A 131,526-nucleotide genomic window follows, 5' to 3' on the forward strand; every position below is an offset into this window, starting at 1 on the left:
CAATCACTGTGAATATGCAAATGAGGCAAGACGCAGCCAGAGAGTGTCAAGTTACAGTCAGCGCGGTAGGAGTTGGAAGAAGCAGTAAAAACTCCACCAAACTCGTCGTAATGACCCGTGATATAACTAATGATTAACGACAACTCAAATAATAGTTAATATAACATTCATATTATATGTTCCCCCCCCTGAGAGATTGCCACCTTATTGTGGTCAGGGGGTTTGCGTGCCTCAGTGACCCTAAGAGCAATACCAGCAGAAGCTTTAATCTTCAGGTGGGACACCCAAACTGGGCAGGTCTTAGTGTAGAGGCCTGACAGAGTGCAATCCACTTCTCCAGGTTGAGATCTGGACACACAGCTAACAACTGCCGTGAAGAAAACACTAACAGTGTTAAAAATGTGTAAAAAAAAAAAAAGAACATGCCCCCTTCACATTTCTGACTGCCCCCTCTTATGTGCATTCCTAGAACCGGCCCTGCAAAGAACGCATGTATAAAGCTTCCCTCAACTGCCTGCCTGCTCGCAGTATAATGTTTAAAATATTACGACTAATGTCATTCTTCCAAGACTTTAATACATGTACAGTATTAACTTTATTATTTAGCTCAGCAACAGCAAACTGATATAAAATCAAGTTTGCGGCACCACCAGTTCTCCCAAAAGAGGGCGGTAACGCGTAATTTGCCGACAGTCCGCCGGCGAAGAAGATAAGCTTACCAAAGAAGAAAAAATACAATCGCAACGGCGGGCCAACATGGAGGCAATTTTTAGCGATGTTGTCAAAGTCATAATTAGATGTCGACACTGTGATGAAAGGTACTTTGGTATTTTGTTTTGTCATTTGACAAGTTAGCCGCGTACGCGTCCTGCTTGAGCGCCCAACTCTCACGCGCGAGTTGCGCTACCTGCGTGTACTGTCATTGTACTGTCAAGTTCCGATGACTTGTTTTGTGTGTATGTTCTTTGTTCTTTCTTTGTAATTCATTGTATCTGTCTCGTATTGGCTTTTGTTTTGCCGCAGCCAGGTTGGCCTTGCATCCGAACCTTTTTGACTTTACCTGGATAAGTTACTGATTTCGGAGGGAAAAAAATAGAATGGTTTCATCTGTATGATAAGGTATGTTTTCCTGTTAATACAGAAAAGCACGCATCCGCGTCACCATTGAGCGTCAGTCGAGCACAAGTGCCGTTTGCAAAAGAGTGAGTATGGCATTTATTTGGAATAAGAAAGTCCTTGAGCACTCCTTGCTTTAAATGATTGCATATTTCAAGAGCAGTCAGTCCTCTAGCGAAACGCCAACATAAAATGTGGCGAACCTCGGGATCATTTACAATATTTAGGACTCTTACCAGCTGGCCTGCTGTTACTTTTTGCCTTTGTTATTGTCTTAGTTGCTTTGGATTGCTGACTTGTAACTTTGGCTCTTGTTGGTTTTCTTTGTGGCAGCCTTTTCTAGAAGCCTATTGAGTTACGCTCATGTCAACAGTATGTCTTTTCTTTACCCACTCTGTGGTATGAATGCTGCTGGAAACCCTTTAATGGGAGATTTAAGTGAAGCGACCTGAAATCCATTGTCTCTCTTCTGCTCATCAGGATCTTCTGGTAAGATTGACCAATGACGAGGATCCGCATTTTTTCTTCAGCCTCACAATCTCTGAGGAAGATTTCCAAAGGTTTGCCTAAGTAGTAGCCACAATTCCATTTCCTGCATCAATGTGCTTTTTTTTTTAAAGTGCTCTTTTATTTTTCTGTTTAGTTTGAAAGTCCAGCAGGAGTTATTGATTGAATTTGCGTCATTCCCTGAGATGCTGGTGCAGCTTCTTCGTCAATGTCAGTCAGAGCAGAATTGCAGCCATCCCAGGTACTCCGCTGCCCCCCCCCCCCCCCCCTCGACATCAACATGCTTTCGCTGTGGCAGCCTCTTGTTTTTTGTTTGTGTTTTTTTATTTATTTAATTCATTTGATTTTTTTTAAATGGTGTGCAGGTTCCAGCTGCTGTTCTCATGCGACTCGCCGTCACTGGATGGCCCCGCCCAGCTGAGCGTGATGGAGACCAACTCATTTAAGCACAGCAACCAGCTTTCTCTGCGGCTGACGCAGGGCTCTGACAAGCACGTCAAAGACTACCTGGCTACCTGTCTGGCCTCTGTCAAGGTGACACGCCAAGGGCACGACGATTCTGAGGCCCATGCACATTTTGAAATCGGACAGATAGGCCCACTCAATACCCGATGAGCTGGTCTATGTGAAAATGTGGCTTTGGATAATGAAGTCTTTTGTTTGAGTTAGTTCGATTGAATCTAGTTGGAAGTAAATAGCTAGTTATTTATGATTTAAAATAAGTACATGAACAATTCTTGGATTACCAAATTATTTCAGGAGTTAACTTAATCAAAGACTACTGCTTTACGTTCTAACTTATTTTCCGTCTTATTCTTTCAATGGGGATGACCAAAATGGCTCTTGACAACTCAACAATCGATGTCACGTCGTCTTATTGCGTTTCAGGCTGAGAAGGAAGCACTGGAGCTAAAATTGAAAAAGACAGAAGATGACCTGACGAGGCGGCTCAACGACGCTGAGCAGGTTCTGTTCTTTGTTGCCATTTTTTGTTGCTAAATCTAAAAACAGAACAAGCTGCAGCTACAATAATTAATTGACAAGGCATTTTTTATCAAATGAATTGACAGCTGCTTTGTTCTGTGATTCACTATTTCGATACGCAAACTTGAAATTGTCCAAATGTGCAATTTCGGCCTCGCACCAGTACTCCGTAATAACGGACCGATTATCATTTTAGTGAAATGCTGATAATCAGGTGCAGATTTCCGATAATCGGTCCATCTAAAACTAAACCTTTTAAAATGAGATTGAATTAGGTTCGGCGTCACATATCTCGCCAGACGCTGTCGGAGATGGAGCGCATGCGTCTGGAATGGACTCTTGAGAAGAACTCGCTTTGCAGCCATCACGCTGACGAGTTGCGCCGTGAGCAGGAGAAGGCGGCCGACGTAAGCCCGACTCGCCAACTCCCTCCGGCCGACCCTGTGGCGCCGAGTGATGATGGTATGTCACAGTTGCAGGAGCGCCAGCAGCAGCAGACGCAAAAGCACTGTCAGGAGCTGGAGCGCGCTCACCAGCGCGACAGCCAGCAGATGCAAAGCCGCCTGGTGCAGCTGGAGACCTCCTGTGGGGAGCTGAGCGACAGGGACTACCAAAACCAGGCCGCCCTCAGGGACCTCAAGGCCAAACTGGCGGCCGCCGAGGAGGTACGTCTGCCATTTTTGTCATATTCACAGCGCCAGATAGAGAGCGCATGAAAACAATAGTTAGGTGTAAAATTCCACTGCCTATACAATGACTCAACAAAGTGAACTCAAGAGTACGGGCTTCACACTCTTGGAGCCAAGGCCCATAGTTCCAACCATGGCACCAGTCCATAAAGTCAGAATAAATAAATGCTGACAGTTTTGTTTGGTCGTATTCATAAACGCACCTCGTTTGTGTGAACCCGTTTCATCTGACCCAAAGCGGGAAGCCAGGATGGACTCCGTTGTATGAAAGGTAGATCGATGTTCACGCTTCGCCAATGTGCTGCCACCCACTGGACGAATTGTTGTGCGTGTCACTCCAGCATACAGGACTGTCTCAGAAAATTAGAATATTGTGATAAAGTTCTTTATTTTCTGTAATGCAATTAAAAAAACTAAAATGTCATACATTCTGCATTCATTACAAATCAACTGAAATATTGCAAGCCTTTTATTATTTTAATATTGCTGATTATGGCCTACAGCTTAAGAAACTCAAAAATCCTATCTAAAAAAATTTAATATTTCCTCAGACCAAGTAAAAAAAAAAAGATTTATAACAGCAAAACAAAATCAAACATTTGAAAATGTCCATTTATGCACTCAGTACTTGGTTGGGAATCCTTTTGCACGGATTACTGCATCAATGCGGCGCGGCATGGAGGCAATCAGCCTGTGGCATTGCTGAGGCGTTATGGATGCCCAGGATGCTTCAATAGCGGCCTTTAGCTCATTTGCATTGTTGGGTCTGATGTCTTTCAGCTTCTTCTTCACAATACCCCACAAATTCTCTATGGGGTTCAGGTCAGGGGAATTGGCAGGCCAATCGAGGACAGTAATGCCATGGTCAGTACACCATTTACTGGTGGTTTTGGCACTGTTGGCAGGTGCCAGATCATGCTGGAAAATGAAATCATCCTCATCTCCATAGAGCTTTTCAGCAGACGGAAGCATGTAGTGCTCTAAAATGTCTTGGTACACAGCTGCGTTTACTCTGGACTCAATGGAAAAACAGTGGACCAACACCAGCCGCTGACATAGCTCCCCAAGCCATCACTGACTGTGGGAACTTCACACTGGATTTCAAGCAACTGGGATTTTGTTCCTCTCCAGCCTTGCTCCAGACTCTGGCGCCTTGACTTCCAAATGAAATACAAAACTTGCTTTCGTCTGAAAAGAGGACTTTGGACCACTCTGCAACTGTCTAGTGCTTCTTTTCCATAGCCCAAGTCAGACGCTTCAGAAGTGGCTTGACCATGGGAATACGGCTATTGTAGCCCATTTCCCGGACACGTCTGTGAACAGTGGCTTTTGATACCTGGACTCCAGCTTCAGTCCACAGTCTATGAAGCTCCTTCAAATTCTGGAAGCGACTCTTCTTCACAATGTTGTTAAGGCTGTGGTCATCTCTCTTGGTTGTGCAGCGTTTCCTGCCACATTTCCCCCTTCCAACAGACTTTTTGTGGATGTGCTTTGAAACTGCACTCTGTGAACAGCTTGCTCTCTGAGAAATTTCTTATTGTGTCTTACCCTCCTGATGGAGGGTGTCAATGATGGTCCTCTGGACCGCATTCAGATCAGCAGTCTTCCCCATACTTGTGATTTAGTTTACTGAACCAAGCTGAATGTTTTTCAAGGCTCAGGAAACCCTTGCAGGTGTTTCGAGTTAGACGATTCAAGTGATTAGTTGAATACCCTACTAGTATACTTTTTCATGATATTCTAATATTTTGAGATAGGATATTTGAGTTTTCTTAAGCTGTATGCCATAATCAGCAATATTAAAATAAAAGGCTTGCAATATTTCAGTTGATTTGTAATGAATCCAGAATGTATGACATTTTTGTTTTTTTTAAATTGTATTACAGAAAATAAAGAACTTTATCACAATATTCTAATTTTCTGAGACAGTCCTGTATGGCTCGATGGCTTGTGTTGTGTGCGCGCAGGAGTGCCAGCACTTCCAGCAGCAAGTGGCGTCGATGCGGCGCCAGAGGGACTCGGCCGAGACAGCGCTTCACGCCAACGAGCGACTGGGCCAACAGCTGCAGACGCGTGTGGGGACGCTGGAGCAGGAAGCCAAAGACCACGAGCAAAACGCGAGTCGCACTCAGGAGGCACTGAAGGCGGCACAACAGCAGAAGGTCAGCGCCAGCTGGCCCAGTCGGGAGGGGGCTGTCGCGCCACGCCACAACACGCCGCCTCCTCTTTGTTGTGTAGGAAACCCTCGAGGAAGACGCCCGCAGCAAAGAAGCTAAGCTACGAAAGCTCGACGCCCAGGTGGAGATTTTGTCCGCAGATGTGAAGAAGGTTTGTCTTCTCGCTCGCCGTCTGATCGTCTCGAAATGTGCGTGGTGGCCGCGGTCGCGCAAAGCTTTTTCCCAGATTGCCCGCCTGCTGCTTATTGGACACCATTTGGTGTCTCACAAGAGAATCAATTGCGGCGGCGCCGCCAATTATTTTGGCGAGGACTGGGAATGGATGGGGCCTGCATTTAAGCTGCCAAGAGACTCAGTATTGTGACATCCGGCGCTGTTGTCAGGCCAACGAGATTATCAAGAAACTCATGTGCGAGCTGCAAGTTCAGCAGAGCAAGAACAAGGACAAGAACGTGGCGCTGGTGGAGCAGAAGAAGGTGCTGCGCGACACTTCCACCCAGCTGGAGCGAGCACAGGAGGAAGTGCGCGATGCTCACCAGCAGCTGCAACACAAGGACCGGCAGGTGAATCGAGCCAGTGCTTGCGTGTCTTGCATGTGGCTCACTTTGCATTTCGCTCGCTTTTTGCACGTGCCTGCCGTACCAGTCTGTTGGCTTTCTATGTATGTGTTTTGTGAATCTGTGCATGTCTGCATGTGTTTTTTGTTGACTTACCTGTGCGCGCACGCGCTTTGTCAGGTTGCGAGTCTGAAGGAACAACTGGAGTCCAGCATGAAGAAGCTGGCCGAGTCGAAGGAGCTGCTGCGGAGCAATGAGAATGGTGAGCTCAAGCGTCCGCCTCGTCTCGGGCGCGCGGCGTTTTCACGTGGCATCTTTTGTCTGTGTCGTTGTCAGTGATCGGCTGGATAAACAAGCATCTGAACGAGAAGCGGCTGAGCGAGATGCTTACGGAGCCGCCACAGAGCACGCCGCCGACCGCCGCCATGACGTCAGCGGTAAGAGAGCGCCGTCATCTTTGTGGATGGGATGCACGTGTTTGCTCGCCATCTTCCGTCTTTTTCTTTGTCCCCTGCAGGCGCACTTTTATCCTCACGTGAGCAAAAGTCCCGCAATGCCCGATGTTGTCTACAAGCCAGCGTGAGTCGCTTGAGACGGCTTCCTCTCCAGAAGAGGAAACGTGAGAGTGAAATGTGAATTTCTCTATCACAGAGCGAGCCCGAGCGTTGGCGGTCTGGATGCCAAATACTTCAAGAGGAGAGATGACGGCGGCGTCCCTGTTCGCGGGTCTCCCGACGCGCTCATCGCCAGAGGTGATGTCGCACACTCGTGATAGCACAAAACGGCACGGCCACGTCACACCTTGAACCTTGGGCACGCTCACCAGCCGATTCTTGTCTTTCCTTCTCAGAGTTTCCGCGCAGCAAAACACCTTCAGCCTACTTTCCCAACTAAGCACACACGCTGCGCTCCGCCTATGTTTTTGAAGTTGCACCCTTGTTACAGAGCTCTGATTTCTCAAATAAATCAACCTTGGGTTCTCGATATTGTCCTCCACGTGGTGCTTTTTACTTTAACAGTGAGGACAAAATTGCACTTGCAAACAACAACATACAGCCGTTGTCATCACCAAACGATGTCAGGTGACCCTCCATCTTTCGCTGCCATTTTCAAAGGACAAGCCCGGTTTGTCTGCAAAATTCTATTTTCTCTTGCTCACTTTCCAAAGAAGACAAGTACGAAGGAGAAGCACATGCGCCAGTACACGAAGAAAGTCCAGAAAGCTGCTCAGTGTTTGTCCAAGGAGTTCCGATAAAAGCACAGCCATCGGGTCACAGTGTCGGCCTGTATTCAGCAGTGGATCTCGTAGGCCGTCAGAGAGTCCACAAACAAGCCGGCGTGGTTGACAAAGACCCCCTCGCCCTCTGGCGTCATGACTGGCTCCGCCTCGCCACCCTCGCCAGCTATTCTTCGCGCTGTCTGAATGTCGCTGTCCGCCTCAGCGGGGGGGAGCGAGGGGCTGGGAGGTGGGCCGGTTGCCAAGGAGCCAGAGGGGCCGCCGGCGTCAGGGGGGGCAGTGGGCAGGGCCGGTGGCAACACGGGTTTGGCACGGTTCAGGACGAACATCTCGTGGCCACCCTCGTCCCGGAACTCTTCCAGCTGGGCGAACGTGGTCGGCCCGTCCGAGTAGTCGTTCACGTAGAGGATGCTCTCCTCCTGACGCACAACAACAATTTGAACTTCAACCGCGCATTCTTGCAGTCTCTTTGAAGACAAACCAAACAGCATTAGTCCTGCTAAAGTGAGAATTTCTAGGGGAAAAATGTTTACATTAAAAAAAACAATTGGGTGGAGAGGGAAAAAAAAAAAAAAGGTCTCACTATCACATCCTAAAAATAGAAGTACAGTAATCCCTCACTACATCGCGGTTCATTTATTGCGGTTTCACTACATCGTGGATTTTTTTTCCAAATAAAATTTTTTTTTTAAGTCAAAATAAAACTTCTAAATTATGGCACAAACTTTTTATTAAAAAAAATGGTTATAAGAGTTCTAAAAACATATTTACAGTGTTGTACCTTGTTATAGAAAAATTGTTATCGTAATAAAAGAGTTCTAAAAACATATTTACAGTATGTACACTTGTACCTTGTTATAAAAAAATTATAATGATAAAAGTTGTTCTAAAAACATATTTACAGTATGTGTTAACAATTCTCCATGTTATTTATGTTATTCAGCCGTGCTTTGATTTGAGGTAGGGGGATTTATTTTGAAGGCCGTTTTCAGGCGATACCACTTCGTGTTTTACGTTCGTGTACATATGTCGGTTACAGTGGTACTCCTGTACCGTCATTGACGACGGAAGTGGGTCTCCTAACATGAGAAATGAACGATCACGTGTCTAACCTTTAGAACAATGTAGTATTGCGCCAAATGTTCGTTTACATTCCTTTAGAGGTCCGTTTTCGCGTGTTAGCACGATCGCGAATTAGCATCTTTCCGCTAACTCGTTAGCCTGCCCAGTACTTCTTAACGTTACACGCACACACGTATATTATTTTCAATATTTATACAGAATTTTCTGTGTTATTTATACTATTAATGTATTATTTACATGTTTGAAACAATTAATGTTATAATAATAATAATAATATACGCACTTAAATGGTTTCATATACATTTATTGACACACAAAAAATGTACAGATAAAAAAAAAAAAAAGTACAGATGAGAGGGTGACCGTACTTCGCGGATTTCACTTATCGCGGGTGGTTTTTTGAACCAATTATCCGCGATAAACGAGGGATTACTGTATTTCCTGATGCAAAAATTCAAACTTCTTGGACACGTCCAAAAGCGATGCCTCTTCGGCAAGAAAAAAGGGCAATTTGTCCTAAGCCTGTTGCAAGCCTGCGGGTGCGCGCTTACCTTGTTCGCGGCGTGCTGGTCCTTGTGTTCTCGCAGTCGTCGGCTGTAGATCATGGCGACCAGTAGCAGCGCGGTGAGCACCAGCAGCGAGATGCCGGCGGCGATGGCCATCTGCGTGGCAGCGCCCAGTGCGCCGAAGGCCATGCTGCCCAGAGCGTAGAGTGGCTCCTGGCTCACCTCACCGCCGCCACTCCGCAGGCGCGGCCACACCGGCGTGTCGAGGGGCGCCGCCTGCGCCCAGCCGGCCCAGATAGACGAGGACGAAGAGTTGATGGCAAGCTGGAAGGTGACCCGCGCTGTGCCGCCCGCGTTCCAGGCCTCGCACTCGTACAAGCCGGCATGTGCCACCGTCACGTTGCTGAGGAAGAGCATCCCACTGCCCGTGTCGGGGTCAAAGTGCGAGGCGCTCTCGTCGCTCTTCTGCACGTGTGCCCGGCCGCCCTCCGACGGCTCCGTCCCGCTGCCCGCTCCTCGGGCCCCGCCGCCCAGGTCGTGCACCAGCCCTCGGGGCGCCGGTGGTGACGCCTTGTCCGAAGATGCCTTCCTCCATGTCACCTGCAGGGGGCACGCTGGGGTAAGTCAACTCAAAGAAGTGGACCGCTTCAAACTGGAAGTTAGAGCATTCAACATTGTTTTTCTTAAATACGAGTGACTTTGTTCCTATCAACAAAAAGAAAAACGTTTTTACCCCCATACCAAACTTTGAAAATATGAAAATATTTTTAAAATTCCATCATCTGAGTGTTATTTGTTTGGAAAACGACCCCCCCCAACCATTAAAAAGGTGTTGCCAGAGGCGTAGCCAGGAATTTTTCCAGTAGGGGCGCACGCCCACAGGAAAAAAAATCGAACATCACCCACGCCGTTCGCTGATCGCTAAAACAACGTCCGGGAGGCAAACGGTGAATGGATAACATCGCGCACATAGAATAGCGCAAGCACATTCGCGCAAGACCGAAAGAAAAAAACGGCATGAAAATGAAGAATCGAAAAAGCTCGATTTTTCTTTTTTTTTTTTTTTTTTTTTACAACCGGGGCGCAGGGAGTCCAAACCGGGGCGCCGCCCCGGCTCGCCCCGGCTTGGCTACGCCTCTGGGTGTTGCTATTAAAAGCTTGGGTTGCTTTTTGCGCCATGTGGCGGGCTGACCTGCGGGCGCGGGTATCCGGAGGCGTGGCAGGAGACGCGCAGACTGTCGCCCAGGCGCACGGCCATACGTCGGGGCTCCAGCTGCACCAGGGGCGGGATGCAAACCAGGCTGTTGGGCGGCACCTCCAACAAGCCCAGGCGCGAGAGTCGTGGCGGCTCACGGCAGCGCAGGCGCCGGCGCTCAGACGAGCTAAGCAGCCGCCGGCCCTCGTCATCCATCCAGCTCCTAAGCCAGTGCAGGGCGCAGTCGCAGCGCCATGGGTTCTCTGCAGGCATGCAAAAAAACATTGGTCGGTCAGGCGACATGCGTCTGCTTTGCTCCTTGCTGGCGGTATTGCGGCGGCTCACCGGTGACGCGCAGCACCTGTAGGCTGAGCAGCGGGCGCAGCGCAGCGGCCGCCAAGGTGTGCAGGCGATTCCCGCTCAGGTCCAGCAGCGCCAGCGAGGCCAGACCGGCCAGCGCCTGGTCACCCACCGCCTCCACGCCGTTGTGCTGCAGGTGCAGCTCCTGCAGCCGCTGAGGGCGCCGTGCCGCAAAACAACACGAGTTTTTTATTTTCATTTTGGGTGGTTAAAGTAACACCCACTCCCCCCACCCTCCAAGTGCATTTCAATGGGCGGCTTTTGGCACGTCACCTGCAGGCCGCGAAATGTGAAGTCCAGCAGGCGCGCAATGTGGTTGGCGGCAAGGTAGAGGATGCGCAGGTGGCGCAGTCCCCGGAAGGTGTCAGCCGTCACCGAGCGGATCCTGTTCCCGTCAAGTGCCAGCTCCAGCAGCTGCGCCTGCGACTGGAATGAGCCCGGCTCCACCGCAGAGATACTGTTGTTCTGCGAGGTGAGCGCAAGGGGGCGCCGTCTAGCCTCCGCATCTCGTTTGCATAACGGCCGTGTGTGCATACCTGCAGGTAGAGGTAGCGCAGGTGTGCCAGCGGGCTCAGGTCCTGCCGGCGGATCTGACCGATGGCATTATCTTGCAGGAACAGCGTCTGTGAGGAAAGTGTGAACAACATCAAATAGTGGACACTGGGTCTGGTGCACGGCCAGGTGAGTGTACTACACTTTTGTAAACGGGCCAACGAACGGCATCAACGCGGCAGTTTTCTAGCGCAGGGGTTTTCAACTGGTTTTGTTCAAGGGACCACCATTATAACCAAGAAGCAACTCGGGGACCACTGCTTTGACGGAATATTATTTTATTTTGCAACGGAGGCTAGACCTAAACTGGCTATTTATTTGTATCTGTATGTCTACTTTGGTCATTTCAGCTACATTTGACATAATTTGGATGGGTAAATGATTCACAAAATTAGCTGGAAAATAAACCAAGTCTAAATAATAAATCCATTTTATTTTTTTTAAATGTTACAATTTTTTCCCATTTCCGATTTCGCAGTCCACCTGCAATACCGCCTGAGACCACTAGAGGGCTGCGGACCACCGGTTGACAATTGTTGAGGTGATATTTCTACACTTAACGGTGCATCGAGATGGACGATGTAACGCTTCAGGCCAATACAGTAATCCCTCGCTACGTCGTGGTTCAATCATCGCAGCTTCAGTACATCGCGGATTTTTTACCCCCCCCAAAAAATCACAAATTCAAAATAAACCTTCTAAATTGAGGAATTATGGCACGAAAGTTGCCCACACGCCAGCAGAAGGCAGGAAGTGTCCACACAATTGCAGTGCGACCACTTGTACCTTTTTATGAAAAACGTTGTTGTAATAATAAGAGTTCTAAAAACATTTTACAGTATGTATACTTGAGCTACATATACATATGCTACACATACGCACACACACACACACACACACACACACACACACACACACACACACACACACACACACACACACACACACACACACACACACACACACGTATCATATTTATATTATTTTCTGTAAGTGATTTATACTACGTATTAGGGGTGTAACGATTCATCGATACACATCGATTAATCGATATAATGCTCTACGATTTGTTGGCATCGATGCTAAACGTAAACATCGATCTATATCGCCCGTTTTTGACCTCGGACATTAGACGCGACTTTATTTTGAAATCCAGTTCATTGTTGCTTGCTTCCTCTTTCCGGGAGCAGTGCGCGGCGTGTTGTGTTGTGAGCAGAGCAGGCACGTGAAAGGGGAGCCGACAACTACGCGGCTCCTGGGCTGGTGCTATGGCTAGTGTCCAAGAAGACGAGGAAATTCGCTCCCCTTTGGGCTTCAAGTCATTCGTTTGGAAGCACTTTGGATTCCAAAGAAAAGATGGCTCAACGGACAATTATAATTATTGTAATTAAATAGTTCAGTAATGCACTTTAAAGTTAATGGTATTACAAAAAAAGAAAGAATATTCATTTTTCTTTACTTACTTATATGAGAAAAAATATAGGAATTTGATAAAGTTCAGTGTTAAAATAAGCACTTTGTATACTACAATACTCTTGTAATTTCCTAAATAAAGAGTTTGCAGTACCTTGTTGATTTTGCGTATGAATTGTTATAAATCAGGATATTGTTCTATATCGATCGTAGAGCACTATATCGTGATGTATCGTGAATGAATCACAGCAAGCTTTAAGATATCGGCAAATATCGTATCGCGCTTCTTTGTATCGATATGATATCGTATCGTGACAAAACCCGCGATTTACACCCCTACTACGTATACTATAGTATTTACATGTTTGAAACTATTATTTAATGTTCTAAAGATAACATATGCACTTATATGGTTTAATATACACTTATTGATACACAAACAATGGATGTATGTTAAAAAAAAGGTGACACTACTTCGCGGATTTTCCCATATCGCGGGTGGTCTTGTAACCAATTATCCACGATAAACGAGGGATTACAGTACATATCCTCGGCAAAGAAAGACAAATTACTCAATGTTCAGAGATGTGCAGATGGAGCGTATGTTGTTATTTTGTTACCTGCGCGGGCGTGGGCATGTGCATGGGGAAGGCGAGGAGGTTGGCGGATCCACACTCCACCGTCAGGCTGTAACATCGGCAGCCGGCCGGGCAGGACGCGCTCGCACCCAGAGCGGTGGCGTGCGGCGGGCCAAGCGAGAGTAGGAGGACAACGGTGAGGAGGAGGAGGAGCCGGGCCGCAGGGCAGAGCAGCGGCATGACAACACTCTGAGACAAAGCAAAAGATTTCAACAGCTCGGCCACCGTCCACGCGGATCCCAAGAAGACGCTTCATTGGGTGCACCTTGCATATACGTGGAAGGTGGGGAGGACCATTTTGAGAAATTGTCAAATAACTGACATTTGATACAATACCAGTCATAGTTTTATTTCTCCTCCGATTCAAACTTGTCCTGTCGATCGCAACGAGAATGGTGAAAGTTAAACAAGTTTGGGCACCAGACAGAACATCTTGAGTGTCTGGTGAGCGTGCATGTCGCTATTGTGAGAAAAGACATCGCGGTCAAAGACTGCGTTTACGTGCACTCAAGAAGCCTTTTAAAACCCGAATATTGCCGCCTCCCCCCCAACATTTTGCGTTTTTGTTACAGAAAATCATATTGTGTGGGGCTCAGTCAAAACACTCAGCTGAACGTTTGCAAGATCACCATTAAAGTGCTGGGCTTTGGCTCATGAGTAATAATTAATTCTGTTGATTATCTGGTGATCAGATGAAACTGTGAATTTGATTGATTACTTTCCTCACCAACAACATATGTAATCAATATTGATTATTTCAGATGGACAGTGCAGAAAATGCACAAACGACGTACACTCGTATCACGCGGAGCAGCAGGAAAACCATTCCAGGCAATCTTGCAAACTACAATGCAATCAACAAAAACATCATTTGTTTGGACACAGAAGGAGGCGAGCACCACGCACACGCGCATCCTGACGAGTTGCCATCGATGGGGAGAGGTGGTTGCTACCTGCTGATGAAGACGGAGGACGACGCGCTTTCATCGGCAAGCGTCGACGCTCATTTGACGTCCACCGTGAGGATGAGGACGAGGCAAATGAAGCTGAAGATGCGCGGCCCGTGTGGCGTCGTGCGACAATGGAAGGAGAGAGCGAGAGAGAGAGAGAAAGTGAATAGGGAAGGGGAAACGGAGAGAGAAAAGATGGTGTGGTCTCGGTGCAAAGCTGCTCTTTCTAGTGTTGGCTCGTGAGTGAACGATTCGTTCAGAAAGAACAAAATCAGGGCTGTGGACTCGGACTCGGGGACTCGGACTCGGGGACTCGGACTCGGCCATTTTTGCCGGACTCGGACTCAGACTCGGTGCTGCTTTTGACCAAGTCCACCGAGTCCGACAATAAAAAAAATACGTTCAATGCTTCAATGGCAGAACGCGGATGAATTTAAAGACATCAAATGAGAATAATCCTTTATAAAAATTAAAATTGACTGACGCAAACGTGAGTTCTTCATGTTTTTATTGAAAACAACATAGTGCTGACGCCGTACGACATGGGTTTTTCGCTTTCCAAATAAGGGGTCGTCACTAATTATTTGTGTTTAGATAAATGTCTGAGCTATAATGGTGTAATTAATGATTAAAACTTGAAAGTATCTGTTTATTGTATTCGTTTATATGTTTAATAAAGACAAAGCCATCACAAAACTGTTGTAATTATTTAGATTTTGATCTAAATTAGCCTTGAATAAAGACTAAGCAGTCACATGAATTAACAGAAAAAATGGACAGCCGGACTCGGACTCGGACTCATGGTCAAGAGGCCGGACTCGGACTCGGTGCAAAAATCCGACCGAGTCCACAGCCCTGATAACACCATCAACTACAAGCCAACAAAAACTAAATTAAAAAATCAATGTCGGCATAAAGTGTGTCGGCTGGCAATGGCATAGCGGCAATGCTGTCTGTCACTCACTCGTGAATCTTCGCGAACGACCAATCAGCAGCGCCAGCGAGCGATAGATGGAGGAGGGACTTTACGAGTCAGTGACGTAATTTCCCGTTCATGAACGAGTCAGTGACGCAATTTCCCGTTCACGACCGGGCGAGACTGTTGCCAACGGATCAGTGTGTAAGTGTTGTATTATAGAAAGAAATGTGTTAATTAGTGGCCTAGTGGCAGAGTGTCCGCCCTGAGACTGGAAGGTTGTGGGTTCAAATCCCGGCCGGGTCATACCAAAGACTATAAAATGGGACCCATTGCCTCCCTGCTTGGCACTCAGCATTAAGGGTTGGAATTGGGGGGTTAGATCACCAAATGATTCCCGAGCGCGGCACCGCTGCTGCTCACTGTTCCCCTCTCCCCCAGGGGATGGATCAAAATCACACGGGGATGGGTTAAATGCAGAGGACAAATTTCACCACACCCAGATGTGTGTGTGACGATCATTGGGACTATAACTTAACTTTACCCAAGCCAATTATTATTATATATAATAATTTGGGGGGTTGTGTAGTTGTATTGTTTGATGTGTATGGGTTGTTTCCACTGGATGTAAAAAAAAACAAAAAAACGTATCAGTGTGTGTGTGAGTCAGTGTGTGTGTGTGTGTGGGGGGCGGGGGGGGGGCGGGCAGGGTTAGGGGGGATTCATTGAACGATTCGTTTGAACGACTCTTTTGAGTGAAGTGATTCTAAAGATTCAGTTCACCAAAAAGAACTGGAATGCACATCACTAGCGCTTTCGTCTGCTTCTTCTTCCGCTTAGATTTGTTAAAACGTCAGGCGGCATTCGTTCTTCTGGAACACGCATACAAGTGTTTCCTCGGCGCCTCCCCCCTCTTTTCCCTCTACCTCCCCTTTGCTCACGCTGCCCACTTCCGCCTGCGTTCTCTCCACAATAAAAGAAAATATCGATAAAATATTATCGATACCAAGAACACTGTATCATCCAATTTCGTAAAAATGCAGTGGATCCGCTTACTCGTAAGCACCCGCAGATTTACCCACTCGTATTGTTATTGTTGCGTGTTGTGCGGGGATGTCCGAAGTTGAGGCAGGAAAAACAAAGATGTGGAGTGTAGAGTTAGTCCTTTATTGGCAAGCTCTTGGGTTGTTCAATGACAGTCAGTACACAATGGCAAGGCGGCACATCAACAACAACGTCCGTCTCCAGGTCAGCTTGTTTTATACTGTCCGGAAAGGCGGGAACTTGTCACATGACCATTTAGTGTCTGTGAGTGTGGGGGGCGTCACCTCTCTGTGTGTGTGGGTGTGCCTATGTGTGTGTTGTAATAGTGTTCTGATTGAGCAGTTATGTTTATATAAACTAAGGAAAAGAATTGCATAATATGAAGATTAAACGTCCATGAGATTGTCTAACCTAATAGAATATTTACAGATTGCTGTTGCTCTCTCTTCATTATATTTATGAAACTTGACGATCTCCGATACCAACAACCATGCGCTAAGACACACCGGCACATGCGCAAATCACATCGCAGTTACTGGTGCCCGTATGTACTTAGTAAAATACCTTACATTCCCCTTCTTAAGTGCACTTATATATGTCTCTGAAGAAAAAGATAATACACTAAATTATATTTTGCGTACAAACATTAAATAACAATAAAAACGAGTTCTTGCTCTTTTTGAAAACCAAAATTGAGTTTGAAAACAATGATGATAATTTTGTTATCGATGTGATTAACATTTACATTCGGCTTTCAGCTTTCTTCGCGTGACGTCACATGTGACGTACACGGAAATTCTGAACGCGACGTGGGCAAATGGTCTCCTCGCAAACACACGTTATGAGGTGCTGTTAAGCTGATCTCGACTAGTTGACTGGTTCAATTCATCGGGTGAGTTTTTTGAATTGTTATTGTTTTTAGTCGCTACCTGGTGTGTTGTTAAAAGCGTTACTTTAGCAAGCTGTCTCGGCAGCTGCTGACGTAGCGACCGCTTTGCTTGACACGTTGCGAGCTAGCCTAGCTTCCATTAACCTGAGAACACTAACGTCAAAATTAGTAACAAAATCACTACCGATGGGTATATGTGTTACGCTAGTTATGACCACGTATAAGGTCTGACTGTGAGCGAGCAGTCAGTGCGTGTCTGTCTAACGTGTGTGCGTGCGTAGGATGGCCAGTGCGGAGCAGTTGGCTGCGGTGGGTTCTGTTCTGGTGGACCCCCGTCAGGACCTGACACAGCGGTTCCGAGCTCTATTCACTCTCAAGAACCTGGGAGGTACATTTCAAGGGTTTTGAATCAAATGCGTTAGAAACGATCCCTTGATTATGTGAGATTTAAATGTAGTTGTATTCACATGCACAACTTTGTTGTGTGGGGGGGTGCATTTGTCTCTGAAGGAGCCCCGCATCTTCTCACGCATGGCTTCTTTGGACTTTTGGTGGGTCGAGCCGTCATAGACATGCCCACCAAATTTCAAGTCAAAATAGCATTGGGCCTTAAAAACATTCATGGGGTCAACCGAGGGAATTGTCGGTCACCACTACCAAATGTAAATTTCTACCAGACCACCTGCCAAATTAGCTTTGAGTACGAGACCTTTCCATTTAATACTTGAGCCCGGCGCGTTTCTTTTGTGTTAATTGTGGATCCCACTGTGATTTTGAGGCGCCGAGGCAGTGGAGTGGATCAGCAAAGCGTTCAGCGATGACTCAGTGCTGCTCAAGCACGAGCTGGCCTACTGCTTAGGCCAGATGCAGGATGAGCGCGCCATACCCATTCTCAGCGCCGTACTCAAGGACACCCGCCAGGAGCCCATGGTGCGGCATGAAGCGGGTGAGCGGCAGCAGTTCTGCTAAACTTTCGCTGTCCCCCAGTGTTTCCGCTTTGTTTCCGTTGGAAATGAAGTGGCGCTTTTGTCTGTGACACTAGGAGAAGCCCTGGGAGCCATCGGGAGCCCTTCAGTTCTGGACTTGCTGAAGGCCTACAGCCAGGACCCTGTCATTGAGGTACTGGGGATATGACTGAGCCAAACTATTGCATTCAAACTCGTGTTAAATGGGGGGAGCACACACCTGCCACTAGTTGAGGAAAAAGGCCCAAAAAAACATTTTGGGATAAATCTTTAAAGTTCCGTGTACCCCTTCTTAATTCCATTTGTGGCTTTGGTTAAGAGTCAGTCCACATTTCCGTTATTCACGTCCTGGCAGGTGGCTGAGACGTGCCAATTGGCCTTGCGTCGTTTGGAGTGGCTCCAGAACGGCGGTGACAAACAGCTGCAAGATGGCGACGCGGACGACAACCCGTACGGCTCTGTGGATCCGGCGCCTGCCGCCGCCAGCGCGAGCGTTTTGCAGCTCCGCCAACACCTGCTGGACGAGACCCTGCCGCTCTTCGAGCGCTACCGGGCCATGTTTGCGCTCAGGAACCTGGGCAGCCGGGAAGCCGTCCTCGCCTTGGGCGATGGTAAGACGCCGGGACCGCAACCATGTCGTAGAAACCCGGCCTTGAACTTTGATTGAATTTTTAATGGGCTCCCGGTTTGGTTTTGTCTTCTGTTTGAGATTCAGTTCTCGATTGGCGTTAACTTTTTTTGAGTTCTAGTTTGTGATTTGGTACTCCCCTTTTAATGACGTGGGCCTAGTCTGCTTTTTGTTTGTTGCTGGAGTCTAGACTGGTTTTTGACCTATTTCTTGACCTTTCGAAACTGTATAGTCCAACCTCTACATACGAATTTAATTCATTCTGGGACCTACTTTGTATGTTGAAATAGTCATATGTTGGATCGAACCACTTTGCAGATTTATTTTTAAAAAAAGCGTTCCATCACTTCCAGAGAAGGGCTGCGATGTTTAGAGATGATGGTGATCCCTTTGGATGGCTTGACCACTTTGAGAGCTTCCCTCTGCTTAATCGTCGTTCCGACCATATTGTTTTGCAAGATCACTCGTGCACACTCCGCGCTCATGTTTTCTTATGATTTCGTGTTTTACAGTATCTCACAAAAGTGAGTACACCCCTCTCATTTGTGCAATGTTTTAATTATATCTTGTCATGGGACAACACTGAAGAAATGACACTTTGAGACAATGTTAAGTAGTCACTGTAGAGATTGGATAGCAAAGTAAATGTATTGTTACTTCAAAGTAACTCAAAATACAACAATGAATGTGTAAAATGCTGGCTACAAACGTGAGTACACCCCAACTGAAAACGTCAAAATTGGACCCAAATGTCAATATTTTGTGTGGCCACCATTATTTTCCAGCACCGCCGTAACCCTTTTAAGGCATGGAGTTCACCAGTGCTTCACTGGTGGCTGCACAAAATATTGACATTTGGGTCCAATTTTGACATTTTCAGTTGGGGTGTAAGTTAAAGTTAAGTTAAGTTAAAGTCCCAATGATCGTCACACACACATCTGGGTGTGGTGAAATTTGTCCTCTGCATTTAACCCATCCCCATGTGATTTTGATCCATCCCCTGGGGGAGAGGGGAGCAGTGAGCAGCAGCGGTGCCACGCTCGGGAATCATTTGGTGATCTAACCCCCCAATTCCAACCCTGAATGCTGAGTGCCAAGCAGGGAGGCAATGGGTCCCATTTTACTCCATTGTACTCACTTATGTTGCCAGCATTTTCACATTCATTGTTGTATTTTGAGTTACTTTGAAGTAACAATACATTTACTTTGCTATCCAAGCTCTACAGTGACTACTTAACATTGTCTCAAAGTGTAATTTCTTCAGTGTTGTCCCATGACAAGATATAATTAAAACATTGCAGAAATGAGAGGGGTGTACTCACTTTTGTGAGATACTGTAATTGTAAGGAAATCATCACCTTCCTTTTTTCATCACTACTACCATTTGCGTTAGCGTTCTTGGGAATGATTACGTGACGCTGACGTCATCCCGACTAGCCGCTGTCTAGCGGGCTAACCACGATGTCGTGTATGTTGGGAATTACTTCTGATGTTGAGTCAAATATTTGAATAAATTTCACATTGTATGTTGAAAAATTTGTATGTTTAAGCAATTGTATGTTGAGGTTTGTGACTTGATTGTAGACTGGTTCTTTACTTGGTTCTGAACTCGTTTCCTAAGCTTGTTCCACTGGCCCTCGATTCAGTTCTAGATTCGTTTGTGACTCGTTTGTAGTCGAATGACAATGCAAATGATTACGTAATAATTACGTTGTTTTTTTAGGCCTGCAGTGTTCGAGCGCACTGTTCCGCCATGAGATCGGCTACGTCCTGGGTCAGATGCAACACCCAGCGGCGGTCCCGGCCCTCAGCGCCGTACTGGAACGCGGCGGCGAGAGTGCCATGGTGCGCCACGAGGCGGCCGAGGCCCTGGGCTCCATCGGCCAGGACGAGTGCCTGGCCGTGCTGCAACGTTTCCGCGGTGATGGCGAGCGCGTGGTTAAGGAGAGCTGTGAAGTAGCCTTGGACATGCTGGACTATGGGAACAACCAACAGTTCCAGTATGCCGACGGGCTCGCCAGACTGCAAGGATAAACAACTGGAGGGGGGGGGGGGGGGGGGTCTATATGTATATAAATAAATATTTTAGACCAGTTCTTTACTTGGGACATTACATTTTTTTTACTTAAAGATTATTGTTCATGTTTTGATCTTAACTTCTTTTTTTCTTGGGGTTGTTCTTGATTTAGTTGATAACGGGGGTTCATTGTTATTCTAGATTATTCATTTTGTTTTTCTTTGGTACCTGATTAGTTCTCGACTTTATTAACGTGCTTTGGATTGTCAAGACTGCCCCCTAAATCCTTGAGCATAGCAGGACTTCCAGCCGGGGCGGGCTCTACGCAGGGGCAAGAGGGGGCAACGCCCCCTCAAACAGATGTCCTGCCCCCTCGAATCAAACTTTTAGAAGTGAAAAATCCGCTGATAGAAACACACGTTAATCAGCCCCCTCTCTTCTCTCATGTCGGAGCAGTGTGTGTCCTCACACAGCCTGCTGTCAGGACTCCACGCCCCTCCGTAACATCCAATCACTGAGTATGCAAATGAGGCAAGACGCAGCCAGAGAGTCAAGTTACAGTCAGCGCGGTAGGAGTTGGAAGAAGCAGTAAAAACTCCACCAAACTCGTCGTAATGACCCGTGATATAACTAATGATTAACAACTCAAATAATAGTTAATATAACATTCATATTATATGTCCCCCCCCCCCCCCCCCCTGAGAGATTGCCACCTTATTGTGGTCGATTGGCGTGCCTCAGTGACCCTAAGAGCTATACCAGCAGAAGCTTTAATCTTCAAGTGGGACACCCAAGCTGGACAGGTCTTAGTATAGAGGCCTGACAGAGTGCAATCCACTTCTCCAGGTTGAGATCTGGACACACAGCTAACAACTGCCGTGAAGAAAACACTAACAGTGTTAAAATGTGTAAAAACCAAAACAAAAACATGCCCCCTTCACATTTCTGACTGTCCAGCGCTAAGAAGATTTTATTTATTTTTCTCAAGCTGCCTAGTTTCAGGTTTACGGAGCCGCGGGAGCAATGTGTCGCTCGCTAGTAAGTCGCGCGCAATCGATGTATTTTTGTTTCCATGGCAACCTCGGGGGTTGCCTTCTTCGCGCTTACGAGTGGCGTCTACGTTTGCTTTGGCGACGCCGCTAAATTTCCGTGCCTGTCGGCTACCCCTAGCAGGAAAGCGAGTGTTTTCCATTGTGTTTAAGAGGACAAGTGCGTTCGAGTGTCAAGCGTCTCCCCTTTGCTGCCGTCCAAGGTGAAGGAAGGAAGCCAAGATGGACGGAACGCAGCAGGTCAGCCTGCAGGTGGCAGGTTCCTTCAAAGCTTTCCTCATGAAGAGCAGCAGCAAGAGCAACTTAAACCTGTGAGTTACGTCATTTGTGCTTTTGTTATTCACGTTTACTTACCCGAAGAATCAAACCTAATTTAAAAGTTGTCCAATTAATTGTATGAAGAGACAAAACACGTTTTATATACCCATATGCAATTTATATTGTAAGTGACATACCGTACTATTTCACGTTAATATATTTATATTTGTCTTTCGGTGTGTTCTTCCGGATTTGGCAATTTGGCGTCTGTCGGCTACCGTTGATCAGAGATCATGGCATTAAATGTCAAAATAGTCTGGCGTCATTAATATTAGATCCGCTGGCATGCATGGCTTGGGTCTTTTGGCCAACAACGGGTGTAAGTAACAACTTATATAGTCCACAGACAACAATGTATGCATAAACCACGATAAAAGTTTATTACTTTAATAAATGTTTGTCAGAATGTTGATCGTCTGCTCCATACTTTGCTCAGTACCAGTTTTGTCCTCGGTATTGGCAGACATTTTGCCATAAAAAGTTCAAACTCAGATAATCACAGATTTATGAACTTCCATAGCCAATTACTTTTGTTTATTTTAGTGTGATTTTTTTTTTAACTCAAATGAAATCCATACGACTGGATCTCACCCCATGCTCCAATTTGGCAGGTACGACCACCTTTCTCGCCTGCTGATGCGCGTGATCGAGGAGCGTCCTCACGACGTGGTGGACGTGATGGAGGACCTAAGTCACGATGTGAAGCTGCGCCTTTACCAGGACACGCAGAGCAGCCTCCAGGACCTCCAGCAGACCACCGCTGCCGAGGAGTTGGCAGAGCAGCAAAAGGTTCTCTTTGTCAGGCCTGAGGACGCCCCCGAGCATGAATTCGAGTTGGTACGATCAACATGCTAGCTCTTCATTGCGTTCATTCAACACAACAAAGCGACAGAATGCAGAGAACCCTGCATAATCGTGACTCAGAATTGGTGAATTTATCGATTAACATTTTTTTATCGATTGACATTATCGGTGGCGCACTGGTTAGCATGTCCGCCTCACAGTTAGTAGGGTGCGGGTTTTATTCCACCTCCGGCACCTCCCTGTGTGGAGTTTGCATGTTCTCCCTGCATGGGTTTTCTCTGGGCACTCCGGTTTCCTCCCACATCCCAAAAACATACATGGTAGGCCGATTGAGCACTCCAAATTGTGCCTAGGCGTGAGTGTGAATGGTTGTTCGTCTCTGTGTGCCCTGCGATTGGCTGGCAACCAAGATTCAAGATTCAAGAGTTTTTTATTCGCCATGTTTGAGCGTGCCAAACAAGGAATTTGACTTCGGTAAAACACACCCTCTGTTCAACACATAGGTGACTAACAACACTCAGGACATGTGAATAATGGCAAAAACAGTGTAGACAAATTCAAAAGGTGTGAAGAGCAGGATGTTATTGCACAATAATGCCTCTGAGACTCTATGAGTGGTGTGAGTTCATCAGAGCAACAGCCTGGGGGAAGAAGCTGTCTCGGTGTCTGCTGGTTTTGGCGTTCCGAGCTCTATAACGCCGTCCGGAGGGGAGTAGTTCAAACAGACTGCAACCTGGGTGAGAAGGGTCTGTAGAGATGTTCCTTGCACGTTTCCTGGTCCTGGACAGGTACAAGTCTTGGATAGATGGGAGGTTGATTCCAATGATCTTTTCTGCAGTCCTGATTGTCCGTTGCAGTCTGTGCTTGTCTTGTTTGGAGGCTGATCCAAACCAGACAGTGATGGAGGTGCAGAGGACAGACTGGATGATGGCAGTGTAGAAAGTCTTCAGAAGCTCTCGCGGCAGGAAGACCTTCTACACTTCCAACCAGTTCAGGGTGTCCCCTGCATACTGCCCGATGACTGCTGGGAAAGGCTCCAGGATGCCCGCGACTCCCGTGGGGACAAGTGATATAGAAAATGGATAGATGGAACTTGAAATTACCTGATTTATGTTTTTGTGCCAAAGCGATTAAAAATTTTGTTGCCAACTCCGTGAGTCGTCACCTTATCGTGCCCCTATGATCCTAGGAGCCATGTTGTCTGGGGCTTCATGCCCCTGGTAGGGTCACCCATGGCAAAAGGGTCCTAGGTGAGGGGCCAGACAAAGCACAGCTCAGAAGACCTCTTATGATGAGTAAAATATATGGACCTAGTTTTCCCTCGCCCGGCTGCGGGTCACCGGGTCCCCCCTCTGGAGCCAGGTCTGGAGGTAGGGTTCAAAGGCGAGTGACTGGTGGCCGGGCCTTCGCCCATGGGGCCCGGCCGGGCACAGCCCAAAAAGAAAACGTGGGTCCCCCTTCCCATGGGCTCACCACCTGTAGGAGGGGCCAAAGGGGTCAGGTGCAAAGCGAGCTGGGCAGCGGCCAAAGGCCTTGGCGGTCCGATCCCCGGCTGCAGAAGCTGGCTCTTGGGACATGGAATGTCACCTCTCTGGCTGGAAAGGAGCCCGAGCTGGTGTGTGAGGCAGAAAAGTTCCGACTAGACATAGTCGGACTTGCCTCCACACATAGTTTGGGCTCTGGTACAAGCCCTCTCGAGAGGGGCTGGACTTTCTTCCACTCTGGAGTTGCCCACGGTGAGAGGCGTCGAGCAGGTGTAGGCATACTTATTGCCCCCTGGCTGGGCGCCTGCACATTGGGGTTCACCCCGATGAACGAGAGGGTAGCCTCCCTCCGCCTTAGGGTGGGAGGAAGGGTCCTGACTGTTGTTTGTGCCTGTGCACCGAACAGCAGCTCAGAGTACCCACCCTTTTTGGGGTCCTTAGAAGAAGTGCTGGAGAGCGCTCCTTCTGGGGACTCTATCGTTCTACTGGGTGACTTCAATGCTCACGTGGGCAATGACAGTGAGACCTGGAAGGGCGTGATTGGGAGGAACGGCCCCCCCGATCTGAACCCGAGCAGTGTTCTATTGTTGGACTTCTGTGCTCGACACGAATTGTCAATAATGAACACCATGTTCAAACATAAGGGTGTCCATGTGTGCACTTGGCACCAGGACACCCGAGGCCGCAGTTCGATGATCGACTGTAGTCGTGTCATCGGATTTGCGGCCGCATGTTTTGGACACTCGGGTGAAGAGAGGGGCGGAGCTGTCAACTGATCACCACCTGGTGGTGGGTTGGCTCCGATGGTGGGGGAAGATGCCGGTCCGACCTGGCAGACCCAAATGCACTGTGAGGGTCTGCTGGGAATGTCTGGCAGAATCCCCTGTCAGGAAGAGCTTCAACTCCCACCTCCGGCAGAGCTTTTCCCACGTCCCGGAGGAGGCGGGGGACATTGAGTCCGAGTGGACCATGTTCCGCGCCTCCATTGTTGAGGCAGCCGACCGGAGATGTCGCCGTAAGGTGGTCGGTGCCTGTCGTGGCGGCAATCCCCGAATCCACTGGTGGACACCGGCGGTAAGGGATGCCATCAAGCTGAAGAAGGAGTCCTATCGGGCCGCTTTGGCCTGTGGGACTCCGGAGGCAGCCGACAGGTACCGGATGACCAAGCGGAACGCGGCTTCGGCAGTTGCTGACGCATAAACCCGGGCGTGGGAGGAGTTTGGCGAGGCCATGGAGAATGACTTCCGGACGGCTTCGAGGAAATTCTGGTCCACCATCCGGCGTCTCAGGAAGGAGAAGCAGTGCACCGTCAACACTGTTTACAGTGGAGATGGCGTGCTGCTGACCTCGACTCGAGACGTCGTGACTCGGTGGGGACAATACTTCGAAGACCTCCTCACCTCCACCGACACGCCTCCATTGTGGAAGCAGGGCCTGGAGACGCTGAGGTGGACTCTCCAATCTCTGGGGTCGAAGTCACTGAGGCAGTTAAAAAACTCCTTGGGGGCAAGGTCCCAGGGGTGGATGAGATCCGCCCGGAGTTCTTAAAGGCTCTGGATGTTGTGGGGCTGTCCTGGCTGACACGCCTCTGCAACATTGTGTGGACATCGGGGACGGTGCCTCTGAATTGGCAGATTGGGGTGGTGGTTCCCCTCTTTAAGAAGGGGGACCGGAGGGTGTGTTCCAACTACAGAGGAATCACACTCCTCAGCCTCTCTGGTAAGGTCTATTCAGGGGTGCTGGAGAGAAGGGTCCGTCTGGAGGTCGAACCTCGGATTCAGGAGGAGCAGTGTGGCTTTCGTCCTGGCCGTGGAACAGTGGACCACCTCACACCCTTGGCAGGATCCTCGAAGGGGCACGGGAGTTCGCTCAACCAGTCTACATGTGTTTTGTGGACTTGGAGAAGGCGATCGACCGTGTCCCTCGGGAAGTTCTGTGGAGCGTGCTTCGGGAGTACGGGGTGCCGAGCCAACTGATAAGGGTGGTTCGGTCCCTGTATCACCCATGCCAGAGTTTGGTCCGCATTTCCGGCAGTAAGTCGGATTCGTTCCCAGTGAGGGTTGGACTCCGCCAAGGCTGCCCTTTGTCACCGATTCTGTTCATATCTTTTATGGACAGAATTTCTAGGCGCAGCCGAGGCATTGATGGTGTCCGGTTGGGGAACTCAGCATTTCGTCTCTGCTTTTTGCAGACGACGTGGTGCTGTTGGCTTCTTCAAGCCGTGATCTCCAGCTCTCACTGGAGCAGTTTGCAGCCGAGTGTGAAGCGGTCGGGATGAGGGTCAGCACCTCCAAATCCGAGTCCATGGTCCTCGGTCGGAAAAGGGTGGAATGCCCTCTCCGGATCGGGGATGAGATCCTGCCCCAAGTGGAGGAGTTCAAGTACCTTGGGGTCTTGTTCACGAGTGATGGCAGGATGGAGCGCGAGATTGACAGGCGGATCGGTGCAGTGTCGGCAGTAATGCGGACTCTGTACCGGTCCGTCGTGGTGAAGAGAGAGCTGAGACAAAAGGCAAAGCTCTCAATTTACCGGTCGGTCTACGCTCCTACCCTCACCTATGGTCATGAATTATGGGTTATGACCGAAAGAACGAGATCCCGGAGACAAGCGGCCGAAATGAGTTTCCTCCGCAGGGTGTCCGGGGTCTCCCTTAGCGATAAGGTGAGAAGCTCGGTCATCTGGGAGAGACTCGCAGTAGACTATGTCTCTCAGCTGGCCTGGGAACGCCTTGGGATCCCCCGGGATGAGCTGGATGAAGTGGTTGGGGAGAGGGAAGTCTGGGAGTCCCTCCTAAAGCTGCTGCCCCTGCGACCCGACCCCGGATAAGCGATGGATGGATGGATGGATGGATGGATGGATGGATGGATGGATGGATGCATTCATGCATGCATGCATGCATGCATGCATGCAAGGAACTATGGTGAAGTGAGTTGTGGAGTTTCAGTTGGAATAAAATAGTGTTTGATGATAACAATGGAAATTAGCAAGCTGAAGGGTTCCAATTTGACAAATAGTCCTTTGACGCCACCCAGGGACACCTGTAGGAAGTTATAAACCTTCGTTTATGTTCAAGTGAGCTGAGGAAATTCATTTTTACACTAGTCACAATTTAGGGTTTTTCCACTATCTTGTGGCATCCTGGTGCCTAGGAACCGCTGTCTGTTCAAGTGACTTAATTGAATTGTTTTGAATTTTATTTAACGATGTCAGTGTGCTGTGTAAAGTATATTAGGAGGAAGTTTTTACATTTGTTGCTAAACAACTTTTTTTTTGAGGGGGGGTGTCAGGAACAAAATTCAACTTGTATTTCAAGGTACCTCTGTGTGAGAAGCAGGCTTTAACATCACTGTTAACGTGTCTCACTGCAACATGGGCCTTGTAGGATGTAGAACAGGGGTGGGCAAACTTTTTGACTCGCGGGCCGAACTGGGTTCTAAATTTGGACCGGAGGGCCGAACCAGGAGCAGATGGACGTAGTGTTTGTGTGAAGTAATATAAGCGACCTGTAAAGGTCATTGCATAAAAGATTTTGGCCTTTAGTAGGTAGTAAAGCATGGATATTCCAAACAAGTTTTTTGAAAACAAATGCATTTATTAACAGCATTAAAAAAAAATCACTAAAAAACTGCTATCAGTGATTCTCATAAAATACGACACTATTATTATGAATAACAGTCTCCATCACTTCAGTGCCTGCAGGTCAGATTAATGAAAATTTTTTATCTTATGAGATCACATCAAACAGCAAACATTCTGACCAAATATATCATCTTGAAGAATCGGTGAAAGCATACATCCAAATAAAGTAATCAAAACGGCAACACGGTGAGGGGTATCTGAACATCAGAGCAGAGTTTTAACTCACAAACACCTGGTAACAGAGGTGAGGAAACGGGAAACACTTCCTTAAAGTAAGCCTTAAGAACTTTACAGGTTAAGATTAGTCGCAAACAGGTGGTGCATCAATGTCCTTGAGCATCCTGCATTGTTTGAAAATGAGAATGGTCGCTAGTTTCAATCCCTGCTATGTGTACAAATCATATTCAAAATGCATTTTTTTACAACAAACTTGAGAGCCTCCCCTTCATTTTCAGTGGGAACAGTGTTGTTGGTCTCCCTTTTTTGCTAGTGCATCATAGTCTGGAGTAAAATTTGTTGTGGCAATTCTTAGGAGAGATCCGTTTACCTCGATCTGTGACGGGTTGATGTGGCTGAACGTCACGTCGCGTACGTCGAGCCAAATTGGCCACTCTTTTAACATTCGGCACTCACTTCTTTTCTTCGGGCCACTCATTTTAATGGAAGGATTCCAGGGGAAGGTTTGTGGGTGGCTTTAGCGTAAAACTGTATCTGAAAGCTCAGCGAGCGAATTACAAGAATGCTGTCGTCACAGCCCACGCTCTAAATTCGGGACTGATACAAATAGAGCGCGAGTGCGCCATGTCCGTACTACTGAGTACGTACGTACACGCACTTGTGCAAAATGACAAAAAAAAAAAAAGTTTAATAATACAATTAATTCAGGGTTGGCGGGCCGGATTAAACGGTCCCGTGGGCCGGATGTGGCCCGCGGGCCGTAGTTTGCCCACCCCTGATGTAGAATGAACGTCCAAAGGTCTTTCCATAAGCACAGGGGTCGAATCGTGTTTGTGTGACTTGTTGCTTGTCAGGAGTCGGCCCTTCCTAACGTGAGCGAGATCGCATACTTCCTGGAGCAGGCGGGCGTGGGCCTGGGCCGCGAAGAGATGCAACGGGTGTTCCTGGCCCTCAAGCAGCTGGTGTCGTCCTACACTATGCAGCGGTGTCGCCTGTGGGGCAAACTTCTGGGCATCGAGAGGAGCTACATCATTGCCGAGGCTGAGTTCGCAGAGGGCGAGGAGGAGGACGAGGATGGGCCCGAGGAGGTGGCTGACGACGAGGCCCGGGAGGTTGACGCCAAGGAAAAAGCCGAGCGTGAGGTGAGTGGCCGACGACGATCTGCACGTCGACAAAAAAGGACACGGCATAGTGTGGTGTCAAATGCGGACGTGACCTTGGCTCTTCATCCAGGGGACGCTTGGTGTGATATTGAAGATGGCACCGTCATGTGATGTCATAGGGTGACGTTATCGGTGACAATACAGAGTGACATAGCATAGCGTTGTATTGATGACTAGCAATATTTGATTTTTAAAATGGAAAGATGGGCCAGCTGACTTTTTAAATTTTCATGCGGTTAGATGGATCCCCTCCCCCAGTCGACGTACAAAGCTCCCCCCGTGGTTCCCAAGGAGGCCAAAGGAACCGGAGCCAACAAGTTTGTGTACTTTGTGTGCAACGAGGCGGGCCTGCCGTGGACCAAGTTGCCGTCTGTCACGCCGGCCCAGATCACGGTGGCCCGCCAGATCCGCAAGTTCTTCACGGGCAGGCTGGATGCCCCCATCGTTAGCTACCCGCCCTTCCCAGGCAACGAGGCCAACTACCTGCGGGCGCAGATTGCCCGCATCTCGGCTGGCACGCAGATCAGCCCGCAGGGCTTCTACCAGGCCATCGAGGAGGAAGGCGCTGAGGAGGAGGGCTCCTCTGAGGATGGCATCGAAGAGAACCCCGAGTACGAGGGTGTCCCAGTTGGGGAGCTGGTAGACTCCTTGTCCTCGTGGGTGCATCACACGCAGCACATCCTGCAGCAGGTACCGCTTTTTGTATTTTGCTGTAGTTTAGTTTAGTTTATTGTTTAGCACATATTATTATAGCAAATAACAGTGCAAGGAGGGAGACGAAGCCTAGGGCTTGTAAGGAGCTCCACTCCTGTACAAACAAAGTGCACAACAAACAAAGTGCTGTGTCGTCAAATATCATTCAAGTGTTTGAGAAAAAATATATATAAATGAATAAACAAAAGCATAACTAGCTAAATATTAATTCGTCATATTTATATATGCATATATACGAATGTGTATGTATACATTCATAAACAATACACTATACAAAATGAGAAACAAGAGAAACAAATTAGACACTTAGCGATGTTGAAGCAATCAAAAAGACACCAGGTAAGAATAGCTAAGAGGGAGCAGAAGAACTGCAAACAGAAAATAACAAAACAAGGAAGAATCAGAGTAATTATTGTGGTTTAAGTTGATGTTCTTAGTATGGATCAGCTGAGTGCGGTGGAGTAATTTTGGACTGGTAGGATCATGAGTAGAGAAGGTGGTGTTTCAGGTGCTTTCTAAAAGCAGCCTGTGAAGATATGGATCGGATATGGATTGGTAGCTCATTCCAGAGTGAGGGCCCTCTAAAGTGGATATTATATTGATGGCGTGATGTTCGACAGGACGGTGGGTGGAAATTGTCCCTCTGTCTTGTTGGATAAGAATGAAAATCAGATACAAATGCGAAGAAATTATGAAAAGTGGCTGGAAGACAGTGTTTCCTATATATATATTTATGGATGAGTAGACAGGTTTGATGAATATTTACTTTATCAATTGGCAGTAATGAATAATTTCTAAACAGTGGTGCCGATGGTTCATATCTATTTGAGAAAGAGATCATTTTTAGGAACTTCTTTTGTATGATGAGTAATTTGTTGAGGTATGTTGGATATGTGGCTGCCCAGACTATGTTGCAGTAATTGAGTAAAGGAAACAGGAAGCTATAATACAGAGTGAGATGAGCAGAAGGATGGACCAAGGGACAAACTTTTTGTAATATACCTAGCGTTTTCATGGATCTTTTGCAAACCAAATCAATGTGTTCAGACCAGTTTAAGTGTTTATCTACTATAATTCCTAGGAATTTGGTGCTAGTAACTTGATGGATTTCGTTATTGTTCATGTAAATTTTGGTCTGTTCTTTGGGGTAAGATTTATTTATATTGCAAAAGATCATGAAGTTACATTTTTTTACATTGAGTGACAACTTATTTATTTTGAACCATTTTGTAACAGCGTGCAACTCAGTATTCACACTTGCAATGAAGAAATTAAAATCATCGTGGGTGGCAATGTAGATGATTTACAAAGTGCCACCACAGCATCCTTCACTTGGTAATGGCTGCTTTCGTTTCGCTTTGTGCAAATGTTTAGTGCTTCACTTGTGGGTTAGACCACGGCGCCCTCGGTTGTCGACGTTTCAGGGCCGCTGCACCTGGGTGAACTTGGCCGTGAAGACGGAAGACGAGTCCAACGATGAGGAGGGTGAGGAGGTCGAGGAGGACCCTGACGAGCCCGAGCCCGAGGTGGGCCCCCCACTGCTCACGCCGCTCTCCCAGGACGCAGGTCAGTCGACTCCTCTCCCTCTCAGCGGCACGCGGAGGGAACCATTCCTCACGTTGGGTTATCCCGGCAGAAATCTTCGAGACGGTTCCTTGGAGCTCCAGCCTGTCGTCCACGCTCACCTCCCAGCACGCCATCGCCATCATGCGCTCCAACTGCTGGCCGGGGGCGTGTGCCTACGCTTACGCTATGTAAGTTCTTCGCGCCGCTGCCATCTGACTGTCCGCCAACCCGAGGTGGCAGGAAGTCGCTTATGCCGTAAGGAGGGCCCGGGATGGCTTGCTTCTATAATCCCCATTCGTCAACCGTGGAAACATTGGCAAACTCGAGTCGAATACACGACTGGAGTCCACCACATTCACCGAAGCTTTTGCCCCTTGTGCTTATGCAGGAAGTTTGAGAACATCTACATGGGCTGGGGGCTGAAGTACCCGGGTGACGGCTACAGCCCACTACTCCCGCCCGCGCCCCAGAGTGAGTACCCCAGTGCCCCCGAGATCACTGAGGATGTGGACCCCACTGTGGAGGAGGAGCAGGCCCTGCAGGACGCGTTGGACGAGAAGCAGGCGGCCGAGGAGGCTGAGGAGGGAGACTCGGACGAGGAGCAGGATGAGGAGGACGACTGAGGCCGTCACGCTTAAACGTCGCAAACGTCAACCATTGGTTTAATTTTGATTGTGTTTTTTTAATAATGGCGGGACATTTTTAAATTGTTCTGCTTTTTAGATTTTTACAAATAGACACACCTAAATATCTTAATTCTTTATGAACTGATATACATATTACAGATACTATGGTCGTTACAATCTTTAACAGATAATAACCGACATTTGTTTAAATTTAATATTAAACCGGAAGCTTTAGAGAAATCGTCAATAAATTGTAGGGCGATTGGCGGCTGACTTGTGTTTTTAAGAAAAATTGTAGTGTCATCTGCCAGTTGACTAATGACAATCTCTTTGTCTGCTATAGATATTGCTTTCATGGCATTATTAGAGATTTGAGATGCAAGAATTTGGGTACATAGCAAAATAAGATAAGAACTCATTGAGCATCCCTGGCGTACGCCTCGATGAAGACAGAAACGAGATGTTGTGCCGGTTTTCATTGTTTAAGCTATTTGTGTACAAGTACAAATTCTTGACAAGCATTGCAAAACACAAAACCAAATTATTGGAGTGTGACAAATATAAAATTGTGCTCAATTCTGTCAAAGGCTTTGTAGAAAGGACACATGAATTGTCAACTACCAGCTCTGAGTAGTCCAAAATGTCCAAGATAAGTCCGATGTTATTAGGGATGTGTCTATTTGTCATAAATCCAGATTGGCATCTATAATGGTGTCTAAAACTTGTTTCATTCGCCTGGCTAGCAATAAGGCTATTATTTTGTAAACATTGTTTAAGAGACTTATTGGCCTCCAATTATCAATGGCGAGTAAATCCTTTTTGGTCTTAGGAATTAAGTTAATAAACAGAGATGGGACCAAGTCACACATGTGCAAGTCTCAAGTGAGTCTCAAGTCTTAACCTTCAAGTCTCAAGTAAGTCCCAAGTCCTTAAATAGGTCAAGTCAAGTCCTTAAATAGGTCAAGTCCAAGTCAAGTCACATTATTATTGTAATTATACCCGCAGAATCTGATCTTAGTAACGTGAAAAGACAAGATATAAGTAACTTTAAGTAACCATCATTGTCCAATGTGTCTAACCCAGGGGTGGGCAAACTACGGCCCGCGGGCCACATCCGGCCCACGGGACCGTTTAATCCGGCCCGCCAACCCTGAATTAATTGTATTATTAAACTTTTTTTTTTGTCATTTTGCCTGCAATGACTGCGTTTCCCCAGTAGATGGGGAACCGCTCGCCTGCGCATTTACTACCGGAAGCCGTGTCAGAAAGCTCGGTGCACACTCACAAGTGCGTGTACGTACGTACTCAGTAGTACGGACATGGCGCACTCGCGCTCTATTTGTATCAGTCCCGAATTTAGAGCGTGGGCTGTGACGACAGCATTCTTGTAATTCGCTCGCTGAGCTTTCAGATACAGTTTTACGCTAAAGCCACCCACAAACCTTCCCCTGGAATCCTTCCATTAAAATGAGTGGCCCGAAGAAAAGAAGTGAGTGCCGAATGTTAAAAGAGTGGCCAATTTGACTCGACGTACGCGACGTGACGTTCAGCCACATCAACCCGTCACAGATCGAGGTAAACGGATCTCTCCTAAGAATTGCCACAACAAATTTTACTCCAGACTATGATGCACTAGCAAAAAAGGGAGACCAACAACACTGTTCCCACTGAAAATGAAGGGGAGGCTCTCAAGTTTGTTGTAAAAAAATGCATTTTGAATATGATTTGTACACATAGCAGGGATTGAAACTAGCGACCATTCTCATTTTCAAACAATGCAGGATGCTCAAGGACATTGATGCACCAACTGTTTGCGACTAATCTTAACCTGTAAAGTTCTTAAGGCTTACTTTAGGAAGTGTTTCCCGTTTCCTCACCTCTGTTACCAGGTGTTTGTGAGTTAAAACTCTGCTCTGATGTTCAGATACCCCTCACCGTGTTGCCGTTTTCATTACTTTATTTGGATGTATGCTTTCACCGATTCTTCAAGATGATATATTTGGTCAGAATGTTTGCTGTTTGATGTGATCTCATAAGATAAAAATTTTTCATTAATCTGACCTGCAGGCACTGAAGTGATGGAGACTGTTATTCATAATAATAGTGTCGTATTTTATGAGAATCACTGATAGCAGTTTTTTAGTGATTTTTTTTTTTTTTAATGCTGTTAATAAATGCATTTGTTTTCAAAAAACTTGTTTGGAATATCCATGCTTTACTACCTACTAAAGGCCAAAATCTTTTATGCAATGACCTTTACAGGTCGCTTATATTACTTAACACAAACACTACGTCCATCTGCTCCTGGTTCGGCCCTCCGGTCCAAATTTAGAACCCAGTTCGGCCCGCGAGTCAAAATGTTTGCCCACCCCTGGTCTAACCTGTTTAAAAAATATGACAATAATTTGGATTTGCACTGTAATTACTGATATTCAGTAAAATACACCATGGAATCAAACAAAAAAGAAATTACCTCATACAATGATTGACAGCTCAATCTAAACAAATGAACGTCTGCCGACAGTCTGACACATTTGAGTTACAAATATGAAAAAATTATCTGAAAAAAATAACACATTAAAGAGCATTAGAAACATTTTATGTTTCATCTGTAACATCTGGAGACACCAGAGCTCTATAAACTTCAAACGGACAAAGTCGTCTGGCTGTCTGAAATGTTCCTGTTGCATATCTTGCACTGTGCTGTCCGTCTTTTGCCGTCATAAAGGTAATTACGATAGCCGAAGGTACCGCTCCCGCTGACATGTTTGTGCATGTCTGATATAATGGGGCGTGATTCTACAATAAACACGTTAGGTAGGTAGAGAGGGCACGACTGATTGATTGACAGGGTAGCGATCCAATCATGACAACGCCATTCTCAGCCTGCGCTCCTACCGTGTTATCGATATTACTTTTTAAAATGTATTATTAATGTTATATTCAAACTGAAAACATAAACTAAATAACACGGAAGTCATTCAAGTCATCGTGTGTCAAGTCAAGTCCCGAGTCTTTAACTTCCAAGTCCAAGTCGAGTCTCAAGTTTTTTTTATTTTTGTCAAGTCAAGTCACAAGTCTCGAGTCGACTCGAGTCCAAGTCACAGTGACTCGAGTCCCCATCTCTGGTAATAAACCCTTGAGTGAAGCTCGTTGGAACAGTGCCCTTTTCAATACTTTCATTATAAACCCGTTGGAAGAATGGAGCTAACTGAGAAGAGAAGGATTTGTAAAATTCTGCAACCAAACCATCTATTCCTGGAGCCTTATTATTTTTAAGGAGCTCAATATGTTTTCGAGCCTCCTTTTCAGTGAGTGAGCGCTCACAATAAAGTTGGTCTGTTTTATAGTTTTTACATTGTCTACAAGATTGATAAATCGGTTTGAGACTTTTTAATTATAGTTTGATTAATATAGTTTGGAGTAGAAGTTGCAACAAAAGTGTGAGATAATTTTGTAATCACTAATAACGGTACTATTTATATTCAGTTATGAATTGTATTACATTTAGATATGTGTTTCTCTAATCTGAAAAAATATGCGGAATTCTGCTCGCCTTCCTCTATCCATCTTTTCCACGAACGAACAAAGGCCGCTTCAGCCTTTGACTGTTGCATTTTCCAAATGACAATCGTGGCGTCATCAAGCTTGGCCGGATGTTGGAGAGACACGCGCTGTGGAAAGCTCCAGACAAACATGGCGACGTGCGCGAAAATGATAAGAGCAGCGGGATTTCTCCAAAGAACAGCAGCTCACATGGTCAAAAACACTTCGCCAGGGTGCTTCAGATTCGGCATACAGCGGGCCGACACACCGGGCACGTGCGGGTGCCGCTCGGTTCGCCTGTACAACAGTTGCGGCTCGGTTCACGCCTCTAACATGACAGCTGGACCTCGTCGCTGGATGCGGGTGACCGGCGTTCGTTTTGGCCTCCTCGAGTCATCGCCCTGCCGCCCCAGAGCCTTCGGAAACCGGGCGAGCGGTGCCGGCTTCCACGGGGAGGATGGCGCGGAGAGCGGCGGCGGTGACTCGGGAGGAGAGGAGTCCGGCGGCGGCGAGGACGGAGGAGCGGCGTACGCTGGAGCTCCGATAACAGCTCTGACCCCGATGATGGTGCCGGAGATTTTCCCCAATGTGCCACTGATTGCCGTGAGCAGGAACCCTGTGTTCCCCCGATTCATCAAGATTATCGAGGTGAGGAGAAGGATGTAATGTTTCAATTTTGAAGGACCGCCGTGCAATGTTTGGGTGGCATCCCTCATTTGATGACTTGATATGACAATTTGCAATATGGCTTGGTCTATTTGCTCCTCACAAATTTATCTCTTTGTGTTCTTTTTCGACCCATGACGTTGTGCTTCCGGCAGGTGAAAAACAAAAGCCTGATGGAGCTCCTCAGGAGGAAGGTTCGATTGGCGCAGCCCTACGCCGGAGTATTCCTCAAGAAAGACGACAAGTACGTCCTGCCCGTGTCGTGACGCCACCCCCGTCCGCCCCATCGCGTCCTCAGCACCGGTGCTGACTCATGTGTGTGCGTGTGTGTGTTGCAGCGACGAGTCAGACGTAGTGGAGTCCCTGGATGCCGTCTACGCCATGGGAACCTTTGTGCAGATCCACGAGATGCAGGACCTCGGGGACAAGCTAAGGATGATCGTCATGGGTCATCGCAGGTCAGGAGAAAGAGGCGAGCTTGCGCAAGTGGGGCACGGCCGGCGCAAACGCAACACTACGCAACACACATTACTGGAGCGCAAACATAAAAGTAGTGGGGAACGGCCGTGCAAGCTTGCCTGACGAGCCGTTTCGCAGGATCCGCATCACCCGGCATCTGGAGGTAGAGCCCGAGGAGGCGGAAGCGGTGGCGGAGTCGCCTGAGTCGCAAGGCAAGGCCACGTCGGGACGCCGAGCCAAGCGCGATCGGCGGGAGGAGCGGATAGAGGACAAGGTCTCTCCGCTTGTGCTTGTTCGCTCTGCGCCGCCGTCCGGGCTCATGTCGCCTTTCTGTGCTTTTTTTGGGGACCACCAGATCGCCCAAGCTGACCTGATGCCAGAACTGCAGCCCTCGTCCGGCATCCTCATGGTGGAGGTGGACAACGTCCTCCACGAGCAGTTTACCGTCACAGAGGAAGTCAAGGTCGATGCACGCGCGCAAGCACATGCAATGCAAAGCAAAACATCCGAATCTTCTTCTTCGGGCAGCTCGCCTTAGGAGTCACCACAGTAGATCTAACTCAGTTTTACGCTCATCCAAACACACACACTCACTCATTTGGGTTGATGTTTTTTCTGGAAAGTTCAAGTGTTTCCTTATTGTCAAAAACGTTTGTGTGCAGGCGCTGACGGCCGAAATTGTCAAGACCATCCGTGACATCATTGCGCTCAACCCCCTCTACAGGTCACTTTGTGTGCATATGCGTGTTTGACATTTTGTGTGTCTGGGTGTTCTTGTCCTTCTATGGTTGTGTAGTACCATATTTAGCGTGTTTGTCTTTGCCTCCCACCTAATCTGCGTGCCTGTGCCTGCTTGCCTCCACATTAGGGAGTCTGTTCTGCAGATGATGCAAGCGGGCCAACGCGTGGTAGACAACCCCATCTACCTGAGTGACATGGGCGCCGCGTTGACGGGGGCGGAGTCACATGAGCTGCAGGACGTCCTTGAGGAAACCAACGTGCGCGCTGCCGCCAATCTACACACCGCCGCATCATATCCGAATTTCTCCAGCGTGTCTTCATGTACTTGTATGCGTGTTCATGTACTTTTGTTTGTGTGTGGGCGCAGATCCCAAAGCGTCTGTACAAAGCTCTGTCGCTGCTCAAAAAGGAGTTTGAGCTCAGCAAGTTGCAGCAGCGTCTGGGCCGAGAGGTGAGCGCTCGAAGGGGAAAAGGCGTTTTTGCCCGCTCGCCTCTAATGCGAAACGTCGCCACGTCTGTTGCGCGTCGCAGGTGGAAGAGAAGATCAAGCAGACGCACCGCAAGTACCTGTTGCAGGAGCAACTCAAGATTATCAAGAAGGTGACACGCTCCCTTTTCACATTGCACATTAAAACAACTGGCCGACGTTCAGACGTACGACACGGTCCGCGGCTTGAATGCGTCTGTACCGACGCACATGCAGGAGTTGGGCCTGGAAAAGGAGGACAAGGAAGCCATCGAGGAGAAGTTCCGCGAACGTCTGAAGGACAGGACTATCCCCCAGCACATCATGGACGTCATCAACGAGGAACTCACCAAGATGGCCTTGCTCGACAACCACTCATCAGAGTTCAAGTGGGTGAATTTTAACGTTCTCGTCTGGACCGCACGGAACACGGCCAACATCCTCGTGTGTGTGTGCGTGCACGCGCGCGCACCTGTGTGTTTCTTATCTTCAGTGTGACCCGCAACTACCTGGACTGGCTCACCAGCATGCCCTGGGGCATCAACAGTGAGGAAAACCTGGCGTTGGACAGAGCCAAGGAGGTTCTGGAGGAAGATCATTATGGGATGGATGATGTGAAAAAGCGTATATTGGTCAGTACGCGCATGCACGTGAGCATGCACGTTGACACGGTTCCTGACCTCCTTTTTTGCGCGCGCGGGCCTCGATGGCTTTGTGCAGGAGTTCATTGCGGTCAGCCAGCTGCGAGGCTCCACGCAGGGCAAGATCCTGTGCTTCTACGGCCCTCCGGGGGTGGGCAAGACATCCATCGCCCGCTCCATTGCCCGTGCCCTTAACCGCGAGTACTTCAGGTTTAGCGTGGGCGGCATGACGGACGTCGCCGAAATCAAAGGACACAGGTGGAAGCCGCGTTTGGTGTCACGGCCACAACGGCAGGTGGACTCTTTTCTCGAACGTGCGTGCGCCTGTGCGTGCTCAGGAGGACGTACGTGGGTGCCATGCCAGGGAAGATCATCCAGTGCTTCAAGAAAACCAAAACGGAAAACCCACTGGTTCTCATAGATGAGGTCAGTACTGAAGTGACTGAAGATGTCTTTTCATCTAAAGTTTCACAGCGTTTTAGTTATTGGTACTTCTTGGATTGAAAAGGAATCAGAGGTTCCTGGGCCTCTTCCTCCACTCGCTGGGTCTTCTGTCGACTTTGATAAGTTTCAGGCAGGGCTTCCTCTAAAGCCCCCGGGAGCTCTTTGCTGAGGGGTACAGTTCGCTTGTGAGCGGACCAAAACCACTTTGAGGTGGTCTCGGCCCAAAGCGAAAGAATGCTATTTTCATACCGTGTCATTACTAGGTGGACAAGATGGGCCGCGGCTATCAGGGCGACCCGTCCTCGGCTTTGCTGGAGCTTCTGGACCCCGAGCAGAACGCCAACTTCCTGGACCACTACTTGGATGTTCCCGTGGATCTTTCCAAGGTGGGAAAGTGTCGCCTCACATCTCTACATAACCGCTGGTCCTTTGACTCAGACTGTGTTTGTACGTTGAAGGTTCTGTTCATCTGCACGGCCAACGTGACCGACACCATCCCGGAACCGCTCCGAGACCGCATGGAAATGATTAACGTGTCGGGTTACGTGGCTCAGGAAAAACTGGCCATCGCCGAGGTAATGTCAGCGATGTGGACGATCCACTTGGCCTCAGTTTGAGCCTGGAAAACCCCCTGATGATGATAATGATTATGATGATAACTTCCCGGCGTGGTCCAGCGCTACCTTGTCCCCCAGCTGCGCTCGCTGTGCGGCCTGAGCGAAGAGAAGGCATCCATCTCGTCCGAAGCGCTCAGTCTACTAATCCGACAGTACTGCAGAGAGTCCGGCGTCAGGAACCTGCAGAAGCAAGTGGAAAAGGTCAGCGGCCCCTTTATTGTAGCCCAACATTTTCAAAGGGCAAGAGGTCATTGACGCGCGTTGACTTTGAAAAAATGCAAGGTCTTTAAATCAACAAATAATTTTTATTTATCGTGACGTCAATATCGTTCTTGTCCTCCGTGAAGGTTTTAAGAGGAGCATTTTTGTGGTTCCCGCAATGTCTGTCGGCCAGGTTTTCCGTAAGGTGGCCTTCGCCATCGTCAGCAGGCAGCAGCAGGTGGTCAGCGTCTCAGCACAAAACCTTCAAGACTACGTTGGGAAACCAGTTTTCACCGTGGACAGGATGTATGACGTCACGCCACCGGGGGTTGTCATGGGGCTGGCGTGGACCGCCATGGGTAAGTCTCACACACACACACAGGAACACACACGATCACACACAAACACACATACACACTGACGACATTGTTGCGTGTGCAGGAGGCTCGACTCTGTTCATCGAGACATCCTTGCGTCGTCCTTTGGCTAAAGATGGCAAAGGAGAAGGTTCTCTGGAGCTAACAGGTCAGCAGACAGCACAATCGCTGCTTGACAGCTGGGACAGCTTCTTCTCTGCATTCTTCACTCCATGGGCGTTTTGCTGGTTTTCAACATGTTTGGCTTTTTTCTCTTGACATGGTTCGGGACTTTTTTGCCCATTGGTTCTCGACTTGGCTCTTGATGTGCGCTCCTCAATTCATTCCTGATTGCTTCTTGACGGTCCTTTGTTGGCTCCTGATGTGGTTCCTGACAGGGTTCTTCTTCCCAATTGCTTGTTGACACGTTTCTTGATTCGCTACCGACTTGTTCTCATTTGGTTTGTGATGTGATTTTCGATGGCTTTCTCCACTCAGTTTTTCACTTTTGTTCTTTGATGGTTAAATGCACCTTTGTATCCTTTGACGCAGTGGGCTGAATGTCTCAAGATTCGACACCAAGAGAAGCGTAACCGGCTGTTCATATTTCCCTCTCTTAGGTCAGCTGGGTGACGTCATGAAGGAAAGCGCTAAAATCGCCTCGACCTTCGCCAGAGCCTTCCTGATGCAGCGGGAACCCGAAAACCGCTTCCTGCTCGACTCTCACCTGCACCTTCATGTTCCAGAGGTGGCTACCAAAGCAAGAAGGTTTCAGAGCTCGCCGCCGGATTGCTTTCATCTTTGATTTCCTTGCGTCAGGGGGCCACGCCCAAGGATGGCCCGAGCGCCGGCTGCACCATCGTCACGGCCCTATTGTCCCTGGCGACCGCTCGGCCCGTGCGTCCAAACGTGGCCATGACCGGCGAGGTGTCTCTGACGGGGAAGATCCTTCCTGTGGGAGGCATCAAGGAGAAGACCATCGCCGTGAGTGCCGCGCTCAAACGCTCGCACGACGTTTGCCTTTGATCGGCAAGTCCTGCCGGCTTGCATGCCGCCGTCGCGTAGCCGCATGGACACATTGACTTTGTTTGCCGACAGGCCCGACGCGCCGGCGTGACCTGCATCATCTTGCCGGCGGAGAACAGGAAGGATTTCTCTGACCTCCCAGATTACATCACGGATGGCCTGGAGGTTCACTTTGTGGACCACTACAGTCAGATCTACCCGGTGGTCTTCCCTCAGTCTTGAGCGCCGAGTGCATGTCACGTCCACTCGGTCCGGTTTGGCGGACAGTGCCACGGCCGAAGCGCCCGCCACCGACGGACCGACGACAAGCTGGGATGAGCACAGGAGGGGATGTCGCCGGTCTGCTGCCAGCCAGCCTGGCCAGCCGTGGCTGCCATGTTGCTTGCTGCGGACAAACACTTTGATAGATGATTATAATTATTTTTATTTTATATTATTGTCAATGTATGCTTGAGTAAAAAATGCAGTATAAAATTTATGATGAAGACAAAATGCTAATCTCATTCTATTACAAGGTTACCACTGACCTGTTTTTTTAAAATAATTTCCTAAAGATCTTGCACTTTCATACAAGAAATTTCAGATTAATTACAAATAGTGCACATTCAGAATGGAGACAAATTTTCCAGGGGGTTATTCACAGTATTCACAGACACGCGCTGGCAACACAGGAATGACAAAAACAATTGCAATTTGTGGCGAAATTGTGTGTGAAGGTGAAAAAGGTGAATAAATACTTGGGGAATGATACAGAATGATGTATAAAGTTGGAATGGGTTGAATCGGTCAAATAATGTAGCAATTAGAAGGGAAAAACAAAATTTTGTAGAATTTGGTATGAATTTCAAAGTTGAAAATTTGGAATTTTTGGTAAGTGGGAAGTTTCGGAATAGTTAGTCATAAGATGAACAGTTTAAAGTTTGAACGGGTTGAATTGGTTGAAACGTAGAAATTAGAAGGGAGAAATTAAATGTGTGGAATTTTGCGTGAATTTTAAAAGTGAAAATGAAAATCTTTAATCGTAAGTTTTGAAATAGGTAGGCACAAGATGAACAATTTAAAGTTGGAACAGGTTATATCGGTTGAGATTCGAAATTAGAAGAGAAAAATTAAATTAAGTAAAATAATACGGGAAATTTTAAGGTGAAATTGTGACATTTTTGAAACGTGGCAGTTTTAGAAATGTTCAGAATCCTCCCCAATGTGATTGGAATGTGCTAAATGATGTGAATTTCAAACGGGAATGATTTAAATGTTGAATGTGCCATAAAGAATGAATGGGGAAAATTCAATGTAAATTTTGCAAAAACGGAAAATTTCGGAATGAGAAAAATGCAAGCACTCCTCACGTGAATATTTGGAATATGTCAAAAGTGGAATGAAGTGAATCGGATAAATTATGTGGAAGTAGTAGCAGGGCAAAAAAGTGAGGAGAATATAAGAGAAGAAGCAGATGAATATTTGAAAATTTGCGAATTTTGCGAAAACTGAACATTTTTTGAATGATATAATGCAAGCACTCGTGTGAATATTTGGAATATGTCAAAAGTGGAATGAAATGAATCATGAATTATGTGGAAGGATAAAATAGATGAAGCAGAAGAATAAAGTGAATGTGTAGAATAACATTATTCTTCGCCTTCACACTAATTAAACATTTTCAGATAGAAATGCAAACAACAGCCATGCTGCAAGAAAGAAACGCTGCAATGACAAACAGGAAGTGGAAGCAAACTTACGAGCCACAAAAAAGACAAGGCAAAAGAAAAAGGCTGCAAATCGCAAAAACATGCCCAAGCCCAAAGCAGTTGCATGGCAAGAAAGACATTTGCTGCAAGTTTACGCCACCGAACGGAAGTGCGGCACCACTAGGGAGCGCGACTGGAAAGGACAGACCAGCGGGCCAACAACTAATCATTATTACATTAATAGACAACTTTGACAAGGGATTAATTGTTTGGCACCGTTGCTGAACTCAAAATTGATTTCTGACCAAACTATGAACTGAATCATAGTCAATTTAGATTTGTGCATTCTCTGTGCAGTCAATGTGAAATATTGTTATTTTTCAGTAAAGGTGGGAAAATTGAGTGATTTTTATCCGATTAATCCATCCATCCATTTTCTATACTGCTTGTCCCCACGGGGGTCGCGGGCGTGCTGGAGCCTCTCCCACCGGTCATCGGGCAGTAGGCGGGGGACACTCAGAGCGTTGCCAGCCAATCGCAGGGCACACAGAGACGAACAACCATTCACATTGTTAGTACACCTATGGCAGACAGTAAAATGCCAATTAATCAGTCCAATACAAAGCTTTTGAACTTTAATTGTGAACACGTTCTTTTATTTATCGTCATAACAGATGCATAATAATAAACATGATCCAACACAGAAATAATCATTGCGAAATACAATCCACACACTACAAAAGTGTTCTTTTAAATAGCGTACATTTCCCTTTATAGTGCACTGCCTGAAAAGCGCGTATAAGCGCGTGCGTGTGCGGTTGCCCCTGGTGACGCGTCTCGAGCTCGCTCGCCCCCGCCCCTCCACTGTGTTGCCACTCGGGCCCCGATTGGCCGGATAGAGTTTAGCGCCGCATACGATTGGCCAGATTGGCCGTCGATCAAGTGGATGGGCTATATTTAGCTGATTGCATTATCAGCTCAGGTTTGAGCCTGCTGCTACAGTGAGCCAAGCGCCGCGACGCACGCCAAAGTGTACAGAAGCGCATTTCCAGTACAACCTCGTTTTCGGCAGCATTTGGACATCAGCGAGCAGGCGAGCGGCCACCTGGCTCCTGGCTAGCTCACGTCACGGCTAGCTAACACCACGGCTAGCTAACACAGACAGCACCTCTGTCCTCCGAGCTTTTCTGAAACCTTCGCGGGACGATTCGCCAGAGAGGGAGACAGCGAACGACTGGGAGAGAGGCCACAGAGGAGCCATGTCTTCAGACGAAGGCAGGGCAAAGGAGATTCTGAAGGGTTTCAAACTGTATCCTTTTCCTTCTAGAGCAGATAGACCGACGTCAAGTTAAATGCCATCGCGCGGGAAGGGCTCGCGTTTGAATTGGATTAGCCGCAAGCTAACTAGCCAGTTAGCCATGATGCTAAAGTGGATAAGTGAGAACGAAGACTGCAATGGTGGTCAGTCGGGCAGATGGTTGAGGTTGGTGACGGTGTCCGCTTCGTTTTGGGGCCTCCGAATCCGGTCCTGTTGTCCTCTCCGCGAGCGATGACGTGACAAGTGCTGCTGTAGCGCCACTTTTACGGAAGGCTAAACGATTTGAAAGAGTCTGATCGCGACCCCCCCTCCATCCCCAACTCCCTGCATATTATCAAAGTAATTTAATATGCGATTAGTTTGTTTCCTTCTTCCCTTGTGTTTTTTTTTATAAAGACGTGAGAAAACCTTAAACTTTAGTTCTAGACGCATCAGAATTACTATACATTTTTTTTTTCGTTTTACAGGTTTGTCTTACGCCAAAATGAAGGCAGATGAACCATGAATTCAAATGACGTTTATCTACTTTAGAGTTATTGCCTTAGTAACACTTTTGCAGTCTATTAAGCGCTCACTACGAAAACTAAGAATACAAATTATTCAAGTGTGCCGTAAACAGAAGTCAGTAAAGGATAAATGGGATTCCAACGAAAATGCTAGCCAATCTGTGGCTTTATCGCTTGCACTTGCTTAAGTTTGAAATATTGGGCCAGCTATTGTAATATTTTCAGAGCTTGAGGTCAGCATGAATTTGGGTGGCGATTAATTGTACTTTTTGGACTTCGGGTGTTGTTGCGTTTTCGATAGGTTGCATTTGAGACTCGCTGGCATAAGCACAGTACGTCAATTATAATTTGCAAATCTATGTGTGTTGTAATATTATGCATGTTAACCGATAATATGGGGCTTCCCTTTATAATAGTCATGAAAATGATGTGAGTATAGGTGGTCCACCTATTTCACTAGAGAATTGTTTCATTAGTTCATTATTAAACTATTAAAATGAGAAGAACAAAGTTATTCTTTTTACAGGGCCTATTTTACCCCCCCTCATCTTTAAATGAACTCGCACGCCCAAATGTCTCTGCCTGATGCCGCCTTGCGCCGCTGTCGTGAATCATTTCTGGTGCGAACTCTCACTTGAGAAAGTTCCGTTCATTTCCTGCTTTCGGGTGCCTGAAGCGCAGCAACTGAACCCGGATCAATGCAAATGTGTGCGTGGGTGTGTGTTAGCGAGGTCAAGCTGTGGATGCGGGTGGCGAGGTAATACTTAAATCCAGCGGAACAGGATTTATTTAGCGCCTGCAAGAACATCTCAAAAACCTGATAGGCGTGGGAAAAAAGTAAAGGCATTTTAGAAATAAGCATAAAAAATGCATGAAGAGATGCAAAAATCTGTCTCCGATTCAAATTTGCTGTTGACAAGCGTGGCCGGTCTGCTTTTGTGGAGAATGACAGAAATGAGAGAATACTTTGTCCTGAAATTGACCATTTGGACAGTTTCAAGTTAAACGAGGTGTCAGAAATCTTTGATTTGACAATCAAGTTAGCTGGGCGCTTCTTGCCACGCTTGAGTATTTTTCACATCCTTTCCCAGTTTAACGAACGTACATACATAGCGCCATGAAATTGAACACAATTGAGGTGAGCGTCTTGGTGTGACTTTGACAAGTGATTTGCTTTCTTCTTCTTTCCTGGAGAACAAGAAAGGTGTTCTTATTTTGTCCCGCGAGCTCGTCCCTCGTGTTTGCACCCCGACACGGTCACCTCCCCAGAGTGCATGCACGCGCTGCCACAGTGTTAATGAGTCCCCAGCGAGCCGCCATCGTTGAACGTTCTAAAGACCCCATCGCCGTCGTCTTAATTCCAGAAATCACGTCTGGGAGTTGGGCGCCCGTCAATCAAACGAGACGTTTTGCCCTTTGCGGCCACCGGATAATGGCTTGAGCCCCACTTTAGAGGATTACGACAACCTGGTGATTTCAAGCGTTTCACTGTTTGCTTTTACCAAAAGCAAAGAAGTCAAATAACAACGAAATTTCCACTTACTGAAAACATTTATTTATTCTTATTTTTTTAAGACCCATTTTGAAAGAATTAGCCAAATGGACTTAATTGATTGAATCTATTAACCCATATTCAGCCCACGCGGCAGCTGAGCAGATGCTTTTGTGTGTGTCAAAGCCAGCCGGTGTGGAACCGCTTGTTTGTTGGTGGTAAGGGTCCGCGAAGGGCCCAGCAGCTGCGGTGCAGGTCTGCTGCGCCTGACACCAAGTGCCGTCTGAAGGTGACAGGACGCCCAAGTGGCTGAGGAGGGTCTGGCACATCAGAAATGGTGGCCAGCTTGAGGTGTTCCAATACTTTTGGCCGAACTCTATGTTGTCTCCACATGACTCTTTCCCTGAGATTTTTGCGTGCACAGCGCTTAACTTTCTGCTGTCAGAAACTGGATGAACCTCCGGGATGCCGAGACGGGTAAGGTTCTGTGGCAGGGAACCGAGGACCTGTCCATTCCCGGCGTGGAACACGAAGGTGCGCTCTCGGTCTGCACCTGAAAGTGCACGTCTCATTTCACATGCTCATCTGTGTCCTGGTCTTGCTGCTCCTCCAGCTCGCGTCCCCAAAAAGATCCTCAAGTGCAAAGCGGTTTCCCGAGAGCTCAACTTTTCTTCCTCGGAGAAGCTGGAGAAGTTCCGTCTGGAGCAGAAGGTTTTCTTCAAGGGGCAGTGTCTAGAAGGTGCGCTTCAGCCTGAGCTACCTCGTTGTCCTCAGTCCAGGACAAGAAATGTGCTTGATGTATCATTTTCCTACTTTTCCCCCAAATCAAACATTTGAATTGTGTTCATATTGAAATGAAGCCAATCCCCCAAAATGTTGCCATGGCATTGATTGCTCTTATCTGTTACACGTTTTTAACAGATTTAAAATGACAAATTGAGACAAATTGACATTTTTCATTTAGATACAAAGACTCAAACGTGTGTTTCCGTGTCCAGAGTGGTTCTTTGAGTTTGGCTTCGTCATCCCCAACTCGACCAACACGTGGCAGTCTCTGATAGAAGCGGCGCCCGAGTCGCAGATGATGCCGGCCAACGTCTTAACGTGAGTCCGTGATGTTGTCACACGAGCACTTCCCGTTCCTTCATCCAAACGGTATCAAACAAAACTGCTTGCCTTTGCCCCCTGTTGGTCGGATGACTACTGCTTGAGAAAGTATTTGATGCCACAGAACCTGTTTGAAATGTACTGCGGCAAGCCCTTAGGTGACTTTCACCCCTCCCCCCCAGCGGCAACGTGATCATCGAGACCAAGTTCTTCGACAACGACCTGCACGTGAGCACGTCGCGGGTACGCCTCTTCTACGTCTGACGTCCTCCACAGTCCCGCCATCGTCGTCTCGTCCCGCCCCACCGCCAAGGAAGAAGGCCACACGCTCTGCGACGCGGACCCGACCGGCACCGGGGGAGCGCAAGCGGCGTCTGTTTGTGACCGCAACTACACGAGCACTGATCCCAAGTCAGCCAGCCGCTCGCTCCTCTTGTGCGTTGAACCAACAAACGAAGCTTTCTGTGTTTGCTCGCATTCACTCAGGAACCAAAATGCTTTCACAAACTCTCTCGGAGCTCGTCCCGCATCTTGTAGATCAGCGCACCTGCTGGGGCGGCTCTGTGATTTGTTTCCTTTTGGAAAAGACAAGACACCATGCAAACATCGGGCGCGGGGGCGTATAATGCACAGCCCGCGTATAGTTTGCTAGAGTTCCATCCCCCCCCCCGCTCCTCAGATTAGAAAATGCTTGTTTGTGTTTAATTGAACGTTTGATTTTGAAAAGCACAACTGGCTGACTGATAATATTCAATCATCCCATGTACTCTTTGTCCAAAAACGAGTAGAAAGAAGTGTATATATTCATTTTTTTTAAATGCATTTTACTCTATTTTTTTTCCAATTGTAAGCAATAAGATATGAAGAAACGTAAGGACCCCTTAAACCCCCAGTTTATTTGCAGTAGAGGTGTCCTTTTTACTTGCAAATTTGGCTATTTACTGATTTTTTTTGGGGCGAGAGTGGGCACATTATTTCCAGTTATAAATGGAAAACACCTGGCTTCAAATTATTATCCACCCAATACTGTATTTGTTCATGTTTATTTATGAGGAACATTAGGAGATCTTTTGATGAGACCCTTGTGTCTTTCTAGAGCCCTAAAATTTGCCCACACCTGATATATGATGAACAAAACAAAATATTTGAGGAGACTTGTGAAGTGTGAAGTGGCCTTGAGGTTTAGGGCCAATCCAATGTCAACTGACCTTTTTTGTCAGCCAGGTGTGGGTTTGAATTTGTGTTCACTCGTCATATGACACATCCATATGACCGGGACTGGATCGTCATGTTCCATAGTGTTGTTATGCTCCATTCCCAGCCAGTCATTGTTCTTTTGTTTTGTTTTTCCTTAGCTGCTACGTCATCCATGTAATATAGACTTGTTTTAATAAGACTGAACTTGTGGATTAAAACCATCTTGTTGTAATACATGTCATTGCACATGTCTTTGCTCGTTATTTTACGCATGAAAAAGTCGAGATTTAAAAAAAAAAAAAAAAAATTTGATGGTGAAGTTAAAAGTGCCCATGCCTGTCCCTCTAATCATCTTTCCTCATCGAAATGCATTTGAATGCAATTTTTCTTTTCCATCCTGTGCACCCAAAATATATATTTAGCACGATTGCTTGTATAAACTGGACTTCACGGTCGAAAAACACCGTGACATTTGCTCTCCACATGACCTGCCAACGAGGAATGTACCGTCTCATCGGTGATGTTTATCAAAGCAGCGCCACAAACTGACGTCCTTCCTCTGCAAAGAAACAAATGCGAATATGCTGAGTATGAGTGTGTCTGGTTGTGTACACGTAATATATGATCAAAGTTTGACATAGACCAAACCTACGCCCTTGCATGGACCCCATTGTTTGTCCGGAGGATGACATTAGGAAGGCGCAGGTTAACAGAGTATAGAAAATGGATGGATGGATGTTAGCAGTGTTCTTGGACATTGTAAAGGCGTTTGACATGCTGTGGACGGATGGGCTTCTAATTAAATTACACCAGTTAAAGTCACAATGATCGTCATCACACACACATCTGGGTGTGGTGAAATTTGTCCTCTGCATTTAACCCATCCCCGTGTGATTTTGATCCATCCCCTGGGGGAGAGGGGAGCGCAGCAGTGCCGCGCTCAGGAATCATTTGGTGATCTAATCCCCTAATTCCAACCCTTAATGCTGAGTGCCAAGCAAGGAGGCAATGGGTCCCATTTTTTATAGTCTTTGGTATGACCCGGCCGGGGTTTGAACCCACAACCTTCCAGTCTCTACCACTAGGCCACTGAGTTGGGCATTAAGGGGCGAATGCTACAGTGGGTAAAGGCATTTCTGTCTGATAGATTGATCACGGTGAAAGTGGATGGGACCTTGAGTGATTGCTATCGAGTGGATAATGGTACCCCGCAAGGGAGTATTGTTCGCTCTTTACTGTTTTCCATCATGGTTAACGGGATGGTCAAGGACATTCAAAGCTATACTGGCGTTGTTTGCGGATGACGGGGCAATTTGGAAAAGGGGTATAAATATAGATTACATTATGACTAAGATGCAGGAAGCCCTAGCTACAATACAAGAGTAGGGCCTTAGGTGGGGCTTCAGAATATCAGAGGACAAGACTAAGTCTGGACTGTTTAATAAAAAAATGAGGGTGGACCTAAAATTAAGACTAGCTGGTAAAGAGTTGGAGATTCTTCTTCTTATCGTGGCTACGAGGCAGTTAGTTACAGGCTTGGCTACATGTGGTTCAGCCACAGCTGAACACATTTCTGTCCCTTCTCGTTAAACTCTGCTAAATCCGATGCTGTGCAGAGATGTTCCAGCAGGGGGCATATGAGGAGGTGTTGCATGGTCTGTGGTTCAGTGCCACAGTCACACTCAGTGTTCCGATCATCCAGATGTCCCCATTTGGCGAGAGTGACTTTTGCACGTCCAACACCAGATCTTAGTCTATTTAGGCATTTCCACATTGCGTAGTTGGTGTCTGCTCCTGAGGGCATTGCCTCGCTTGTAGGGGTGTAACGATTCATCGATACACATCGATTAATCGATATAATGCTCTACGATTTATTGGCATCGATGCTAAACGTAAACATCGATTTATATCGCCGTGTTTGACCTCGGACATTAGACGCGACTTTATTTTGAAATCCAGTTCATTGTTGCTTGCTTCCTCTTTCCGGGAGCAGTACGCGGCGTGTTGTGTTGTGAGCAGAGCAGGCACGTGAAAGGGGAGCCGACAACTACGCGGCTCCTGGGCTGGTGCTATGGCTAGTGTCCAAGAAGACGAGGAAATTCGCTCCCCTTCGGGCTTCAAGTCATTCGTTTGGAAGCACTTTGGATTCCAAAGAAAAGATGGCTCAACGGACAATTAAAATTATTGTAAATAAATAGTTCAGTAATGCACTTTAAAGTTAATGGTATTACAAAAAAAGAAAGAATATTCATTTTTCTTTACTTATATGAGAAAAAATATAGGAATTTGATCAAGTTCAGTGTTAAAATAAGCACTTTGTATACTACAATACTCTTGTAATTTCCTAAATAAAGAGTTTGCAGTACCTTGTTGATTTTGCGTATGAATTGTTATAAATCAGGATATTGTTCTATATTTTTTATTTAAAAAAAATATATATATCGATCGTGGAGCACTATATCGTGATGTATCGTGAATGAATCACAGCAGGCTTTAAGATATCGGCAAATATCGTATCGCGCTTCTTTGTATCGATATGATATCGTATCGTGACAAACCCGCGATTTACACCCCTACTCGCTTGCCTTAAGCTCCATTGTAGTTTCTGGTGGAAGATTGTCAAGTCTTTCTTCCCACCGAGTGACTCTTTCACTGCCTATGCAGTTGGAGATGATTGAGACTTAAGTTACTTAAGTTAAGTATCTGGGGCTATGGTTTGATAGAACTTTATCTCATTCTGACTTTAAAGTGAGAATTACCACTTTCTGACTTTTAAGTCAGAATTCTGGGAATAAAGTCAGAATCCTGACTTTAATGTGGGAATTCTGACGAATAAAGTCAGAATTATGACTTTAAAGTCAGAATTATGACTTCTCAGAATTAAAGTGGGAATTCTGACTTTAAAGTCAAAATTCTGAGAAAAAAAGGCAGAATCCTGTCACCCCACTTTTTTTCTCTTCACTGACCCTAATCCTCTTCCGTACTATTCAGACTGTACATTTTGCAAATGAAGTATATTTTGTAAACACATCCACGGTTGTGACGATCTGTGCTCCCATTGGACAGCAATGACCAGGGCGGCACACAGAGCACAGACTAGTGATGTGCATTCCAGTTCTTTTAGGTGAACTGAATCCTTAGAATCAGTTCACTCAAAAGATTCGTTCAAACGAATCGTTCAATGAATCCCTCCCTAACCCTACCCCCCCCCCCCCCCCCCCCACACACACACTGATACGTTTTTTTGTTTTGTTTTTTACATCCAGTGGAAACAACCCATACACATCAAACAATACAACTACACAACCCCCCCAAATTATTATATATAATAATAATTGGCTCGGGTAATTAACACATTTCTTTCTATATACAACACTTACACACTGATCCGTTGGCAACAGTCTCTCACCCGGTCGTGAACGGGAAATTGCGTCACTGACTTGTTCAAATTTCACCACACCCAGATGTGTGTGTGACGATCATTGGGACTTTTGACTTTTAACTTTAATCTACGCTGTTTGTATTCACGCCTGAAGCGAACCACACTAGAGGTCGTTTGGAAGCGAACCGACCCCACTTTAAAAAGTCGGTGGGTCTCGGTCCGTTTTTTTAATCTGCACCTGGATTTGTTTGCGTGTATTCACACCTGCATAAAAGTTCCGGACCAGCGTTAGAATCGAACCCTGGTCCTTTTAAAGTGGACCAAACAGTCAGGTCTGAATACACCCTAAGATCTCTTCTGCTGTAGTCCTTCCAACAATAGCCCCATGGATGTTTTCATGCCTAAATGTTGATCTGGAGCTACTGGAAGAGAAGCCGGTCTGTGCTGTTGATGCGGGTAGGGCTTTGGGTTTTGTATGTGAGAAATACGCAGACACAACTGTTGTCTATACGGACGGACGCGTCGAAAAACTTAGGCCTTAGGGTGGGAATAGCCTATGCTATTCCTAGCCTAAGGATTGCGGAGGCTAAACATCTTAGTGATGGTCTGGCAATTTATACAGCACAGTTGCTGGCTATTTGGCAGGCAGTACGCTGGGTGAGTGACAGTAAAACGGTGAAAATGGTGATTGTGTTAGACTCCAGTACAGCCTTAACCAGCCTAAAATCCATGCATTCAGAAACTTGACAAAATCTAGTTTACAAGATATTGCAGCTGACTAATACTCTCACTAACTTTGGTGCTTGTCTTATGTATGGGTCCCAGCCCATGTGGGAGTTAGAGGCAATGAGCTGGCTGATAAGCTTGCCAAGCAGGCTGCAAATAGGGCTTCTGTGGATATTGCGATTGGACACAGTAAGGCGGAAATAAGAAGTACAGTCAAGGCTGGAGCCAGGTGAAAGTGGCAATGCTTGTGGAATAGTGGAAATACAGGTCGCCATCACCATAACATCCAGGGTACAGTTGGTAGGGGAAGGTTCACCACCAGAAATACTGCAATTGAAAATGTCCTCTCGAGATCATTGGAATCAACCTCCCATCTATCCAAGACTTGTACCTGTCCAGGACCAGGAAACGTGCAAGGAACATCTCTACAGACCCTTCTCACCCAGGTTGCAGTCTGTTTGAACTACTCCCCTCCGGACGGCGTTATAGAGCTCGGTACGCCAAAACCAGCAGACACCGAGACAGCTTCTTCCCCCGGGCTGTTGCTCTGATGAACTCACACCACTCATAGAGTCTCAGAGGCATTACTGTGCAATAACATCCTGCTCTTCACACCTTTTGAATTTGTCTACACTGTTTTGCCATTATTCACATGTCCTGAGTGTTGTTAGTCACCTATATGTTGAACAGAGGGTGTGTTTTACCGAAGTCAAATTCCTTGTTTGGCACGCTCAAACATGGCGAATAAAAAACTCTTGAATCTTGAATCTCTTGAATCTTGATTTGGCCACACAGCGCTGAATCGCTCACTGTATAGAAGTAAAAAAAAAACATGCCGATGGTTCCTGTCTATGTGGTGGCGCTCAAGCGACCGTAGACCACGTTATTATGAATTGTCCAACTTATCATCATGCCAGACAACTACCTTTCGCTCTGCTGCGAGAAAGACAGGTGGTCATTTCCCGACAGACCACACTTTCGCTTGGGACTACAGGCATTTATTACACCTACCTAGGTATCTGAGAACTACGGGTCTACTACACAGAATATAGAGCTATGGCTTTAAGCATGGCTATGTATTTAAGATGGTAGCGGCAATGCTCAGTGAAAACCGCTATTACATACCAAAGAAGATAAGCGGAACAATGTCACGCGTGTTTGATGTTCTTACACGGACCTGTTTTGGGAGACACTGCAAGCTCGCCATTTAAAAAAAACCGTGCGTATTACGTACAGGGTCGTATTGTCGTGTGCATCTCGCGTCCATAGTTAGAACGTAACAGTCTGCGGAGTGTAACCGGGGGCGCGTTTTTACCTGGTGTGGCGTTACTTCGTCTGCGACCTGCAACCCTCTCAGAGTCGCCACTTGTGCTAACTGGGCTAAAGCTGAAACTATCGCCAGTAAGTGGCCGTTAAACTTTTGCGTCTGTCCCATTAACATTTCACCGTATGGTCTTCCGGAGTGTGTCCTTGGCCTACCGGCCGGGTTGCCGGGCTGGCGAACCGCCGAACCCGCAGACGAGCTCAACGAACCGGATTAGTGGCTGCATGCTAACCCTTTCCGGCCGGTCGCTACATTGCAAGACTACGCTTGTCAGAGTCTGCTGGCCGGTCTGACTATTTTGACATATTTTGTTTATGTCGCCATCGATGCGGTGTGCAAAACTTGAGTTGCCTTCAGCAGGCGAACAAGACCCGATTCGGCGGTTGGCGCTCAGGCCTCCTCAAACACTATCACAAACGCGCACCTACATTTACCAGCCACATTTCAATACCTATGCCGAGAAATTGTATTTGTTTCTCTTTGTTACTCTGCTCGCAGAACGTGAATGTGGATTTTTGGTCCAGTAAGATTTCAACCCCTTTTTATTGCTATGTAGACCGAATCTGCTCAGGGCCCATTAAGTCAAAGTCTGCTTTATTGTCAATTTCTTCACATGCCAAGACACAAAGAGATCGAAATTACGTTCCCACTATCCCACGGTGACAAGACATAGTACACAATATACATAAAAGTAAACACAAAAAATAAAAACAAGGAGGCACAAACAATGAATAAATAAGAGTGATGAATAAATAATAAATAAACAAATAACATAATAAATAAGAGGAGCATTACCAACCAATGCTGTGTCTATCAATATTTAATCTGCAGTGGCTATTATTTACGTTATTTATTTGTTCAAGGTTCTATCATCTAAAATTTAGATTCTAAATAGTTCTAAATTGCCATAGATGATGTGCTGCGATTTTGATGCTTTGTCTGGGTATGATGAGGAGCAGCTAGACCGATTGCAAAGGCAGATTAGATTGGTGACCTAAACTGTACTGGTTTTAAGTGCGAATGGATCCAAAAATGCAACGTCCACAAGTTGAGAGCAGTGCAGACAAGTGAAACTGGTAGTGTGTCGCTCTGTGTTTTCCGGGACCATGTTGGGACCAAGAGTAAAGAAAAAAGGACGCTACTTGTTGTCCCGCCAGCATCGTCGTCATGCCTCAGACCAGCAAGTCAGTCAGCACCGGCAACGCTTCGGGTCAGGCGTGCGCCCTGGATGAGGGTGAGCCGCCGCCCACACGAGACCTCGGCACCTCGCAGGACTCTGCCGAGGACCTGGAAGACCCTGAGATCATCAAGTCGCCCAGTGACCCCAAAAAATACAGGTGGGATCACCTGTCCTTTGGCACAAACGTGCACTTTTTCTGTGACATATTTATAGCGAAAGACTCATGTAAACTTGTTTGCTTCAGGTACCTGCGGCTGACCAACGGCCTCCGGGCGCTGCTCATCTCCGACTTGGGCGCCGCCGATGGCAAGACGGAAGACGCTGGCCCAGATGAAGATGATAAAGACGACGAAGACGTGGCAGATTCGGGGGAGGGCTCAGACGAGGACGACGAGGACGACGAAGAGGAAGAGAAGGACAGTGACTTTGAAGAGCTGGATGAGGACAACGGAGCCAAGAAGAAGAAGAGCAGCGAAAAGCAGGTCCTGCATTTACAGTCAATTACGGGAAAACCTCTTTATATCACAATTTTAAAAAAATAACAGCAAAGCTTTCTATTTGAAATGTAATGGAATGAAAAAAAGTTTTATGAAAATGTAAAAAAGCCCACATTGTCTTGCTTTGAATATGTTTCTCCTTCAAGCACACAATCTGATGTGGATTTTCAATGTATTCAATTGCGCGCCCCCGTGTGTGTGTGTGTGTGTTGTGTGTGTGTGTGTGTGTGTGTGTGTGTGTGTGTGTGTGTGTGTGTGTGTGTGTGTGTGTGTGTGTGTGTGTGTGTGTGTGTGTGTGTGTGTGTGTGTGTGTGTGTGTGTGTGTGTGTGTGTGTGTGTGTGTGTGTGTGTGTGTGTGTGTGTGTGCGCAGGCTGCAGCCGCCCTGTGCATCAGTGTGGGTAGCTTCAGCGACCCTGATGAACTTCCCGGCTTGGCCCACTTCCTGGAGCACAGTAAGTCCTGGCCAACTGGAGCCGCTGCTGCAAAAGTGGCCAACCCAAACCCGTTTGCGATCTTTCCGTTGGCGCTGGCGGACCAATCATTTCCCGCAAATGCGCACGAGTTGAGAGTAGACTCAGTGCAGCATCGGCCTCGCGTCCGCCACCGCACGGACGCCAAGAAAACCAAATTCATTGGAAATGACGGGTCCGGTCCGCCGGGCCAGGGATTGCATAAACCCCGCCCCATTTCCCACCAAAGGGAAATGCGCGGAGCTCCTCAAAGAGCCGTGCGACGTTTTCGTTGCGCTCATTTCAATGGCCCGAGGTCCTGACCGGACGACTGACTGACAAACGTGTCTTGTTGTCACGGCGACGGCCCTTTGGCGCGGCACAGTGGTGTTCATGGGAAGCCGGAAGTACCCGGCCGAGAACGGCTTCGACGCCTTCCTCAAGAAGCATGGCGGCAGCGACAACGCCTCCACCGACTGTGAGAGGACCGTCTTCCAGTTCGATGTGCAGAAGAAACACTTCAGGGAGGCGCTCGACAGGTGTGCCCGTTTGCCAAAAGTGTTTCTTCCTTTCAAGTCACTTAGTTCCATTAGGACTTTGCCAATGAGTTAGTGTACAAAGAAAAGGTTTGTCACTTCCCAAAAAGTATTTCATGAGACGTTGTGAGCTTGCCAGTGAGCCCATTTGGTTTTCAATTTTGAATTTGTAGGCGAGTTTGCTAATTGGGTTACGTTGTCGCTTTGCTCAGGGTTGCTTTCTTGCTTTGCTCACACAGCGAGTTAGTCCGCCAACGGATGTTTGGTAGGCCGGACTGATTGTAGCGCAACTTTCAGGTGGGCCCAGTTCTTCATCTGTCCGCTGATGATTGAGGACGCGGTGGACCGAGAGGTGGAGGCTGTCGACAGCGGTAAGAGCCGCCACCACCGGTGCCTTCCTGACCCAGGCCCGATTCTTTGTCTCCGTTTGTTCTGCGACAGAGTACCAGCTGGCGAAGCCTTCGGACTCCCACCGCAAGGAGATGCTGTTTGGCAGCCTGGCCGTGCCGGGACATCCCATGAGCAAGTTCTGCTGGGGTGGGGGCCGAGCCGTCTTCAAAGTAAGAGTGGCTGCCGTGCCAGCGTGCTCTTGACCTTGTTTGTTGGCGCCCCCGCAGGAAACGCTCAAACGTTGAAGCACGATCCCAAAGAGCGAGGCGTCAACACCTACCAATGCCTGCGGCAATTCTGGGCGCGCTTCTACTCGGCTCACTACATGACGCTCGCCGTCCAGTCCAAAGGTTGTTGCGCGCAAACATGACACAAACGCCACTTTGGATACACTTGACGACTCCCCTCCCTCCCTCCCTTATTTCCTTCCTTCCTTCCATCCCCCCATCCTTCCATCCATCCTCCCTCCCTCCCCATGTGCTCTCCTCCTCCTTGTTGGTCAGAGACTTTGGACACCCTGGAGCAGTGGGTCAAAGAAATCTTCATCCACATCCCCAATAAGTAAGCTCCTCCTCGTTATCTGAGACAAGATGGCACCCTCTGAGCTTTGTTGTTTTAGCGCTGAACCGGCGGTGGACTTTTCGCATCTGCCGAGGCCGTTCGACACGCCGGCCTTCAACAAACTCTACCGAGGTAACAAAAAGGCATATGGGAAAAGTTTCAGGTTTTTGGAAGCGTGCCACTTTTCCTCAAAAGAGTGGACTGCTTTTTCAGGAACACATAAGAGCACATCTTCTATGTGTGTCTTGCAGTGGTCCCTGTGAGGAAGGTGCACGCTCTGACCATCAGCTGGGCCTTGCCGCCTCAGGGCCAACACTACAGGTGACTTTTGAGTGTTAGAGATACTGATTTGCGCGGCGGTAGCACTTAACGCCTTGCGTCGCTGGCGTCAGAGTGAAGCCTCTCCACTACATCTCCTGGCTCATCGGACACGAGGGCAGTGGTAGCATCCTGTCCATGCTGCGCAAGAAGTGAGGCCGTCCCTCCATCCGCCTGCCCGCGGTGGTTCCGCCTAAGCGTGACTGACGTGGGTGCTGCCTCGCGTGCTCAGGTGCTGGGCGCTGGCTCTGTTTGGGGGGAACAGCGAGACGGGCTTTGACCAGAACACCACTTACTCCATCTTCTCCGTCTCCATCACGCTGACCGACCAGGGCTTTTGCTACTTCTGGCAGGTCAACTTGGTCCCACCCAAAAGTTCACATTCGTTTGTCCTTCAGTCAGGATTTGATTTGGACGCTTGGTGCTTGCTGTCCGTTTCATGTTGCGTCTGTGAGCAGGTGGTCCACTTGGTGTTCCAGTACCTGAAGATGCTGCAGACTCTCGGGCCTCAGCAGAGGTCTGATTCAGCTCACGCACGCACGCATGGACACACGCACACGCGGTGACAACAGCCTCATTTGCTCTTCAGGATCTACGAGGAAATTCAGAAGATTGAAGATAATGAGTTCCACTATCAGGAGCAGGCAAGCAAGCAAACCAAGGCTAATTTTAGCGATTTTGGCGCACATAGCAGTAATTTCCCTTGAGATTCAATACCTATTTTGCAAAGGAGTCCTGTGGAGTTGACTCAAGGGCTGAGAGGAAGTATCGGCACCCACTGAGGGTTCTTTCTTTCCACAGACTGATCCCATCGAATTTGTGGAGAACATTTGCGAGAACATGCAGCTGTTTCCCAAAGAAGACTTCCTGACCGGAGACCAGCTCATGTTTCACTTTGACACTGAGGTCAGTGCCGCCACCTCCCAAGGTTCTTGCTTGGGGGCGGAGCCTAAGACGGCTGGCTGGGTCATGCGTTGCGTGTCCGTCAGGTGATCGGCGCCGCCCTGTCCTCGCTGACTCCCGAGCGAGCCAACCTGCTGCTCCTGTCTCCGGAACACGAAGGCCACTGCCAGCTCAGGGAAAAATGGTTTGGGACCTCCTACACTGTGGAGGGTAGGACACACATGCACGCACGCAAAGTCAAACGGACACGCACACACTTGCGAGTTGCTGCACGCACACGCACTGACACACTGGTACACGCGAGCGAATCGTCTTGCAGATTTTCTTCTCCAGTTGAGCGTCCCATTTTGTCGCCAGACATCCCGGCTGAGTGGGCTCAACGCTGGGCGTCCGACTTTGAACTTAACCCCGAACTTCACCTTCCCGCCGAAAACAAGTTCATCGGTGTGTCATTTAAAAACAAAAAAGCCACACACCTTTGCATTTGTGTGACGCCCTTATTAATATATATTTTTTCCTCTCTGCCTTTGTCAGCTTCGGATTTCACTCTTAGACCATCTGACTGTCTCAACTCGGAGTTTCCCGTCAAGATCTTGGACAACCAGCTGGGTTGCTTGTGGTACAAGAAGGACAACAAGTTCAATATCCCCAAAGGTGAGCACAAGCGACAGCGCCATCTCGTGGACCTATTCTCCATTGAGTCTCTTTTTGGTTTTGCTTTCAGCGTACATTCGCTTCCATTTGATCTCGCCTGTGATTCAGAAGAGTCCAGAGAAGTAAGCGAGAGCACACACGTATGGAGAGATGGTCTCCTTTCTTCCACACGCTGGCCATTTGTTTGCCTGTTTCAAAGTCACAGTCTGCTTTATTGTCAATTTCTTCACATGTCAAGACACACAAAGAGATCGAAATTACGTTCCCACTATCCCATGGTGACAAGACATAGTACACAATATACATACAAGTAAACAACACAAAAAGTAAAAACAAGAAGGCACAAACAATGAATAAATAATAGTGATGAATAAATAATAAATAAACAAATAACATAATAAATAAGAGGAGCAAAAATGGAGCAAGTGTGCATACAGCAGACAGTCAGAATACAGCGCAAAAGTACAGGACGCTACACAGAAGGGGGGAGAGAGTTCAGGATCCTAACAGCCTGGAGTATGAAGCTGTTGGCGAGTCTGGTGGTGCGGGAGCGCAGGCTCCTGTACCTCTTCCCAGAGGGCAGAAGATCAAACAGAGTGAGCGGGGTGACTCACATCACTCACAATCGTGGTCGCCTTGCGGGTGAGATGGGAGGTGTAAATGTCCTTCAGGGAGGGGAGTGAAGCACCAATAATCTTACCAGCTGTGTTCACTATGCGCTGCAGGGCCTTCATGTTGTAGTCAGTGCAGCTACCACCCCAAACAGCGATACAACTGGAGAGGACGCTCTCAATGGTGCCACGGTAGAATGTAGTCATGACGGCCGGAGGCTGTTTGTCTTCATGTTATGATCTGATGATTTGATGGCTCGTAAAGTCGTAACGTCAGCCTGTCCTCGTCCAGTCTGGTGCTGTTCGACCTGTTTGTCAACATCCTGGCGCACAACCTGGCTGAGCCGGCGTACGAGGCAGACGTGGCGCAGCTAGAGTACAAGCTGGTGGCCGGCGAGCACGGCCTGGTCGTCCGCCTCAAAGGCTTCAACCACAAGCTTCCCGTGAGCGCAGCCACGTTGGCGTTCATGAGTCGCCCGCTCATGTGTTCACTCGTTCTTTTCTTTTTGGCTTCCCCCGGGCCCGTGCAGCTGCTGCTGAAGCTGCTGGTGGAGCACCTGGCTGAGTTCACCTCGGATGAGGGCGTCTTTGCCATGTTTTTGGAGCAGCTGAAGAAAACTTACTTCAACATCCTCATCAAGCCAGAGCGGCTCGGCAAGTGCGTGCATACGTCCGCGTGCTGCTAATGCAGCACGTTGCCAAATCGCATGTGGCAGCCTCTCGCATTCGGATGCAGCCTGGGTCTTTGCTTGCGCACAGGGACGTGCGTCTGCTGATTCTGGAGCAAGGCCGCTGGTCACTGGTCGAGAAGTACCGGGCCGCCGTAGCCGGCTTGAGCCTGCAGGACTTGCTGGATTTTGCGGGCCAGTTGAAGGCGGAGCTCTACGTGGAGGGCCTGGTGCAGGGCAACTTCACCGGCACGGTCAGTTCTCGCTGTCAAACGTCCACTCCGGCACTCACCGGTTGTGTCTAAGCGTGTATTCCTCCGCCGCAGGAGTCCAAGGAGTTCCTGCACTACTTCACTGAGTGAGTGGCCGCTTCGCCCCGGTCTTCCTTTCATGCGGGGGGGATGCGCTCCAGCTCCAGGCAGGGCAACTTTCCGATCTGAGCGCCCGGCGACATCAAGGCTGTTCAAATTGCGACTTGTTTCAAGACCCGTTTCCAAGCGCTGTCAACGCACTCCGGCAGTGATATTGTTGCCTTGCGCCGTCTCTGCACTATCGCGCAGCAACTCAAGAAGTGCGAAAGGCATAAGGTGTCACTTGTTCATTTTCTAAACGTCTGCTTGGATTGCGGTGTTCCAGCGCTAACGTTCAAGGAGCCGCACGCCTTCAAGCGATCGGAATGCATCACAAGTCACGGTGTGAGAAATTGCATTGACGCCGTCCCTCCCACAGGCAGCTGCATTTCCGGCCCCTGCCGGCCGAGGTCCCTGTGTCCTTCCGGGTGGCGGAGCTGCCCGTCGGTCATCACCTGTGCAAGGTCAAGTCCCTCAACAAGGGCGACGCCAACTCGGAGGTCACCGTCTACTACCAGGTCCACCCCGCAAAACAAAGAGAAGCAAACCTCCCGATTGCGCCTCCAAGTGAGCTCGTGTGTGTGCTTGTTTTTGTGCGTGTTAGTCGGGCCTGAAGAAGCTGCGTGAGCACACCCTGATGGAGCTGCTGGTGGTGAGTTCACCGCCATGTTGCAAACACCGCTGCGTTCCCACAAAGCGCATGAAAAATTAGCAAATGCCTTTCACACCCTCAAAAAAATATTTGTCAGCATCAGCTTCTTTTACTTTGGAAAATCACAATCAACACACATTCCTAACATTGAGATTCATTTCAATGGTGAAAAAAGATTTGAGAGGCAAGATTTGTGTGTGTGTGTGTCTGTGTGTGTGTGTGTGTGTCTGTCTGTGTGTCTGTCTGTCTGTGTGTGTCCGTCCGTCCGTCTCAGATGCACATGGAGGAGCCGTGCTTTGACTTCCTTCGGACCAAAGAGACGCTGGGGTGAGTGGGCAGTGTGGGCATCCCATCTTGCGTCTTGCTTGGCCGCAGTATCGACGTTGCGTGTTTGTCTTTCAGCTACCACGTCTACGCCACCTGCAGGAACACCTCGGGCGTCCTGGGCTTCTCCGTCACCGTGGAAACGCAGGCCACCAAGTTCAGGTGAGCGCCCATCCCCGGCCGCGTGGCCCCTGGTTCTGGGACCAGTAAGCTCAAACTGTTTGGATCTCTTATTACTTGAGAAGTTTGGCTGGAAAATACAACCCTTTCAAAGAACAACTTTTAGATCCCCCAAAAATGATGCAGCTGTCTCAAATAAGATTTTTTTTTTGGTCAATATTCATCTGGTTGTTAAAAGGCTAAGCCCCACCCCCTAAATTGTGACTTGCTCAAATTTTTCAGCACTGAGTTTGTGGAGGCCAAGGTGGAGGAGTTCCTGCACTCGTTTGGCGAGCGTCTGCGGGCGCTGACCGAAGAGGCCTTTTCCACGCAGGTGACGGCGCTCATCAAGCTGAAGGAGTGCGAGGACGCGCACCTGGGTGAGGAAGTGGACCGCAACTGGTTTGAGGTGCTCACCAGGCAGTTCCTTTTCCAGAGGCTCAACATGGAGGTGAGCAGCCGCCGCACTCGCGCAGAGTCGAGCAGGCTCGCCGCCACGGGCCCGGAAGGCCAAAAGGCCCATCCGGCGCTGTGCATTCTTCTCGGCAGATCTCGGCGCTGAAAGATCTGACGCGCGAGGATCTGCTCTTCTGGTTCGCCAAGCATCGCGACAGCGCCAGGAGGTTGAGCGTGCACGTAAGAAAAACAAGTCAAAACAAATTGTCTTGAGGTACTTTCTTTCAGTGTGTCTGACATGAGCATGTTGTGGGTCAGGTGGTGGGCTTCGGCACAGAGGAGGGCAACCCCCCGCGACCCGAACCCGACTTGGCCTGCGACCTGGAGGCCCCTGCATCCGCTGCCACCTCGTCCTACGGTGAGGTCAGCTCGCTGAACTTCCTGCCACTCTTCTCGTCGGCCCTGAGGGACTCCGCCACGCCCATCTGCGACATCCGAGCCTTCGCCTCCGTCCTCCCCCTTCACCCCTACCACAAAGTCCTCAGCTAGGTGGCACTCTGGCGTCGTCGCTCATCTTGTTGTCCCGCAGACCATTAAAAGGCTCCACGTTCTCGCTCTTTCCTGCTGCTGTCTGTCCCCATTTCTCCCACTTTTGCGTCCTCTCAACAACAGACAAACTGCAGGAACAGCAAAATTGAAGGGACCTTTACAAGATACTGGTTTCTAGTATAGGAAGTAACGTAACAAGGCAAAAAACATAAAATCTGATAAAGAACACAAAACAAACTTGCTTTCTTAATATTGGACTTTTTGCTTTTAGATTTTTGATTGATAGCATTTTCTGGAAACAAATTTTTAGGTAAAAACCAGCATAGTTTCAAAACATTTTCTTAAATTTACAGAAAACACAGAAAAGTTAACTGTTCTCGCATACAATTCTGTCAAGATCGGTGTATATTCAAGAGAAAAGTTGAACAGCTTTTATTTCGGTGGAGAGGCGTGGCGATTCTTGGCTAAGGTCAAATGTCACCTGAATGTTCCTATAAAAAAAAAAAAAAAGTGCCACGTTTCCAATAGAGTTAAGGGACCTTGAGATGTTTGGCACTTGGCGCCTTGACGAATGCCCTCGATGTCATCGTCACTATTTGCGTTCAACAGAGCAATGAACTTTGCTCTTTCATTTTTATTTTTTTTGACTGGCGACATCGGCTATCTGCAAGGAGAAAAGGCGATGAAGCTCAAGCTCGCCTTTCCAGGCCGACTGCGTAAAGGGGCACACGCATGTGAGGGAAGCGAATGACAACGCAAGATGAAAATTCCTTCTTGTCGCCGTAAGAAACAATGAACGCAACTCAACAGACAAGGCGAAGACGTCTTCTCCTGTTTAGCGGCGACGTAACGTATCAGCTACGACGTTCAACCCGCCTCGCGTGAGTGAATGTGATGCTTGACATCGGAGAGCTTGAAAGACAACTCGTGATCGATATTGTGGATTGCTTGAAAACATGTGACGTCATCACGATCAGTCATCCATCCATCAATTTTCTGTACCGCTTTGTCCCCACGGGGGTCGCGGGCATGCTGGAGCCTATCCCAGAGGTCATTGGGCAGTAGGCAGGGGACACCCTGAACCGGTTGCCAGCCAATCACAGATCAGTCATACTAAATACTATCAGCTGATTTTCTGTAGTTTCATTATCACACATATTGAAGATTTTCCGCATTGTTTTTATTAAGTCATGCATATCACTCGTGAAGAGTTCCTGACTTAAAGTTAACAGGTTCCATTCTCAAACAAGAGGTTTTGATTGACGACATTTGATTCATTTGCAAAGATGAATTATGCAAGAACACTCCAAAACCTTTTGTCTGACCGATGTCACGAACGATACGCTGCGCGTGATCCTCCGATGGCATCGTTGGGCAAGTTCCACCTGCCTTGAGCACCATTCGCAGCCAATGTTAAATTTCCATGATGATGTGTAAAATCAGACAGACAGTTTTTTAATCATCACTATTATTATTATACTAAATTGCATCTATGATAATACAAAGATTGACAACAGTTGGTACAATCACTTTGTGCTTTTCCAAACAGTGAAGTGTACGACAGCAAGTTCACATCAAGTCTAATCTGTCAACATGAAAAATGTCACACTTCCTAACTTCTAAAGCTATCATATCCAAAGTCACTAGCAAATCATCAATGAGGTCAAGAATGGCCTCACGTGGTGGGGGCGGGGGGAGGATCAGGTGCACACAAAACGGCGGTGGGCTGCCATCGCTTTACAAACATTTGGCAGGTCGTCGTCGACCTTGCACAAAACGCACGACTGCACTGCACTTGTGTGACTTCCCTTCATTTTCAGCACGCACCCAAACATGCGCGTCGTGCCTTGACGCAATCTGTAAATGCCACATTTGGCTCCAAAACAGCAAACACAAAAACAAAAGCACTCAACACAGAATAGCATGAATATCAAATGCAACACACACACGCAGAATGGGGAGGAAACGACGACGCCTAAAGGACGGATTCGCGACGTGTGCACAAGCGAAACGCCCCCAGCAGGTGGCGCTCATGGAGGTGAGCGGCCGTCGTACTCGCGACGGTGACGTCATCAGTCGCCAAAATGTCGGATGGTCACAAAAAACGTCAGCAATCCAGTCGGGGTCATCCAAATGGCAAATAGAGGGGCCACAATTTCTCAACATCTAATACCTTTTCTAAACATGGGAGAAATACTTCCATAATCAATGACTTGATTCAAGACCCTGTCGAACTTGTCCAAATCCTCCAAATTCCAACTTTTCAAGAGTAAATGTGGCCGGCCTATCAGCAACACTTCTGAGGAAGCTGGCCAGCCGGTTTGTCGCTGAGTCTGGCGGTCTTGGTTCCGGAGGCTGCTGGCGCCTCCACGTCCACGCGCTCTGACATCTTGACACAGATGATGTCCACCAGGCGCTCGAAAACCTGCCGCACGTTGACATTCTCTTTGGCGCTGGCCTCGTAGTACTCGAACCCTGACGCACAACAAAGACGCCGATGGCAAGTGAACCGCATGAGGTGGCTACGATGGGAAAACGAGCCATCTCCTCCAGGGGGCGCTATGTTGGTTGGCTTATGTTGGTGATGCACATCTCAAGAAGAAAGTCTATGTGCTTCTTCTCAGGCCTGGGGCGGGGTTTGACTCTGCTGTCCATTTGCATGCAGAACTTTCTTCTTCCCACTTGACAAACAGAACATTTCCCTAGCAAACGGCTTCCCCCTCGGCAAATTGCAAAGTCAACGTGAAAATTGAGATTGCGATCATAATTTGAAGAAAATCAATCGAGCAATCGTGTCATGAGATAGAGTGACTAAATAACGAATCCAAATGAATAAATACATTTTCACCGACCAATTTTAGGAAACAAAGTAGTGAGATTAATGTCAATAAACTTATTTGAAGAATAGAACCCCCACCCCTAACTCCCATATGCTCACCAAGTTGGTCCGCCAGGTGTTTTCCTTTCTCGGGCGCAACCACTCGCTCCTCGTCCAGGTCGCACTTGTTGCCCACCATGATGACCTGTGCGTTGTCCCACGAGTACGTCTTGATCTGAGTGGCCCTGACAAACAAAAAAGTCAAGTCAAGAGAATAGAGCAGCACAGCTGGCGATGGCAACGGGGTGCGCTCGTGTGTGTATGCTCACGTGTGTGCGCTCGTGCGTGTGTGCACAAGTGTAAGAAGCAGGCCCTGCCACAATTTGCATGTCAGATTTTGCAACATTAATATGTGCACACATACGCACCAGTCCTGCACAGCGTTGAAGGACTCCTCGTTGGTGATGTCATACATGAGGATGAAGCCCATGGCCCCGCGGTAGTATGCCGTTGTGATGGTGCGGTAGCGCTCCTGGCCTGCCGTGTCCTGCGCAAAGACCAGCTCATGCGTGTTTGTTCGTCCTTGTTGATGCTCGATGCGGCGGCGATATCACTACGTTAGCCGTCCTCTTCTGCTTAGCAGCCAGTCACTTAGCCACAACTATGTGCTATAGGCCCCGCGTAGCCTCGTCTTCTTGCTGACAGATGTCAAAGTTTACGGCATGTTTGCAAATGAAGAAAACACGTGCTTCGCTCGTCATCCAGCGATGGACAACATGGCGGCCGTGTCGACTTCGTGGTCGTCATCGCCATGTCACATCGGTGCCGCTGCCGGTGTTAACGAAATGGCTCGCACCGACGTTACCTTCGCGACATTTCGCATGCTACTAAAGTTAGCAACATCACAACTTTAGCAGCATTACCAACATTAGCAAAACGAGCACGGTTTGCACGTCGTCATTACGACATTAGCGACGCACCACGACGAATGTTACAGAGAAGTTTTGGGTTTGCGTTACGAGCGCTGCCAATGATCTCGGCAATATTGGCAAAGTTTCACGCAAGAGCAACATAACATTTGCAACACGTCACAACGTGTCACGTCGACAGCTTGTGCACATGTGCGCGTGCACGCACCCATATCTGCAGCTTGATGCGCTTGTCGTTGCGGTAGACGGTCTTGACTTTGAAGTCGATGCCCACAGTGCTGACGAAGGAGTTGCTGAAGGAGTCGTCGGCGTATCGGAACAGGAAGGAGGTTTTGCCCACGCTGCTGTTGCCGATGATCAGCAGCTTGAACATGTAGTCGAAGTTCTGGTCCGAGCCGTCCCGCTGGCCGTAGCGCTGGTCCGCTTTCGCCATCTGAACGCAAACGCTGCGCTCGCTCCGGTCATCTGTGCTACTTTGTCTTGCATCAGTCAGGGCTGTCAAAAGTATTTTTTGTCGCGGGCCATATAAAATGATCCAGCATCCGGCCCCCAGGGTTCGATTTTGAGACCTGTGCCTGACGTCTTTTTTCATTCCAAATGAAAATGGCCCAAATTAGACTGCAGCTAGCACGCTCGTTCGGTAACCGTTTCAGATGACGACAAAAGTGTGCGTTTACCTTGTGTATTTCTTTGGGAATTTGTGCGTGTCTTCGAGTTTGTAACTTTGGTGTTTCTTTACATGTGTGGAATAAATGTGTAGGTTGCGTGTGTGTTTTTGTGAGCATGACTTTGTGTCTGTTTTTATGTGAGTGTGTTAGGTTTTATTTTCGGAAAATGTGTGCGCGCAAACGTGTGCGCGTGTTTTTGCGAATGAGTGAAGGTTTTTGCACGAGTGCGTGTATGACAGTGGGTTTCTGAGGGTTAATGTACGTGTGTGTAGTGTGTTTGATTATGCGTGAGTTTGTTTCTAAGTATGGGCGTGCGTGCGTGCACGCGCATGTGTGTGTATATGTTTTTCTGTGTGAATGTGTGTGTGTGTTTTGATTGAATTTGCTTGTGTGTATGGGCGTGTAGCTTTACGTGCAAGCGTGTGTGTGCGTGTGCTGTTGCCGCCTGATGACAGCCTATAGTGTCTCCATGGCAACAGAACACCTGCTAAGGCTCTTCTTCCAAATGCCATCGCCTTACATGATGACAGCATGATACTAACTCATGTATGATGACGACGATGAAGATGATCACGCTTATCACCGCGCATCTGCGCGTGCACCTTTGCTTACCTCTGCTGGGCGGGTCTGGGGCTCGCGCGTGTCCGATGAGGCGTCTGTCCGTCCGTTTCTGGCAGTCGGTCTGTTCGTCTGTTTTTCGGGTACTTGAAAGCAACAACAGCGTTAAAAGTGTGCGCGGCAGCGGCGACGTCGAAAGGGCGGGAAAGCTTCCGAAGCAAGAAGACAAGAAAGGGTCGCGCGCACGCATCAGTGACGCGCGAATGTAAACTGTCACTGCACGAGTGCGCGTGCACGCACACACTCCCCGCCCGGACGGAACATCGTGCGCGCCCGCGCGTATGACTCATTCTTGCGTGCGCGTGAGGCGCGTGCAGAGCAACGGCCGCGTGCTGGTAACACGTGTCTAACACGGCTGTCAATTCAAAGGAATCGAAAATAACAATGGTCGTCTTTTTCCTTGCTGATGTTTCCATAGTGATCTTGCCATGCTCGTCTACCTAATAAAGTAGCCAAACAGAAGCTCCCAGTGAGAGAGCAACAGAGAGCTGAACGGCGTCCCCCTGTGGAAAACCGATGAACTGCATACCAGAGGGGTTTCAGTACTCAACACTTCATGAAACGAAAAAGAAAATAAGAGTGCAAATGTGCAAAGAGTAATTCTCAGGAGAAACGAAACAATGACTCAACTGCTGGGCTTACGTCTTTAAAGTCTTGCAGGTGTGAAATCCATCTACTGTTTACTTAGTTTGACCCTGAAGTCAGACAAACCTCCACGACTATCAACAGTCCGGGTGTGTGCGTGTTGTTGACTGCTGTTGCATTCGATACATTTCAGTCAATGACAAAAGTGTCCCCTGTTTTCTTCACAAATTTCAGAACTAGCCAAGAAAATTCAGGAACCGTCAAAAACATTCCGGAACGGTTGGAAAACATTGAGAACCTCGAGGCACCACTTGGATCATTCAGAAAAAATTGGGAATGTTCAGGAACCCTTTCAGGACAGTTGGTGAAATTTGGGAACTTTGGAAGACCTTCAGGAATTATCTCCAATATACAAGAACCCTCATGAACTCGGGAATATTGATGCAACGTGAAGGGACATTCAGGAGCCTTGAAAAACTACGACGTGTCATTGGGCCATTCTTGTTCCGGTCGGTTTTTGCGAGGAAGAAGGCGCTTATCTCGTGATAGAGTAGAACTGAGCACCGCCTGTCTTCTCGGCCCCGGGGACGAGGGGACATGTGAGGGGGTGGAGCCACGCTTATAAAAGGGTAAAGTGCGAAAGAACATGCATGCACGTGTGTGAGCGGCCTCGGCGGAGACCCGGTCAGCGGCGATGGATGAACTGAGCCCAAGAGAACGAGAACTGCTGAAGATCCGGCGGGACAGCGACAGCAAGGCCACGCAGCTGCTCAAGATGGAGAAGCTCATGCAGCAGACCAAAGACTTGATGGACAAGCGCAGTGAGCCGGACAAGGTCCAGGAAAACATGGGTGCGTCCCCTTTCTCTTTAGACCTCCGGCGAGGCATCCGAATTTGCAAAATGGAGCAAGCGAATAACAAGTAGTTGTTACTTGGTGGCGGTAACGTCGGAAGGTGTGGCGGCGAAATGCAGTGGGCATTTCCTTGGTGAGGGTAGCACACCAAAGTAGCCTTGTTAGTTGTTGCTTGATGTCACGTAAACAAATGAAGAGTGTTCATTCTTGGTGGAGGTGAATCCGAAGCAGTGTCGCTGTGTAAAGTAACAAAACGCCGTGTTGACGCTGTTGCTGCTTCAAAAAACAAGCGCATGCATGTTGTCAGCTTTATTGTGTCAAAGAAACGCTTTGTTTCCTGCTGCGGGGAAGGCAGATTGTAGGGTTGGTGGCCAAAGCAAACAAACAAAGCAAGCAAGCATGATTCCCCGGTGGAGGTGATGGATAAATATCACACAGTGTTTCTTTGCAAATGACAAACGTTTTCCTTGGCAGAGTTTGGTTGTGAGGGCTGATGTGTGTTTACGCAGTGGAGGACCTGGAGGAGAAGGTGCGCTCAAGTCGGCGCCACCGGCGGAACTCTCTGCACCACACTCAGATGCTGGAAAGTCAAATGAAGACGGTGAAGGGCGAGCTGGAGGGAACTTTGGACCACCTCCAGGAACTGCGCAACGTCCTGCGTCGCTCGCAGCAGAAAGCTGAGGAGCGCAAGGCCGCCATGGAGAAGCTGGCAGCTGGACTCAGGTGAACGCCCGGGCACCAGGACCACAGAGCACAACCCCAGCCAGGCCCAGACTGAAAGCATGATCACGAGCCCCTTCTTCTTCTCCTCCTCCTCCTCCTTCTACATTTTACTGGTCCAGACTGTGCGACATGCTAGTAAATGAGCTCTACGAGACTGGATTTGTCTCTGCTTGGCAAGAGTAGACTACGTTGCGCTCAACTATGCTAGTGTAAACTACATTAAGATGATGTAGACTGAAAGAAATTGCAAGTGAATAGTGAAACCACCTTCCATTAGTCTGCTTAAACTACGTAAACTCGACCAGACTTGACAAGATTCTACTTGGAAAAACTAGATTCGCCTACTCTGAGATAGACTAGACCAGACTAGATTATTGTAGACTATAATCTAGGCCTACATTGTATGTACGAGAATAGTCGACTGTACTAGACTGGATTAGAGTAGATGATATTTGACTCAACTAGACAAGATAAAACTAGATGATACATTTAACTAAATGACTACTATTATCCCCGCACAATTTCATTGAAATAAAAATGAAAACATTTTTTGCCTTTCTCCATGTTGTTTTTGTTGACATTGTTGATGTTTATCAACCAGTTTGCTATTGCTGCTCAGTTGTTAGCCTGTTAGCTGCTTTGGCTATATCATTGGCTTAGCCTCATCAAAAAAAAAGATTGCTGTGTTGTACACTCTGTTAGCGTGATTGTTCATTATCATGTGGCTAAAACATGCTCGTACACGTTCAAATTCTTCAGTGCATTTGTAGTGCCTTGTAAAAGTGCTCATCCCCATTTTGTTACATTACAATCTTTGAAATTAAAGTATTAGCTAAATTAGCGATTGTAGTGTATCAAAATAACCAAACTTTTGCAATGCACTGCACTTCTATTAACCTTTTTTGAGCACAATTCCTAATGTTGTCATAAACTGACCATTAGCTTGTGTATTTTCGAGCAGGTTCGCTAGTTTGGCTGCGACCATTCTCTGGTTGCTAACCTGTTGCTGCTATTTTGTGCCTTTGACTTTTTCTCGTGTTTGATTCTTGTTAGCGTGTGTGCTGGGAGCGTGTTCTAAGCGTCTTGAGGTTGTGGTCAGTCATCTGCATGTTCTGTTTGGGTGGAATGCTTTCATGCGCTATTTCTAATAATCTATTTGAGTCTGAGCAGCCAGAGGGAAAGCAGAAAGCGGAAAACACAGAAGCCTCTTCAATGCAGATCATTTCACAAAAGTCACATGATTGCTGGCTCAGGCTACAGCAACACTGTGTTCCTGCTGCTTTGCCCGAAGATTTTCACCTTTGTCATTTCATTCTCTGTATATAAGCGGCGTTTCTTCGGGGCCTCGCCGTGACCCATGTGTATGTGTTGCACCACGTTTCTGAGCACAGTTCTTTCCGTCCTGACTTGAGCCAACTTGTCGCATTCATATCCCGCCACCCTGCCCGGTTACTGTTTGGTGGCTCGGCAGAACCTCCTGCACAAGACAGTCAGCGTGACCTTTGGTCAAAACGGGTTAAACTCTCTGAAAGCGGCTTGTGGTACACGACACAAAGCAGCTCGTAACATCGGCAAGATGCTTTCAGTTCTCTTTCCTGAATTCAGTGACATAACACGTGCATTTGACTCCTAGCAACAGCCTGAGAGTGAAATGCAACGAGACGGCACAAATGAAACCCAATCAAATCATTTGCCCGTTATGAAAACTCATTTCCACGGAGGTGCACTGATGAAATGCAAGTTGAGCATCATCATAGTTTGGCTAACGTCTGAATGAGCTCGGTTCGCGCAGATTAGCTTGGAGTCCTCCATCTTTGTTTCCTTTCCATTGGTTTGATTGGCTCAGATCCAGCGAAGCTCAAAGGCTCCTCAGAATGAGCCGGGGTGGCGCACCCTTCACGCGAGCAGGTTTGATCTGGTCCAAACTCAAGTTAGGAAAAGACTTTGTGTTCACTCGTGTGTGCCATTCTTTGAGTGTCTGTGCGTGTAGATCGGAGGGATTATGTGCGTTGTGTTCACACTTGACAATCAGGCAAAATGTGCTGACTCAGCGCTTGTAACGCTAACATGAAGCGACACGACTCTGCATTCTTCTTCTGAGCAACACACACAAACACACACACGCACACACAAACACACACACACACACACACACACACGCACACACACACACACACACACACACACACACACACACACACACACACACACACACACAGACACACACACACACACACACACACACACACACACACACACACACACACAGTTGTATAACCAGCAAAACAACTTCACAGGGTGTGCGGATCTATTTGTGTGTGACTTTTTACTTGACTTTTTACTTGTTACTTGTAACCTTGATTTGATTCAAATGAACCCTCGTGAGGATAAACTGTTCAGATAATGGCTGGATGAATGGAAAAGAAGAGACTCTGCCAGACTAATTTAGACTTCACAAGACGACAATACATTTTGTTTGAGGCGATGCAAGTGGTTAGGCTTGGCTAGTTTCGACAAAACGGCAATGGACTTTACAGTGGTGTTTGCTGTGGATCAAGATCGGCTGCAAATAAGGAAAATGTGCACATAATTGACGCGTATCAATAATTGCCATTAAAAAAATCGAGTTGCTTCCCCTTCACCAGGAAACGCGTTTACATAAAGTTAAAATTTGCAGGTTGTACTAAATGAAATATTTAAATGATTGAAAGGTAAAATGTGCGATTCTGTTCTTTTTAATTAATGCCATGTTTCTGTTGTTTTCCTCAAAGCACTGTTGTTGAATTTACTCAATTTAACTTCCTCAAGTGGCAGCACAAAATTAATTCATCCAAATATATATATATTTTTACGTAGATGTATCGTCTACTACTTGTTAAATGTTCTGGAACCAGATACTTTGACGTATTTTGCGCTGCCACTCAACGGGATAAAATTGAGTAGATTCAACAAAAACCTTTTTTCAGTGTCGAGTGGTTCGACTATACTGGGCTAAAATTGACGAGGCTAATGGTTTTATGCCACGATCTTATAGAAGAGGGCGCAAGCAGGTGGAGCTTGTCGTGAAGGGGAGGAGGCGCCGGTGCCGATGTTGGGTGTTTGCTTTCCTGGCCCCCGCCCGCGTCGTTTATTTATTTATATTTTCCTGAGGGCGAGACAGTGGAGACAGCCAATGGGTCGGCGAGACTTGCTTTCCTATGCTTTTGTTTTGGTCTCCTTGTTTTTTTTTGGTTTTTTTTTGTCCTCCACCTTGGCTCAGCGACCGTGCCAAGGGCTGGGCAGAGGCCACGCCCACCCTGACGCCCTTGTCGTCCTCCGCCCCCGAAGCGGCGTATAAAAATGCCGCTCTATCAAGGTAGTCAGGCGGACGCGAAGAAGCCAACAGCAAGAAAGAACATCAACATCAACATCAACATCAACATCAACATCAACATCAACATCAACATCATCAGCATCAGCATCAGCATCAGCAAAAGGTAAAGTCTGCACGCGGACACACTCGCAGGCAGAGGCGTAGCCAAGCCGGGGCGAGCCGGGGCGGCGCCCCGGTTAGGACTCCCTGCGCCCCGGTTGAAAAAGATCGAGCTTTTTCGATTCTTCATTTTCATGCCGTTTTTTTCTTTCGGTCTTGCGCGAATGTGCTTGCGCTATTCTATGTGCGCGATGTTATCCATTCACCGTTTGCCTCCCGGACCCGGATGTTGTTTTAGTGATCAGCGAACGGCGTGGGTGATGTTCGATTCTTTTTCCTGTGGGCGTGCGCCCCTACTGGAAAAATTCCTGGCTACGCCTCTGCTCGCAGGATCGTTATAATTATCATTCCTGTATCTCTTCCGATTGAGTTTTTTAATGTTTGTGTCAAAACAGTGTGAACAAAAAGAGAACAAAAAGAGAAGCAAATGTAAGGAAATGGGGATCACATGAATAAGAAACGATGAGCAACTTAAATACCAATTCCTGAGCAACGAGTTTGGCGGGCAGCAGCTACGCCCTGTTGCGTCATATGAGCAATTATCAGCAACCATCACTGGGCAATAATATCTTGCTCTTTCCGCTTAAATGTTGTTAGTCACCTGAATGTTGTTAGTCACTTAAATGTTGTACAGAGGCTGAGATCAACCAGAGTGAAATTCCTTGTTTGGCATGCAAAAACCTGGCCAGTAAAGCTGATTCTGATTCTGAAGCTGCTCTCCGCTCACAAGAGTGTTGATTTCGTCATGCTGCCGCCCGGTGCCAGCTGACATAGTCGCAACGAGTTTGGCAGGCAGTAGCTACGCCCTGTTGTGTCATATGAGCCATTATCAGAAACCTGCTCTCTGCTCACAAGAGTGTTGATTTATTCATGCTGCCGACATCGTCGCGGTTGCCCGTGTGACAATAGCTATAGAATAGATGCGTGCGACTGGCCAGCAACCTGTTTTTACAACTTTGTTCAGGTGAGGATGCCGACTCACAAAGCATTCCAGTCAGCGGGGAAGCATCCCGGTCTTCAGATTTGGCGTGTGGAGAAGCTGGACTTGGGGGAGGTGCCCAAAGAACTGCACGGAAGCTTCTACATGGGAGACTCCTACATCGTCCTCCACACCAACTCCGTGCTGTCTTACAACGTGCACACCTGGATGGGTAATGAGTGGGAATGGCTACTGCAGCCCCAAGCAAGCACATGTTTTGGAGGAAATGTTGAGTAAAGTGCCACTTCTCTGTTTGCGCCCCTGTCGGCCGCCACAGGCTCGCAGACGTCCCAGGATGAGAAAATAGCGGCGACTATTTTGATGACACAGCTGGACGGCTCCCTGGGCGGCGCCGCCGTACAGTTCACCGAGCACCAGGGTGAAGAGTCGGTGTCTTTCCTCCAGTATTTCAAACACGGACTCAAGTACCAGGTGGTTCGCTCGCTCAATCGCTGGCGCGTGCCGACGCCAGACGTGACTTGTCACGTGGGCTCACGCAATGCTGCGTTGTTGCCTTTCAGAAAGGGGGCGTGGCTTCAGGCTTCCGTAACGTGGTAACCAACGAAGCAAATATCAAGCGTCTGCTGCACGTGAAAGGTCACCGACAGGTACGCGCCACCGAGGTGGACTTGACCTGGGCCAGCTTCAACAAGGGGGACTGCTTCATCATTGACTTTGGCAACGTACGGAAACTCCGCCGGCCTCCGCAGCCTTTTTGGTCTGCTTTCCCGCTGCTTATGGCCAGGTGGCCCGCGTTTGATTGACAGGACATCTTCTCCTGGGCGGGCAGCGACAGCAACCGGTACGAGCGGCTGAAGGCCATGCAGCTGGCCGTGGACATCCGTGACAACGAGCGGCGAGGACGCGCGGAGCTGCACATCATCGACGAGGGAGATGAGCCCGAGGAGGTCATCAAGGTGACGCTCCGTTTGCTTAAGTCATAGATCCCTTCCTTGGCAAGAGTTCTTCTACTCAAGTATCTGGACATACCCAAAAGAGCGGCAGACTTCGCTCTTTTTTTTGTTTATTGTAGCCTGTCCTGTCCTTCCCTATTTGGCCTTTTCTTCTCGAGTCTGCTTTTTATTATTCCAATCCCTTGTATAGATTTCAAGCTATTGTCTTGTGCTACTCGATTTTATTCTATGCTACTCTGTTCCACGTTGTCCTCTTCTTGAAATATATGCTGATTTATTCGACTTTGCTCTATTTTCTTCTATTTCACTCCAAAGAATTCAAACGGTCTTTTTAGTGTGGTCTACAATATGCCTTTCAACGGTGTCATAGTCAACGCTTTCCTATGCTACCCCAACGTGCTCTGTTTGGCTCTGTTGTCTTTTAATCTGTCCTGACCTGTTCTATGGGATTTTGCATGACTCTATTCTATTTTCTGTCATATGTCTATGCCACTCTTTTCCAGCCTATTCTGTTCTGGCTTGTTGAATTCGACTGTCTCTTTTTTTTTTTTTTTTTCCTCCTCCCAGGTTCTGGGACCAAAGCCCGATCTGCCTCCAGGAAGTTCAGACTTGTCTACCACGCAAAAGAGAAGAGGCTCGGCATCTCTCTACATGGTAAGAGCACAATGTTGCACGACACGGCAAACGTGCTGAAAGATGTGCAACAGCTCGTTGCTAACATGCAGAGGAGTCTGCTGTCTATAACCGTTTCCCGTGCAGGTGTCAGATGCTTCAGGCAAGATGTCACTGAAGGAGGTGGCTCAGAGGAACCCCTTCAAGCAGGACATTCTCTCCAGCAAAGAGTGCTACATCCTAGATAATGGCCAAGACAACAAGATCTTCTTCTGGAAAGGTAGCTAGCTAAGTTTCCAGCAAAGGGTTGACGATAGTAGTCAATGAGTTTTCTAGTTTGTGTGTTAGGTTCTCGGTTGGTTTTGTAGTTAGTGGGGTGGCAAATGTGCTAGTTTGCAGAGAAATTAGTTGATAATTGACTGACTTTTTTTTTTAATTTTTTTTTTAGAAAGTGACTTCATTAGTTTAGTCAGTCTTGACTATTTTGGAGCACGTGGCTGGGTTTTAATACCTGACTTAGCACAGTAACCCATGTTAGCGTTTTTCGCGCAGGTCGGGACTCTAACAAGGAAGAGCGTAAAGCCGCGCTTACCGTTGCCAATAAGTTCATCACGGACAAGAAGTACTCAGACAAGTGTCAGGTAATGAGTCACTTGCACAGCGTTTGGTCACAAGCTCATCTCATTCCCGTGACGCCTAACGTGCAGGTCCAGATCCTGCCGCAAGGGGCTGAGAGCACCCTGTTCAAGGAATTCTTTGAGAACTGGCTAGACAAGGATGAGACCACGGGTCCGTGTCAGGCGTACACGGTGGGAAGGATCGCCGTCGTTAAGCAGATCCCCTTTGACGCCTCCAGTCTCCATGGCAACAACCTCATGGCTGCGCAGCACGGAATGGTGGATGACGGATCGGGCAAAGTGCAGGTACTTCCTGTCCCTTGACGCTTCCTCCTGCTCGTTAATGCCGCTTACTTCCTGTTGTTCAGGTGTGGCGCGTGGAGGGCGGCGGCCGTGTTCCTGTGGACGCGTCCTCCCACGGCCAGTTCTTCGGTGGCGACTGCTACTTGCTGCAGTATACTTATAACAGCGGCGGCACAAACAAGCACATCATCTACATATGGTCTGTTAGTACTTTAGCATTTTGGGGTAGACTTTGAACTTCGGGGAATTTTCCCCCTTCAGGCAAGGAAACAAGTGCTCCAGAGACGAGTTGGGAGCCTCTGCCTTCTTGGCCGTCGCCCTGGACGACTCCATGGGAGGCGTGGCTACACAAGTAAGGCCTTTATTGTGTTGATGTAGCAAATGCACTTTCAAATAGAGTCTTCAATCACATCTAGGCTAATAAGCAACATTGTTGAGGTGGGCTAGCAAGAGAGGCGCTACGCTAAGCAAGCCGCATGCATAGCCGTTGTGTTGTTGTCGGTGTCCAGGTGCGCGTAACTCAGGGCCAAGAACCTCCACACCTGCTGAGCCTGTTCGGGGGCAAGCCCCTGGTCGTATACCTTGGCGGCACGTCCCGCAAGGATGGCCACAGCGAGCCAAGCGCCACCCGCCTCTTCCATATCCGCCAGAGCTCCACCGGGGCCACCCGCGCTGTCGAGGTGGGTGGGGCTGTAATTTGGACTCATCTCGAGGTGGCGCCATTGAGTGTCACCGACTCCTTCTGGGTCGTTGAGCCTTCTGTTTGCCTTGAGCCCCATCGCTCTCCCTGTCTGTGGTCTCAGGTGGCAGCGGACGCGGCTTCTCTCAACTCCAACGATGTCTTTGTGCTCAAGTGGCCCCATGGGATCTTTGTGTGGAAGGGTCGCGGAGCCACGCCGGAGGAGATGGTGGCCGGCAAACACGTGTTGAGCATTCTGGGCGGTGGCACCCCCACCGAGGTGGCCGAGACCAAGGAGCCCGGTCAGCAAAACACAAACAAGCCTTGTGTGAGGCCTTGTTCGCAAACACGCTCTCAAAGGAAAATTGACATAGTGACACTTTGTCATAGCATCAATTCAGGATGACCTCTCATACACTCGACTGAAATAGGCGTTTCAGCTGTGTGCGTGTGCATTGATGCCTGTTGTTGCTGCTGCGTGGGCACCACCAGATAACTTCTGGAAGGCGCTGGGGGGGCGCAAGGACTACCAAACCTCGCTGGTCCTGCAGAACACCAAAGTATGGCAACCCAGACTCTTCGGATGCTCCAACGCCAGCGGACGAATCAACGTGAGGACAAATCTCCTCGTCTTTTATTTCTGGTTGGTTCGGTGGTGGAGTGCTCGTGGCTTTGATCCTCAACCCCGGCGCTCATGTCAAAGTGTACATGAGCAAGACACCAACCCTGATTTGCTCCCAGTGGACCTGATTTGCTCCCACGTGTGCGTATGTGCGCGCGTCATTGTAAAGGGGTGTGTGGGGTGATCGTAAAGGGCTACATACGTAGCTGCTGTCCGTTTATCTTTTCTTTTCTGTAAAGACCATCCCACCCAAGGGAAAGCCTGCCTCTCCTCTTCTTGACGTTGCGCTTTGCTGGCGTGCATTTGTCACATTGAAGCGGGTGTCTTTGCGCAGGTGGAGGAGGTCCCCGGAGAATTGGACCAGTTGGACCTGGAGACTGACGACGTCATGATTCTGGACACTTGCCTCCAGGTACATCGTCTCAACTTTCTTTTTCTAAATATTGTTGTCGACAAACAAGCATCTGACTTGTTACTTTTTTCTCTTTTGACTGGTCCAGCTCTTTATCTGGATCGGGAAAGACGCCAACGAGACAGAGAAAAAGGGAGCGGTGCGTATCGGTAAGCCCAACAGGACTGTTTGTGATGCAGAATGACAACACGGCGCCCGCCAACCTTTTTTGCGGACCTTTCAGCCGAGGAGTATTTGAAGTCGGACCCATCCGGCCGCCACGGGACTCCTGTCACCACCATCAAACAGGGTGAGGAGCTGCCCTCCTTCACTGGGTGGTTCCAGGCCTGGGACCCTGCCTTGTGGGACAAAGACCTCCTGGCAGTCATCGGCGCTCGTTAGTCTGAGGCCGGAGATTGAGCGGCTTGTCTTGTAGTGTTGCCTGCAGTTTAGTGGTGCGTAGTTCAGTAGGCGGAGTCAACTTGGTGGCTAATCAACTCTTTGACAAAGTAAGGAATGAGGATGTCTGTTACGTTAATGGGAAGGAAAATGGGAACAAGTCACAATGCCCGCGCCGTTTTTTTTTTTTTTTTTTTTTTACTTTGTCCATATCAGCTTCCTTAAAATAGAGCAAAACTGGTAGATTTTTTTTTTTTTTTTTACACATGGAATGTCAGACAAAATTAATGACATGCAAAAGGCCTGTCATTTTTTCCTGCGGCACACATGAAGAGAATAGAAAAGATGCTATTTGATTCATTCCATGTGTTTTGAAATAACTGAGCCATCATGGAATGGTTTCCACATTGGTTGATGGGATGCGAAAAGATGGCGATCTGCTGATCGACGTCACTTCCTGGCAGCAGATCGTTTGAAGAATGCCAGCTTGCTCTCCTCCCTTTTATGTGATTTTGCTTTCAGTGGAATTTAGCTTTCTTTGCCTTGTGCACATTTAGATGGCAAATGTTTGAGGCTTTTAAATAAACATGGGAACAATCTTGCGCCGAGCGTGTGTTTGTCACCCGCGTCAGCTCGCACGTCAGTGCTGAAGGGCACTTTGCTGGGATTAAGTGGCGGGAATTAAGGAAGGCAAAAGCCCGCCCACTTGTTCATTGCCCGGCAGACTCGGCGCTCTCGACCGACTTGGACCTGCACGCTGGCCTGTGCTAAAAATGACCCAGAAGGTGGTCCTGATCACGGGATGTTCCTCAGGCATCGGCCTGGCGCTCGCCGCGCGCATCGCCAGGGATGAGAAGAAGCGCTTCATGGGTAAAGTCTGTAAATTGCGTTGTTAATCGTTGACACGATGCTCCGAGCCAGGTTTGCTCTTCTGCGGTTGCTTTGAAATAATTCCAAATCTTGTTGAAGGTGGCCGCTCTCTGCTAATTTTCAGAGCAACAGTTTGACTTATAATTGTTACAAGACTGATCGTCCAAAAAAGAATTGCTGAATTAAAGACCAATTGAAAGTAGAGCATTGAAACAACGCAATGGAAAGATGCCTCGTTAGACTTTATCAAGTTTTCAAGTATTATTTAGACAGCCTCATTATACTTGATCAAAATCTGGGTGGCGCTGTCCGAAAAACTTGTGCTTTGGCTGTGTAGTACATTTTTGAGTAGATTATCAAATGCCGGATATTTTTTTTAAAAGAACAGTTAAGTCGTATTGACCTTTTAGGTTAGGGGTGTCCAAACTTTTTGCAAGGAGGGCCATATTTAGTAACGTGAAGGGGCCCGGGGGCCAATACTTCCCGGGGGGGGGGGGGGGGGGGGTGCTAGTGGGACGTCCAACGCTGCGCGTTCCCTTCTCTTCCGGGGGGGGGGGGGGGTGCTAGTGGGACGTCCAACGCTGCGCGTTCCCTTCTCTTCCGGGGGGCTAATCGGACGTCGAGCGCAGCGCGTTCGCTTCTCTCCCGGGGGGGGGGGGGGCTAGTGTGACGTCAAATCAAACGCTGCGCGTTCGCTTCTCTTCCGGGGGGGGGCTAATCGGACGTCAAGCGCTTTGTGTGGCGGGCTCCATCTAGTGTGGAAACTGAGAAGTGCTCAAGCTGTTGTGCGGGCCACATTCAATTATGTTTTCAGAATTTGCTGCGGGCCAATAAAAACTGGACCGCGGGCCGCAGTTGGCCCGCGGGCCGTAGTTTGGACACCCCTATTTTAGGTCGAGTACAAAAGCTGCGTAGAAGAATCTCTCAGCTTGGTGCATCGCCGACCTGTTGTAGCTGTCGTTTTGACTAAGGCTTTGGCAGAGGTACCATTTCAGTCATGATGCTCGTATTTTCGGAGCTTCAAGGAGCCGCTTGCTGTGAAAAGTTTGACACCCACATGTATGCATGCGTCAGTGTACGCCACCATGCGGAACGTGAGCAAAGGTCAGGCGCTGGTGGAGGCGGCGGGCCGCAGTCTGGGCCGCACGCTGGAGATCAAGCAGCTGGACGTATGCGACGAGACGTCCATCAAAGCCTGCGTGGACAGCCTGCCCGAGCGCAGGGTGGACGTCCTCAGTGAGTTCATCAAGAAAACCATTTGGTCGACCCTTTGTGCCAAGGCAGCATGAAAATACACCTTCACTCCATTGTCAGTCAGTAACGCTGGCATGGGGCTGATTGGCCCCATCGAGTGCCAGTCGGTGGACGAGATGAAGACGGTGATGGACACCAACTTCTTTGGCCTGGTCAGGCTGCTCAAGGAGATCCTTCCCGACATGAAGCGGCGCAAGAAAGGCCACATCGTGGTCATCAGCAGCGTCATGGGCATCCAAGGTCCCGCCCACCAGTCCCACCAAACCCTTGAAGCAAAACTAATTCCCCTTGCGCCCCCGCAGGGATCCTCTTCAACGACGTCTACGCCGCATCCAAGTTTGCTGTGGAGGGATTCTGCGAGAGTTTAGCAGTGCAAGCGCTCAGGTTCAATCTCAAGTAAGTTCTCAGAAGGCTCCTTACTGCTCTCAAGCAGAGGCTGGCCTCAACTTTGGGGTGTCCCCACAATTTTGTCCAAGTTGCAAATTCTCTTCCCATTTCCTGGACGTCGCTCTTATCTTTTGGTCCAAAGTTTATATTATATGGACATTTCCTCCCCTTTTACAGCATCAGCCTGATCGAGCCGGGTCCGGTCATCACAGAGTTTGAGCGAAAGGTGTACGATGAAGGACTGAAAACGAACCTGAGCAATGCTGACGCAGTGACGGCAGATATGTTCACCAACATCTACCTGAAGAACTACAAGCAAATCTTTGAGACGTTGGGACAAACGGCAGAGGATGTGGCTGAGGTAGGGGCCTCCCTTCCCGGTGCAACTCCTCTCGGAATTTCAGGGACGTCTGTCTGGAGGACCTCCGGGAGCGCTTTGGTCAGAGTAACCTATCAAACTGCCTCCTGAAGAAGCGTCGTTGGTGCGGCTGGGGGAGCGCCCAGTGCGGCCCTTGGCCTTCTTGTCTTAACCGAAGCCCGTATGTCTTGGTGTCTCCTCAGCACACGCTAAGGATCATGACGTCGGACAACCCTCCGTTCCGCCACCAGACCAACACGCTGTACACGCCCATGACCACGCTCAAGTACGCCGACCCCAACGGCGACCTGCCCATCGACACCTTCTACAAGATGGTCTTTGAGCATGACAAGATCTTCAGTGCCAGCCTCAACTTTCTCAAGCTGCTGCGTTGGAGGAGCAGACGCAGCTTCACGCTGGACAAAAGCAGCTAACTGACTGACCTTCTGTTGCTGGAGGGAGCCAGTCGCCGAAACGTGTGCTTGTTTTTAGTGAGCGCGGCAGCCTGCCCGGAGCAGCCAGCACTTAGGAAGCTTGCCGCCGCCAGAGTGCGAATCGGTGGGCGCATGAATATTGTACCGCCTGTCAAGTGTCGAGAGAAAGCGCCAGATAAAACCAAAGCAGCTTTATTAGGAGCATACTTATCTTTCTCTGCAAATCGAACAAATATAAAGACAATACAGATATGAAGACATATTTGTAAATGGTAATAAATGGGGAATAGATTATAATTTATCATTAGAACACATGATCAACATTAAAATGTGTCATATTAAAAACCTAAAATTAAATCGGTTGAACGTTGAAAGAGCTTCCCTCCTGTTTTGTGTGTCAGCACAACAGGGATTGTATGTGATTATGTATTTAAACTAATCTGAGATCCACCTCTCTTCTTATGTCACAGAGGAATGCTATCCAAAAAAGGTGTTGTGGCAAACAGGTTCCAGAGTCCCTGTTAGCTAGAATATCAACGTGCTCATATTTCATTGATTAAAGTGTACAAGCATACATTTACATCCACACAATCATTGATTAAAATGCACAAGTATGTCTACGAATGTTTAGAAGTTATTCAAACACATTCCCAAAAAATGTCTAAGAATAGAAGGTGTACAAGTAAAGTGATTTCTATATTAGAATATATACTTGTGCATTTTACTCTGGACTCTGGTAGCTATTTCCCACAATGACTTGGTCACAAATGCTTCAGGTCGGTGACCCCCCCAAATTATTGTTTTATCCATCCATCCCTCGCACCCTGCTTCATCCATCCATCTGTCCGTCCATCCTTCTAATTACTGTTTTAACCCCACAAAATTAGTCCCGTTTAACAAGAGGGATCCAAAGAGGCTCAAAGGCCATCAACGACGTGACTTCCATGCTCTTGGTATGACACCATGATCCGAAATTGTTCCCCAGCACTGCTAGTGCTAAAGCGAACAATTTCAGAGGGCGTGTTCGTCAATCATCTCAGAATGCATTCTGGATTTCCGAACAGTGTGACCAGACGTCCTCTTTTTCCCGGACATGTCCTACTTTTGAGCCCTAAAAAATGTCTGGGGGGAATTTCAATAATCGTCCGGGATTTTGTTGGACTGACTCAAACATAATACATGTACAGTACATTGTCAATAGAATTGCCACTCCATTCCATTTCACTCAATTCCAGGTTTTTCTGTATCGTTCGCAAATAAGTCACGCCCTTCTCAAATCTAGTCACTTTGCTACGAAGTAGGGGGGGCTGGCCAGTCTACACCGAGTGTTTGTTTACAAGCAATGCCGAAACGAAAATGCACGTTCGCGGAGAAGTTGAATAAAAAAGATTCCCGTGCTTTCGCCAGGGTTGTGATCCTTATGAAGCTGAGTGCTTGACATGCAAGGCAGGCACTTACGTGTCTCTGGCAAATAAATGTGCCCTTGTTTTTCCTTCAAATGCTGCACCGATCGATGGCTACGGAAGAGGATTAGGAGATGGCCGTATTTCTTTTTTTACTTAGTGTTCCACTATAAAACTAAAAAATGCCGGTGTACACATGTGTTTTTGTTAGTGTAAATATGTTTTTGTTATTGTATATATGTTGTTTTGTGTTATTCGGGCCAATAATTGCAATTGCTATACAGACACCATATCATTTGTGTTATAACATGACGCAAATGACTCCCCCCTAAAAAAAAAAAAAAAAAAAAAAAATGGCCCCGCCCCCTCAAAATGACCGCGCCCCATCCAAAAAAAGGTGTCCTCTTTTTCAGAAACCCAAATCTGGTCAATCTACGAACACCCCCTGGTTAACTCCGACCACTCGGAAACTCAGAGTTGCTCAGATTTGTCGCTCAATCTATAGAATGGACGAACAATATAAAGCCACCAGCGGTCATTTTACGCTGCCAATTTGTGAACCTGACTAATTTGAAAACATTGGTTTCTCCTTGATTTCTCCTTAAATATTGGCCCGCACCATGTTGTCAGAACAATCAAAAATGAAACGTAAGCAAAGCCCATAGGGACAAATTGGCTGCAAAATGTAAACCTGGCCACTGGAGGGCACAGTTCATGATACCGAGGTCAAACACTGATGCAAAAAGTGACGTTGGTTCTTTGAGATACTCTCGTGAACCCATGCGGGGATCCCATCCTGAAAAGCGCACTGATTATTGTGTTTTCAGTGGGCAAAACAGTTGTCAGTAACAGTGTCAAAGTAAGACGGCTATACTCTAGCTTTAGCCACGAGGGATCTACGTCTTCTATTTAGTATTAGTAGCTTTAGGCTTGTGTCTGCGCAACTTCCCGTTTCCTGTCTTGTATTTGTCATATCCGCACAAATGTCGGAGGAGTACATTTTGAAAGTAGTCAACGACAGACTCTGCCAGTTATTCGACCTTTGACACGGTTAATTGATTAGTTTACTATTAAACTCGCTAGCGACGTCCTTTAATCGATTTCCCGGTGGCACCGGCTCAACCGTGAGTTCCGTGTGAGCGAGCTGCTCCATTGTTCGCCGGTCTGTCTTAGCTTAGCCTAGCTTTAGCCATGCTCTCGGGCAGCGGCGCTGTTGTAAGTCTGCTGGACGCGTTCGGCTACTAAAACTCCTGTTTTTCGCTTCGTGGCTTGACGGATTCCGCCCCTCCACCACGTCGAACCGCCGTCGTGATATTTGATCGTTGACTCTTGTGCTGATGTTGCGCGGAGCCGTTTCGCTCTCTGTGGCGGCGTCAGCGTAACCTCAGTTAGCCGCAGGGCGGGCGGCGCCAGATTGGACAGAGGTTTAGGGACTTTGGCTTGTGGCTTAGTTGTGTTTGCTTGTTTTGTTCGTGCGATGGCTTCGTCGTCCGGCACCGACGACGACCTGACCATACCGCGCGCCGCTATCAACAAGATGATCAAAGAGACGCTGCCCAACGTGCGCGTGGCCAATGACGCGCGCGAGCTGGTGGTCAATTGCTGCACCGAGTTCATCCACCTCATCTCTTCCGAGGCCAACGAGATCTGCAACAAGTCCGACAAGAAGACTATTTCCCCCGAGCACGTCATCAACGGTAAGGGAACTCCCCTGCTAGGCTGTCGTCGTGCCGTCACCGGCCGTCGAGGTCCAGGGATCCCCCTCGAATATACGTGAGTGGGATGAAAACCGCTCCCAAAAGGCTTCTGCTTGGCTCGCTTCAACTTGCGGATACAAATATGTTACTGCGACGTTGATGTAGAGGAGCAACAATTCACAACTATTTGTGTACTTGCAATCACGAAACTACTACTTTGAGTGTAGTCAGTTGACAATTTAAGGGGATAAACTTTGAATGGTTGTGCTGCTTGTCACTTGTGGAGACAGGCAGCAAATGCAGCGTTTTATGCTTGTGAGGTGGGACGTTTTGGTGCTTAAGCCACCCCGCAATTGCACTCGCTCGCGCCTCGTCCCTCAGATCAAAACATTTGTCGCCTCTCAGCACTGGAGAGCCTGGGCTTTGCTTCCTACATCACGGAGGTAAAGGACGTGCTGCAGGAGTGCAAGACGGTGGCCCTGAAGAGGAGGAAGGCCAGCTCCCGCCTGGAAAACCTCGGCATCCCTGAGGAGGAGCTGCTCCGGCAACAGCAGGAGCTCTTCGCCAAGGTAAGTCTGATGAGCGGGACAAGCACCTTGGGACTCCCCGTCCCTCGCCAGCTTTCACATGCCAAGCGTGACAATCTGTGTGGAGAACTGCCTTACAGTACCACAATCCACTGGCATCTTTGAGGGTGTCCAGCTCACCAGGCACACCATTTTTTAGTTTTTTTTTTTTTTTGCATGGCAGGGGGATTGATGTGACGTGTGTGCGTGCAGGCGCGGCAGCAGCAGGCCGAGCTGGCGCAGCAGGAGTGGCTGCAGATGCAGCAGGCGGCGCAGCAGGCCCAGATGGCAGCGGCGGCCAGCGCCACCCAGCAGGCCGGTTCCTCTCAGGACGAAGATGAGGACGAAGACATGTGAGATGGGAAGGGGGGCATACGGGGTGGGGGGCAGATACCAGTGCAACATGCCCTCGAGGATGGACGGAAAGTGCGGGGGAAGACTTACTCGAAGACTTTGATTTCCTGCCGCCTCTTTTTCAAATTGTCTTACATTGTGGATGTTTGGAGACTTTTTCTCCCACCTGACAAAAACGTTGACGTGTCAGTATTACTGAGTGCCGTCAGCCAAGATGGCCACCGGCCTGACATCTGGCATGTTGTTGACGTGATGTCAGGTGAGGAGGATGCTTTGTGTCCACTTGCTCATTCCACAAACTTCTTGAAGCAATAAATTCTTTCTCTTTTTTTACACCTCCACCGCTGCCACACACTCTCCCTTTTTCTTTGTGTGCTGGCTAATCCAAACGTCCTGTCAAAGTGACTGCCAGGTCTTTTCAGAGCAGCCTATCAGCAGCAGTCCGAGGTGGACTGAGAGGACGTGGAGCCCGGTTTAAGATTTTGTTACGATTGACAGGCTTGCATCAACACATTTGCTATATCCAAGCGTCTACGTTTAGGGCAGGGGTCGGCAACCCGCGGCTCAGAGCTGCATGCGGCTCTTTAGCGCCGCCTTCGTGGCTCCCTGGAGACTTTTTTAAAAAGGTATGAAAATGGAAAAAGATGAGAGGGAAAATATATTTTCTATTTTAGTATAGTTTCTGTAGCAGGGGTAAACTCGAGAAAAACATTCTCAACGTTTTCCAATGCTGTAAATTATGTAGAATACATATTAAATTTCAAAATATCTGTCAACGGAGATTTGCGTCATAAGCTGCGACACACGTTTCTTGCAACTCGGTGTGTTGCATCGATGGTCGCTGTTGTAAATAAACTGGTGGGTGTGTGATGAGCGATGGATCCCAAAGGGAAAAAGAGAACGATAGCTGAGGAGAACAGGATTCAACAGTTCTTGGACCGAATCATTTGCTTTCATTGCCAATGCGGAAGAGTTGCCTACATGTTTGTTCTGTGATGAGAAGTTGTCAAACAACAAAAAGAGTAATGTGGAAATTTCCAGGGAAGGCATGCTGCATTTGCAGCCGAGTACCCAGCTGGGAGTGAGAAAAAATGTGATTGCATTACTGCTGGAGAAATTAGACCGCAAGGATAGATTTAAAAAGTGGATTGCATCTCCAAATTCCACCACGACTACTACAGATGAGAGCTTGCAGTCCTGCGTGAAGATTACAGTTACATTTTACATGCCCGATGTTGAGAAGCTGTCCAGTGATGTCTGAAAACATAAGTCACATTAAATGGGTAAGAACAAAATCCTGTCATACATATCGGCACATATTTTGTATCAAAGGGCTGTTTTTATAAAGTTATTTCAGATTTTGTTTTTGTCAATAAATATTTGGAATGACAGAAATTTTACTGTGTTTAGTTGATCCGAGAATGGCTGCGTTGTATTGTGCGTGTCAAAAGAGGATGATGCTGCATTTCTTTCTTGCACTGACCTACTTGGCCTTTGCACAAAACCAAAGGGAAGGGGATAATGCACAGACATTAAGTTATTATTTTATAATCATTGCCTTTTTAAAGGGCTGCTGTTTTATTGCACTCTGTTGCCCAAATAAAGGGGGGGATTTTATTTCCATGGGGAGTTCTGAAGTTGTTGGAAGCCTATTGTGCACGTTCCATTGTTGTTTTTTTCGAATCCTCAAAGTAAAAATGACAAAACAAATTTCTTCATTATTCATCAATGCAATGAAATATAATAAGTTAATATTATGGAAGTTAAATTTATAGCATCATACAGTATAGTCAAGTGGTGCGTCATTCTCTCAAGGATGTGCTGCAGGAAAAATTAAACATCAATGTTCCTTATGTAGTTGTAGCCTACTTACCCATTTGATAGTAGACTAACATAGCTAATATAGACACAGCCCATGTTGTCTTTATTATAAGGCTTATATCAGACTTTGACTTTTTTTGCGGCTCCAGATGTTTTTTTTTTTTTGGTCCAATATGGCTCTTTAAACATTATGGGTTGCTGACCTGGGTTAGGGGATTGACAAGACCAGTGGTCATTGTGTTCAACTGCTGGAAATGCTTCATGCGCGTCAAGGTCAAATTATCGGCCATTTGGCCAATGGATTTGGGCTGTGTTTGAAGGGCCGTAATCAGCGCCTTTAATCGGCGGGCCAGAACCCTTAATTCGCACTGACTGCAGAAAGGATGTGTTGCACCCTCTTTCGCTGCCGGTGTTGTGCTCGATTTGGTTCCCCCGTGAGATTTTGTTCCCCCTGCTGCGGGAGCGCGCACGCCTTGTTTGGAAAGCGAAAAACCGATGCCGTACGCCGTACGCACTATGTTGTTTTCAATAAAAACATGAAGAACTTACGTTTGCGTCAGTCAATTTTAATTTTTATAAAGGATTATTCTCATTTGATGTCTTTAAATTCATCCGTCTTTAAATTCATCCGCGTTCTGCCGTTGAAGCGGGGTGCATTCAAAGACCAGTCGTACAGACGGAACACTCATTCACTTCACCAAAAAGCAACAATATAATTACGTGAGCTCTTTGCATAAACCTCGATGCAAAGAAACTCCTCTTTTTGGGTACCGTTACATGCTACAAGGAGTATATATTACAAAGGAGACTTTCAACTTAATTGTGTGAAGGCTGTCGTTATGTGCGTCGAAGCGATGGCCTTCACACGTTATTCTACACCATTCTCTATTATTATTATTGTGTGAAGGCGATGGCCTTCACACATATGTTATTCTACACTATTCACTGTATTATTGTCTGAAGGCGATTCCAAATTTTTGCTATAGTGTCATCTTTTAATTATATTGCGCTGTTATTTTAAAGCAAATTAATAAATGCAACAATATCAATTTGCTTTGAAAATACCTGAGTAATAAAATGGATGGATGAATGATGATCACAATTAAGTAGAAAGTCTCCTTTGTAATATATACTCTTTGTAGCATGTAACGGTACCCAAAAAGAGGAGTTTCTTTGCATCGAGGTTTATGCAAAGAGCTCACGTAATTATATTGTTGCTTTTTGGTGAAGTGAATGAGTGTTCCGTCTGTACGAGTGGTCTTTGAATGCACCCCGCTTCAATGGCAGAACTCGGATGAACTTAAAGACATCAAATGAGAATAATCCTTTATAAAAATTAAAATTGACTGACGCAAACGCGAGTTCTTCATGTTTTTATTGAAAACATCATAGTGCTAACGCCGTACGACGCCGTACGGCATCGGTTTTTCGCTTTCCAAACAAGGCGTGCGCGCTCCCGCGGCAGGGGCAACAAAATCTCACGGGGGAACCAAATCGAGCACAACACCTCGGGATCACGAGCACCCCCTGCCATAAGGCTGGAGAACCTTTTTTTCGTTGCCTCCGTAAGGTCTCTTTTCAAAGCCGTTTTGTTCATCTAAAGAAACTCGACGTTACAGATGACAAAAAAACACTAGATATATTATATACCTCTCCGCTTAACTACGGAAATTAGTTAATATAACTAGGGCTGTGGACTCGGTCGGATTTTTGCACCGAGTCCGAGTCTGAGTCCGGCCTCTTGACCATGAGTCCGAGTCCGAGTCCGAGTCCGGCTGTCCATTTTTTCTGTTAATTCATGTGACTGCTTAGTCTTTATTCAAGGCTAATTTAGATCAAAATCTAAATAATTACAACAGTTTTGTGATGGCTTTGTCTTTATTAAACATATAAACGAATACAATAAACAGATACTTTCAAGTTTTAATCATTAATTACACCATTATATCTCAGACATTTATCTAAACACAAATAATTAGTGACGACCCCTTATTTGGAAAGCGAAAAACCCATGTTGTACGGCGTCAGCACTATGTTGTTTTCAATAAAAACATGAAGAACTCACGTTTGCGTCAGTCAATTTTAATTTTTATAAAGGATTATTCTCATTTGATGTCTTTAAATTCATCCGCGTTCTGCCATTGAAGCGGGGTGCATTCAAAGACCAGTCGTACAGACGGAACACTCATTCACTTCACCAAAACGCAACAATATAATTACGTGAGCTCTTTGCATAAACCTCGATGCAAAGAAACTCCTCTTTTTGGGTACAGGCTACAAGGAGTATATATTACAAAGGAGACTTTATACTTATATAAATATAATATAATTAAAAGCTGACACGATAGCAATGTCAAACGTGTTCATTTAAGAAAAAGCCACACACGTTTTGTGATCAAATCTTTCATAATGAGAATGATTTGAGTGAATTGATTTTACAATTTTTATCCCCCCTCCCCACCATCTGTCACTTTGCTTGGGACAAAAGGAGCCTTCAGAACTGAAATTTCTTCTCAATTTCATTCAAATCAATTCACTCAAATCATTCTCGTTATGAAAGATTTGATCACAAAACGTTTCCGTCTGTACGACTGGTCTTTGAATGCACCCCGCTTCAATGGCAGAACGCGGATGAATTTAAAGACATCAAATGAGAATAATCCTTTATAAAAATTAAAATTGACTGACGCAAACGTGAGTTCTTCATGTTTTTATTGAAAACAACATAGTGTTGACGCCGTACGACGCCGTACGACATCGGTTTTTCGCTATAATTTGAGGTAGTCCACCCTCACCCAAAGTTAAGGTTTCATGGGAATATTATTGTCATAATTGTCTGGACCATATATGATAATTGTTTAATGGTAGTTATTGATAGATCTTGAAGATGTCAAGTTATAGGTGCATAAGACTATGTTGTTCATGCATAGAGCACGTTCATTGTAAGAGGGGAAGAGATGTTGTGTATTTTGGGCTAACTCAAATTTCGTAGTAGAAAAACCCCGGAAGTGGGATGGGCATTCTGTGTTGTTCTGGTACGCCCTGTGAACGCACTGTGAGTAAGGAATAAAGCAGTTATCATTCACGTCGTTGTCCGACCTATTCTTGCTATCTAAGAACCTGGAAAATAGTAAGGATATAACATATATCACGGGTCATTACGACGAGTTTGGTGGAGTTTTTACTGCTTCTTCCAACTCCTACCGCGCTGACTGTAGCCTGACACTCTCTGGCTGCGTCTTGCCTCTTTTTTTTATTGTCGGACTCGGTGGACTCGGTCAAAATCAGCACCGAGTCCGAGTCCGGCAAAAATGACCGAGCCCGACCGAGTCCGAGTCCCCGAGTCCGAACCGAGTCCACAGCCCTGAATATAACCACAGTGTTTGAACACTTAAACAGCGACATAGCGACAGACCGCAGTTCAGTCTAACTGCAAAGCTTGTCAGCAAGGCAGCCGTGTGATTACGCAATCCTCAGAGGAGGCAAGGCAGGAAGTTGGCTCCTCCGAGCGGATCGTCTTTGGTGTTTAAATAACTATAAAAATTCTGTGATTTTGGTTCAAAATGATACAAAACTACTGAAATTAAAAGGAAAATGACTTTATAATAAAAACAATTGAATTTGTTTTTTCCCCTTATCAAAGTCAAAGTAAAAAAAGTCAAAGTCTGCTTTATTGTCAATTTCTTCACATGCCAAGACACACAAAGAAATCGAAATTACGTTCCCACTATCACACGGTGACAAGACATAGTACACAATATACATACAAGTAAACAACACAAAAGTTGCGTATGTGGCGTGGTGAGTGCAAACGTCCACCAGATGTCTCTGTCGGCACAATTCAGTCCAGTGAAAAAGTCACTGGAGAAACACAACAGGCTCATATTTCACAACAACAGTGACAAATTGCATTCATTACGCACATCAAGAAGAAGAAAAAGCATAGCATTTATACAACATTGTTGTCCAAACTTACATAAGTGTGTGACATAAGTGTGTTGTGTAACTGCAGAAGGCATCCTGAACAGGAACCTCTCCAGCACATCCACAAGGTCTCCTGTCTGTGAGACATGCCCGGAACAATTCCCCGGGAAGGCATCCAGGAGGCATCTTGATGAGATGCCCGAGCCACCTCATCTGGCCAGCTCCTCTCAACGTGTAGGAGCAGCGGCTCTACTCTGAGTCCCTCCTGGATGACCGAGCTTCTCATCCTATCTCTAAGGGAGGGTTTCCTCCGCAAACTCATTTCGGCCACTTGTATCCGTGAGCTTGTTCTTTCATAGGTGAGGGTAGGGGCGTAGATTGACTAGTAAATTGAGAGCTTTGCCTAAGGGCTCAGCTCTCTCTTCACGACGATGGACCGTTACAGAGTCCACATCACGGCCGACGCTGCACCGATCCGGCTGTCGATCTCGCGCTCCATCCTGCCCTCACTTGTGAACAAGACCCCAAGATACTTGAACTCCTCCACTTGGGGCAAGATCTCATCCCAGATCCGGAGAGGGCATTCCACCCTTTTCCGACTGAGAACCTGTTAGAAAAATGTATATATATGTTATCATGCGTTCTCTAATGATTAGAGTCTAATCCAGGGGTGGGCAAACTTTTTGACTCGCGGGCCGAACTGGGTTCTAAATTTGGACCGGAGGGCCGAACCAGGAGCAGATGGACGAAAACAAATTTGAAAACAAATGCATTTATTAACAGCATTAAAAAAAAAAAAAAATCACTAAAAAACTGCTATCAGTGATTCTCATAAAATACGACACTATTATTATGAATAACAGTCTCCATCACTTCAGTGCCTGCAGGTCAGATTAATGAAAAATGTTTATCTTATGAGATCACATCAAACAGCAAACATTCTGACCAAATATATCATCTTGAAGAATCGGTGAAAGCATACATCCAAATAAAGTAATCAAAACGGCAACACGGTGAGTGGTATCTGAACATCAGAGCAGAACTCACAAACACCTGGTAACAGAGGTGAGGAAACGGGAAACACTTCCTTAAAGTAAGCCTTAAGAACTTTACAGGTTAAGATTAGTCGCAAACAGGTGGTGCATCAATGTCCTTGAGCATCCTGCATTGTTTGAAAATGAGAATGGTCGCTAGTTTCAATCCCTGCTATGTGTACAAATCATATTCAAAATGCATTTTTTTACAACAAACTTGAGAGCCTCCCCTTCATTTTCAGTGGGAACAGTGTTGTTGGTCTCCCTTTTTTGCTAGTGCATCATAGTCTGGAGTAAAATTTGTTGTGGCAATTTTTAGGAGAGATCCGTTTACCTCGATCTGTGACGGGTTGATGTGGCTGAACGTCACGTCGCGTACGTCGAGCCAAATTGGCCACTCTTTTAACATTCGGCACTCACTTCTTTTCTTCGGGCCACTCATTTTAATGGAAGGATTCCAGGGGAAGGTTTGTGGGTGGCTTTAGCGTCAAACTGTATCTGAAAGCTCAGCGAGCGAATTACAAGAATGCTGTCGTCACAGCCCACGCTCTAAATTCGGGACTGATACAAATAGAGCGCGAGTGCGCCATGTCCGTACTACTGAGTACGTACGTACACGCACTTGTGAGTGTGCACCGAGCTTTCTGACACGGCTTCCGGTAGTAAATGCGCAGGCGAGCGGTTCCCCATCTACTGGGGAAACGCAGTCATTGCAGGCAAAATGACAAAAAAAAAAGTTTAATAATACAATTAATTCAGGGTTGGCGGGCCGGATTAAACGGTCCCGTGGGCCGGATGTGGCCCGCGGGCCGTAGTTTGCCCACCCCTGGTCTAATCGATGCTTTACCGCAATATTACTGCAATATATGTTTGCTGTTTGGCCTTGCTGTTTTTATGATTTACCACAGAAGAAAGAGGTTACAGCTGGGTCAGACAGGTCGCAGCTGACAACTCAGCAAAATGAAGACATCTACCAAGACAGTTCCTTTTAACAAAGACCCTTTTGATCTGATCAACAACATGCCTCATCGCTATCTCGCACCCCCCAATGAACCTGCAAGTGATCACTCATGTTTCCTGATTTCATCACAGACACAAAGAATGGTTGCTGATCACTCATACTCCTCATCACACTGTTCCATATCAGTATGTAACACCTTGTGATTTTTCTGCTTACGAGACAAAGCCCACGTGCTTTCCCCCTTCCCTTTAGGGGCGTTTGTCTCACTTTGTGGGTAGGGCAAATCCAAATAAAAAGAGCAGAAGTGCATACAGATATTTAGTGTAGTGAGATTGTTGTAAGCGATCTGTACTGCACTCCTCGCGAGAAAAGAACTAATATTCCGTCTCACTTGTGGTTTGTTTGCTGTTGCTCTTCTCTTAATAGTTATTCAGTCAGCGAATTAAACCTGACAGAACCATGGACTCAGATTTGGAGGTGCTGACCTTCATCCCCACCGCTTCACACTCGGCTGCGAACTGCTCCACTGAAAGCTGGAGATCACGGCTTGAAGAAGCCAACAGTACCACGTTGTCTGCAAAAAGCAAAGATGCAATCCTGAGGTCCCCAAACCGGACACCCTCAACGCCTCGGCTGCGCCTAGAAATTTTGTCCATAAAAGTTATGAACGGAATCAGTGACAAACGGCAGCCTTGGCGGAGTCCAACCGTCACTGGGAACGAATCCAACTTACTGCCGGAAATGCGGACCAAACTTTGGCATAAATGATACAGGGACCGAACCGCCCTTATCAGTTGGTTCGACACCCCGTACTCCTGAAGCACCCTCCACAGAACTTCCCAAGGGACACGGTCGAACATCTTCTCCAAGTCCACAAAACACATGTGGACTGGTTGAGCGACCTCCCATGTACCCTCGAGGATCCTACCGAGGGTATAGAGCTGGTCCACTGTTCCACGGCCAGCACGAAAACCACACTGTTCCTCCTGAATCCGAGATTCGACCTCCCGACAGACCCTTCTCTCCAGCAGCCCTGAATAGACCTTGCCAGGGAGGCTGAGGAGTGTGATTTCTCTGTAGTTGGAACACACCCTCCGGTCCCCCTTCTTAAAAAGAGGGACCACCACCCCAGTCTGCCAATCCAGAGGCACCGTCCCCGATGTCCATGCAATGTTGTAGAGGCGTGTCAGCCAGGACGGCCCCACAACATCCAGAGCCTTTAAAACTACGGGCGGATCTCATCCACCACCGGGGCCTTGCCTCCGAGGAGTTTTTTAACTACCTCTGTGACTTCAACCACAGAGATTGGAGAGTCCACCTCGAAGTCTCCAGTTCTGCTTTCACAATGGAAGGTGTGTCGGTGGAATTGAGGAGGTCTTCGAAGAATTCTCCCCACCGACTCACGACATCCCGAGTCGCTGTCAGCAGCACGCCATCTCCACTGTAAACAGTGTTGACGGTGCACTGCTTCCCCCCTCCTGAGATGCCGGATGGTGGACCAGAATTTCCTCGAAGCCGTCCGGAAGTCATTCTCTATGGCCTCGCCAAACTCCTCCCACGCACGGGTTTTTGCCTCAGCAACCGCCGAAGCCGCGTTTTGCTTGGCCATCCGGTACCTCTCGGCCAAAATGGCCCGATAGGACTCTTTCAGCTTGACAGCATCCCTTACCACAGGTGTCCACCAACGGGTTCGGGGGTTGCCGCCACGACAGGCCACATGGCCACAGCTGCGGTCGACTGCCTCAAAAATGGAGCACGAAACACGGTCCACTCAGACTCATTGTCCCCCGCTGGAGGTGGGAGTTGAAGCTCTTTCTGACAGGGGATTCTGCCACACACTCCCAGCAGACCCTCACAGTACATTTGGGTCTGCCAGGTCAGACCTGCATCTTCCCCCACCATTGGAGCCAACCCACCACCAGGTGGTGATCAGTTGACAGCTCCGACCCTCTCTTCACCCGAGTGTCCAAAACATGCGGCTGCAAAGCCAATGAGACGACTACAAAGTCGATCATCGAACTGCGGCCTAGTGTGTCCTAGTGCCAAGTGCACACATGGACACCCTTATGCTTGAACATGGACAATCCGTGTCGACCACAGAAGTCCAATAATAGAACACCGCTCGGGTTCAGATGGGGGGGGGGCATTCCTCCCAATCACGCCCTTCTAGGTCTCACTATCATTGTCCACGTGAGCATTGAAGTCACCCAGCAGAATGATGGAATCCCCAGAAGGATCGTTATGTATTACAATCATTCCAAACATCAAGAGGAAAAAAAAAGCTTAGCACTTATACAACTTTGTTGTGCAAACTTACATAAGTGTGGCTAAGTGTATTGTGTAACTGCAGAAGACATCCAACGTGATTTTTTACCAAAGTCCTTGACATCTTGAACGAGACCCAGTCTCAGCAAAAAGGGGCCGCGTTGCAGCTTTGTGTTTGGCGTGCGAGCACACCGTTTGATCTCCAGAAACCGTCGATACTGCCGGAAGACATCATTGGCGGTTCATTCGGGAACGTTTCTCTAGCCCATGGGTGTCAAACTCAAGTCCCGGGGGCCAGATACGGCACGCCATATTATTTTATGTGGCCAACGAAGATAAATTGTACATCAACTTCATGTGTCAATACTAAAATTACAATTTGTCTTCATTTAAAAAAAAATAAAAATATTAATATATATTAATAGTATAAATGACATACAGAAAATAATGTATAAGTAATATAAATATAATATATAATATTTATAATATAAATCTAAATGTGTGTATGTAACATTTGTAGATGTAGCTAATGTAAGCATACTGTAAATATGTTTTTAGAACTCTTTTATTATTCTAACAACTTTTTTATTATAACAACTTTTTCAGTGTATATACTGTAAATATGTTTTTAGAACTCTTATTATTATAACAATGGTTTTACAACAAGGTACAATACTGTAAATATGTTTTTAGAACTCTTATTATAACAACTTTTTTATAATAAGGTGCAAGTGTACGTGCTGCAATTGTGTGGGTACTCCCTGCCTTCTGCTGGCGTGCGGGCAACTATCGTGCCATAATTCCTCAGTTTAGAATTTCTATTTTAAATCTTTGATTTTTTTTGGGGGGGGGAATCCGCGATGAACTGAATGAACCGCGATGTAGCGAAGGATTACTGTATACTAGTAAGTAAGTCATGTGTTAATGATCAAGTAATAATTTTTTAATAAATCCACATATAAGTCACTCCTGATTATAAGTTGCACCCCCGGCCAAACTGAAAAAAACGTATAGTCCGGAAAATACGGTAATTATTCTTTCTCATCTTTTTCAGTAAATCATCGTATGGCCAAATTTGTATTATTCCAAGTTCCTGTCCATGGATTCTGCATCCTAATATAGAAAATATGATTTTCTTCGATGCGCAAAATGTGTTTAAGAAATAAAAATGCTGATTTTCTATAAAAGGAAACCAATTGGTTGTTCATTATTAAGTGAAATGTCTTATTTTCGCTTGTATTTTTATAATTGCTCTTTAACTAAGTAAAATTTACGATTTATACGATTATTCGATTGATCGATGGAATATTTGGTAGAATATTCGATTCCTAAAATATTTGATAGCTGCAGCCCTAAAGCGCGGCACTGATTTTTCATATCTCATTCACTACTTTGAGTCATAGAATCTTTATATTTCTGTACTCCATGCGCTGAGTTAGCTCAGCACATGGAGAATAGAATTTCCAATCAACTTGAGTTTCTTATTGTGCCGAGCAAAATGACTGTATAGAGAACAGTCATTTTGCTCGGCGTTTTTCCCTGTAAAAAAAAACCTTTCCATTCTCAACATTTCTTAACACAGCACAAAATATCGTCCACGTCGCAAAAATTCACACCTTCCCCAAATCCCACGTTTTGAAGTAATTGAAAAGAAGACACAGTATTTGTCTGAATTTGCTCTTTGCCGCGATTGCCTCCCAAATCAGTTCCCGCATGTGCATGTGCTCGTAAACGAGGAGGCGTGTTGCGCTGCTGCGGTGGTGGCTTGACATTCTTTGGATTGGAGCAAACACTGTTAATTGGGAACAGGCCTGAGCGTGTGTAGGCTATTCTTATCTAACTAACATGTCCCCGCGTGGCCTTGTCCTCGTCTTGGCCCATCTTGTTAGCACGTTTAGCATCTTCATTCACTCACATTTTTGATGTGTCAAAACAAGACAGTGATCGAATGACATTAGTGACACATTTCATTCTCGCACTTGAGGAACTCAGATCCAGCGGCCGTGGCTCAGGCAGTAGAGCGAGTCAATCAGCAGCCGGGACCTCGGCGGTTCAAATCCATCACTAACCGAGTTAAGTGTTATGTCCCTGCGCAAGACATGTGAGAAAATGTTCTTGATTTGCTTTGCTGATAAAACTGAGTATTAAGATAGTTACTTCTTTGCTTCCTTTTTTTTTACTTTGTGACCTTTCTTCCAAGTTTCCTTCCTTCCTTGTTTCCATGCTTCCTTATTCGCTAGCTTTCTTCCTTTGCTGCTGTTGCGTGTTGTGGATGATGTTGTTGAGCCAGGAAAAACAAAGATGTGGAGTAACAGTTGGTTCTTTATTGGCAAGATCTTGGATTGTTTAATGGTAGTCAGATGAAACAATGCCCTCCCTCTCCAGGTCAGATGGTTTTATACTGCCCAGAAAAGGCGGGAAAGTGTCACCTGACCATTTGGTATCTATGAGTGTGGGGGAGTCACTCCCGCGTGTGTGTGTGCGTGCACGTGCGTGCACGTGTGCGTGTATTGGACGGTTTACACCAGGGGTCTCAAACTCCAGTCCTCGGGGGCCGCATTCCTACATGTTTTCCAAGTTTCCCTCGTTAAACACACCTGATTCAAATGATCAGTTCATCCTCACGTTCTGCAGGAGCCTGATAATTGAATCAGGTGTGTTTAACGAGGGAAACTTGGAAAACATGTAGGAATGCAGCCCCCGAGGACTGGAGTTTGAGACCCCTGGTTTACACTGTGTGCTGTATCTGTGTTCTGATTGAGCAGTTATATTTATATAAAATAATGAGAAGATTTGCACACATATGAACATGAAAACCTATGAGAATGTCTAACCCAGGGGTGGGCAAACATTTTGACTCGCGGGCCGAACTGGGTTCTAAATTTGGACCGGAGGGCCGAACCAGGAGCAGATGGACGTAGTGTTTGTGTTAAGTAATATAAGCGACCTGTAAAGGTCATTGCATAAAAGATTTTGGCCTTTAGTAGGTAGTAAAGCATGGATATTCCAAACAAGTTTTTTGAAAACAAATGCATTTATTAACAGCATTAAAAAAAAAAAAATCACTAAAAAACTGCTATCAGTGATTCTCATAAAATACGACACTATTATTATGAATAACAGTCTCCATCACTTCAGTGCCTGCAGGTCAGATTAATGAAAATTTTTTATCTTATGAGATCACATCAAACAGCAAACATTCTGACCAAATATATCATCTTGAAGAATCGGTGAAAGCATACATCCAAATAAAGTAATGAAAACGGCAACACGGTGAGGGGTATCTGAACATCAGAGCAGAGTTTTAACTCACAAACACCTGGTAACAGAGGTGAGGAAACGGGAAACACTTCCTAAAGTAAGCCTTAAGAACTTTACAGGTTAAGATTAGTCGCAAACAGTTGGTGCATCAATGTCCTTGAGCATCCTGCATTGTTTGAAAATGAGAATGGTCGCTAGTTTCAATCCCTGCTATGTGTACAAATCATATTCAAAATGCATTTTTTTACAACAAACTTGAGAGCCTCCCCTTCATTTTCAGTGGGAACAGTGTTGTTGGTCTCCCTTTTTTGCTAGTGCATCATAGTCTGGAGTAAAATTTGTTGTGGCAATTCTTAGGAGAGATCCGTTTACCTCGATCTGTGACGGGTTGATGTGGCTGAACGTCACGTCGCGTACGTCGAGTCAAATTGGCCACTCTTTTAACATTCGGCACTCACTTCTTTTCTTCGGGCCACTCATTTTAATGGAAGGATTCCAGGGGAAGGTTTGTGGGTGGCTTTAGCGTAAAACTGTATCTGAAAGCTCAGCGAGCGAATTACAAGAATGCTGTCGTCACAGCCCACGCTCTAAATTCGGGACTGATACAAATAGAGCGCGAGTGCGCCATGTCCGTACTACTGAGTACGTACGTACACGCACTTGTGAGTGTGCACCGAGCTTTCTGACACGGCTTCCGGTAGTAAATGCAGGCAAAATGACAAAAAAAAAAGTTTAATAATACAATTAATTCAGGGTTGGCGGGCCGGATTAAACGGTCCCGTGGGCCGGATGTGGCCCGCGGGCCGTAGTTTGCCCACCCCTGGTCTAACCTAACAGAATATGTACACGTTGCTGTTGCCTTTCCTGTTTTTTAGTAATCAGAAGCAGGATTGCTTTCAGCTAAAAACATCAGGAGCTTCTTGTGAAAAGAAACAAGTCCAACACAACTGTGACTTTGACCGAAATATTATATATATTAAATATTATTTTTGTGGAACCTCAAACTTGAGAAGTAAAGCAAGACTCAGAAAAGGCTTTAAATGGCAAAAGAATATTTTAATTTAGATATGCAAACACTGCAAGTCCCATGTAGGTCACACGAGGGTGCTAGAGAAAGTTTGTATCCTGAAAGGTTTCTAGTTCCAAACGTAGCCGCTTGTGAAGCCAAGTCAAGGTTTTAGTCATAGTGGAAGTTGGCATCTCGAGAGGTTGAGGGAAAAGTGCTAGTCAACTGTTGTAGTCCCACAGAAGGTTCTGGTCCCAAGAGAGAAGTTTCTATTATGCTATGCAATGCTAATTTAGAAAACTGGTCATGTGTCCTAAAATCAACATGAGCTTCCAGGAGAAAATGCCAAGTTGATTAAAGAGCAAAAGCCAATGAAAATGTCAAAGGGGAAGAAAGTAGAAAAGGTCATATTGAGCAAGGGCGTCGTCACATCATTGGGTGTAATGTGCAGGCTCGTCTCCCTCCTCCTTCAACAGGCAGGTTCGTACCAGAGCCTCTGTGACGATGTACGGATCGCAGTTGGCGGACGGGCGGCGGTCCTCAAAGTAGCCTTTTTTGTCGTCGCCCACGGCCCTCGGGATGCGGATGCTGCAACCACGGTTGGCCACGCTGGCAGAGAACTCATCAATGTTGGAGGTCTCATGTTGACCGGTCAGGCGTCGGACGTTGTCGAGACCACCTTTGGGGTCGTAGGCGCGGATGTGGTAGTGGTGGCGCTTGGCCAGACGCTCGATGGCTGCCTCGATCACCCTAGAAAAGAAAACGTTTTGTTTGAAAACAGATTCTGGATGAAGAGAAAAAGTTGGAGAATGGCTCAGTCACCAGCAAAGGTTTCACTCCCAAGTCAAGGTTCTGGGAAAGGGAAGGTTTTACTCCCCATAGAATGGCCTAATCCGGAAATCATGTTCTTGTACCAAGACAAAAGGGACTAGTCCTGAGAGATTAGCGTCCAAAGGGAAGGTGGTAGATCCAAGAAAGAAGATTCTCGTTGTAAAGAAGTGTTAAGTCGACAGTTATAGTCTCGAGAGAAGTTCTTCGTCCCAATGGAATGTCGTGGTCCCAAAATGTGTGATTGTGTGATTTACTCACTCTAGTCCTCCCTCCTGCCTCATGTCCTGGGTGCTGAAGTTGGTGTGGCACCCTGCTCCGTTCCAGCTTCCTGGGATGGGCTTGGGGTCAAAGGATGCAATCAAGCCGAAGTCTTCACACACTTGATGTAGGATATAGCGAGCCATCCACAAATGGTCACCCATGGTGATGCCCTCGCACGGTCCCACCTGGAACTCCCACTGGAAATGCAGCACAACACAAGTGACTCTAGAGATCATTTAACAGTTTAGTATCAATTTTAAATTGGATCATTTCAAAAAATGCTCAGTGGGTTTGTAAAATTCATCCATCTTCTTGCACTGATCTGGGGTCAGATCACAGGTACAGCAATCTGAGCAAAAAGGCCCACACAGGGATGGCACTAGCCCCGCCACAAAGAATGAGAGTGAAAAACAACTCATGTCACTAGGTGGGCCAGGTGGTGTATCAAAGCCCGAAGCACCCGGAAGAGAACCTTCTGGCATCAACGTGAGCATTCCAAGTAATTTGAGACCCTGGCCTAAAGAGATGAAAAATGCCGGTGCCCTGCGCCTGAATGCACGCGACACCTAACCCTAAAGATGAAAAATGCCAGAGCCCTGCCTTAATGCACCCGACACCCTGTCGCCCACCTCCAGGTAGAAAGCGAGCTGGGCCCATTAGCTGGTGTCAACATTCTCATCACACACGTATGCACGCACGCACACGCACACACACTCACACACAGCGTACCTGCGCTGGCATGACCTCAGCATTAGTGCCACAAATGTTCACACCGGCGTACAAACAGGCTCGGTAGTGAGCCTCCACTGCATCGCGTCCGTACGCTTTGTCAGCTCCCATGGCACAGTAGTAGGGACCTGAGAGGATAGCAAAAACATGAGCGCTTGCAAAAGCACTTTGAATGGGCGGGCGCTCCACCTTGGGGTCCCGGGAAGCCATTACGGGGCCATCCAAACGGGTGTCTGTTGGTGCCCAGCAGCGTGTACTCCTGCTCCATCCCAAACCAGGGATGCTCCTTCTCCACCAAGCTCATGATGCGACGACACCGATCGCGAAGATTGGTCTCTGAGGGGGCAGATCAGAGATAAGGCGTATACTTTCTGCTTCCTTCATATATCCCGCCCAACAAATGAGAAAATGACACTGGAAAGTATGCCACATTGAACAAACACGTGCAAATCATTTTCACGTCCATAGCGGACCTCTTCAAATTAGCCAGATGTAAAGAAAAACAGACGGGTAGCTTGTCTGCGAACATACCTGCAGGTTGTTTGTTGTGCTTGAGCACCTCACACAGGACCAGCTTGTTGGGGTCTTTCCTGAAAGGGTCCCGGAACAAGGCCACCGGGATCAGGAACATGTCGCTGTTGGAGCCTTCAGACTGGAACGTGCTCGAACCGTCAAAGTTCCACTCGGGAACATCTGACACACACGCGCACATGTCAGTCATTTTCATGTAACCTCATGACATTGTCGCAGCAAAGCTGCAATCACTGTGACATCTACGTAGTTATGGTATGGTCACAATTGCACTTACAAGTTCACAACATTTCAAAGTCATAATATCAAAACATTAAAATGTCACCGACTCACCGTCATTAAACTTGACATGATCTCAGTTTGGTTTCATTTTTATAACATGCGTGAACACAAATGCAAACGTCATGATCATGACATCATGTCTCAAATTTGAATGAGTTGTAACATTTAAACACTTACTAGTTGACGACACGAGTCCAAGCACGTTGACTCCAAATTGAACCAATTAGAGTAGCATGCACATCAGCAACAATGTCATTACACACTTGTGACAAATGTCCCTAAAACTTTGCAACACTGTTGCAAATTGGGCTTGATAACATGAGTAGGGCATGTTTGCCACATCATTGCAAATTTATAAAGCCATAACCTTTTTGCATGTAAATTGATCTGCATCTTTTGTCTGGTTGATTGCTTGTTCACATTGGTAATAAAGATTTCTATCAAAAAATACAAAGAGAAATAAGATGGCTTACCTGTTGATATCATTGACATTGTCATCACACATTCCAATATGGCATAGAACACAAATCAGTTCAAGTGCAAGTCGATGTCGTGTTTTACAAACACTTTTACAAACATTTCAACCAACCATCATTTTTAGGAATCTATTGATTACTCTGTTGGCATTTTCAGCCCATTAGTCAAAATGAGGCACAGTGCACGAGGAAGGATAAGTGCATCCTAAGGTGGATCATGTGTGTGCCCATGCACGTCAGACTCTTGTGCACATGGCATGTTGCCATCCAAAATGAAATGTATGTGTTTCAAAGGCGTCCCAGTGAGCTTCCGCACAGAAGATGAAGTTTGAGGCTGACTGACCTTGGACGCTTTTGAGTTCCGAGTCCAGGGTGCGGGTTTTGGAGCGCAGACCTTCTCCGGAGCCATCGATCCAGACGTAGGTAGCCTGGACCTTGTCTCCCTGGGGGAGGTCCAGGTACTGCTGCTTGACTATCTTGTTCAACTTACTGCTCTCTGCTAGCGACATGCTCACAACTTGCAACCTGCACCAAGCAAGATGAGGAGCAGACGATGAAGCAGAAATAGGCCGGCCTCGCGTGACGTCATCATTATGTCATGTTATGCAACTTCACGTTTTGTAACTTGTCTAGACCAGTAGCGCTGTATGGCTTGCAGCAGCGTGTCATCGTAGAGTAGACTAGTACCGTATTTTTCAGACTAAAAGTCGCTCCGGAATATACGTCGCATTAGCCATAAAATGCACAATAAAGTGAAAAAAAAACATATACTGTATTTTTCGGACTATAAGTCGCATTTTTTTTCATAGTTGATGAACTCACACCGCTCTTAAAGTCTCATAGTCATTGATGTGCAATAACATCCTGCTCTCCACGCCTTTTTTGAATTGTCTGTATTATGTGTACTATGTGAGCTTAAGATCAGGGGATGCTTTGAGAATAATTGTCAATTTTTGTCTATGTGAAGCCCTTTGAGACTGCTTGTGATTTAGGGCTATACAAATAAACTTGACTTGACATGTGTCCACTCTGCATGCATTGTAGCCTGGTCATCCTAGAAAAGGGATCCTCCCATCTGTGGTCTCTTCTCAAAGTTTCTCATTTACCCTAGTTGGAGTTTTAAGTTTTTCCTTGCCCTCCTGGGAGTTTAAAATCAGGGGATGTTTGAGAATATTTGTCAATTTTCGCATGTCCTGAGTGTTGTTAGTCACATAAATGTTGAACAGAGGCTGTGATGTACCGAAGTCAAATTCTTTGGCCTGCTCAAACAGGGCGAATAAAAATTCTTGAATCAAATTTTGTCTCTCTGGTCTCTTGACATATTTTTGCGTAGGGCCCCCTGGAGGTCTGAGCAGGTGAATGAGTCTTGCTGCATCCCTCGGCTATCCGTCCTTCCTACGCTGTTCGCGGCATGCGCTCGTTTTTGTACTCTTGCGCACCGCCTCCGATTGGCTCCACGTGACCAACACAAACCGTCAATCAACTCACCAATAGGCTTCGCGTGCGTCGTGTCAAGTTGTTTTGTGTGCCGTGGTCGAAATAGAAACGTGTCTGCGCACGTCTTTGACGCGCTAACGGGTGTCACGGCGAATCGCCATGTCGGCCTTTCCTTCTCAAGAACTTGGAGAAGGAAAGGCCGGTGGCTCGTTGCAAAACAAAATCTTTGACTTTTATTTTGAGAGAAAAAATGGGAAGAGGGATGTCAGACATTTATCCACAAAGTGGTTGACAATATGAGATCACCACTCTATGAGAACCCTCATGTCATCTCAATTTAAGTTATGAGGTGTCATGGTCGAAGCTGTTTGCCAACGGGCACAATGAGATTACACATCAAGCGATACAGCATGACGAAATAAATAAGCTGATTGCGCTCACCCATGAAGCTGCTGGGAAAGTCCACGTGCGATGCTAACGTCCTGCACGTGCAAGCTTGCACTTAATTAGCCAACTGCTTCAACTTGACTTGAATTGCAAAGTGTCTCGTTTGTACTCCACACGGCCATCAAGCTCTTGACAACCAAATACCGATGAGAATCATCCCAAACATTTACAACACAACATTCGAATTGCTGTCCTGTGACGTCACGCGCACGCCAGACTGTGGGCCAGTGCAGCGAGCCATGTTGACGTCACCGCCAGCTTTAGTTCGGCCTCGCTGCAGCGAACACACGCACGCTCTTGTGACGTCGTGGCGCGGACCCTGGACGTCACACATTTATGTCACAAGATGTACAGTTTTTGCCATATTTATCGGCAGCTTTTCTTATTTGTGTAATGTGCAACGGCCTGAGTGACTGACGTCATCTGCCACAAGATGGCAGCATTACTCCACTTGTAGTCTTTCTGACTGCATCTTTTTTTGCTTCTGCAGTATAGCATCTGCTTCCGCTTTCCTTTTTTAGTCTGACTGTTCGTTCGTAACGCTTTTTTTTCAAAAGTAAAAAAGTTTTTTTGGGGAAGAAAATACATCGTTGCAACGACACCCAAAGAAGACGACAAAATAAGACGACTTTTGTCCTCATTTAATGAAGCACGAGTCTTGACGCAGCGCCACGTGGTGGCGTACGCCAGGGAGAGATGACATACGGACAGGTAGATGGACGGAGCTTCATCTGTTGTAAGGATGCATGGAGGCTGAAGCTGACTTGATGTTAGTCTTGATGCCCGGCATCTTGCCTGATAAGAAACGAGAGGTAACCTTTCCAATTGAAGCTCGCGTGACGGCCGCTCATTTGGCCAGTCATTAGAAAGCCTGAGTCCCGCTCGGAAGCCGAGCCCCGTCTGTCTCATCGTCTCATATGAAAACCCGGTTTGCACCAGACTGGAAGCGAGGTCACTTACCCGGCTGGCCTTGCTGCTGTGGGGGTGCTCCCAGCTGGCTGGCACTCCCGATAGTGACCTGCTGCAAGTTGGGAGGACCGCCCGACATCATGACACCAGGCGGGCCCGCAGCCGCCACGCCGCCGGGGGGTCGGCACTTGGACAAACCCTTGCCAAAGGCCACTGCCCCCACCAGTGCGCTGGTGTCGGCCGGGTTGAACCAACATTTGTTCTGGCGGAGCGCTGAAGGACAAAAACGCCCGCGTCACAAAATGCCGAAAGCCTTGTTTTGCCGGCCATGCCACCTTCCTTCCTCGCACCCTCCCTCTTTCCTTTCCTTCCTACTTGCTACCTTTCATCCCACTGTGTTGCTGCTGGCATCAGAGTGCAAAAATTTGCAGCACCCATGCTTGCCATTCCTTCCCTGCTTCCTTCTCTTTCCACCCCTCCACTCTCCTGTTGTCATTCCCTTTCATCCTCCCCTCCTTGCATCTTCCACTTTGATCCTCCTACCCTTGCTCCCTTCCTTGCTTCCCTCTTTCCATCGTTCTATCCTTCCCTCCTTACATTTCTTTCTTCTTCCCTCCCTCCTTGCCCTCCGTGCATCCACCTTCTTTTCTGCCCAGATGCGTTGGATGACCTACTGACGAGGCGGTAGCCGAATGGCGGGAATTGCTTTGTGAGGAAAAAGATAGGTTGCCGACAATAAGACTCACCGGCGCTTTCTGCTTCCCGCTCATCTCTCGGGTTGCTGAGCTTCTCCAGCAGGTTGGAACACAACTTGTTTAAAGTCTGGATTTGTTTCTGCGGGGCAAAGAAGTGGGAAGGTAAGGGAGGAGAGAAAGAAGGAGGGAAGGATGAGGAAAAAGGAGAAGGAAGTCGTGCGTGCATATGCATGCATGTGTGCGCCACCTGCGCCACTTCGGGCCCGACACGTGCCGCCTCCACGCTGAGCTGCTTCTCCTGCTCCTCCACTTCAGGGTCGGGTTTAGTACGCAGATAGTCGGGGACGATCTCGTGGCTGAAGACGGGCACGCGGTGCTCTGTCACTTTCTGAAGGAGGAAGGGAGAGAAGAAACCAGCGGGCTAAGAAAAGTTGGTGCTGGCTGGCGTCTACCCCCGGAGGGCGGGGCCTCTCACCGCCAAGTCGTCGTCGCGGTCTTGAGAGAGCAGCAGCGGGATAATGAGCTGGTTGCGGAAAGACGGCGTCTTCTCGTTCTTTAGCAGCTTGTTGATGGTGTTCAGCTGGCCCGACAGCAGAGCAAAGTTGTCCAGCACTGATGGCCTTACGAGCACGCACGCACACACACGCGCGCACACGGACACACACGCGGACACACACACGCGGACACACACACACACACACACACACACGGGCTTGTTCAACGCTAACGCAGCCCGGAAAATGACAGACGGGCAAACAAAACAAGCAGCTGGGGTTCTGGCTTTTGTGGGCCACACTTGACCACAGGCTGGGACATGGCCGTAGCCTCGCTGCTCCATTTGCTTTCTAACTGGATTGGAGCACCCGCACGTCTGAACTCCAATTTGAGCTGAGGACAAAAGTGGCCTTCTCACCAGGTGAGTCGCTCATACTCATTCTCCAGCTTGAAGATGAAAGAGTGCAGGGCGTTTTTTACATGCGCCACCTGCGTGATGAGCGACTCCAGCGACGCTTCCAGCTGCTTCTCTTCACGCTGCTGCAACAGAAGTGCACGGACAGTCCATCAGAGATTGGACATCAAGGCACAGTTCCACTGACCGTTATTTAAAAAAGATCATCATTGGTATCATTGGGTCTTTATTTTGTCACCTAAAGAATGAATTGGTTTAAAAACACATTTATCTATCACTTTCATCAAAAGCAGGAGATTATTTCAAACTTCCAGTGCTGAAAATGCACCAACCTAAAATTGATGATTCGGTTCTTGGTCCATCGGAAATTTGGCATAAACGTTGACCGCTGTTTTCCAAAGTCAAACTCCTTTCCTGGGGGCAGCATTCCTACATGTTTTCCAAGTTCCCTTCGTTAAACACCTGATTCAATTAATCAGGCTCCTGCAGAACGTGAGGATGAACTGGTCATTATAATCAGGTGTGTTTAACGAGGGAAACTTGGAAAACATGTAGGAATGCGGCCCCCGAGGAAGGGAGTTTGACACTCCTGACTGAGCTAGTGCCTTGATTTTCTACTCCCGTGGTAAGCCACGGAAATGGGACAATATCGGTTGAAGGCTTAAATTGCAGGCTTTTGACCATTTCAGTTCAACGAGATCTCGGAGCCGATTCAGATGATCAAATTCGTTCTTCCATTTATTTGATCATCCATGCTACAGTCACGCTGACAAAAACATGAACGTTTTTTTCCCCCAACACTTCGTCAAGCTACGCTTCTTCATGTAGGCCCTCGCGGTGGTACTTGGAAAGTTATTTATGTACGTATTTTTTTGTGCTACTTTTTTCTTGTCTTTGCAACGATGCCTTAGCTTTAGCGGCTAATGCTAACACCGCAAAACGACTGGTCGCAAAGCGTACAGAGAAAATGCCGAACGCGCAAAACTGAGCCAGGCTAACAGCTTGAAAAGTTGAACAATTTGCTTCCAGTCAGCGTCCACCCACCTGCATCGTAAAGCGTCAAGCTAGCAGCCCGGTCAGCACTCGTCAGCAACCACGGAACGTTGCTGCCCGCTGCACACAACCATTTCCGGTCGAGACCTTTCGATAGAAAATAATTTTTGGAGAGTGAAATGAGCCTCTTTTTTTTTTTTCCGGTCACACACATTCTCACAATCGTATGCGTATGCGGGGATCGAACTCACGGTGTCGGCACACAAGACAGGCAAGTGTACCCCTACAGCACATGTGTCAAACCCAAAACCCAAGGACCGGGGGCCAGATGCGGCCCACCACATTTTATGTGGCCTGCAAAGAAATTGTGCATCAAATTCATGTGTCATTACTAAAATTGCAAATTGTCTTCACTTTTAAAATTCATCTTTTTAAAACATTTGAACATGTTTTACTAGTCTGATTTGAAAATGAGATATTTGTCAGTTTGTTTTGTAGCTTACACGATGTGTATTTATAATATGAGGCGTTCATACATTTATTTGGGTTGACAGACATAATGGCCCTCCGAAGGAAACTATGACTACAATGCGGCCCGCGACAGAAATGACCCACAAGTCTCCTCTTATCCAACCGTGTACATATGAATACGTACAACTACAAACCAGGCCCTCAACCTACCAATAGATAATTTTTGGTTTAGCCTTTTCCAAATAAAGGCTTTTCTATTGAAATGGGACATGCTTCATGGATGTCAGCAATTCAAAAAGAACTATGGCACCTAATATTTTTTCTGGTGGAGGGCAACCAGAAAACAGGACAAAATGTGGTGGCAATTTTATTTCAAGGATTGAAAAAAGTGAGGGCTTTCAGAAGAGACTCTCCACGTCGCCCATCTCCACCACCACTGTCTTCAGCTGCGAGTAGTACTCGATGGTCACCTGCCCGTTCTCGCGCCCAAAACCTGCGTCACAGAAAAAGACCAAAAATAGGGATGACACCAGAAATAAGGACTTTGGAAATTAGGAATAACTCATTAAAAAAAGACATGGAACAGGGGAGATAATCTATCAGGAAATGAGTTCATGGAAGGCCAGGATGAAACTATTTTCAAAGTCAAAGCCGGTTTGATTTTGAAAGGCTTTGTGGCCGAGCCCACCTGACATCTTGTATCCTCCGAAGGGCACCTCCACGGGGCTGATGTTGTAGTTGTTGATGTAGCACGTTCCCGCCTCCAGCTTCGCCGCCACACGGTGAGCTCGCGAGATGTCTCTGAGGGAGGGAAGCCCGTGGCGGTTAGCTTAGCGCCACCTGCTGCCGACAGCTGGCGTCACCTGGTGAAGATGCCGGAGGCCAGCCCGAAGGTGGTGTCGTTGGCACGCCGCAGAACCTCCTCCTCCGTGTCGAAGGGCAGCACCGACATGACGGGCCCAAAGATCTCCTCTTTCACGCAGGTCATGTCATCCCTGCACTTGTCTGCAGCAAACGATGACAATTTGAAATGTGCGTGGCCACGAACCATGTGCGAGCGCAACATAAAAGGCGACAGCGGCAGAAAATGCATCAAGAAAGGTGGCGCAACGTACGAGGTGGCCACAAGTCAAACTGCGAGTGAGCGCCGCATGAAGGCGGCACCAGCTTGTGAGCTTGACCTCACCGAGTACGCAGGGCGACATAAAGTATCCATCCTTGAGTTTGGGGTCAGTGGGCACGAGCGGTTCTCCACCACAGAGCACCTCGGCTCCCTGCAACAACACCGTCCGCCGCGTTAGCATGGAACGCGGCGGTCGCCGCTGGTTGGCTGCCCCTCTTCTTCTTCTTCTGTTTGCTCCTCACCTGTTCCTTGGCCTGTTTGACAAAGGCCAGGACCTTCTCCAGATGGGGCTTGCTGATGAGCGCCCCCATGCGGGTCTGGTCCAGCAGAGGGTCCCCCACAGTGATGGCCTTGGTCCTGCTGACCACCTTCTCCAAGAACTGTGGCATGATATCCCGCTGCACAAACACTCGGGTTCCATTGCAGCACACCTAAGTTCCACAATTAGAACCACAGCATCACCTCAAGAAGGAAGCTGGACTGCAAAGTTGCTGGGGACAGAGCAGAAATGCGAGGCCGTTTGTTGCGAGGCTGCGTGGCCGGGCGAGCGCTTACCTGCCCTTGGGTGAGGAAGTTGGCCATGAGGGCTCCCTTGACAGCATTGTCCAGCTGGCAATCTTTGAAGATGATCAGCGGAGACTTGCCACCCAGCTCCAGCGTCACCTGCTTAACGCCCCGGGCCGCCACCTCCATCACCTGTCCGGTAGAAAACACAAACGCGGTCGGTCCGAGTCATTGCTCCGCTTAGTTTCCATCTTCTGTCACTTATGTCCGGTTCTCGTCTATGTCTGCTTGTTCTTGTTGGAGGTCTACTTGTGACTGTGACTCAGCCTTTGTTTCTTGTTCATGTCTCGTCACTTGCTCATGTCTCGTTGGAGTTCTTGGAACTCCGTTTGTTGCTTGGTCTGGTTCTACTCAAATATTCTCGTTTTTTGTTCTAGTCCAGGGGTGCGCAATACGTCGATCGCGATCGACCGGTCGATCGCCAAGCCACTATTGGTCGATCGCGTGATATAAATTATTATTATTAGTTTTTTTTCCGCACTTGACGCGTGTACAAACAACGGCGCTAACAACACAAACACGCTAGCTCGCGAGTTCCCTCCAATTGTCAGAACCCTGTTTTTTCTCTTAAACTTAAGAAAGGGTATAAAAATGAGTGGGGCAGCTGGCCATAGTAAGAAGTATCACTTTCATAGGGAATGGGAGTAGGACTTTTTTTTCACGACATACATATATATATATATATATATATATATATAATTTTTATTGTTTTTTAGTGGGTAGATCTTTGTGACTTGGTCATTTCAAAAGTAGCTCGCGAGCTCAAAAGGTTTGCCCACCCCTGTTCTAGTCTCTTTTGATTTCAGAACTGCTTCTTAACTTGGCTTGGTTGTTGTCCTGGTTCTAGTTCCGCTCCTACAGTCAAACCTCTACATATGAAATTAATTTGTTCCGGGACCTACCATATTTTCCGGACGATAAGTCGCAGTTTTTATCATAGTTTGGCTGGGGGTGCGACTTATACTCAGGAGCGACTTATATGTGAAATTATTAACACATTATTACTTGATCATTAACATATTACTTACTTACTAGTATATCACTTCACGTTATTTTCACACTAAACCGCATAAGGGCGCTCTAGGCCTGTGGAATACTGTTTTTTTCCGTGTATAATACGCAAAATTTAACTAATTTATTGTCCTAAAATCTGGGGTGCGCATTATACATGGGTACAAATTTTTAAAAAAAAAAAATTTTCTAATTTTTTTTATTATTTATTTCTTTTTTTTTAAGAAAATCATGGTACAACAAAACCAACAACAGGACTGACCGACAAAGACGTGGAACAAAAAGACAGGGTGACATTACCAAAGACAGGAACAGAAACCAAACAGACATCATGACAGTAACACATGCAATGATCCGACGGTGAGCGAGGGGCAGACAGGACTTAAATACAAAACACGTTACATACAAAACACGTTACAAGAACAATAGTGTGTTTGTACTGTGCTCTGGTCATTTCGTCAAAGAAGGGATAATAGTCCTCTTCTCTTCTTGACTGACAATGAATGTGATAGTTTAATACAATCAGCAAATAACAAAATGCGTATTACAGGTAATATTTTATTTCACAACACTTTGCCTTGTTCCTTTCGTCTCTGCTGTTCACTTCAAACACGCTCCATACGAACGCAATGCTCTCGTATCAGACGCTTGCTCGATCACCTGCTCGTTTGCTGTCACAATGTACCCTACACAAATCCGAAACATTTGTTGCGGCTCCGAGTCACGACGAGGGGCAAGTTTTGGTTTCCAAGGGTGTTTTTATTCCTCTTCAACGTCTCTCCCATACAGAGCCGCCTTTTTCACATGTCTGCACGTCACTTTCCTCTCTTTTCATCTGATCGCGGTGGTGCCTTTATGGGCAGTCGGAGAAATCAACGCCAACAAAAAAAATACATCCAGCCTAGTTAAGACCATACCAAAGACTATAAAAATGGGACCCATTGCCTCCCTGCGTGTGTGACGATCATTGGGACAAAAAAATATATAAAAATTGGGTGCGTATTATACATGGGTACAGGCTTTTTTCCAGCATCAACATGCCATTTTTAGGGTGCGTATTATACATGGGGGCGCATTATACACGGAAAAAAACGGTAATTGGAACTGCAACTGACGAGTCTGACGTCAGCGCCGCAACTACTTCCGGAGTCAGTGGAGTTGTTTATGAGTGACACAGAGGACGAAGATTTTGATGGATTTAATGATTTGGAGTGACACAGGTGGTTCGATAAACTACGTTATAGTTATTTGAATAACTCCTAATATCTTACGTCAGACACGGTCTCAGTTCCTCTTTTATGTGTTTGTGTAACGTTAGCATACCGTACCGTTCAGCCTGTTGCCTATTGATGTCTGTTCTTGGTGTTGGATTTTGCGAATGCGACTTATACTCAGGTGTGACATATATATTTTTTCCCCTTTATTGTGCATTTTATGGCTGGTGTGACTTATACTCCGGTGCGACTTATACTCCGGAAAATACGGTACTTCGAATGTTGAAATAGTCGTATGTTGGATCAAATATTTCCATAAGAATACACTGTAATTCGTTTAATTCGTTCCACAGCCAAAAAAACAATAACTCCTTCATAAATACTGTAGATAATTACACATACAGTGCTGGCCAAAAGTATTGGCACCCCAGAAATTCTGTCAGCTAATAGTCAATTTCTCCCAGAAAATGATTGTAATTACAAATGCTTTGATATTAAAATGTTCATTTTGTTTGTCTTTAATGTCAAACTACAAAAATAATTGTCAAAAAAGCCAAATTGGATATAATTCCAGACCAAACATAAAAAAGGGGGTGCACAAAAGTTTTGGCACCCTTTGAAAACCCATGTGCCGCTTCTCTAATTTTTGTACCTAACAGTACCTGTTACTTACCTGTGGCACACAAGAGGTGGTAGCAATCACTAAATCACACTTGCAGCCAGTTCAAATGGATTAAAGTTGACTCAACCTCTGTCCTGTGTCCTTGTGTGTACTACATTGAGCATGGAGAAAAGAAAGAAGACCAAAGACCTGTCTGAGGACTTGAAAGCAATATTGTGAGTAAGCACGGGCAATCTCAAGGCTACAAGTCCATTTCCAAAGACCTGGATGTTCTGCATCTACCGTGAACAGTGTCATCAAGAGGTTTGAAGCCCATGGCACTGTGGCTAACCTCCCTAGATGTTGACAGAAAAGAAAAATTGACGAGGGATTTCAATGAAAGATTGTGCGGATGCTGGAAAAAGAACCTCGACTAATATCCAAACAAGTTCAAGCTGTCCTGCAGTCCGAGGGTAAAACAGTGTCAACCCGTACTATCCATTGGCATCTGAATGAAAACAGACTCAATGGTAGGACACCCAGGAGGACCCCACTTCTGACCCAGAAACATAAAAAACCCCGGCTGGAGTTTGCCAAAACCTACCCGAGAAAGGCAAAAACGTTTTGGAAGATCGTTCTCTGGTCAGATGAGACAAAAACAGAGCTTTTTGGGAAAAGGTATTAACAGAGTTTATGGGAAAAAAAGTTAAAGTTAAGTTAAAGTTAAAGTCCCAATGATCGTCACACACACATCTGGGTGTGGTGAAATTTGTCCTCTGCATTTAACCCATCCCCATGTGATTTTGATCCATGGCATAGGATCATAGCCGCTCGGGAATCATTTGGTGATCTAACCCCCCAATTCCAACCCTTAATGCTGAGTGCCAAGCAGGGAGGCAATGGGTCCCATTTGTATAGTCTTTGGTATGACCCGGCCGGGGTTTGAACCCACAACCTTCCAGTCTCAGGGCGGACACTCTACCACGAGGCCTTCAAAGAAAAGGACACAGTACCTATCGTCAAACATGGCGGTTCGCAGTTATTTTGTCTACCAAGTATTAGGCTAAAGGTGCCAATACTTTTGTCGGGGCCCCTTTTTGGAGTTTTGTGGGAAATGACAATTGATTTGACTCTTTTTTTCCATTTTCTTTTGTGTTTTTCCATTGCAAGACAAATAAACAAGATAAAAATACCAAATCATTTGTAATTGCAATAATCTGCAATAATAATGGCGACAAGATCTCCGCCAGCATCACGCTGAGCACAGGGGCCCCCCAAGGCTGCGTGCTCAGTCCGCTGCTCTTCACCCTCCTGACACATGACTGCGCTGCCACCTGCAGCGGCAACCACATAGTGAAGTTTGCTGACGACACGACTCTGGTGGGTCTCATCACCAAGGGAGACGAGACTCAATACAGGCTGGAGGTTGACCTTCTGACCGCGTGGTGCAGGGACAACAACCTCCTGCTGAACGTCGACAAGACCAAGGAGATTGTTGTTGACTTCCGGAAGGGTCACGCCCAACACCTGCCGCTGACCATCGACGGTGCTGTGGTGGAGAGAGTGAGCAGCGCCAGGTTCCTGGGGGTGCACATCAGTGAGGATCTCTCCTGGTCCACCAACACCGCGTCGCTGGCGAAGAAGGCCCAGCGCCGCCTGTACTTCCTTCGGAAACTCAGGCGAGCGGGGGCTCCTCCGGCCGTCATGACTACTTTTTACCGCGGCACCATTGAGAGCGTCCTCTCCAGCTGTATTGCTGTCTGGGGTGGCAGCTGCACTGACCATGACTTGAAGGCCCTGCAGCGCATAGTGAAAACGGCTAGTAAGACTGTTGGTGCTTCTCTCCCCTCCTTGAAGGACATTTACACCTCCCATCTCGCCCGCAAGGCGACCAAGATTGTGAGTGATGTGAGTCACCCCGCTCACTCTTTGTTTGAACTTCTGCCCTCTGGGAGGCGGTACAGGAGCCTGCGCTCCCGCACCACCAGACTTTCCAACAGCTTCGTACTCCAGGCTGTTAGGATCCTGAACTCGCTCCCCCTTTCAGCGTAGCGTCCTGTTCTTGCTGTATGCGCACTGGCTCGGTTTTGCCCCTCTTATTTAATGGGTTATTGGTCTGTTATTTATTCATCGCTCGTTTTATTTTATTTATTATTTATGGTTTGTGCCTTCTTGTTTTTGTTTTGTGTCGCCTACTTGTGTGTCTCGTCACCGTGGGATGGAGAAAACGGAATTTCGGTTTCTTTGTGTGTCTTCTGGAAGAAATTGAGCATTATCTGACAGAATTACAGGACTTCCGTAACTTACAGTAACTTACAGTATGTGAACTTCAAATTAATTTAGCTCATTTGTTTTATCATTTATATATATTCTTTTCTATTTTTCAATTTTTTTAATCCAATTTACATAACATTAACTTAAAACAAACTTAGCTTATTTATTTTCTATATATATTGTTTTACATTTTCTTTTTAACTTTCATCTCCACCCAATTCCCTTCCACTCAATTAAAGCTTTCTTTTCTTTACTTCACTTCACTTCACTTCACTTTCCTCCTCACCATCACCCGACCCCTTTGCAGATTTTTTTAAAGAAAGGCGTTCCATCTCTTCCAGGGTAGGGCTGCAACGTTTAGAGATGATGGCGATCCCCTTGGATGGCTTGACCGCTTTGAGGGCTCCCTTCTGCTTAATGATCGTCGAAATGGTTGACACGTTTTTACGGCCATAATGTTTCGCAAAAACACTCACACGCACTCCGCGCTCATGTTTTCTTAGGCTTTCTTTTTTAATTGTAAGGAAATCATCACCTTCTTCCTTTTTTCACCACTACTACCATTTGCATTAGCCTTCTTAGGATATGATAACATGTCATCCCGACATGCCGCCGTCTAACCATGATGTCGTATGTTGGGAATTACTTCGGATGTTGAGTCAAATATTTGATCAAATTTCACATCGTATGTTGAAAAATTGGTATGTTTGTGCAATCATATGTAGAGGTTTGACTGTACTTTTTGTTTTTTTTGTTCTCTTCCCGGCCTGATTTTGGTTCTGGCTCTAATTCTACACTGGTCTACCCCCACAGCACAAGTCTGCCAATCCCAGTCCCCCCGTCGTCCCTATCGGGAGGTGTTGCTAGGTGCGCCATTACCTTCTTGCCGGTGGGCACGCTGCCTGTGAAGGACACCTTGGCCACCTGGGGATGCTGGCACAAGAAGGTTCCGGTTTCGGCGCCACCTTGCACCACGCAGAAGAGTCCTCGGGGCGCTCCGGCGTCCCGGTAGATTTCGGCCAGGATGACGGCCGTGACGGGTGTCATGGGGGACGGCTTGAAGACCATCGCGTTGCCTGACAGAGCGAGGTCACCGTGAAGACGGGCAAGGCCCTCCGGAGCGCAGAGGTTTGCAAACTCACCGCACGCCAGCGCTGGAGCAGACTTGACCACGGCGATCTGGAAGGGGTAGTTCCACGCACCGATGCCTGCGCACACGCCCAGAGGCTCGCGGCGGGTGTAGGCAAAGGCTCCGCCGGGAAGCTGGATGTGCTGACCTGAGCACATGCGTAAACAAGTTGTCTTGCGAGGAACCGCCGTCTTGATTTTAGCAAGCTATCCGTGTTTTTAGCAAAACATGATTGGCTATTCATCGACATTGTCACGGCAGGGGCATGAAGGTTGATGCGTCCCACCTGCCAAGGTTGCGGCCAGTCCGGCGTAGTACTCCATACACTGCCAGGCCATGTCGATGTCCCCCAGAGCTTCGGTGATGGACTTCCCGTTGTTGATCACCTCTAACTTGCTGATCTTCTCCCGACGCTCCTGAAGAAAAACTCCAATTCAATCCATCAGGCTTGGGGTGTCCGATGCAATGGTTGCAATGAAAATGTCAGTGAGGCGGCAGGGCCACATTGGTGAGTGACACTTTTCTTGCGATCACAAGAACAAGGCGGCCGCCAGCGTCTCACTCTGATGATGCGAGCGGCCTCCAACATGACGCGCGCCCGTTCCGTGCCCGCCATCTTGCTCCACTTGGCGTACGCGCCACGAGCGCTCTTGATGGCTGCGTCCACCTCATCGGAGCCGCACGGGGTCAACTGACACAGCACACGCCCTACACATACAGGACACACTCATAACTAAAAACCGTTGCAGCACAAACGAAAATGTTTACGGCACAAACCAGCATAAACGAAGCACAAACAAAACAGACTACTTTCCTTAAATTTTGCGTGGGGTGGGGGGCCAGCTTCACGCAAGTTCAATTCAGCACATTCATAAAAAGTTTTGAGGTCAACAGAAGAAGTGGGAGGGGAAGGGAAGGGGTGGTGCTGTTTTTTGCAACAACTTGCAGGAGTTGGACTTTGCGCTGCACCAGCAAGCTGTGCGAGAGGACCAATCTTGTCCAGGTTCTTAAGAACCATTCATGTTCCAATTCATAACTATTAGGGGTGTAAATCGCAGGTTTTGTCACGATACGATATCATATCGATACAAGGGACCACGATACGATTATTGCCGATATCTTAAAGCCTGCTGTGATTCATTCACGATACATCACGATATAGTGCTCCACGATCGATATTTTTATTTATTTTTTTAAAATAAAAAATATAGAACAATATCCTGATTTATAACAATTCATACGCAAAATCAACAAGGTACTGCAAACTCTTTATTTAGGAAATTACAAGAGTATTGTAGTATACAAAGTGCTTATTTTAACACTGAACTTTATCAAATTCCTATATTTTTTCTCATATAAGTAAAGAAAAATGAATATTCTTTCTTTTTTTGTAATACCATTAACTTTAAAGTGCATTACTGAACTATTTATTTACAATAATTTTAATTGTCCGTTGAGCCATCTTTTCTTTGGAATCCAAAGTGCTTCCAAACGAATGACTTGAAGCCCAAAGGGGAGCGAATTTCCTCGTCTTCTTGGACACTAGCCATAGCACCAGCCCCAGGAGCCACGTAGTTGTCGGCTCCCCTTTCACGTGCCTGCTCTGCTCACAACACAGCACGCCGCGTACTGCTCCCGGAAAGAGGAAGCAAGCAACAATGAACTGGATTTCAAAATAAAGTCGCGTCTAATGTCCGAGGTCAAACACGGCGATATAAATCGATGTTTAAGTTTAGCATCGATGCCAATAAATCGTAGAGCATTATATCGATTAATCGATGTGTATCGATGAATCGTTACACCCCTAATAACTATAATTAACAAACGTTGACAAGACTGGATTGCTGTCGTTGTTGTATTGCCCCCACGAATACATTGAGTTTGAGAGCCCTGCCCTTATCACTCGGGATTTTATACAGTAGACTATAAAAATGGCTAAAGAGAAAAATAGAATACCGAGCTCCACACTATCATTTCAATTTCTGGAACGAGTGAATGATTCCCAACACAGCCATCGTTACCCACGGCGCCACTTGGCCTCATCCAAGATGGCGGAGACGCCTGTTTACAATTCAATAATCTGTCGTGTACCGCACGCCTCCGGATGTACAGCAGACAGCAGGTGGCGTGTATGTTTAACTGGCGTGTTGGCGAAGTCCAAGTACCGGTGGCGGGCTCGTAGACGGGCTCAGAGTTATCCCCCGGCCGAGGCGCCTGTCGCTCGTCGTCCCAGAAGTTGAGGTTGTCGCTGAGTAGCAAACTGCCGGTGGTTGCGGCGTCCATGGCGTATAGGCTGGCCTGGGCCATACTTTGAGTCTGAGTCCAGTTAGGTAAGAATTAACTTGCAGCAACACTGTCGCTGCGACAGGCCGTTCGATAGCTGGAGAGAGGCAAAAGTCCAGCCCCGGGGGCATTAAATAGTGGCCGCGCCCCCTCGCGTAATACATCCCTCCATTGTCGTCATTAACAGGATCGCTTTACTGCAAGAGGTGTTTGCCTACTTATCTTTTCTATCCATATCTACTTTTTAGTCGCATTTTTAAATTCCGAAGTTCATTCGTAAATTTGCTGTTGTGAAAAGATAGACAATGAAAATAGACATCGTTCCTTTTAATGAGCCCATTTTGACTTCAAATCTGGTGATGGAAGGAGCCAAACTGCTTTATCTTCACGCTGAACTGGTCGCCAGGCGATCGCAGGGCACGTCTAGCCCAACAACTATTCACAGTCACAATCAAAACACGGACAATTTGGGGCGGTCCGTCGGCCTACTGTGCATGGCTTTGGAATGGAGGAGGACATCGGAGAACCTGGAGGAAACCCATGCCGGCACGGGGAGAACATGCAAACGCCACACAGTAAGACAGGCTCCAACAATGACAACAGTAGATAAAAAGGAGCTGTAAAACTTTATTGACAGCTAACAAAGGGTAACTCCAAATGGCAGATGAAAAGCCTCATCATTTGCAGCGCTTAGTCTTTTTCCTGTGGTGACCTTTAGGAGAACTTGGCAGCTTGGGGCGGGGGCCCCAGGAAGCCCCCCGCCTGCTTGGTGGCTGCCCTGGAGGGAGCCAGGCCTAACATCTTCTGGATGTTCTGAGCAAGAGAACACAAGCACAGCATCAGATCCCACTCAATATTATTGCAGTTAACGAATTTGAAATGGGGGGGGGGGGGGATAATTCACAACAAAAATGTGCTCTGAACATTAAAATTTACCACAGTGATAAAACAGGACTAATCTGACAAAAATCGCACGCACTTTCGCAGAGCTGCAACCTCCCTCGACAAGAATGGTACGCGTCTTGAGTTTGCTCACTTCCTTTAATTCTTCCGCTCCAAACGGCAGCACAATTTTTAGCGGGCTGTCTGCGGAAGGCGGTGTGAGCCTCATGTGACAGCATTACCTGGCGAATGGACATGGTGCAGAGGATATAGAGGAAGATGAAGGAGCAGTCAGTGTAGTCCTCGCCCAGCAGGTTGCGATGCGACAGGCCCTGGATGTACGACAGTGGCACGAAGGGCAGCTTGGCCACCACGCGCCCATCAAAACTGCCGCAAAACAAACGAAGAGCGGCTGTTCGCCTTGCGTCTTTTCCTTTGCGCATATGTGGAGAGTGTCAACGGCTGCGGACGCTTACATAGAGTTGAACATGCCCATCAAAGCGGTGAAGCAGAAGCCAACAGCAAACATGGATTTCATGCGCACCTGCAAACAGACGGCAAAATGTCAAGGTGGCAACCGCGCTTGCGTTGGGCCAATCGTGAAACAAGTCTGACCATGGACAAGTCTCTGTTATTGTTCTTGAGCTTCTCCTCTTGTCTTTCTGCAAAACATCAACGCATGACCTCCACCTCTTCATCCACGTAAGACTGCCGTTAAAATAAAAGCAACCCCCCAATAATCTTACCAATCTTCTTCTTCTGCTGACGTCCCGCCGACTCTGTGATGGTTTCCTTTTTCTTCTCCACTAAGGGAAAAACACAGCGATGATGAGAATTCGTGGGAGAATCATCGCTGTGCCGTCCAAAAAAAAAAAAGAGCACAAAGCGGCACGGTCTTTGCCTGTAGAGCGTACGTTGCTTGCTTTGTTTTTCCACCTCCGCCTTGAGCCGCTTGTACTTGTCCGTGCGGTAGACCAGCACCCACGTGATTCCTGTCCGATCACAACGCGGCGTCTTAGCACTTTGCATTGTTCAAAAGCGTCTTGTAGATAGAACGAGTGAGGCATTTCTGATGAGTCGATTACTCGAAGGACTGTGTGTGTGTTGAATGTTTTTTAATCAGATTCCCGGGATTAGCAGTTTGCACTGAATGCTAAACCCCGTTGGTTGCCGCAACACTTCAACTAGTTTCTGACAGGAAAAACAATCCTCACCTCTCCACTTAGACGACATCAATTGTGTTGTGTTGCAGACTTGCAGTACCGTTTTCAATAAGTTTAAAGGCGTAGTATTTTTTGCGAATAACCTTTTCTGCATTTGTTGCTACTAGCGTGGTTGGCTCACCTTCGGCTAGCAGCGCCGTGCACACGGAAATAAAGACGATCAGGATGGTGTCCGCGAACATCGTACTCATTTTTACTTCTCCAAATATTAATGATCACAAATGCAAAACGTCGCTACGGGGATTGACAGCAGGCAGGCATTCAAGACTTCCGCGTCATTGAAGTCAAGCGCGGTGACGAGCTCACGCTGATGGTCAACTACTTCCGGGTGACGACGCACCGCTGGTCAACTACTTTTGGCCCCACTAGTGGTCCGTAGCGGTATTGCAGGTGGTCCGCGAAATTGGAAATGGAAAATTGTAACATTTTTAAAAATAAAATTGATTATTTAGACTGGATTTATTTTTCAGCTAATTTTGTAAATCATTTAACCATCCAATTTATACCTATGATGAAAATTACAGGCATTTCTCATCTTGTAAGTGGGAGAACTTGCTCAATTGGTCGCCGACTAAATACTTATTTGCCCGTGTGCGACAGAGCGCGCGCGAGAGTTTAGCCCTTCACCTCTCAAAAACGAGATCTATATTGTGTGGTCATCTATATTAATACACTGAAGTACTATTCTCAGAATTGCACTATATACTACATATCAGAGATGGGACCTAGTCACACGTGCAAGTCTCAAGTGAGTCTCAAGTCTTAACCTTCAAGTCTCAAGTAAATCCCAAGTCATTTTTTTCTTGGGCAAGTCAAGTCAAGCCAAGTCCTTAAATAGGTCAAGTCAAGTCCAACTCAAGTCACCTTATTATTGCAATTTTACCCGCAGAACCTGATCTTAGTAACGTGAAAAGACAAGATATAAGTAACTTTAAGTAACCATCATTGTCCAATGTGTCTAACCTGTTTAAAAAATATGACAATAATTTGGATTTGCACTGTAATTACTGATATTCAGTAAAATACACCATGGAATCAAACAAAAAATAAATTACCTCATACAATGATTGACAGCTCAATCTAAACAAATGAACGTCTGCCGACAGTGTCTGACACATTTGAGTTGCAAATATGAAAAAATAATCTGAAAAAAATCTGAAAGAAGAAACACATTAAAGAGCATTAGAAACATTTTATGTTTCATCTGTAACATCTGGAGACACCAGAGCTCTATAAACTTCAAACGGACAAAGTCGTCTGGCTGTCTGAAATGTTTCTGTTGCATATCTTGCACTGTGCTGTCCGTCTTTTGCCGTCATAAAGGTAATTACGATAGCCGAAGGTACCGCTCCCGCTGACATGTTTGTGCATGTCTGATATAAAGGGGCATGATTCTACAATAAACACGTTAGGTAGGTAGAGAGGGCACGACTGATTGATTGACAGGGTAGCGATCCAATCATGACAACGCCATTCTCAGCCTGCGCTCCTACCGTGTTATCGATATTACTTTTTTAAATGTATTATTAATTTTATATTCAAACTGAAAACAAACGAAATAACACGGAAGTCATTCAAGTCATCGTGTCTCAAGTCAAGTCCAGAGTCTTTAACTTCCAAGTCCAGTCTCAAGTTCTTTTATTTTTGTCAAGTCAAGTCACAAGTCATCAAAACAGCGACTCGAGTCCAAGTCACAGTGACTCGAGTCCTCATCTCTGCTACATATTAGCACTACATAATGTAGTTCAATGTACTGTGGCAGATATTGAGAGCAGGCGTCTCTGCCAGCAGGTATGCAGTTGGGGCCGGTTTTATACCTGTGCTCTTTGTTCCCTAAGATTGTCTTTACTCACACGCTATAGAAACTTAGACATTAGATAGCACTGAAGTTTAGATGGGAATTTTGACAAATTGTGGCAAAGGATGTTCCACTGAGACACCAGCAAATTTCTACAATATAACAGTTGTTCATAACATAGTAGAGTGTATGGAACAGAGTTTGGTACTCAATGGATGGCATTGTACAGCACACAATAGTGACCCTTTGCGGTCCACAGTATAAATGTGTCAAAAGGTTGAAGGTCAAGGACTGCACTAACAAATCGAGGCGTCGATTGGCATTCATGTCACTGGGTGGTGACGTCACAGATGGCCGGTGACAACACGGGTGGGCGGAGTCCAAAGAGCCCCTGGTAGAGTTCGGTGCGGGCGTCGTGTGCCAGGGTGTCCTGTCCGTACAGGACGGGCGCCATGAAGTTGAGCAGCTTGGTATGCACGACAAACCTGACCTTACGTCCTTTGCTGGCCTTGGTGTCCACCACCTTTTTGATCTTGCTGCGCAACTTCTGGATCTGCAGCCACTGGCGCCCCGCTGCCACCTGCGGGTTGGCGTCGGAGCCGCCCGTCTTGCGCTCGATGAGCTCACGCAGCAGCTGGTGATAAAAGTCGTCGTCGTCAAAGATGTCCTCGTCAACATCGTGTGAGTTTCCTCCGGCAGGCGCTGTGGAGTAACAACCCGCAACACATTATCATCCATAGTTGACATGTTGTTTCAAAGTAAGACTAGGTTGTCCAAAAACAACCAATCAGGGTTTAGCGTGTTTGTGACACAAAATCATGAAAGACTTGGCTAAATACATCAATTCTCACTTGAACATAACACAGGGATGAGAATGGCAAATGTGAAACAACGGCACGCACGCACGCACGCACTCACTTTCAGTGCAGCAAACTCACTCAGTTCAGTGAGGATCTTTGAATGATCCAATGTTGTCCTAAATGACTGATGATGATAAATAGAATGCACCTGTGTGTAATCAAGTCTCCGTATAAATGCACCTGCTCTTTGATAGTCTCAGGGTTCTGTTTAAAGCACAGAGAGAACCATGAAGACAAAGGAACACACCAGGCAGGTCCGAGATACTGTTGTGGAGAAGTTTAAAGCCGGATTTGGATACAAAAAGATTTCCCAAGCTTTAAACATCTCAAGGAGCACTGTGCAAGCAATTATATTGAAATGGAAGGAGTATCAGACCACTGCAAATCTACCAAGACCCGGCCGTCCCTCCAAACTTTCATCTCAAACAAGGAGAAGACTGTTCAGAGATGCAGCCAAGAGGCCCATGATCACTCCGGATGAACTGCAGATAACTACAGCTGAGGTGGGAGAGTCTGTCCATAGGACAACAATCAGTTGTGCACTGCACAAATCTGGCCTTTATGGAAGAGTGGCAAGAAGAAAGCCATTTCTCAAAGATATCCATAAAAAGTCTCGTTTAAAGTTTGCCACAAGCCACCTGGGAGACACACCAAACATGTGGAAGAAGGTGCTCTGGTCAGATGAAACCAAAATCGAACTTTTTGGCCACAATGCAAAACGATATGTTTGGCGTAAAAGCAACACAGCTCATCACCCTGAACACACCATCCCCACTGACAAACATGGTGGTGGCAGCATCATGGCTTGGGCCTGCTTTTCTTCAGCAGGGACAGGGAAGATGGCTAAAATTGATGGGAAGATGGATGGAGCCAAATACAGGACCATTCTGGAAGAAAACCTGTTGGAGTCTGCAAAAGACCTGAGACTGGGACGGAGATTTATCTTCCAACAGGACAATGATCCAAAACATAAAGCCAAATCTACAATGGAATGGTTCACAAATAGACGTATCCAGGTGTTAGAATGGCCAAGTCAACGTCCAGACCTGAATCCAATCGAGAATCTGTGGAAAGAGCTGAAGACTGCTGTTCACAAACGCTCTCCATCCAACCTCACTGAGCTCGAGCTGTTTTGCAAGGAAGAATGGGCAAGAATTCCAGTCTCTCGATGTGCAAAACTGATAGAGACATACCCCAAGCGACTTGCAGCTGTAATTGCAGCAAAAGGTGGCGCTACAAAGTATTAGCGCAAGGGGGCCGAATAATATTGCACGCCCCACTTTTCAGTTTTTTATTTGTTAAAAAAGTTTAAATTATCCAATAAATTTCGTTCCACTTCACGATTGTGTCCCACTTGTTGATTCTTGACAAAAGATTTAAATTTTATATCTTTGTTTGAAGCCTGAAATGTGGCGAAATGTTGAAAGGTTCAAGGGGGCCGAATACTTTCGCAAGGCACTGTATATATACATCATTGAAGATATATATCATTGAAGATTTATTCTTTAACGATATGACAATAGCCTAACATTAGCTTACCCACATCCTTGTTAAAAAAAAAAACACGCGCCTTTGTGTTTTTTTGTTTCGATGTGCTCCTTAATTTTCCTAGCACCGCAACCTCCATAGCTGATCATATCTTGACAGAGAATACACAAAACCTTCCCCAGGACATTTACTTTACGGATATGCTCCGTCAGGCATGGGGTTACGGACTGTGTTCCGAGTTGTAAGATGGCGCTGCTCTCGAGCCATGTCCATCTGAAGCAGTTCTTGATCCCGTTCTATTTCCCTGGCATGATCCTTGTCTTTTTTCTCCAAAACTTTAGCCATGCTGGCGTAAACCTTTGCTGAGTAGGCCCTAGATCTAGCTAACTAAATAACTCGTCCACAAGTGATGAAAACCTAATCGCAAATTCACATTGTGGCGGTGTTAAAACACTTAGTTCTCCGCGTAAGTTAACAAGTTGAAATGTGACGAAAGTAGTGCCAAAATGCTGCCGAAAATAAGGCGGATGTCGCATCACTGCTGCCAGTGAGTTAGGTTTACAGAGGCAAGCCGATTTCCGTACTCACAGCTTAACTAACTTTGCCTTGAGATGCGAATGCCCGCGAGTCGCCGAGGCTAACGTTGCCCGCTCCCCCCATATATAAAAGAAATTCTCAAGAGATTTACACGATTCACGAAAATGATACTTTCAACGGAAAAAAATACGGAAATCCGCGGAAAATTCTCATCCCTGATAACATTAGTTTGTTGATTTGTTGACTTTGATTGGTTGACTTTTTCTTGGTATGTTTGTCTCGTTTCAATTACGCGGAACAACAATGTGTGTGTGTGTGTGTGTGTGTGTGTGTGTGTGTGAGGGGCGATCTGTATGAACGGCGTATCATGAAGATAAGGATGGCTCAACAAAAACCCACTTAAACGATCCCGATGACGCTCCTCATCCGAAGGGTCGGCGCTGGCGAGCTCCCGCTCCGGGCCGGTTCCGAGGATGCGGTACTCTGAGCGTCGCGTCTGCGTGCGTCGCACCAGCCGCTCCTTGTCCATCAGAATCTGCTCCACTTGGCTCACGACGTTGCGCTCAAATGCTCCGAAGTTGCCGCTGCCCCCCTTGCCTGAGCTCAGGCGGGTTTTGTCGTGCCACTTCTGCAGCGTGGCGTCACGATATGGCCGGAAAGCAGCAAAACGCTTGGACGCCATCTCAGGGTAGTCGGACATGTCCAGTTTGCGCTTGGACGCACTCCTCTCTTTAAAGACACACACAGAGAGAGACACACGCGCGCGCACACACGCACGGGCGCGCACGCACGCAAGGGATTATTGTTATTTGAATTTCAAGTGACGTCAGCATCGCGGCGGTTGTTTACATAAAGGACAAAGATTCGATCACGGGATGACAAAGGGCCCCACGTACTATCGGCATCATTAGCGGCTTTGTTTGTAAGTGACACGGAGGACGAAGAGTTTGAAGGATTTAATGATTTGGAGTGACACAGAAGGTTTGAAAAACTATTATGGCTTTTACGCACGCCCGGTCCTACTCTACGGAGCTCTCTTTCACCTCCGTGGATGGAAGTTGGGGGCCGGCGCTCGGCCGGGTGGCTGTCCGGGGACGGTGGATGGGCCTTGGACATGGCTTTTACGCACGCCCGGTCCTACTCTACGGAGCTCCCTTTCACCTCTGTGGATGGAAGTCGGGGGCCGGCGCTCTGTGGAATAACGACGATGCTGACATCAGGGCGCACGCGCGGCGTAGTTGACAAAGGACGAGGAATTTGATCGATGGATTTAATGATTTGGAGTGACACAGATGGTTTGATAATATTATTGCTTATATAATAGTTATTTGATATCTAATTTATATATCGTTATATGGGCCTGTGGAATATTTTGAAGTGCAACCGCCGTCAGCGGCGCGCATTTATGTTGACATAAATGACTATCGATGGATTTAATGAATTGGAGTGACACAGATGGTTTTATAAACGTGTTATTTATGCAATAGTTATTTGAATAACTCTGAATGTTACGTCACGACCTATGGTCACGAGCTATGGGTCGTGACCGAAAGAATACAAGGATACAAGCGGCCGAAATGAGTTTTCTCCGCAGGATGTCCGGGCTCTCCCTTAGAGATAGGGTGAGAAGTTCGGTCATCCGGGAGAGACTCGGAGTAGAGTCGCTACTCCTCCACATTGAGAGGAGCCAGATGAGGTGGCTCGGGCATCTCATCAGGATGCCTCCTGGACGCCTCCCTGGGGAGGTGTTCCGGGCATGTCCCACCGGTAGGAGACCCCGGGGACGACCCAGGACGCGCTGGAGAGACTATGTCTCTCGGCTGGCCTGGGAACGCCTTGGGATCCCCCGGGATGAGCTAGATGAAGTGGCTGGGGAGAGGGAAGTCTGGGAGTCCCTCCTGAAGCTGCTGCCCCCGCGACCCGACCCCGGATAAGCGGAAGAAGATGGATGGATGGATGGATGTTTCGTCAGGCCCGTTCTCAGCTCTTTGTTTGTGTTTATGTCATGTTAGCATACCTATCGTTTAGCCTGTTGTTGCTCGTTCATGTCTGTTATTGGTGTTGAATTTTGTTGAATAAATTTCCCCCAAAATGCGACTTATACTCTGGAGCGACTTATGTGTTTTTTCACGTTATTGTGCATTTTATGGCTAATGCGACCTATATTCCAGAGCGACTTTTAGTCCGTAAAATACGGTAATCGCCCAGTGTGTGTTAGTGATGACAAATAAAAAACATTGATGCCTCTAATTATCGCCCATGCTGCTAAAAATTCCCCCCAAAACTTACGTTTTCCTCCGCGACCGCATGCCGACGTCATTGCGCAAGTTTAAATATAACTGATTTGACAGCACGTCGAATGTATTTAAAATTTAAATTGGTTTTCTCCATAAACTATGATACAATTACACTCGTCACTCCGCTCCAATATCCTCACACAATTACGTTATCGGGGCGTGCGCTCAAACAAGACGATCGCGATAACATGACCTGCGCAACATGTGATGTGCGATGGTAACGTGTCGCATCGATGGAGCGTCAATTGACGCATCCCGCTGTTAGAGGTAGATCAAAACAGCCGCTGTTCTAGTGTTAAGAACACCAGTGAGATGCAGGTGTGCACACTTGCTCCGTTTTGCTCCTCTTATTTATTGTGTTATTTGTTTATTTATTATTTATTCATCACTCTTATTATTCATTGTTTGTGCCTTCTTGTTTTTATTTTGTGTTGTTTACTTGTATGTATATCGTGTACTATGTCTTGTCACCATGGGATAGTGGAAACGTAATTTCGATTTCTTTGTGTGTCTTGGCATGTGAAGAGATTGACATTAAAGCAGACTTTGACTTTGTATTGCATACGACATAAGGAAAATATACATATCGCCCATTTCAGTGCCCCTTGGCGATCGGACAAAAAGTGTTCTCTATTAATCGCCCACCCCCCGTTGGACATAAACCTTCTAGGGTTTCCAGGGCGATAATTAGAATAAATACGGTAATATTGCAATTTTATCAGGTTATTTTTTATGCTTTTTTTATATGTGTTGCAGCTGTACCTGCAGTAGAAGTTTTATAGCCCCAAAATAGTTATTGAGGGTTGGATTGATTCAGACGGAGCACTACTGAAGGCCTAGGTGTGAAATGAACGGCCCGCCACTGCTAAATAGGAACCGCACCAAACGAAAAAAATTAAGTCCGCTTTTGGTCCGGACCAAACAAGCGGTCTAAAGGACTTTTCTGGTCTGAATACACCCTTAGAAAGGCCGACGCGGCGACATGGAGCCCTCCCTGTAATTTTGCAAGTTAACAATGCACTTCGTTTTTTTGCTAAGGGCGACTTTCAAAGCGAAGTTGCAGATTTAGCCAAAATTTCTCAGCCGGGCATGTCAAGACTGAGCGCTACACACATTTCCCTGCGAGACAGAATGTAGCATCAGTTGCTAGGTAACAGACATGAAAGCCGATCAAAGATGTTTAGATCGCTTACTTCCTAACTCAAGATGAGATAGGATTTCCAAAGATTCCTAAACTGAGTTAGGATTTGCATTGTGTAATACCAAACTGGAAAAAAATCTTATCTCCACTCATCCTATCTTAACTTTTGACTTAAGATCAAAGGTCATTGAGGTTTTCTGTAATACGCCGTTGCGGCTCCTGACCGAGATTAGAAACCCGACGTTAGCCACTCAGCAAGCCATCACTCAGCCGCCACGTGATATGTTGGTTTCCTGTACAATTCCACGTCATTATTCAATTATTCGTCATCAGGGTCAATCACAAATGAATTTCATTGGGACAGCTCGACTGGATGTTCGAGATTTTTGAGAGGAAATATTGCTTTAGTTTTACTAGTGCCCCGTGAGTTACCTTTGTTGTCATCTTCTTCCTCGCCAAAAGCCAAGAGGACTTGCTCAGAGCTCTGCTGCATGAGCTGATCGTGAAGCTCCAGCAGGGACCTCTGAAGAGCCTTCAAGGCCTTGCGCGCATTCTTGACAGCGCCCACCAGCCCGGCGGCGCCCCTGGCGCGGAAGAGCGGGAGGACAAGCGGCCCGGGCAGCCGGTTGGCGCTGGCCAGCACTTTCTGCATCTTGATGCGGGCCTCCAGGAGCCGCTCCCACACTGCCAGCTGGTTCCGCACCGCCCGGCTCTTCTCCACCTCCTCGTCCACCTTGGCCTCGGAGAAGGTGGAGATGGCGCGCTCCTCTTCTTGGTCGTCCTCCGTCTCGTCGCTGCTGTCGTCCTCGCTCGCGCTGGGCTTATCCATTTCGCTCATCAGCTTGTGGAGGTCCACGCCGGCGGCAAGTGACACGTTTGCATCCGGCTCCACTTCGTCCTCATCGGCCTCCACTTCGTCCTCATCAGACTCCACTTCGTCCTCATCGGCCTCCACTTCGTCCTCATCGGCCTCCACTTCGTCCTCATCGGCCTCCACTTCGTCCTCATCGGCCTCCACTTCGTCATCATTGGCCTCCACCTCGTCCTCATCGGCCTCCTCATTGTCATCATCTTCCTCTAGGTCTTCCGCACTGCCATCCTCCTCATCTTCATCATTTTGAATTAAGTGCAAATGGAGAGTTAGAAACAAGAATGATTATCAGTAAGCCGATTTCATCCCTTTTCAAAATAACCAACATCAACTGTTGGTTTGACAATTAAACGTCGATATACTCTCAATGTTGGAGTCGCGCAGAATGATTCAAAATACTTACTGCAAATACTTAG

At 47.2% G+C, this 131,526-nt stretch overlaps 17 protein-coding genes and 1 long non-coding RNA gene across 39 annotated transcripts in view; 11 read left to right on the forward strand and 7 right to left on the reverse strand.

Annotated features, from left to right (window-relative positions):
• The first annotated feature begins 683 nt into the window (after nt 1–683).
• sass6 (SAS-6 centriolar assembly protein) lies at nt 684–7,019 on the forward strand. Of its 2 annotated transcripts, XM_037249405.1 has the most exons (16): nt 684–818; nt 1,142–1,202; nt 1,597–1,676; nt 1,760–1,864; nt 1,989–2,157; nt 2,512–2,589; nt 2,907–3,014; nt 3,081–3,272; nt 5,264–5,458; nt 5,535–5,624; nt 5,857–6,036; nt 6,211–6,292; nt 6,367–6,467; nt 6,548–6,609; nt 6,682–6,782; nt 6,881–7,019. In XM_037249405.1, exons 1-16 carry the CDS (start codon nt 757–759, stop codon nt 6,922–6,924), a joined length of 1,710 nt encoding a protein of 569 aa, XP_037105300.1. In that variant the 5' UTR covers nt 684–756; the 3' UTR covers nt 6,925–7,019. The 2 variants fall into 2 exon arrangements, with proteins under 2 accessions (XP_037105300.1, XP_037105301.1); XM_037249406.1 differs by lacking the exon at nt 1,142–1,202 and having other exon boundaries at nt 737–818.
• On the reverse strand, nt 7,014–14,184 carry LOC119121601 (leucine-rich repeat-containing protein 24-like). Of its 2 annotated transcripts, none has more exons than XM_037249380.1 (8): nt 13,968–14,184; nt 12,997–13,205; nt 10,948–11,034; nt 10,685–10,876; nt 10,397–10,556; nt 10,049–10,314; nt 8,902–9,456; nt 7,014–7,686 (listed from the first exon to the last, which is right to left on the reverse strand). In XM_037249380.1, the coding sequence occupies exons 1-8, from the start codon at nt 13,999–14,001 to the stop codon at nt 7,321–7,323; spliced, it is 1,869 nt and encodes a 622-aa protein (XP_037105275.1). In that variant the 5' UTR covers nt 14,002–14,184; the 3' UTR covers nt 7,014–7,320. The 2 variants fall into 2 exon arrangements, with proteins under 2 accessions (XP_037105275.1, XP_037105274.1); XM_037249379.1 differs by having other exon boundaries at nt 10,397–10,565.
• Nucleotides 14,185–16,683: 2,499 nt separating this feature from the next.
• On the forward strand, nt 16,684–20,507 carry dohh (deoxyhypusine hydroxylase/monooxygenase). The gene is made up of 6 exons (XM_037249537.1): nt 16,684–16,816; nt 17,095–17,201; nt 17,592–17,759; nt 17,856–17,932; nt 18,134–18,389; nt 20,130–20,507. The coding sequence occupies exons 2-6, from the start codon at nt 17,096–17,098 to the stop codon at nt 20,438–20,440; spliced, it is 918 nt and encodes a 305-aa protein (XP_037105432.1). The 5' UTR covers nt 16,684–16,816; nt 17,095; the 3' UTR covers nt 20,441–20,507.
• A 917-nt stretch (nt 20,508–21,424) lies between these two features.
• Nucleotides 21,425–32,825, forward strand: rsph4a (radial spoke head component 4A). Its single transcript, XM_037249433.1, has 7 exons — nt 21,425–21,783; nt 22,402–22,627; nt 28,749–29,036; nt 29,298–29,747; nt 31,196–31,337; nt 31,408–31,525; nt 31,726–32,825. The coding sequence occupies exons 1-7, from the start codon at nt 21,695–21,697 to the stop codon at nt 31,958–31,960; spliced, it is 1,548 nt and encodes a 515-aa protein (XP_037105328.1). The 5' UTR covers nt 21,425–21,694; the 3' UTR covers nt 31,961–32,825.
• A 2,799-nt stretch (nt 32,826–35,624) lies between these two features.
• Nucleotides 35,625–41,936, forward strand: lonp1 (lon peptidase 1, mitochondrial). Its single transcript, XM_037249307.1, has 21 exons — nt 35,625–36,157; nt 36,331–36,419; nt 36,514–36,633; nt 36,773–36,908; nt 36,990–37,097; nt 37,297–37,358; nt 37,503–37,632; nt 37,743–37,826; nt 37,907–37,975; nt 38,079–38,230; nt 38,335–38,473; nt 38,562–38,740; nt 38,821–38,908; nt 39,190–39,312; nt 39,385–39,501; nt 39,604–39,744; nt 39,938–40,103; nt 40,186–40,269; nt 40,721–40,848; nt 40,920–41,084; nt 41,199–41,936. Exons 1-21 carry the CDS (start codon nt 35,660–35,662, stop codon nt 41,346–41,348), a joined length of 2,928 nt encoding a protein of 975 aa, XP_037105202.1. The 5' UTR covers nt 35,625–35,659; the 3' UTR covers nt 41,349–41,936.
• Nucleotides 41,937–43,757: 1,821 nt separating this feature from the next.
• Nucleotides 43,758–48,675, forward strand: pde6d (phosphodiesterase 6D, cGMP-specific, rod, delta). 3 transcript variants are annotated; one of them, XR_005097724.1, is made up of 5 exons: nt 43,758–44,123; nt 46,576–46,664; nt 46,744–46,869; nt 47,095–47,234; nt 47,420–48,675. XR_005097724.1 is itself a non-coding variant. In XM_037249595.1 (5 exons), the coding sequence occupies exons 1-5, from the start codon at nt 44,074–44,076 to the stop codon at nt 47,499–47,501; spliced, it is 453 nt and encodes a 150-aa protein (XP_037105490.1). In that variant the 5' UTR covers nt 43,768–44,073; the 3' UTR covers nt 47,502–48,675. The 3 variants fall into 3 exon arrangements, 2 of the variants coding, with proteins under 2 accessions (XP_037105492.1, XP_037105490.1); XM_037249595.1 differs by having other exon boundaries at nt 43,768–44,123; nt 47,129–47,234; XM_037249597.1 differs by having other exon boundaries at nt 47,095–48,675.
• Nucleotides 48,676–53,537: 4,862 nt separating this feature from the next.
• LOC119121565 (nardilysin-like) lies at nt 53,538–63,136 on the forward strand. Of its 6 annotated transcripts, XM_037249287.1 has the most exons (32): nt 53,580–53,943; nt 54,882–54,942; nt 55,024–55,203; nt 55,291–55,528; nt 55,915–55,996; nt 56,379–56,532; nt 56,827–56,900; nt 56,971–57,066; nt 57,147–57,269; nt 57,423–57,480; nt 57,539–57,612; nt 57,732–57,801; nt 57,873–57,950; nt 58,031–58,151; nt 58,257–58,315; nt 58,388–58,442; nt 58,600–58,704; nt 58,788–58,911; nt 59,059–59,145; nt 59,236–59,355; nt 59,426–59,477; nt 60,259–60,409; nt 60,497–60,624; nt 60,726–60,888; nt 60,961–60,992; nt 61,364–61,502; nt 61,589–61,636; nt 61,911–61,963; nt 62,039–62,122; nt 62,363–62,570; nt 62,669–62,755; nt 62,834–63,136. In XM_037249287.1, the coding sequence occupies exons 3-32, from the start codon at nt 55,034–55,036 to the stop codon at nt 63,062–63,064; spliced, it is 3,264 nt and encodes a 1,087-aa protein (XP_037105182.1). In that variant the 5' UTR covers nt 53,580–53,943; nt 54,882–54,942; nt 55,024–55,033; the 3' UTR covers nt 63,065–63,136. The 6 variants fall into 6 exon arrangements, with proteins under 6 accessions (XP_037105179.1, XP_037105182.1, XP_037105183.1 ...); XM_037249284.1 differs by lacking the exons at nt 53,580–53,943; nt 54,882–54,942 and adding an exon at nt 53,538–53,557; XM_037249288.1 differs by lacking the exon at nt 54,882–54,942 and having other exon boundaries at nt 53,580–53,761; nt 54,987–55,203.
• Nucleotides 63,137–64,515: 1,379 nt separating this feature from the next.
• On the reverse strand, nt 64,516–68,388 carry LOC119121655 (ras-related protein Rab-3A-like). Of its 3 annotated transcripts, none has more exons than XM_037249494.1 (5): nt 68,092–68,388; nt 67,020–67,257; nt 66,311–66,429; nt 66,003–66,127; nt 64,516–65,539 (listed from the first exon to the last, which is right to left on the reverse strand). In XM_037249494.1, the coding sequence occupies exons 1-5, from the start codon at nt 68,385–68,387 to the stop codon at nt 65,352–65,354; spliced, it is 966 nt and encodes a 321-aa protein (XP_037105389.1). In that variant the 5' UTR covers nt 68,388; the 3' UTR covers nt 64,516–65,351. The 3 variants fall into 3 exon arrangements, with proteins under 3 accessions (XP_037105389.1, XP_037105391.1, XP_037105390.1); XM_037249496.1 differs by having other exon boundaries at nt 67,020–67,244; nt 68,092–68,242; XM_037249495.1 differs by lacking the exon at nt 68,092–68,388 and having other exon boundaries at nt 67,020–68,084.
• A 504-nt stretch (nt 68,389–68,892) lies between these two features.
• Nucleotides 68,893–70,810, forward strand: si:ch73-389b16.1. Its single transcript, XM_037249601.1, has 2 exons — nt 68,893–69,533; nt 70,046–70,810. Exons 1-2 carry the CDS (start codon nt 69,377–69,379, stop codon nt 70,261–70,263), a joined length of 375 nt encoding a protein of 124 aa, XP_037105496.1. The 5' UTR covers nt 68,893–69,376; the 3' UTR covers nt 70,264–70,810.
• A 2,883-nt stretch (nt 70,811–73,693) lies between these two features.
• Nucleotides 73,694–79,844, forward strand: scinla (scinderin like a). The gene is made up of 17 exons (XM_037249352.1): nt 73,694–73,735; nt 74,696–74,882; nt 74,988–75,142; nt 75,232–75,393; nt 75,478–75,627; nt 76,192–76,278; nt 76,384–76,516; nt 76,789–76,877; nt 76,944–77,159; nt 77,222–77,355; nt 77,418–77,508; nt 77,666–77,836; nt 77,960–78,137; nt 78,328–78,446; nt 78,792–78,869; nt 78,958–79,018; nt 79,093–79,844. The coding sequence occupies exons 2-17, from the start codon at nt 74,702–74,704 to the stop codon at nt 79,248–79,250; spliced, it is 2,163 nt and encodes a 720-aa protein (XP_037105247.1). The 5' UTR covers nt 73,694–73,735; nt 74,696–74,701; the 3' UTR covers nt 79,251–79,844.
• Nucleotides 79,845–79,945: 101 nt separating this feature from the next.
• On the forward strand, nt 79,946–82,924 carry zgc:109982 (uncharacterized protein LOC553564 homolog). Of its 3 annotated transcripts, none has more exons than XM_037249531.1 (6): nt 79,946–80,117; nt 81,192–81,353; nt 81,432–81,611; nt 81,674–81,767; nt 81,936–82,119; nt 82,320–82,924. In XM_037249531.1, the coding sequence occupies exons 1-6, from the start codon at nt 80,021–80,023 to the stop codon at nt 82,548–82,550; spliced, it is 948 nt and encodes a 315-aa protein (XP_037105426.1). In that variant the 5' UTR covers nt 79,946–80,020; the 3' UTR covers nt 82,551–82,924. The 3 variants fall into 3 exon arrangements, with proteins under 3 accessions (XP_037105426.1, XP_037105427.1, XP_037105428.1); XM_037249532.1 differs by having other exon boundaries at nt 80,005–80,527; nt 81,011–81,353; XM_037249533.1 differs by having other exon boundaries at nt 80,005–80,168.
• A 1,218-nt stretch (nt 82,925–84,142) lies between these two features.
• Nucleotides 84,143–88,273, forward strand: dr1 (down-regulator of transcription 1). The gene is made up of 3 exons (XM_037249588.1): nt 84,143–85,650; nt 86,056–86,219; nt 86,430–88,273. Exons 1-3 carry the CDS (start codon nt 85,431–85,433, stop codon nt 86,571–86,573), a joined length of 528 nt encoding a protein of 175 aa, XP_037105483.1. The 5' UTR covers nt 84,143–85,430; the 3' UTR covers nt 86,574–88,273.
• Nucleotides 88,274–100,871: 12,598 nt separating this feature from the next.
• glulb (glutamate-ammonia ligase (glutamine synthase) b) lies at nt 100,872–106,020 on the reverse strand. Its single transcript, XM_037249488.1, has 7 exons — nt 105,831–106,020; nt 104,296–104,477; nt 103,195–103,356; nt 102,853–102,999; nt 102,664–102,791; nt 101,932–102,131; nt 100,872–101,592 (listed from the first exon to the last, which is right to left on the reverse strand). The coding sequence occupies exons 2-7, from the start codon at nt 104,459–104,461 to the stop codon at nt 101,274–101,276; spliced, it is 1,122 nt and encodes a 373-aa protein (XP_037105383.1). The 5' UTR covers nt 104,462–104,477; nt 105,831–106,020; the 3' UTR covers nt 100,872–101,273.
• Nucleotides 106,021–106,456: 436 nt separating this feature from the next.
• Nucleotides 106,457–109,644, reverse strand: med8 (mediator complex subunit 8). Of its 5 annotated transcripts, none has more exons than XM_037249556.1 (8): nt 109,595–109,644; nt 109,395–109,490; nt 108,354–108,475; nt 107,916–108,060; nt 107,688–107,828; nt 107,492–107,579; nt 106,797–107,018; nt 106,457–106,631 (listed from the first exon to the last, which is right to left on the reverse strand). In XM_037249556.1, the coding sequence occupies exons 2-8, from the start codon at nt 109,398–109,400 to the stop codon at nt 106,564–106,566; spliced, it is 792 nt and encodes a 263-aa protein (XP_037105451.1). In that variant the 5' UTR covers nt 109,401–109,490; nt 109,595–109,644; the 3' UTR covers nt 106,457–106,563. The 5 variants fall into 5 exon arrangements, with proteins under 5 accessions (XP_037105451.1, XP_037105453.1, XP_037105455.1 ...); XM_037249558.1 differs by having other exon boundaries at nt 108,354–108,472; nt 109,595–109,642; XM_037249560.1 differs by having other exon boundaries at nt 107,916–108,052; nt 109,595–109,642.
• Nucleotides 109,645–110,163: 519 nt separating this feature from the next.
• aldh9a1a.1 (aldehyde dehydrogenase 9 family, member A1a, tandem duplicate 1) lies at nt 110,164–120,147 on the reverse strand. The gene is made up of 11 exons (XM_037249434.1): nt 119,896–120,147; nt 118,293–118,438; nt 118,017–118,146; nt 117,744–117,878; nt 117,481–117,677; nt 111,493–111,633; nt 111,180–111,368; nt 111,001–111,088; nt 110,678–110,819; nt 110,503–110,615; nt 110,164–110,307 (listed from the first exon to the last, which is right to left on the reverse strand). Exons 1-11 carry the CDS (start codon nt 120,035–120,037, stop codon nt 110,213–110,215), a joined length of 1,518 nt encoding a protein of 505 aa, XP_037105329.1. The 5' UTR covers nt 120,038–120,147; the 3' UTR covers nt 110,164–110,212.
• On the forward strand, nt 111,571–118,521 carry LOC119121738. The gene is made up of 2 exons (XR_005097753.1): nt 111,571–111,658; nt 117,415–118,521. It is a non-coding gene; the product is annotated as an uncharacterized LOC119121738 (long non-coding RNA).
• A 473-nt stretch (nt 120,148–120,620) lies between the features above and the next one.
• tmco1 (transmembrane and coiled-coil domains 1) lies at nt 120,621–122,485 on the reverse strand. Of its 3 annotated transcripts, none has more exons than XM_037249575.1 (7): nt 122,110–122,257; nt 121,810–121,887; nt 121,642–121,701; nt 121,511–121,557; nt 121,372–121,439; nt 121,138–121,282; nt 120,621–120,826 (listed from the first exon to the last, which is right to left on the reverse strand). In XM_037249575.1, the coding sequence occupies exons 1-7, from the start codon at nt 122,210–122,212 to the stop codon at nt 120,728–120,730; spliced, it is 600 nt and encodes a 199-aa protein (XP_037105470.1). In that variant the 5' UTR covers nt 122,213–122,257; the 3' UTR covers nt 120,621–120,727. The 3 variants fall into 3 exon arrangements, with proteins under 3 accessions (XP_037105470.1, XP_037105472.1, XP_037105471.1); XM_037249576.1 differs by having other exon boundaries at nt 120,728–120,826; nt 122,240–122,485; XM_037249577.1 differs by lacking the exon at nt 121,810–121,887 and having other exon boundaries at nt 122,240–122,462.
• A 1,356-nt stretch (nt 122,486–123,841) lies between these two features.
• LOC119121614 (protein AATF-like) overlaps nt 123,842–131,526 on the reverse strand; it is an 8,049-nt gene continuing 364 nt past the window's right edge. The window contains exons 1-5 of one of the 3 annotated variants that reach the window (XM_037249408.1): nt 131,514–131,526; nt 131,294–131,346; nt 130,672–131,251; nt 127,201–127,530; nt 123,842–124,618 (exon numbers count right to left, since the gene is read on the reverse strand). The exon at nt 131,514–131,526 is cut by the window's right edge and continues 364 nt beyond it. In XM_037249408.1, coding sequence (XP_037105303.1) covers nt 124,245–124,618; nt 127,201–127,530; nt 130,672–131,251; nt 131,294–131,346; nt 131,514–131,526 — 1,350 coding nt within the window. In that variant the 3' untranslated portion in view covers nt 123,842–124,244. Of the gene's footprint in view, nt 124,619–127,200; nt 127,531–130,671; nt 131,347–131,513 lie in introns of all 3 variants that reach the window. The other 2 variants (XM_037249409.1, XM_037249407.1) reach the window with 2 other exon arrangements.

This window comes from Syngnathus acus, chromosome 4, assembly GCF_901709675.1.
Source record: "Syngnathus acus chromosome 4, fSynAcu1.2, whole genome shotgun sequence".
Lineage (NCBI taxonomy): Eukaryota > Metazoa > Chordata > Actinopteri > Syngnathiformes > Syngnathidae > Syngnathus > Syngnathus acus.

Excerpts from the sequence above, each read along its gene's own strand:
- pde6d (XM_037249595.1), top strand. The coding sequence starts at position 44,074 with ATGTCTTCAGACGAAGGCAGGGCAAAGGAGATTCTGAAGGGTTTCAAA. Across the intron at positions 46,665-46,743 it reads TCCCGGCGTGGAACACGAAG|CTCGCGTCCCCAAAAAGATC; the intron begins GTGCGCTCTCGG and ends CTGCTCCTCCAG. Across the intron at positions 47,235-47,419 it reads ATGCCGGCCAACGTCTTAAC|CGGCAACGTGATCATCGAGA; the intron begins GTGAGTCCGTGA and ends CCTCCCCCCCAG.
- scinla (XM_037249352.1), top strand. The coding sequence starts at position 74,702 with ATGCCGACTCACAAAGCATTCCAGTCAGCGGGGAAGCATCCCGGTCTT. Across the intron at positions 76,878-76,943 it reads AGTACTCAGACAAGTGTCAG|GTCCAGATCCTGCCGCAAGG; the intron begins GTAATGAGTCAC and ends CCTAACGTGCAG. Across the intron at positions 79,019-79,092 it reads AAAGGGAGCGGTGCGTATCG|CCGAGGAGTATTTGAAGTCG; the intron begins GTAAGCCCAACA and ends CGGACCTTTCAG.
- sass6 (XM_037249405.1), top strand. The coding sequence starts at position 757 with ATGGAGGCAATTTTTAGCGATGTTGTCAAAGTCATAATTAGATGTCGA. Across the intron at positions 2,590-2,906 it reads GGCTCAACGACGCTGAGCAG|ACGCTGTCGGAGATGGAGCG; the intron begins GTTCTGTTCTTT and ends ATATCTCGCCAG. Across the intron at positions 5,625-5,856 it reads TGTCCGCAGATGTGAAGAAG|GCCAACGAGATTATCAAGAA; the intron begins GTTTGTCTTCTC and ends CGCTGTTGTCAG.
- glulb (XM_037249488.1), bottom strand. The coding sequence starts at position 104,461 with ATGTCGCTAGCAGAGAGCAGTAAGTTGAACAAGATAGTCAAGCAGCAG. Across the intron at positions 103,000-103,194 it reads GCACAACAAACAACCTGCAG|AGACCAATCTTCGCGATCGG; the intron begins GTATGTTCGCAG and ends CTGCCCCCTCAG. Across the intron at positions 101,593-101,931 it reads AGGCAGGAGGGAGGACTAGA|GGTGATCGAGGCAGCCATCG; the intron begins GTGAGTAAATCA and ends TTTCTTTTCTAG.
- zgc:109982 (XM_037249531.1), top strand. The coding sequence starts at position 80,021 with ATGACCCAGAAGGTGGTCCTGATCACGGGATGTTCCTCAGGCATCGGC. Across the intron at positions 80,118-81,191 it reads TGAGAAGAAGCGCTTCATGG|TGTACGCCACCATGCGGAAC; the intron begins GTAAAGTCTGTA and ends TGCATGCGTCAG. Across the intron at positions 82,120-82,319 it reads CGGCAGAGGATGTGGCTGAG|CACACGCTAAGGATCATGAC; the intron begins GTAGGGGCCTCC and ends GTGTCTCCTCAG.
- aldh9a1a.1 (XM_037249434.1), bottom strand. The coding sequence starts at position 120,037 with ATGGCCCAGGCCAGCCTATACGCCATGGACGCCGCAACCACCGGCAGT. Across the intron at positions 118,147-118,292 it reads AGGCCGCTCGCATCATCAGA|GAGCGTCGGGAGAAGATCAG; the intron begins GTGAGACGCTGG and ends GTTTTTCTTCAG. Across the intron at positions 110,820-111,000 it reads TATGTCGCCCTGCGTACTCG|ACAAGTGCAGGGATGACATG; the intron begins GTGAGGTCAAGC and ends CGTTTGCTGCAG.
- dr1 (XM_037249588.1), top strand. The coding sequence starts at position 85,431 with ATGGCTTCGTCGTCCGGCACCGACGACGACCTGACCATACCGCGCGCC. Across the intron at positions 85,651-86,055 it reads CCCCGAGCACGTCATCAACG|CACTGGAGAGCCTGGGCTTT; the intron begins GTAAGGGAACTC and ends GTCGCCTCTCAG. Across the intron at positions 86,220-86,429 it reads AGCAGGAGCTCTTCGCCAAG|GCGCGGCAGCAGCAGGCCGA; the intron begins GTAAGTCTGATG and ends GTGTGCGTGCAG.
- LOC119121565 (XM_037249284.1), top strand. The coding sequence starts at position 55,034 with ATGCCTCAGACCAGCAAGTCAGTCAGCACCGGCAACGCTTCGGGTCAG. Across the intron at positions 55,204-55,290 it reads AGTGACCCCAAAAAATACAG|GTACCTGCGGCTGACCAACG; the intron begins GTGGGATCACCT and ends TGTTTGCTTCAG. Across the intron at positions 60,993-61,363 it reads TTCCTGCACTACTTCACTGA|GCAGCTGCATTTCCGGCCCC; the intron begins GTGAGTGGCCGC and ends TCCCTCCCACAG.
- dohh (XM_037249537.1), top strand. The coding sequence starts at position 17,096 with ATGGCCAGTGCGGAGCAGTTGGCTGCGGTGGGTTCTGTTCTGGTGGAC. Across the intron at positions 17,760-17,855 it reads CATGGTGCGGCATGAAGCGG|GAGAAGCCCTGGGAGCCATC; the intron begins GTGAGCGGCAGC and ends CTGTGACACTAG. Across the intron at positions 18,390-20,129 it reads CGTCCTCGCCTTGGGCGATG|GCCTGCAGTGTTCGAGCGCA; the intron begins GTAAGACGCCGG and ends TTGTTTTTTTAG.
- lonp1 (XM_037249307.1), top strand. The coding sequence starts at position 35,660 with ATGGCGACGTGCGCGAAAATGATAAGAGCAGCGGGATTTCTCCAAAGA. Across the intron at positions 36,420-36,513 it reads TTCCTCAAGAAAGACGACAA|CGACGAGTCAGACGTAGTGG; the intron begins GTACGTCCTGCC and ends TGTGTGTTGCAG. Across the intron at positions 40,270-40,720 it reads AGGTTCTCTGGAGCTAACAG|GTCAGCTGGGTGACGTCATG; the intron begins GTCAGCAGACAG and ends TCCCTCTCTTAG.
- rsph4a (XM_037249433.1), top strand. The coding sequence starts at position 21,695 with ATGGACGGAACGCAGCAGGTCAGCCTGCAGGTGGCAGGTTCCTTCAAA. Across the intron at positions 21,784-22,401 it reads AGCAAGAGCAACTTAAACCT|GTACGACCACCTTTCTCGCC; the intron begins GTGAGTTACGTC and ends CCAATTTGGCAG. Across the intron at positions 22,628-28,748 it reads CCGAGCATGAATTCGAGTTG|GAGTCGGCCCTTCCTAACGT; the intron begins GTACGATCAACA and ends GTTGCTTGTCAG.
- LOC119121601 (XM_037249379.1), bottom strand. The coding sequence starts at position 14,001 with ATGAAAGCGCGTCGTCCTCCGTCTTCATCAGCAG. Across the intron at positions 13,206-13,967 it reads TCCTCCGTCTTCATCAGCAG|AGAGTGTTGTCATGCCGCTG; the intron begins GTAGCAACCACC and ends TTGCTTTGTCTC. Across the intron at positions 10,566-10,684 it reads TCACATTTCGCGGCCTGCAG|CGGCTGCAGGAGCTGCACCT; the intron begins GTGACGTGCCAA and ends CGGCGCCCTCAG.
- med8 (XM_037249556.1), bottom strand. Across the intron at positions 108,061-108,353 it reads GAGTATGAGCGACTCACCTG|GCCATCAGTGCTGGACAACT; the intron begins GTGAGAAGGCCA and ends CGTGCTCGTAAG. Across the intron at positions 107,019-107,491 it reads GCGGGAAGCAGAAAGCGCCG|CGCTCCGCCAGAACAAATGT; the intron begins GTGAGTCTTATT and ends TTTGTCCTTCAG.
- LOC119121655 (XM_037249494.1), bottom strand. The coding sequence starts at position 68,387 with ATGAGTCATACGCGCGGGCGCGCACGATGTTCCGTCCGGGCGGGGAGT. Across the intron at positions 67,258-68,091 it reads CCCAGACCCGCCCAGCAGAG|CGTTTGCGTTCAGATGGCGA; the intron begins GTAAGCAAAGGT and ends GAGCGAGCGCAG. Across the intron at positions 65,540-66,002 it reads ACACCTGGCGGACCAACTTG|GGTTCGAGTACTACGAGGCC; the intron begins GTGAGCATATGG and ends GTTGTGCGTCAG.
- tmco1 (XM_037249575.1), bottom strand. The coding sequence starts at position 122,212 with ATGCAGAAAAGGTTATTCGCAAAAAATACTACGCCTTTAAACTTATTG. Across the intron at positions 121,888-122,109 it reads GATGTCGTCTAAGTGGAGAG|GAATCACGTGGGTGCTGGTC; the intron begins GTGAGGATTGTT and ends GTGATCGGACAG. Across the intron at positions 121,283-121,371 it reads ATGGGCATGTTCAACTCTAT|TTTTGATGGGCGCGTGGTGG; the intron begins GTAAGCGTCCGC and ends GTTTTGCGGCAG.
- si:ch73-389b16.1 (XM_037249601.1), top strand. The coding sequence starts at position 69,377 with ATGGATGAACTGAGCCCAAGAGAACGAGAACTGCTGAAGATCCGGCGG. Across the intron at positions 69,534-70,045 it reads CAAGGTCCAGGAAAACATGG|TGGAGGACCTGGAGGAGAAG; the intron begins GTGCGTCCCCTT and ends GTGTTTACGCAG.